This window comes from Pan troglodytes, chromosome X (genome assembly GCF_028858775.2).
Source record: "Pan troglodytes isolate AG18354 chromosome X, NHGRI_mPanTro3-v2.0_pri, whole genome shotgun sequence".
In the NCBI taxonomy this organism is placed as follows: Eukaryota; Metazoa; Chordata; class Mammalia; order Primates; family Hominidae; genus Pan; species Pan troglodytes.
The window spans coordinates 107,846,273-107,990,451 of record NC_072421.2 but is presented as its reverse complement, the minus strand read 5'-3'; the positions used below and the strand labels follow the sequence as shown (position 1 = coordinate 107,990,451).

Genomic DNA, 144,179 nt, shown 5'->3' with positions numbered 1-144,179 from the left:
AATAAACCTATTAAGATAGAAGTACAGAACAGAAATATTGACACACTCTTAACACTGAGCAAATGCATAATCCCAAATTAATGTGATTTGAGTCCTGCGTTTCCATAAATCTTTTACATATTTGCCACACTGCTTAAATGTTTTTCAAGAGGATTTTTTAAAAGTTGGCGGAGGAAAGAAAGAAATGGACCTAGACATTGAATCCTGGCCTTGCCCAATTCAGCTACTCTTCACCAACGTTAAGTATATATACATACTGAAAGGTCAGACTACATCCTAATTACTGCATTCTTCTAGGAAATGAGAAAAAAAGCCAACAAAAAGCCTTGTTCTTTAGCATTCCTTTCATGAAGAATAAACATTTCATTGTCCTTCTACCATTTGAGTCTTCTCTTCTTCTGAGATACTTGTGGTAATTTGTCTTCCTTAGATTCTTCCAGCAGAATCTTGATTTTCCTTGGCTTGCTTCAGTCCCAGTCATCCACAGAGGAATAGTTGGAAGGCAATAATACTTATGAAGAAAATAGTATAATCTTTGTGTTTTCATGTGGTTTTCATTCTGTGTTAGATTTCTTGTCTACACCATGGTGTCTTACTACATATATTCCTTTCCCCAATCTGCCCACTCTTGGTATCTGTATTATTCTTCTTCAAGAAGCTCTTCTCCCAAGTATCTAATCCCTCATCATTGTTCTCCTAGCCATCAGCTTTTCTTCTCTTCATATTTGCCCATATACATGACTCCCAACTCTGGCTCTAGCAGAAATCTCTCCCTGGGACTACAGTGCTATTTCTCCAGCTCTGTATCACCCATGTCAGTGGTCCTTGGTCACCTCAAAATCAAGCTTATTTCAATATAAACTCATGATTTTCTCCCAAAATTGTTCCCTTTTTTTTGTCTCCCCAGTCATCAAAGCTCGAAATCTTGGAGTGAGTCATTTTTGACTCTTTCTTCATCTTCTTGTGCCATAGTCAAGCAGCATTCAAGTCCTCTAGTCTTAGTTCCTACTATTGACCATATGATTTAGTGAATGGCCCCTTCAACTTCCATGTCCCATGTAAGCAAATTCATCAGTATGACCACATTTAGCCCCACGTGTTAATTTTGTTGATACCTCTGATGTACACTCCTTACTCCTACTTTCTATTTATCACACCAACATCATAGTTCAGGATTTCATCACTTAAGACAATATGGTCACTTTGGGGAGACTCTTGTGTCCTCTCTAAATATGATACTTTGCCTGCTCAATCTCTCAGAGATGAGCAGAATAACTATTCAATTAGAGTAGTGATCTTTAGTCTTAAGTGTCATAACAAAATACTAAAAAACCGCAGAGCAATACCACATCTACAGTATTATATACATGAAAGAATGATGCATATAAGTTAACAATGACAAATCATAAAAAGTTAATAGACTTTATAACTATGATGAAATAAATCAAAGAGTATCAAAACCAAGGGCAAAAGAAAAAAGTACTGCTATATAGTCAGTGGTCTTAAAGTTCAGGCTTGATACAGCAGATACAGGGTCAAGAGTTACCTCAGTAGACTCTGGTGCCAGGCAGGTCCATGCAGACTGAAGTTCCAGGACAACCCCCTCAAGACCCAGGTTCCAACTAAAATAAATATATAAATAAAAATAAATAAATGAAAACTGTTTTTCAAAAAAGGGTTATAAGAGAATATTGTGAATAACTATAAGAAAAATTCTGCTAGAACAACCCAACTAGATAACAAAGATATAATGGACAAATTCTTAGAAACACAACCAACAAAGACTGAATCATGAAGAAATAGATAATCTGAATAGACCTATAACTGGTAAGCAGATTGAATCAGTAATCAAAAATCTCCAAATGAAGAAAAGCTCAAGACCAGATGGCTTCACAGGTGAATTCTACCAACATTAAAGAATAATTAACACAAATTTTTCTCAAACTCTTCCAAAAACTTCAATATGAGAAGATGCTTTCTAACTCATTCTATGAGGCCAGCATTACCCTGATACCAAAGCCAGAGAAAGACTGCAAGAAAAGGAAACTACAGACCAATATACTTCATGGATATTGATGCAGAAGTCCTCAATAAAATACTAGCAAACAGAATTCAACAACATATAAAAAGGATTTTAGACCATGACAACATGGGATTTATGCCTGCAATACAGGGATGGTTCAGCATACTAAAATCAATGCAATATATGACATAAATAGAATGAAGGGCAAGAAGGTATATGATCATCTCAATTGATGCAGTAGAAGCATTTCACAAATATTTCAATATTTTTTCATAATAAAAAGAAAACTCTGGACTAACTAGGTATAAAATAAAACTACTTCAACATACGAAAGGCCATATATGCAAAACCCACAGCTAAAATCATGCTCTTCGGTGAAAGACAAAGCTTTTCTTCTAAGATCAGCAACAAGACAATGGTGCCCTTTCTCATCACTTTTATTTAACATAGTATTGAAAGTCCCAGCCAGAGCAATTAAGCAAGGAAGAAAGAAAGAGAGAAAGAAAGAAAGAAAGAAAGAAAGAAAGAAAGAAAGAAAGAAAGAAAAGAAAGAAAGGAAGGAAGGAAGGAAGGAAGAAAGAAAGAGAGAGAAAAAAGAAAGAAAGAAAGAGCAAGAAAGAGAAAGCAAGAAAGAAAGAAGAAAAGAGAGAAATGAAAGCTATCCAAATTGAAAAGAGAAAAATAAAATTATTTTTTTCTAAAATAACATGATCTTATGTGCAGAAAATACTAAAGATTTCACAAGGAAACTGTTAGAACTAATAAACTAATTCAACAAAGTTGCAGGACACAAAATCAACACAGAAAAATTAGTTGCTTTAACAATGAACGATTAGAAAAGAAGAGATTAGAAAAGAAAATTAAGAAAACAATTCATTTACAATTGCATCAAAAAGAATAAAATACTTAGGAATAAACTTAACCAAAGGGGTGAAACACTTGTTCAATGAAAACTGCAAAATATTGCTGAAAAATAATTTTTAAAACCCCCAAAATCGGAAAGACATCCCATCCCATGGTCACAATTGGAAGACTCAATATCGTTAAGATATCAGGGGGATTAAGATGGCGGATAGGAGGCAGGACTAGCTTGCAGCCCCCACCTGGACAGAGAGAGCAGTGTGTGCAGACTAACATCATTAACTTTTGCTCCAAGAACTACCACAGGAACATACCAGAAAAGCCGAGATAATCCACAGACCCTTTTAAGGACAGGATCACCGCTGCAGGCTCCCTGAGATGCCAAAAACCTGTCAATCTGCTTGCTTTCTCAGCGGGGAGGCTGGTGGTCTGGGGCAAGTTCTCAGCCCCGGTCACCAGCTGCCTGGAAATAAACTCAGTGCTGTTGAGGGGGCACAGTGGGAGTGAGACTGGACTTTAGGACTGTGAGCTGCATGGGAGTGGGATGAGGACTGTGACTGCCGGCTTTCCCCCACTTCCCTGGCAACCTGTATGACTCGGCAGAGACAGCCATAATCCCCCTGGGAGCATAACTCCATTGGATTAGGAAACTCACCCCCATTCTCCACAGCAGCTGCAGGAAGCCCAGCCCCACAGCAGCTGCAGGAAGCCCAGCCCAAAGAGAGGCTGAGTTCAGACATGCCTATCCCTGCCCCCACCTGGTGGTCTTTCTATTACCTGCCCTGGTAGCCAAAGACAAAAGTCATAATCTCTTGGGAGCTCTTTGACCCTGCCCACCACCTGAGAAACCTGAATGCTTAACCAGGTATCCCTAGGGCAAGTTTGCCTCCTCCCTATAGGACCACAACTGATGCACTCTTGAAATGCCTACCTCCTGGCTGGAGGCCAACCCACACAAAACCAGTGCACTGAACAAAAACACAAGCAAGGACCCTCACAGAGTCCACTTCACTCCCCTGCTACCTCCAGTGGAGCAGGTGCTGGTATCCATGGCTGCAAGACCTGAAGATGGATCACATCACAGGACTCTTTGCAGACACTCCTCAGTACCAGCCTGGAGCCCAGGAGCTCTGCTGGGTGGCTAGACCCAGAAGAGCAAAACAATCACTACAGTTCAGCTCTCAGGAAGCCACATCCCTAGGGGAAGGGGGTTAGCACTACATCAAAGGAGCACCCCGTGGGACAAAAGAATCTGAATAGCACCCCTTGATTCCTAGCTCTTCCCTCTGACATAGTCTACCCAAATGAAAAGGAACCAGAAAAACAATTCTGGTAATATAACAAAACGAGATTCTTTAAACCACCCCCTCCAACCCAAAAGATCATATCAGCTCACCAGCAATGGACCCAAACCAAGACAAAATCTCTGAATTGCCAGAAAAAGAAATCAGAAGGTTGATTATTAAGCTAATCTAGGAGGCACCAGAGAAACGTAAAGTCCAACCTAAAGAAATAAAAAATATGATACAGAATATGAAAGGAAAATTATTCAGTGAAGTAGGTGGCATAAATAAAACACAATCACAACTTCTGGAAATCAAGGACACACTTAGAGAAATGCAAAATGCACTGGAAAGTCTCAGCAATAGAATGGAACAAGCAGAAGAAAAACTTCAGAGCTCAAAGACAAGGCTTTTGAATTAACCCAATCCATCAAAGACGAAGAGAAAAGAATTTCTAAAAAGAATGAAACCTTAAAGAAGTTTGGGACTATCTTAAATATCCAAAGTTAAGAATAATTGGTGTTCCCAAAGAAGAAGAGAAATATAAAAGTTTGAAAAACATATTTGAGGGAATAATTGAGGAAAACTTCCCCAGCCTTGCTAGAGATCTAGACATCCAAATACAAGAAGTTCAAAGAACACCTGAGAAATTAATCACAAAAAGATCATCACCTAGGCACATAGTCATCAGGTTATCTAAAGTCAAGACAAAGGAAAGAATCTTAAGGGCTGTGAGGCAAAAGCATCACATAACCTATAAAGGAAAACCTATCAGATTAACAGATTTCTCAGCAGAAACCATTCAAGCTAGAAAAGATTGGGGTCCTGTTTTTAGCCTCCTTAAACAAAACAACTATCAGCCAAGAATTCTGTATCCAGCGAAACTAAGCTTCATAAATGAAGGAAAGATAGTCTTTTCCAGACAAACAAATGCTGAGCAAATTCACCAATACCAGGCCAGCACTACAAGAACTGCTAAAAGGAGCTCTAAATCTTGAAAGAATTCCTCGAAATACACCAAAATAGAACCTCCTTAAAGCATAAATCTCACAGGACCTATAAAACAAAAACAATGAAAAAAAAACACCAAAATTGGAAAGACATCCCATCCCATCCCATGTTCACAATTGGAAGACTCAATATCATTAAGATATCAGAGGGGATTAAGATGGCGGATAGGAGGCAGGACTAGCTGAAAAAAAAAAAAACCACCAAGGTATTCAGGCAATGACTAACATGATGAATAGAATAGTACCTCACATCTCAATACTAACATTGAGGCTCATGCCTGTAATCCCAGAACTTTGGGAGGCCGAGGCAGGCAGATCACCTGAAGTCAAGAGTTCAAGATCAGCCTGGCCAACATGGTGAAACGCCCATCTCTAATAAAAATACAAAAAAAATTAGCCTGGTATGGTGGCACGTGCCTGTAGTCCCAGCTACTTGGGAGGCTGAGGCATGAGAATTGTTTGAACCCGGGTGGCAGAGGTTGGCAGTGAGCCAAGATTACACCACTGCACTCCAACCTGGGCAACAGAGCAAGACTCCATCTCAATAAAAAAAAAAAGTAATACTAACATTGAATATAAACAGCCTAAATGCTTCACTTTAAAAATACAGAATGGCAGAATGGGTAAGAATTCACCAACCAAGTTTCTACTGTCTTCAGGAGACTCACCTAACACATAAGAACTCATATAAACTTAAGGTAAAGGGGACACCAAAAGCGAGCAGGAGTAGCTATTCTTACATCAGACAAAACAAACTTTAAAGCAATGGCAGTTTAAAAAGACAAAGAGGGGCATTATATAATGATAAAAGGACTATTCCAACAGGAAAATATCACAGTTCTAAATATATATGCACCTAACGCTGGAGCTCCCGAATTTATAAAACAATTACCACTAGACCTAAGAAATGAGATTGATGACAACACAATAATAGTGGGGGACTTTAATACTCCACTGACAGCACTAGACAGGTTATCAAGACCTAAAGTAAACAAAGAAACTATGGATTTAAAATATACCCTAGAACAAATTGACTTAACAGATATTTACAGAACATTCTATCCAACAACTGCAAAATATACATTCTATTCATCAGCACATGGAACATTCTCCAAGATAGACCATATGATAGGCCACAAAACAAGTCTCAGTAAATTTAAGAAAATCAAAATTATATCAAATACTCAGACCACGGTGGAAAAAAATTTGATATCAACTCCAGAAGGAAGCCTCAAAACCATGCAAATACATGGAAATTAAGTAACCTGCTCCTGAATGATCACTGGGTCAACAATAAAATCAAGATGGAAATTTAAAAAATTCTTTGAACTGAATGATAATAGTGACACAACGTATCAAAACTCTGGGATACAGCAAAAGCGGTGCTAAAAGCGTAGTTGATAGCATTAAACACCTTCATCAAAAAGTCTGAAAGCACAAATAGACAATCTAAGGTCATATCTCATGGAACTGGAGAAACAAGAACAATCCAAACTCAAACCCAGCGGAAGAAAAGAAATAACAAAGATCAGAGCAGAACTAAATGAAATTGAAACAAAAAAATACAAAAGATAAATGAAACAAAAAGATGGTTCTTTGAAAAGATGAACAAAATTGATAGACCATTAGCGAGATTAACCAAGAAAAGAAGATTGAAGATCCACATAAGCTGGATTAGAAATGAAACAGGAGATATTACAACTGATACCACAGAAATACAGAAGATTATTTGAGGCTACTGTGAACACCTGGATGCTCATAAACTAGAAAACCTAGAGGAGATGGATAAACTCCTGGAAATATACAATCTTCCTAGATTAATCCAGGAAGATATAGAATCTCTGAACAGACCAATAACAAGCAACAAGATTGAAATGGTAATTTAAAAATTGCCAACAACAAAAAGTCCAGGACCAGACGGATTTACAGCTGAATTCTATCAGACATTCAAATAAGTATTGATACCAATCTTATTGACAACTTTTCTAAAAGATAGAGAAATAGGGAATCCTCCCTAAATCATTCTATGAAGCCAGTATCACCCTAACACCAAAACCAGGGGAGGATGTGACAAAAAAAGGAAACTACAGACCAATATCCCTGATGAATAAAGATGCAAAAATGGACAACAAAATACTAGCGAGCCGAGTCCAACAGCATATCAAAAAGATAACCCACCATCATCAAGTGGGTTTCATACCAGGGATGCAGGGATGATTTAACATATGTAAGTCAATAAATGTGATACATCACATAAGCAGAATTAAAAACAAAAATCACATGATCATTCCATAGACACAGAAAAGGCATTTGACAAAATCCAGCATCCCTTTATGATGAAAACACTCAGCAAAATTAGCATAGAAGGGACTTATCTTAAGGTAATAAAAGCCATCTATGACAAACCCACAGCCAACATTATACTGAATGGGAAAAAGTTGAAAGAATTGCCCCTGAGAAATGAAGCAAGACAAGGATGCCCACTTTCACCACTTCCATTCAAAATAGTATTGTAAGTCCTAACCAGAGCAGTCAGACAACAGAAAGAAATAAAGGCCATCCAAATCAGTAAAGAGGAAGTCAAACTGTCACTGTTTGCTGATGACATGATTGTATACCTAGAAAACCCTAAAGACTCATCCAAAAAGCTCCTAGAGCTGGTCAATGAATTCAGCAAAGTTTCAGGATACAAAATTAATGTACACAAATCAGTAGCTCTACTATACACCAACAGCGACCAAACTGAGAATCAAGCAAGAAGTCAACCCCTTTCCCAATAGTTGCAAAAAGAAAAGAAAATACTTAGGAATATGCCTAACCAAGGAGGTGAAAGATCTCTACAAGGAAAACTAAAAAACTCTGCTGAAAGAAATCATGGACGACGCAAACAAATGGAAACACATCCCATGGATGAGTAGAATCAATATTGTGAAAATGACCATACTGCCAAAAGCAATATACAAATTCAATGCAGTTCCCATCAAAATACCATCATTCTTCACAGAACTAGAAGAAGCAATCCTAAAATTCATATGGAACCAAAAAAGAGCCTGCATACCTGAAGCAAGACTAAGCAAAGGAACAAATCGAGAGGTATCACATTACCCAACTTCAAACTATATTATAAGGCCATAGTCACCAAAACAGCATAGTACTGGTATAAAAATAGGCACATAGCCCAATGGAATATAATACAGAACCCAGAAACAAAGCTAAATACTTACAGCCAACTGATCTTTGACAAAGCAAACAAAAACATGAAGTGGGGAAAGGACACTCTATTCAACAAATGGTACTGGGATAACTGGCAAGCCACATGTAGGAGAATGAAACTGGATCATCCTCTCTTACTTTATAGAAAAATCAACCCAAGATGGATCAAAGACTCAAATGTAAGACCTGAAACCATACCAGAAGATAACATCAGTAAAACCCTTCTAGACGCTCGCTTAGACAAAGACTTCATGACCAAGAACCCAAAAGCAAATGCAACAAAAACGAAGATAAATAGATGAGACTCAATTAAACTAAAAAGTTTCTGCACAGCAAAATAAATAATCAACAGAGTTAACAGACAGCCCACAGAATGGGAGAAAATCTTCACAATCTACATATCCAACAAAGGACTAATATCCAGAATCTACAAAGAACTCAAACAAATCAGCAAAAACAAAACAAATCAAAAATTCCAATTAAAAAATAGTCTAAGGACATGGATAGCCAATTCTCAAAAGAAGATATACAAATGGTCAACATGCATATGGGAAAATGCTCAACTAATTATCAGGGAAATGCAAATCAAAACCACAATGCCACACCACCTCCCTCCTGCAAGAATGGCCATAATCAAAAAAATAAAAAAATAATAGATGTTGGTGTGGATGTGGTGAAAAGGGAACACTTTTATACTGTTAGTGGGAAGGTAAACTAGTACAAGCACTATGGAAAACAATGTGGAGATTCCTTAAAGAGCTAAAAGTAGATCGAGCTAAAAGTAGATCTACCATTTAATCCAGCAATCCCACTACTAGGTATCCACCCAGAAGAAAATAAGTCATTGTACGAAAAACATACTTGCACATGCCTGTAATCCCAACACTTTTGGGAGGCCATGGCAGGAGGATTACCTGAGGTTAGGAGCTCGAGACCAGCCTGGCCAACATGGTGAAACCCCATCTCTACTAATAATACAAAAATTCACCGTGTATGGTGGTGTGTGCCTGTAATCCCAGCTATTCAGGAGGCTGAGGCAAAAGAATCTCTTGAACCTGGGATGCAGGGAAGTGGAGGTTGCAGTGAGCCAACATTGCACCACTGCACTCCACCCTGGGCAAAAGAGTGAGACTCTGTCTCAAAAAAAAAAAAAAAGATATTAATGCTTCCCAAAGCAACCTATACATTCAATGCCATCCCTATAAATATCCCAAGTATTTTTTTTTTGCGGAAATAGAAAAACCCATTCTAAAATTTTTATATGGTATCTCAAGAAACCCTGAATAGTCAAGACAATCTTGAAAAAGAAGAACAAAGTTGGAGGTCTCATATTTCCTGATTTTAAAACTTACTACAAAGCTATAATAATAAAAATAATGTGGTATTGGAACCAAGACAGACATATAGACCAGTGGAATAAAATAGAGTCCCCAGAAATAAGTCCTAGAATATATGATCAAAAGATTTTCTAGAAAAGTGCCAGGATCATTCAATGGGGGAAAGGGAAGTTTCTTCAACAAACGGTATTGGAAATTTGGATATCTACGTATGAAAGAACAAAGTTAGACACTTACCTTACAAAAGTTAGAAGAAAACACAGGGGAAAAGCTACATGACATTGGATTGGTAATGATTTATTGGCTGTGACACCAAAAACACAGGCAACAAAACAAAAAATTAATAAATCAGACTTTATTAAAATTAAAAACGTTTGTGCCTCAAATGTCATTATCAACAGAATGAAAACACAAACCAGTGAATGGAAGAAAATATTTGCAAATCACATGTCTGATAAGAAGTTAATATCCAGAATATGTAAAGAAACCTGAAATTCAACAACAACAAAAGACAACCCAATTTAAAACTAGGCAAAGGATTTGAATAGATATTTCTCCAAAGAAGTTATACAGATGGTCAGTGAACCATGAAAATATACTCAACACCAGTAATTATTAGAAAATTGTAAATTGAAATGATATGAAGGTACCATTTCATATACATTAGGATGGCTATTTAAAAAAAAAAGAAAATAACAAGTGTTGGTAATGATGTGAAAAAATTGAAATCCTTGTGCATTGCTGGTGGGAATGTAGAATGGTGTATCCACTATGGAAACCAGCATGGTGTTTCCTCAAAAAGTTAAACATAGAATTACCATATGATTCAGCAATTCCACTTCTGGATATATATCCAAAATAATTAAAAGCATGGACTAATAAGATATTTGTACACCAATATTTATAGAAGCATTGTATGATTTCACTTATATGAGGGATCTAGAGGATTCACATTTATAGAGACAGAAAATTGGTGGTGGTTGTCAGAAGATGGGGAAAGGGAGAACTGGGTAGTTCGCGTTTTAATGGCTACAGAATTTCAGTTTGGGAAGATGAGACATTTCTGGAGATGGATGGTGATGATTGTTGAACAATAATATAAATGTATTTAATACCACTGAAGTATACACTTAAAATGACAAGAATGGCAAATCTTGTTATGTACATTTTTACCAGAATAAAAACATTCAGTAACGAGAGACGAGCTGAGCTGAAATAGACCAGTAAAAGGGTGATAGGAATCAAAATTTGTGAAACAGCATAAGAGATAGAGTTGGAGACTAGGGGAAGAGTTTGGATTTTTATTTAGGCAAATCAGAATCAACTAGCAGTTTTCAAGCAGAGAACTAATAGACCGAGATATAATCAGAACAAATGTTTTTTAATCAACCTTTATTTAAATTCCAAGGTATATGTGTGGGATGCACAGGTTTGTTACATAGGTAAATGTGTGCCATGGTAGTTTGCTGCACAGATGAACTCATCACCTAGGTATTAAGCCCAGCACCCATTGGCTGTTCTTCCTGATGCTCTCCCTCCCCCCTACACCCCTGACAGATCTCAGTGTGTGTTGTCCCCCCCCACCCCACATGGGTCCATGTGTTCTCATTGTTTAGCTCCCACTTATAAGTGAGAACATGTGGTGTTTGGTTTTCTGTTTCTGGGTTAGCTTGCTGAGGATACCATTTCCAGCTCCATCCATGTCCCTGCAAAGGACATGATCTTGTTCCTTTTTATGGCTGCATAGTATTCCATCGTGTATATGTACCACATTTTCTTTATCCAGTCTATCATTGAGGGGCATTTCGGTTGATTCCATGTCTTTGCTATTGTGAATAGTGCTGCAATGAACATATGCATGCATATATCTTTATAATAGAAGGATTTATATTCCTTTGGGTATATACCCAGTAATGGGATTACTGGGTCAAATGGTTTTTCTGCTTCTAGATCTTTGAGGGACCACCACACTGTCTTCCACAATGGTTGAACTAGTTTACATTCCCATCAACAGTGTAAAAGCATTCCTTTTTCTCCACTACCCCTCCAGCATCTGTTCTTTCTTGACTTTTTAATACTCTCCATTCTGACTGGTGTGAGATGGTGTCTCACTGTGGTTTTGATTTGCATTTCTCTAATGATCAATGATGTTGAGATTGTTTCCATATATTTGTTGGCTATATGAATGTCTTCTTTTGAAAAGTGTCTATTCATGTCCTTTGCCCACTTTTTTATCGGGTTGTTTGCTTTTTTTTATTATACTTTAAGTTCAGGGGCACATGTGCAGAACGTGCAGGTTTGTTACATAAGTATACCTGTGCCATGGTGGTTTGATGCACTCATTAACCCGTCATCTACATTAGGTATTTCTCCTAGTGCTATCCCTCCCCAGTTCCCCACCCACCGACAGGCCGCAGTGTGTGATGTTCCCCTCCCTGTGTCCATGTGTTCTCGTTGTTCAACTCCCACTTATGAGTGAGAACATGCGATGTTTGGTTTTCTGTTCCTGTGTGTTTCCTGAGAATGATGGTTTCCAGCTTCATCCATGTTCCTGCAAAGGACATGAACTCATCCTTTTTTACAGCTGCATAGTATTCCATGGTGTATATGTGCCACATTTTCTTTATCCAGTCTATCATTGATGGGTATTTGGATTGGTTCCAAGTCTTTGCTATGGTGAGCAGTGCTGCAATAAACATACGTGTGTGTGTGTCTTTACAGTAGAATGACTTATAATCCTTGGGGTATAAACCCAGTAATGGGATTGCTGGGTCAAACGGTAGTTCTGGTTCTAGATCCTTGAGGAATTGTCACACTGTTTTCCACAATGGTTGAACTAATTTACACTCTCACCAACAGTGTAAAAGCGTTCCTATTTTTCCACATCCTCTCCAGCATCTGTTTTTTCCTGACCTTTTTTTTTTTTTTTTTGAGATGGAGTCTTGCTCTGTCACCCAGGCTGGAGTGCAGTGGCGCAATCTCAGCTCACTGCAAGCTCCACCTCCCGGGTTCACGCCATTATCCTGCCTCAGCCTCCCGAGTAGCTGGGACTACAGGCGCCCACCACCATGCCTGGCTAATTTTTTGTATTTTTTAGTAGAGACGGGTTTCACCATGTTAGCCAGGATGGTCTCGATCTCCTGACTTCGTGATCTGCCCACCTCGGCCTCCCAAAGTGCTGGGATTACATGCGTGAGCCACTGAGCCTGGCCTTTTTTTTTTTTTTTTTTTGAGATGGAGTCTTGCTGTGTTGCCCAGCTCATGCTGGAGTGCAGTGGCCCGATCTCAGCTCACTGCAAGCTCTGCCTCCTGGGTTCACACCATTCTCCTGCCTCAGCCTCCCAAGTAGCTGGGACTATAGGCGCTCGCCACCACACCCGGCTAATTTTTTGTATTTTTTTAGTAGAGACGTGGTTTCCCCCTGTTAGCCAGGATGGTCTCGGTCTCCTGACCTTGTGATCTGCCCACCTCAACCTCCCAAAGTGCTGGGATTACAGGCCTCAGCCACCACGCCCGGCCATTTCCTGACTTTTTAATGATCACCATTCTAATTGGCATGAGATAGTATCTCATTGTGGTTTTGATTTGCAGTTCTCAAATGACCAGTGATGATGAGCTTTTTTTCATGTTTGTTGGCCACATAGGTGTCTTCTTTTAAGAAGTGTCTGTTCATATTCTTCACCCACTTTTTGATGGGGTTGTTTGTTTTTTGTCTTGTAAATTTGTTTAAGTTCCTTGTAGATTCTGGATATTAGCCCTTTGTCAGATGGATAGATTGCAAAAATTTTCTCCCATTCTGTAGGTTGCCTGTTCACTCTGATGAGAGTTTCTTTTTCTGTGCAGAAGCTCTTTAGTTTTAGATCCCATTTCTCAATTTTTGCTTTTGTTGTAATTGCTTTTGGTGTTTTCATCATGAAATCTTTGCCCATGCCTGTGTCCTGAGTGGTATTGCCTAGATTTTCTTCTAAGGCTTTTATAGATTTGGGTTTTACATTTAAGTCTTTATTCCATCTTGAGTTAATTTTTGTATTAGGTATAAGAAAGGAGTCCAGTTTCAATTTTCTGCATATGGCTAGCCAGTTCTGCCAGCACCATTTATTAAATAGGGAATCCTTTCCGCATTGCTTGTTTTTGTCAGGTTTGTCGAAGACCAGATGGTTGTAAATGTGCAGTGTTATTTCTGAGTTCTTTATTGTGTTCCATTGGTCTATGTGTCTGTTTTTGTACCAGTACCATGCTGTTTTGGTTAGTGTAGCCTTGTTTCAGGAAAAATTTTCTGAATTAATTGGAACATGAAGGTAGTGTAGCAAGGGAGTAGTAAGGAGTACTGTAGTGCTAGTAGTTAAAATCTTGAGAGTGAATGAACCCCTGAGTCAGTAACAACAGAGGGCAAAAGATAAGATCAATCTTTCTTCTGCTCCTGAAAGAAACCAAGTATGCTCCTACCTCAGGAACTTTGCAGTTGCTGCTCCCTCAGCCTAACTTCCCCACTGCCAACTAACTACATTGTTCATACCATCATTTTACTCGGGGGTCTGCTTAAATGTCACCTTATAAATAAAAGCATCACATCTATAATATCATTTTCCCTATCCCGTAACTCTCTATTCCCTAACCCTGTATTATTTTTCTTCCTTGCTGTATGTGCAGTCCATATAACACATTTGTTTGTCTATTACCAGTTCCTCCAGGCTACAATGTAAGCTCCATAAAGGAGAAAATTTGTCTGATTTATTGATCTCTGTATCACCAGTATCTTTTATAATGCATAGAATATAGGAGGTACACAATGAATATTTGCTTAAAGAATGAAAATAAATGTTTTGTACATTTATCTGACTGGTGGATGAATGATAGGAGGAAGAGAAACCTGTAAGAGAGGCACAGTATTCAGAAAAAGGCAGGAAAACCCTGCATCATGCAAGTTGCAAGGCAGCAGCTAAGATATTTGCTGCAAGCCTCCAATAGCCAAGATGTGGATTAGGATAAGGGTGATGAGCCAGTTCAGGTTTTCAGAGATAGTCCTGCCTTCAGGACTGAAATTCTAGTATACCTAAAATTCCTTAGTTTTGCACAAACCTGCACAGTCGATCACCCTAGTTGGTAGTTAGTTTTAAAAAGAAGCAACCTAGTCTCAAACTATGCAAGGCAAGTCACAAGGGACCAGGGTTCTTGTGGGGGTGGCATGAGAACCTGACATTTGAGACATTTGAGCTGGCAGAGAGAGCTACTTGGAGAGTTGGCAGGGACAGGACTACAGCCTGTATGGAGCTCAGAGGGTTTGGTGCAGGAACAGCTGCAGGGGAGCACAGACGGGGACACCCAGCCCCGAAGTCTTGCCATGCCCTCTAGGTGGCTTTGGCCTTTGGTGACTGCTGGACTTGAACAGAACAGGGCTATCTTCCCTGTGGAATGAGGCCAGTCTAATCTGAGCACCCTATGCCGGCCTGTCCCAGGGTCCCTGTCTGGCCACATCCACTTGCAGCTCACCCTCAGATGCCCAACTGGCCACTGTAAAACAACTTATATACGAATACCACTGACACTATAAAACAACTACACAATCAAGTCTACATAACAACCAGCTAACAACACCATGACAGGATCAGATCCACATGTATCAATATTAACCTTGTATGTAAAGGGGCTAAATGCCCCACTTAAAAGTCACAGAGTGGCAAGTTGGATAAAGAATCAATACCCAACTGTATAGTGTCTTCAAGACACCCATCTCACATGTAATGACACCCATAGGCTCAAAGTAAAGGGATGGAGAAAAATTTATCAAGCAAATGGAAAACAAAAAAGAGCAGGGGTTGCTATTCTTATTTTGGACAGAACAGACTGTAAACCAACAATGATCAAAAAGGACAAAGTGAAGTCCTAGTCAGAGCAATGAGGCAAGAGAAAGAAATAAAATGCATCCTAATAGGTACAGAGGAAGTCAAACTATCTCTCTTCACAGATGATATGACTATATACCTAGAAAACCACAAAATCTCTACGCAATGGCTCTTAGATCTGATAAACCACTTCAGAAAAGTTTCAGGATACAAAACCAATGTACAAAAATTGGTAGCATTTCTATACACCAATAATGACCAAGCTGAAACCCAAATCAAGACCACACTGCCATTCACAATAGCGACAAACAGGACAACATACCTAGGAATACAGCTAACCAGGGATGTGAAAGAGCTCTACAACAAGAATTACAAAACACTGCTGAAAGAAATCAGAGATTACACAAACAAATGGAAAAACATTCCATGCTCATTGATAGGAAAAATCAATATTGTTAAAATGGCCATACTGCCCAAAGCAATGGCCAGATTCAGTGCTACTCCTATCAAACTACCAACAATGTCTATCACAGAATTTGAAAAAAAAAAAAAAAACTATTCTAAAATTCATGTGGAATGAAAAAAAGAGCCCAAATAGGAAAAGCAATCCTAAGCAAAAAGAAGAAAATCGGAGGCACCAAACTACCCAACTTCAAGCTATATTACATGCTATGGTAACAAAAACAGCATGGTACTGGTACAAAAACAGACTAATAGAACAATGGAACAGGTTAGAGAACCCAGGAATAAAGCCACACACCTAAAACCACCTGTCTTTGACAAAGTTGAAAATAACAAGCAATGGGGAAAGGACTTCCTATTTGATAAATGGTGCTGGGGTAACTGGCTAGCCATATGCAGAAGATTGAAACTGAATTCCTTCTTTTCACCATATAAACAGATCAATGCAAGATGGATTAAAGACTTAAATGTAAAACCTAAAACTATAAAAATCCTATCATAAAACCAAGGAAATTCCATTCTGGACATAGACCCTGGAAAAGACTTCAAGACAAAGACTCCAAAAGCAATTGCAACAATAACAAAAATTGAAAAGTTGGACCTAATTAAAGTAAAGAGCTTCTGCACAGCAAAAGAAGGAATAAACAGAGTAAACAGACAAATGGGAGAAAATATTTGCAAACTATGCATCTGACAAAGGCCTAATATCCAGAATCTATAAGGAACTTAAACTAACAAGCAAAACAACAAACAAGCCCATTAAAAATGTGCAAAAGATATGAACAGATACTTCTCAAAAGAAGACATACATGAGACCAACAAGCATATGAAAAAGTGCTCATCATCATTAATCATCAGAGAAATGCAAATCAAAACTGCAATGAGATACCATCCCACACCAGTCAGAATGGCTATTATTAAAAAGTCAAAAAAAAAACAAATACTGGCAAGTTTACAGAGAAAGGGGAATGCTTACACACTGTTGATGGGAATGTAAATTAGTTCAGCCACTGTGGAAAGCAGTTTGGAGGTTTCTCAAAAGATTTAGAATTACCATTCAACTAGCAATTCCATTACTGGGTATATACCCAAATAAATATAAATCATTCTACCATAAAGATACATACACACATATGTTTATCATAGCACCATTCACCATAACAAAGACATGGAATCAATCTAGAGGCCTGTCCAAGACTCCTTCTGCTTGAGAAAAGCAGAGGGTAAAGTAAATGAGACTTTGTCTTGCACCTTAGGTACCAGCTCAGCCACAGTGGGGTAGAGCAGCAAGCAGGCTCTTGAGGTCCCTGATTCTAGGACATGGCTCTTGGATGACATTTCTGGACCTGCCCTGGTTCAGAGGGGATCCCACTGCCCTGAAGGATGAGTCCCAGGCCAGGCAGCATTTACCACAAGCTGACTGAAGAGCCCTTGGGCCTTAGGGGAATATCAGTGGTAGTCTGGCAGTACGCCCTGTGGGCCAGTGGTGGCGGTGGCCACAGGGTGAGGCTCCTCCTCCTGTGAAAGTGGGAGGGAAGCGTGGGAAGGACTGTGCCTTGTGGTTTGAGTGCCAGCTCAGCTGCAGTATGATACAACAGCAAGTAGACTTCCAAGGTTTTCTACTGTAGTCCATGGCTCCCAGACAGCATCTCAGGACCCAGGCCTGGGGGAACTCACCACCCTGAAGAGAAGGACACAGGCCTAGCTGGCTTTGTCACCTGCTGATTGTAGGGCCCCAGGGCTTTGAGTGAACATAGGCAGTAGCCAGGGATTGGTTACAGCAGTTCTTGGACAAGACCTAGTGCGGCACTGGCTTCAGGTCTGACTCAGTGCAGTCCTAGTGGTGGTGGCCACAGGGGTGCTTGTGTCACTCCACCCCCAGCTTCAGGTGGCTCAGAACAGAGAGAGAGATTTTGTTCATTTGGGAGAAAGTAAGGGAAGAGAACAAGAGTCTCTGCCTGGTAATCCAGAGAATTCTCCCAGATCTTGTCCAAGACCATCCAGGCAATACCTCTACAAGTCTGCAAGAACCACAGCATTACTGGGCTTGGGGTTACCCCTAAACCAGATATAGCTTAGATCACAACACCCAAGTCCTTTCAAATATCTGGAAAGCTTTCCCAAGGAGGATGGGTACAAACAAGCCCAGACTACAAAGACTATAATAAATACCTAACTATTCAATGCCCAGACACAGACAAACATCTACAGGTATTAAGACAATCCAGGAAAATATGACTTCACCAAATGAACTAAACAAAGTACCAGTCCTGGAGAAACAGGGATATGTGGCAACCTAGATGCCCATCAGTGGTGAACTGGATAAAGAAAATTTAGGACATACACACTGTGGAATACTATGCAGCCATTAACAAGAATGAAATTATGTCCCTTGCGGCATCACAGATGCAGCTAGAGGCCACTATCCTAAATGAATTAATGCAGGAAAAGAAAACCAAATACTACATGTTCTTACTTATAAGTGGGAGCTAAACACTGAATACACATGGACACAAAGAAGGGAACAAGAGACACCAGGGACTACTTGAGGGTGGGAGGTGGCAGAAGGGTGAGGATCAATAAACTACTTATTAGATACTATGCTCACTACTGGAGTAACAAAATAAGTTGTACACCAAACCCCAGCAATACACAATTTACTCATATAACAAACCTGCACATGTACCCATGAAGCTAAAACAAAAGTTGGAAGGAAAATAAATTTGTCTATTTCACCTATGTTATCGAATTTATTGGCATATAATTGTTCATAGCATTCCTTTATAATCCTTTTTTATTTCTGTAAGGTTGTTAATAATGTCATCTCTTTTATTTCTGATTCTAATAATTTGAGTCATCTTTTTTCTTTGTGCAATCCACCTAAGGATTTGTCAGTTGTGTTAATCCTTTCAAAGAACCAACTTTTGTTTTTGTTGATTCTCCCTATCATCTTTCTATTCCTATATCATTTATTTCCACTCTGATATTTATTATTTCATTCCTTCTGTTTACTTTAGGTTTAGTTTGCTCTTCTTTTTCCAGTGTCTTAAGGTGTAAGATTAGGTTACTAATTTAAGATCTATAATAGAGCTTTAAATTTCTTAATTTTTAATAGAGCTATAAATTTAATAGACCTATAAATTTCTCTCTAAGAACAGTTTTACTGTATCTCACAAGTTTTGGTATAATATGTCTTCATTTTCATTAATCTCAAAGCATTTTCTAATTTCTTAAGAATATGCTGCTTAATTTCCACACATTAGTAACAGCTCAAAGAAGGCTTCTTACCCCATCCATACCATCTCTTTTCCAATTGGTTGCCTTCATTCCTGTCCATAGCAATAACTGATGGTAACATAAGCAAAGTGCAAGTGACCTCATGCCCCGCTTTTTATTCTTCTTTCTCTACCACAGATTTACATTGTTAAAGGGGTCTTTCCTCTATCAGTTGGCTGCATGTATCTTAGGAAAAAGCCTAAAATATATTTTGTTTTTGCCAAGTGCCTCTGAAGCCTCAGATGCTACCTTAAAGTGCTGCCCAGGATGGTTTTATACTCCTGAGCTCAAGCAATCTGCCCACCTCGGCCTTCCAAAGAAGTGCTGGGAATACCGATGTGAGCCACAGCACCGGGCTCAGCAATTAAGATTTTTTGGAAATACGGCTTTATGGGGGAGCTTCAAACCCATTTTGCCTCCTCATGGCCGCCTGGCTTCTGGTTCTCACAACAGCCATAGTTGTAAAGCTGTTGATTTTCAAGGCTACCTCTGTGCTGGGGTGAGAGATGGAAATAGAACAAGTTTAAATGCCAGAAAGCTCACTATTCTTGTCAAGATGTATTGATTTTTCTTGAATGAAGTTATCAAAACTTTGGTTAATTTCCAGAGTTTTTTAAAAGGTTGATTTTGACATTTTTTCCTAGTTTATTGTTGCTTTTATGAAGGAGTGGATTTTTGGAAGTTCTTACTCTACCAATCCAGAAGTACTCTTTTATAGCTGTGTTTTAATCATAAAATGTTTGTTATTTTATGAACAAGGTCCAAGTACCCCAAACCTGTTATATATATATACCACTCACACCCACATATATCACATTAATAGTTACATACACACAAAGAGGGGGAGAGAAAAGAGTTTTCATTCCATTCAATCAACAGCCAAGTGGATTGAGGTAAAGGAGGGAGGTGCTTCAAAAGTCAGCTTTTCTCTTGCCTTCATTCTGTGAATACCTCAAACACCCCATGCAGGTAGATAACTATCTAAACCATGGAAACTGTTAGTGACCCATGTACCTCAGATCTTAAAGAAATCATTGTTGGCTTAATGAAAATAGTCAGTACACTAAAGAGGAGCTGCTAGGGAAAGACTTTTAATATACTTAACCTCCTCTCTGTTTCTTTTATGTTTATTGTTATGGCTTCTATGTTTGACATGACTTTATAGAACATAGCTTCAAGCAACGTAAATATGTAACTACTCTTCTTACTAGTATAATTCTTTCCAATGCCTACTTAATTTAGAGTGATTTTTTTTTCCTCATGCCTTGAGTAGAATTCTTGTTTCAATTCACTTTGGGAAGCACTTTGAGGTAGCATCTGAGGTTTCAGAGGCACTTGGCAAAAACAAAATATATGTAAGCCTTTTTCTAAGATACATACAGTCAACTGATAGAGGCAAGACCGTCTTTAACAGTGTCAATCTGTATTAGAGAAAGAAGGATAAAAGTGGGGGCATGAGGACACTTGGGCTCTGCTTATTTTACCATTAGTTACTGCTATGGAGAGGAATGAAGGCAACCAATCAGGAAGGAGAATGGTATGAATGGAGTAAGAAGCCTTCTTTGAGCTGTTACAAAACATTTCCCCTTACACTGGGTTTGAACCCTTATCAATGCTAAGACCTCTTTAAATTCTTCTAAACCTATCAATTATATATTCACAAAAATCAAAAGTAACTCAAGGTTGGAAGAGACCTTAGATTTCATAAAATCCAATCCCAGTACTATCTAACACTTCAAATTCATCTACAATACATCTACCTAGTGAGCTTTCAACTTCTGTTTGCTCACTTCCAGTGATGGGAGAGCTCATTACATCTTGAGACAATTTTTTTCTTCTTTAAATAGTGCTGAACATTAATAAATTATTTTTTATATTGAGTTAAGAACAGTTGCCATGGAATCCCCCCACCACATACACATGTGTGCAGTGATATGAATTACCATTTAGAGAAATAAAGATGACATCTAATCCCTCTTCCCATATAGCACAACAATGTCCATCCAAGTCTTCCCTTCTCCAAGTAAAACATTCCTCATTCTTTTACCACACCTCTCAGACCCAGCTTGTTTCATTGTATATTAAGTCCCAATGTGTTGGTAAATGTTTAATAACTGCCTTTCTGGGGGAGGAAGGATGGGGGTGGATGGGTGTTGATTTGTAGTATTTGCCAATTTCTGTAGTGTAAATATTTCCATCATGGCTGATTTTAAGCTACCAAAATGATGTCGCTGAACGCAGAGTTAGGAAGAGATGCACGTAATTATTGCTAATCAACTGCTGCAAGTCAGCCTCGGCACACTGGTCTTGGCCCTTTATCCCTACTCAGGCCTTTGGAGTCAACTCTACAGCAAGTATTTGATCTACCTAAGACCAGATATTAACCCAGGATACATGGGATAACATGTTCCACCTCCTTGAATGAAAGTAGGCTTTCTACATTCTTCACCCTCTGCTCTCCATGAATGTATGGAAATTCATCAGCCCCTTGCCAAAGCAGAAAACAGAGTCAATTGGGGATCTACAATGTCTTTCTCAATAGATCGTCAATTCAATGCCATGTTCTCTAGTGGTCAGAAAGAGTTAATGTGACTCTTTGTACCCATATTGTCTATATGTCATGGCCAATCTGCCAGAGTAAATAAATTCTTCCTGAATCAAGAGGAGGGATTAGGTTCAGAGTACAGTCAGCCCTCCATATCTACACGTTCGACCAACTGCAGACAGAAAATATTTGAAAATAATAATAAAAATAACAACAATAAAAATAATGTAAATTTTAAAAATACAGTATAACAACTATTTACATAGTGTTTACATTTTATTAGGTATTATAAGTAATCTAGAAATGATTTAAAGTATACAGGAGGATGCGTAGGTTATACGCACCATATTATATAAGGGACTTGAGCATCTATAGATTTTGTTATCTATGGGGATCCTAGAATCAATCCCTCATGGATATAGAGGGGATGTCTGTATAATCCATTCCTTCTAAAGGCACTGTTAATCTCATATACAGCCTATTCTTCAGTCCTCATTCTTCAGAAAACAACTCTCAGATTTACTTTATCTATATCCAGAACTCTAAACTCCAACTGGCTGGTGCTAGTGAGTTATGGCTCACACTGCTTTCTGGTGAGTGATGAATTTACTTGGTTGGGCATTCAATTGACTTTACTCTCTCACGTGGAAGTCTTGATAGGTCACCTTTAAAATTCAGTTGGCAACATTTGTCCATTTTCCAATGACTTTTAGGTGCCATACTGAAGATAAAACAAATGGTATTTTATGTAGAAATACATACTCAGACATTTAGAAGAGGCTGAATCTGCCAAAACAGAAGCTGGAGGCAAGCACCCAGCCATGCTTTACCTTTCACTCCAACTGTTTGGGAGGCTGTATTAAGCTCTTCTCTCTGGGCCTCATGGTCCAAAGATTCTGGAGCTTTTGTCTCTTTTCACTTTTCCTTGTCCTGCTAGAAGACAAACTGGTAGAAATAGGCAAGAAGAGATTATTCTCAGCCAAATGTGATTTTCACGGTTAAAATATAGTGATACAAAAATTGTATTTAGTCCAGTGGTCCTCAATCCTGTTCTACATTGGAATTATCTGTGGAGCTTAAAAAAAACAAAACAAACCTTATGCACCTGAGTCTACCCCCAGAGTTTCTGATTGGTCTGGGAAGTAACCTGAGCATCAGGAGTTTCAAAGCTCTACGGTTGTTGCACCATCAAAGTTGGGAACCATTGATTTAGACAACTGATTTGTGTACTTGTTTTGCTACTGCTTCTGTAACCAATTAATGCTGACTTAGTGATTTAAAACAGCACAAATTTATTACCTTATAGTTCTGGAGGTCAGAAGTCTGAAATGGGTCTCACTGGGCTAAAACCAAGGTGTAAACAGAACTGTATTCCTTCTGGAGGTTCTAGGGGGTAATCTACTTTCTTACCTTTTCCAGCTTCTAGAGGCCACCTGTATTCCTTGTGTCATGGTCCTCCTCTATCTTCAAGGCCAGCAACATCAAGCCAAGTTCTTCTCATGCTACATCATTCTGGTTCTCCCTGTTCTGCCTCTCCCTTCCTCTTATAAAGGCACTTGTGATTACAATGGGCCCACACATATAATCCAGGGTAATCTCTCAATCTCAAGGCCAGCTAATTTGCAATCTTAATTCCCATTTGACATTTAACATAACATAATCATAGTTTCCAAGGAATAGGATATGGATATCTTTGTGGAGTCATTGACGTGTCCATCATACTTGGGTCTCTCCTGGATCATCCATAATAATTCTCCAAGGAAGGTGAAGGGATTACGTGGAGAAATGCATAACAAAGAGAAAATAGCTAAATCAATTTTGCTTACCTTCAGAGCACCTGAAGAGAGACACAGTCACACATTTGTGTTTACATGCTCATTTAGCAATATATGTAGTCAATAAACATTTATGATTGAGGCAAATATACACTAGTCACTCAATAAATGCCCAATGAATGAATGAATGAATGAATGGCTGATTATATGTTTCTGAATGTGAATTTCCTCAAGTTGTCTACACATCTATGTCTTGAATTATCTTTGCCCCAGAATTTTTTTTAACAAAAGAGCATCACTGTCTGTCAAGGTCAAACCTTCACTACAACACAGTTTGGGTAAAGAGAAATATTAAAGGCTGAGGTACCCATGATAGGGATAGAATCCTCAGTAGCAAGGCCAAGTGAGAACAACAGCAGCAGCAGGAATAGTGGTTAATGACTTCTGGGCCTCATCACTGCCTTTGGTGGCACATGACCTCCTCTTCCTGGTGTCAGAAATGAAGATAGTATTTGATGTTCTGTACCACCTTCAAGGCTTATTAGCTCAACAAACCAAATGGTAGAAAACAAAATCCCTGAAAATTAATAACATGAAGCAGTTACTTTAGTAGATTAAGCTATCAGCATTTGGCTCTATAATACTCAAGAACTGCAGCTCTGAATCCGTGCAATCCCATTTCTGCCTGGGCCAGTATTCATCCAACATTTGTCTCTCCAATTCAAAATAATTTGGCTTTTCCATATGGTTCATATGTTCATGCACCTTGGATCCTGAGAATGTGGCCATTTTAATTAGGGTCTAGAAACGCTGATGCTAATTCAAAGACTAGTGAATGACCTCTGCTCCTGTCCGGGAACCTAAGTGTATTCTCATTTCAGAATTTGGGCTGCGGTAATGTCTGCAAAAGTCTGCTAGAGTGCTAAAGGGAAAAATGGCAGACACTAAATGGTTCCTGACTGTATTCTTTCTGCATACCTGTGAGGCATCCTCCAGAACACTCAGAAAAACCTTTTAAGGTCTTAGAGGCCAGAGTCAGCAAAATGTGGTTTATTCTTCATAGTTCACAACTCACTTTGCCATTCTGACATTCAACTCCATTGCCTCCATAACAGGGTTTTGCTGGGTACCACTGTATTCGCTGGCCACTGTCACCTCTGCTAGGCACTGCTTCTGTTTCCATGGGCTGCCACTTGGTCTCAAGGCATCAAAGCTTCATCGAGTTCTATGGTGAAGTGAAAGGAATGAGTCTCTCATTTTATTTACACTCTGTCAAAGGAGTGATGAGTTACAAACACTTCTAAGTGACATAAAACAGTGTTCTCCAGATTTATCCTTCTCTCCCCAACTAATGCTGTGTAATTGGAGCCTGCCAGCCTGGTACCCTGTCCAGTTAGAATAAATTCTCTCCCGGATGCTTCTCAGTCCCTCATGCAAGTAGAGTTGCATGCAAGGATACATCTAAGTCCCAAACATGGGCACAATTTAAACTCAGAATGGAACTTCTTGCTATATAAAGTTGATCTTTTTGTCCTTCCCAAGTATTGGCTAAGAGGTGAAAGGTCTTCTCTCCAGAGGGAAATTAAAAGCTTGAGTCAAGGCCATGAGAAGAATTGAGATCTTGGTCTTGTTGATACTTGGATTCCTTCCCTAAATAACATCTACACCTTTTTCTGCAGCCATCACCAGGGGTTCCTCATAGGGTCAAGTGTTTTTATCAAAGATCATGTATCTCAATTATTTTAAGGTATCCAGTGAATTTTCTAATCAGAGACTCTGGGGAAAAAAAGTATTTGAATTGAGGTGAGTAAAGGAAGGAGAATTTTGTCAGAGAGCACAGATACATGGAAATACAAATACCTCTTTTGGCCACATCTGAAGTTGTGGAGTCCCAAAGCATTTCTGAGGAAAGAAGGTGGTGGTGGTACAAAATTGATAGACCGCTAGCAAGACTAATAAAGAAGAAAAGAGAGAAGAATCAAATAGATGCAATAAAAAATGATAAAGGGGATATTACCACCAATCCCACAGAAATACAAACTACTATCAGAGAATACTATAAACACCTCTACCCAAATAAACTAGAAAATCTAGAAGAAATGGATAAATTCCTTGACACATACACCCTCCCAAGACTAAACCAGGAAGAAGTTGAATCTCTGAATAGACCAATAACAGGCTCCTAAATTGAGGCAGTAATTAATAGCTTACCAACCAAAAAAAGTCCAGGACCAGATGGATTCACAGCTGATTTCTACCAGAGGTACAAGGAAGAACTGGTACCATTCCTTCTGAAACTATTCCAATCAATAGAAAAAGAGGGAATCCTCCCTAACTCATTTTATGAGGCCAGCATCATCCTGATACCAAAGCCTGGCAGAGACACAACAAAAAAAGAGAATTTTAGACCAATATCCCTGACGAACATTGATGCAAAAATCCTCAATAAAATACTGGCAAACCAAATCCAGCAGCACATCAAAAAGCTTATCCACCATGATCATGTGGGCTTCATCCCTGGGATGCAAGGCTGGTTCAATATATGCAAATCAATAAAAGTAATCCAGCATATAAACAGAACTAATGAAAAACACCACATGATTATCTCAATAGATGCAGAAAAGGCCTTTGACAAAATTCAACAACACTTCATGCTAAAAACTCTCAATAAATTAGGTATTGATGGGACGTATCTCAAAATAATAAGAGCTATTTATGACAAACCCACAGCCAATATCATACTGAATGGGCAAAAACTGGAAGCATTCCCTTTGAAAACTGGCACAAGACAGGGATGCCCTCTCTCACCACTCCTATTCAACATAGTGTTGGAAGTTCTGGCCGGGGCAATCAGGCAGGAGAAGGAAATAAAGGGTATTCAATTAGGAAAAGAGGAAGTCAAATTGTCCCTGTTTGCAGATGACATGATTTTATATCTAGAAAACCCCATCATCTCAGCCCAAAATCTCCTTAAGCTGATAAGCAACTTCAGCAATGTCTCAGGATACAAAATCAATGTGCAAAAATCACAAGCATTCTTATACACCAATAACAGACAAACAGAGAGCCAAATCATGAGTGAACTCCCATTCACAATTGCTTCAAAGAGAATAAAATACCTAGGAATCCAACTAATAAGGGACGTGAAGGACCTCTTCAAGGAGAACTACAAACCACTGCTCAATGAAATAAAAGAGGATACAAACAAATGGAAGAACATTCCATGCTCATGGATAGGAAGAATCAATATCATGAAAATGGCCATACTGCCCAAGGTAATTTATAGATTCAATGCCATCCCCATCAAGCTACCAATGAGTTTCTTCACAGAATTGGAAAAAACTACTTTAAAGTTCATATGGAACCAAAAAAGAGCCAGCTTGGCCAAGTCAATCCTAAGCCAAAAGAACAAAGCTGGAGGCATCATGCTACCTGACTTCAAACTATACTACAAGTCTACGGTAACCAAAACAACATGGTACTGGTACCAAAACAGAGATATAGACCAATGGAACAGAACAGAGCCCTCAGAAATAATGCCACATATCTACCACTATCTGATTTTTGACAAACCTGAGAAAAACAAGAAATGGGGAAAGGATTCCCTATTTAACAAATGGTGCTGGGAAAACTGGCTAGCCATATGTACAAAGCTGAAACTGGATCCCTTCCTTACACCTTATACAAAAATTCAAGACGGATTAAAGACTTAAATGTTAGACCTAAAACCATAAAAACCCTAGAAGAAAACCTAGGCAATACCACTCAACACACAGGCATGGGCAAAGACTTCATGACTAAAAGACCAAAAGCAATGGCAACAAAAGCCAGAATCAACAAATGGGATCTAACTAAACTAAAGAGCATCTGCACAGCAAAAGAAACTATCATCAGTGTGAACAGGCAACATACAGAATGGGAGAAAATGTTTGCAATCTATCCATCTGACAAAGGGCTAATATCCAGAATCTACAAAGAACTTAAATTTACAAGAAAAAACAACCCCATCTAAAAGTGGGCAAAGGATATGAACAGACATTTCTCAAAAGAAGATATTTATGCAACCAAGAAACATATGAAAAAAAGCTCATCATCACTGGTCATTAGAGAAATGCCAATCAAAACCACAATGAGATACCAACTCACGCCAGTTAGAATGGCGATCATTAAAAGGTCAGGAAACAACAGATGCTGGAGAGGATGTGGAGAAATAGGAACACTTTACACTGTTGGTGAGAGTGTAAATTAGTTCAACCATTGTGGAAGACAGTGTGGCGATGCCTCAAGGATCTAGAACCAGAAATACCATTTGACCCAGCAATCCCATTACCGGGTATATACCCAAAGGATTATAAATCATTCTACTATAAAGACACATGCACACTTATGTTTATTGCCGCACTGTTCACTAGCAAAAACTTGGAACCAACCCACATGCCCTTCAATGATAGACTGAATAAAGAAAATATGGCACATATACACCATGGAATACTATGCAACCACAAAAAAGGATGAGTTCATATCTTTTGCAGGGACACGGATGAAGCTGGAAACCATTGTTCTCAGCAAACTAACACAAGAGCAGAAAACCAAACACACCATGTTCTCACTCATAAGTGAGAGTTGAACAATGAGAACACATGGACGCAGGGAGGGGAACATCACACAGCAGTGCCTGTTGGGGGTTGGGAGGCTAGGGAAGGGGTAGCATTAGGAGAAAGACTCAATGTAGTTGACAGGTTGATGAGTGCAGCAAACCACCATGGCATGTTTATACCTATGTAACAAACCTGCACATTCTGCACATATATCTCAGGACTTAAAGTATAATTTAAAATTTTTTTCTAAAAAGTAAAAAAAAAAAAAACAAAACAAAACAAAAAAGAAGTCCTGATACATGCTACAACATGGACAGATCTTGAAAAAAATGCTTGGTGAAAGAAGCCAGCCCTAAAGGTATGATGTCATTTGTATGTAATGTCCAGAATAGGCAAATCTATACAGACAAGAAGGTAGATTGGTGGTTTCAGGAGGCTGGGGAGGTGGTGGGGAATGGGGAGTGATTGCTAATGGGCACAGGGCTTCTTTTGTGGGGGTGATAAAATCATTCCAAAATTGATTGTGGTGATGGTTGCACAACTCTGTGAATATACTAAAAACCATTGAATTGTTCATTGCAAATGGGTGGATTATGTAATATGTCAATTATATCTCAATAAAACTGTTATAAAAAAATAAAAAGAAAAAAGGAAGATTTGATTGTGAAAGAAATGGAATGCTTCAGGAAATGCCTAGGTCAGCAGGCAGACTGAGAGTAGTTTCTGCATCCAAACCTAAGCTCTAACACTTTACCAGCTGTGACCTTGGACAAATCACTTCACTTCCCTGTACTTTTGTCTTATCTTTATTATTATAATTGTTATAATTTACACGTGTAGAAATGGAGATGCCAGTAAGACAGCATGTCCAACAGGAAAATCAGGCTCAGAGCCAAATAGTCTAAGCACATCCAGGCTTCACCTCTGTCAGCTTTGTCATCAGAACTATTTGTTATCTCTGGTTCTGTTTTCACATCTCTAAATTGGGCATAGGACATACTCTATCTATGGGGTTATTGGTGATATTCAAGAGAAATAATTTTTGAAAGAGTTTTTAAAGCCTAAAATGATATCGTAGAGGTTGGATTCCCCAATAATCAAACTGCTTTTAGTGTACATAAAAAAAACACCAACACTTCAGTGCCTTCACATGCAAATGAGCAAGGAGCATGGTACATCAGATGAGCCAATAGTAGCGATTATCCACTTAGTCTACCAATGAATGACACTGTAATAAAAAATTCTGGAACCTCTCTTGGGGAGAGAATAAAACCAGCACCATTGCTTTACATTCATACCTCTTGTTTTTAACCACACTTAGTATTACTCAGCTTGAGCATACATCATTCACTAGACTTGATTCTTAAAGATTTCTGAACACTTCCAAAATCAAATCTACCTTCAAAGCAAGAAGATCTGCTGAGGGTATTGGATGAATGTGTCTCGGCAACAAAGACGGTTCTAAAGGAGGCATTGCACAGCTGTTTTTTGCATTTTAATCCAATCTGTAAAATAGTACTTTTCATGTTAAAGGATTCTCACAATAGTTTTTCCATAGGTATCACCAATGACCCTGGTAAGTAGGGTTCATACTGTTCTCAATTTAGAGATGTGCACACTGAGTACCAGAAAAACTACATGACTTAGCTCTGGTCATATGCATTATGAGTGGCAGAACCTGGACATAATTCAAACTATTTTGCTTGAAAATGGGTATATGCCTTCCCAAATGCCTATCTTGAAGGAAGAAACAGTCATTTGGTTGTCATATGCTTATTTTAATGTCACTTGCCAGTGATTGCAAATGACTGAGATGACAGTGACTGAACTAACAGAGTAGTGGATACATTAAGGACAGAGAAAAGTGGGTGGAGGTAAAATCAATGGAACTTGCTTTATCATTGGCTGAGGGAGCTTGATGGTTTTAAAAAAGGCATTTAGAATGATTCTGAATTAGAGGATACGTCTTGCTTTATCCACCCAGCAGCCTCCTCTATTCTTCTGGGAATTGTCTATCTGCCCACTCCAATTTTCTGTCCCAGCAGGAGCTGCGATGTTCCCACATGACCCTCTCCCTTGGGCCATAAAGAAATGCTCTAGGGGGTGAACATTTGGCTCAACTTCACCAATAAGGACCCTTTTGCTCACTTTTTGTGCTGTGGTCCCAGAGAACTCAATCACTCCCCAAGTAGCTATAAGTTGTAACATTGTAGAGCTACGCTGTCCAATAGAAACATAATGTGAGCCAAGTATGTAATTTTAAATTTTCTAATTGCCACATTCAAAAAGAAACATGTGAAGTTAATTTTAATAATGTATTTTACTTAGCACAATACATCCAATATGTTATCACCTTAACATGCAATCAATGTTTTCTTAATTAATGAGATGTTTTTGCATTCTTTTTTTTTCCTACCTTCAAAATCCAGCGAATGCTTTCCACTTACAGTCAGTGTATCTCAATTTGAACTAGTCACATTTCAAGTGCTCAATATACACATGTGACTGGTGGCTGCCATATTGGTGTAGGACTAGGGGCCTAGATTGTCCACCACGTGGAGAAAGTCAGCCTGCAGAATGAAAAGATGTCGATGTTCAGAGAGATGCAGAGATGCGAAGCAGGAAGAAAAAACAAGAATACTGGTGGCATTCAAGTGCCTGATTCTAGGAGTTCTTGAGGATCAGCTGTACATTCTGCACCCCCAGGACCAGCCATTGCCCGGATAGTCTATGAGGCATCCCAGGTTTTCAAAAATAATATCCTATGTTGCTTTTTTCAATATATATTATTTATTATTATCATTATTAATAATAAATTAAAACTACTTGCATGACTTTACCTTAAGGATGGCAATTTTTTAAATTTATACACCCACACCCTTGTTCTTAGCAGACATTAGTAATTAATTGCTTGCTTGCACTTTCTTATGGATAGTAAATGTGACCTGAGGATCCTTCTGAAAAATGCTCTACCACTACCAAATAATTGGAATACATGTGTAAGTGAAAATATATCTGCCCCCCTGCTTATAGTTGCAATGTGTATATTTTCTTCTTTCCCTTGATGAATGGTGATAGACCTGTCTTTCGGAGCACATCACATGTGAGGCAACCCCTACCTCTCCTAGAAATAGTATGTGTGCATACTGAGGTTGAGGGAAGAGCATGACTTCAGAGGATGACTGAAGAATCTGCAATGCCAAAGGAGACAGAGCTAGAAATACATGGTTTGAACAGTTATTGTGGCCATACACAGTATATTGTTTTCCCCAGGTTTGAGTGGCTTGGGATGCCACCTTGACGTAAAGAAACTTACGGACTGTAAAATGTGGCAAGTAATCAAAAGATTTAATTGGGAACTTCCGAATTTTTTTTTTTTTTTTTTTGAGACAGAGTCTCGCTCTGTCGTCCAGGCTGGAGTGCAGTGGTGTGATCTCAGCTCACTGCAACCTCAGCCTCCCAGGTTCAAGCCATTCTCCTGCCTCAGTCTCCCAAGTAGCTGGAATTACAAGCATGCGCTGCCACACCCATCTAATTTTTGTATGTTTCGTACAGACAGGGTTTCACCATATTGGCCAGACTGGTCTCGAAATCCTGACCTCAAGTGGTCAACCCGCCTCGGCCTCCCAAAATTCTAGAATTACAGGCGTGAGCCACCACACCTGGCCTGGATAATTATTTATAACAAATCAATTTCCTAAGTATTCCATTATTGAATTGTAATAAATATAAACCAAAGAAGGAAGAGCCTGAAAATAATAAATGCCCTGATAAGAAATTTTGTCACTGAACCTGTGAAGCAAACCTCTGGAAGAGATTTCCAGTGAACCTAAGCATTTCCCTGGTGATGCTAGTGGAAATTTCCAAGAGGAAAATATATTTGTGCAACTGTATCCAAAGGAGACCAAAATCAAATAGGTTTGATTAGAAATAAAAGTATAAAATCTTCATTTTTCCGCCTTAAATTTGTTAACAGAAAATGAAATTTGCAGGGGGCTAGAAGCACTCTTCTTCTGGTTTCTCTACAATTTTTCAGAAATTACCTGCCCTTTGTAAGAAAGCCACTTATGGAAGAGGAAGAAATTATATTTTTAAATTAAAGAATTCTGAGACAGTCACACCCCAGACAGCATTATTAGAATAATTACTGAAACAATGCTGCCCTCTAGCAATGGCTCAGAGTGGGCTTCCCCCAGCAATCCTCTCCCCAGGCCACTTAGACACCTTCCTACCTACACCTGGTGCATGTCCAAAGGTGAAGGGAATTATCACCTGGTCTGGCTCCCAAATGAGAGTCAAACAATGGTAAAGATGAGATAACTGAGGCCCAGAATGGTCAAGTAACTTCCCCCCAAAGTCACACAGGTTGTCACTGGCACAGTTGGAATTTGGAACCCAGATTTTTAAGTCATTTTATTCTTCTCCCGACTCCCCACTTTCCCTCTCTTCCCTCTTCCTCTTCCTCCCTTCCCTCTCAGAGTGGAAGTGGTTAACTTTGGGGGATTGAATTATGGAGAAACTCTGAGTGGTGTCAGGATAAAAAAGGGTCCTATTCCAATGAATGACCACAGTAATGAATTCTGCGTTTAGGTTATTTTAGGTTTTGGTGGAAGGAGGAAGAATCCGCAAGACAGAGGTCACATTTCCCTGGGAATTCTCTTTTCAGTTCAAGTTCCTGGGCCTCCAGCAAACCTTAAAATATTAATATAAGCCCACACTCACCTTTGCTCTTAGGTAATCTCTGTTGCACAAGGCAGCAGCTGAAAGTTGTTATGGGTCTAAGCAGGGCCAGGAGTATCTGCCTCTCTAAACTCACCAATATCCTCAAGTGGTTTGAGGCAATAGCACATTTAGGGGTGGGCTAGAGAGCAAAGAGTACCACGGCTTCTCCCAGCATATTCTCCAAAGTGGAGCCTCCCAACAATATTCATGGCAATATGTTGCAGGATGGTTATCTTTGTAATAAAAACATATCAGAGGGAAGCTCAACATCATTATCCATCACAGAAATGCAATTGTATGGGGTTGCTTTTTGGGGTGATGAAAATGTTCTGAAATTAGATTATGTTGATGGTCTGCAACTATGTGCATACACTAAAAAACACTGAACTATACACTTTACTTTTTATTTATTTATTTTCTTAGAGACAGGGTCTCACTCTGTTACCCAGGCTGGAGTACAGTGGTGCAATGATAGCTCACTGCAGCCCCAAACTCCTGGGCTCAAGCAATCCTCCTGCCTCAGCCTCCCAAGTAGCTAGGACTACAGGCATGTGCCACCACACTTGGCTAATTTAAATTTTGTTTTCTAGAGACAGGATCTCACTATGTTGCCCAGGCTAGTCTCAAACTTCTCACCTCAAGTGATCCTCCCTACTAGGCCTCCCAAAGTGCTGAGATTACAGGTGTGAACAACTCCACCCAGCCAGAACTACACATTTTGAATGGGTGACATATATGGAATGTGCATTATGTCTTAATAAAGCTGTTACCAAAATATAATAAATTTTTAAAAAGCTATTAGAGGAAATTGTGGGAAAGCAAGGGTCACTCTGTTTAATATCCACTTACACATCAGTGCTTAAACCAGTGAAATTTTCAGCAAAGTTTGTCAAAGGGCAGGGGCTTCTTTTTTAAAAATTTTGTCAGCTGTCCCAGGCCCAGCCTAGTTCAAAGTACAGCACGTTTTTTAAGAATGGTGAATTGTCTCAGTTTTGTCAGAAAATGTTGTTGTTTCATTCGTATTCTTGCGTGATAGTTGAGCAGAGCAGAGTATATGGAATATAGAGGTCCAGAGTTTTGCTCCTCTAACACTGTATGTAGTTAGCCTAGATCTCTTCTCACTCCACTACACAAGCCTTAGAGAGCTCAACAGCTTATTGGTCTGCTGTTAAGATACCTCTTTGTTTTTTGTCCCTGCGGATGTTCCTTCTTTATGTCAGGCTCAGTTGTGAGTTTTTTCTCACACTTTACCCAACATTTCTCTGAGTCTCCAATGGGAAAAACCACTTTAGGTTATCTTTACCAAGTTGCTAAAACCAGAAGTGTCTGGTGCCTTTTTAGTGTGTGTATTCCCCCTCGACGTTAAAACTAGGTTAACCATCTGTGGGAGAGGGGTGCTGTTGGAAGGCAGCAATATGGAGTATCTAAAGGACTAATCATTTTTCTTCCTTACCCACATTTCCCCTTTCCTGAGGGAGAAGTGAAAAGGAGGGAGAAATAAGTGATGAGAAAGAAGTGTCAGCTATTGGTGTAACCATAAAAATGCCTTCCACTTTCAGAATCCTATACCCTTCCACACACAATCTGGGTCCAAGACGTATATCTGCTCAAAGGGAAGATGTTTAGGAGAGAATCTTATCCTCCTTCTTAGGCCAGAGCTCAGAACAGAGACTACTGCACTCTGAGGCTACAGTGAGACCCTTGGCAGAATCTCTTGAGCTCAATAAAATTCCACAACTTTTGATACTTTTCCTTGAATATTGAAGACATTCCCCAAATACCTCCAGGAAGATTCACATCTGGATCTAAGACAGGGAAAGAGAAAAGCAGGGCCATTTTTGCTCAGGCCTCCAACTTTATGAACTTCAAATATCGGTCACTGTTCGGTGGCAAATTTGTTCGGGAGAAGAGGGTGAATGCTCACAAGAGCCATCTGGTTCTGAATAACAAAGCTGTACATACAGTGGAGCATTGCATGTATAGGCTCTAGGGTCAGACTGCACGTGCTCAAATCCCAGCTCTGCTGCCTCTTAGCTCTGCAGCCTTGGGCCAGTTACTTAGCCTTTCTGTGACTCAGAGTCCTGGTCTGTAAAATAGGATTAATGAGACCATCCACTTCTCAGGGTTGTTGTAAAGATTACATGAGATAATCTAGATAATGTAATTAGTCCAGAGCTTGAGCCTGTGTTAAGTGCTCAATAGTTAAGTGCTCCATAGGTGCTAACATTAAACTATGGCTTTTGCCAGTTTTCTGTGTTGGATTTACTTTTAAACCTGCCTTCACAGTTTAAATAGAACCCCTAAAGAGATTGGATTCTGAAGATGTCCCAACTAGTCCTATCCTAACCCATCCACTTCCCAACACCCTCATGGCCAAGCAAGTGTAAGAGAGGAAACATTCTTTTCCTCTACCTTCTTAGTTCTGTAATTGGGACCTGAAAATTACACTAATAAAAGACAGATTTTAACAGGAGGAAAGAAATACAAATTTTGTTTGATATTAATATTTCAATTGTTACATGCACAGGGGCTTTCAGAGAAAATAACTGAAGACACAAAGAAGTGGTAAGATCCAGAGGCTTATATGCCATTTTAACAAAGGGTGACAATTTATGGAGAAGTGACAAGACAAAGGAAAAGAGGCTTGGGCTTCTAGGGGAAGTAAATTGTGGGAAGGTAAATATATGAGTGTCTTGGGTGACAGGTGCACTAAAATCTCAGTCTTCATCACTATACAATTCATCTATGTAACCAAAAACCACTTGTACCCTCAAAAACTATATATATATAAAATATATATATAATATATAATATATGTACTATATATAATATATATGAAACTAATAGAAGATACAGGTTATTTTAGAAAAGTTTGTTTATGCAGACCTATGTTCATGCTGACTTTCTGTCTCTAGTGATGATGACTGTTTTTTCATGGTACACGAGAGGAGAGGAAAAACATCTTCACAAAGGGAAATTTATGTCCTACTTTAACGCATATGGGGGTGCAAAGAACTCTTTCTGCATTTGCTACTCCTTAATTGCACCTCTTAATTGCCCTCAGTTCAAAATAATCACAATGCTAAAGTGACATATTTGGCAGTGGCATATTCTGATCCCCCTCAACAGAAAATAACAAGATCTTACATTTGTATGTCTTGCATTTGATTTTTCCAAGCACTATCACAAATCTTTACCCCACAATGCTGTGAGGTTTGCAGAACAATGATAATTACTCCTATTTTAGAGAAGAGGAAACTGATGTCTCAAGAGATACAGTGTCCTACCTGTTTAAAACTATCCAGCTTGTTAGAGGGAGAGACAGAAGTACTCAAAGTCAAGTCTTGGCTGGGCGTGGTAGCTCACATCTGTAATCCCAGCACTTTGGGAGACCAAGGCGGGAACATCACTGGAGGTCAGGAGTTCGAGACCAGCCTGGTCAACATGGCAAAACCCTATATCTACTAAAAATAACAAAAATTAGCCAGGCATGGTGGCAGGCACCTGTAATCCCAGCTACTCGGGAAGCTGAGGCACCAGAATCACTTGAACCCACGAGGCAGAGGTTGCAATGACCTGACATTGCACCACTGTACTCCAGCCTGGGCAGCAGAGCAAGACTTTGTCAAAAAAAAAAAAAAAAAAAAAAAAAACGAAAAAAGAAAAGAAAAAGAAAAAAAGGAAAGAAAAAGAAAAGTCTCTCCATCCAGTGTCATTTCAAACTACTATAATGTCTATTCTCCTACAAATCTTCCCTTTGGTCATAAGAGATCTAGCAGCTTGCTTCCCCTGTCCCACAGTTGTTCAAGTTGCTTTCAGACCATGTGAGGAGGAAGAAAACACACAATCCATAGGGGGCCAGTCTCTCTATAGCATGAGTTATTTTATCTCTAATATTCTGATTGGAGAATGAGGTTGAGAGTGCCTCAATGTCTGAAGCAATGGTGTATTGGAAGAAATGGAGGGGAAGGGTCCCTCATTTGATCTGATCAAAGTAGTCCAGTGTAGTCCAGTAGTCCAGTGGACTGAGCCTGGCTGAGCCCAAAGTGAAACTCAGAAATGACCTGAAACTGTCTGAGGAATTCATCATTCAGCAGCAACCTGAGCCTGTACTTGTATGGGAATAGTGGTCTTTAAGAGAAAGTTCTCTATACTGTTCCCTGAGGAGCAGAAACAGAGATGAGGTTGGTGGGTGAGAGGATGGTAGAAGGATGAAGGAAGAGGAAAGGTTGACATTTGCTCTCCAGCTGTGCCCCAAAGATTGGTTGTGTGGAGAGTGTTCCTGGCATTTCATCACCTGGAACAAAGTGATTTGGAAGAGATCTGGATTTACAGCACCTTGGGTGAGTCTCTACTCAGCGGGAGTAGAGACCAGGTAGAAAAACACAGAAATGGGGGCTGAAGCATGGGTCTGGATAGAGGACCTGAGGGCCTTTGTTCTTGACACAGGAACCAAGTCTGAACGTTTGAGCAAGGGCAGGGAGATGTTGTTGCAGGTAGAAGCTGAAGCTGTTTTTCTCACGGGGGCCTCACTGAGACGCGTGGTAGAAGCAATGTTTTTTTGGTGTCCAGGTAATAATGGGTGGCACGGAATTCAAAGAGGCATTTCCACCCTTCTGGGGGAGCCATCAGTTCCATCAGCCAAGGCTACCAAAGAGAAGGCAGCACCACTAAGGCTCCACTCAGGTGTGCAGCTGTGAGCACTCCAGAATCCACGCCTCCTCTGAGGAGGGGTTTCTGTGTTCTCACAGCCAGAAGCACCCGCCAGTATCTAGGTGGAGTGTAGTGGCTCCCCTCAGGTGGCAATGTGGGCAGCTGACCCCCATGGGGCAAGGTAGGAGTCAAAGAACAACAGGAGAGGACTATCTCAGAGCATGTGAAACTTCTGAAATCTGCCACAAATCATTGGGGGAAACCTTCAAGGGATTAAGATTCTGTAACACAGGTGGGGACAGGGGTCCATGACATCCAAGATTTTCCTACTTATGGGACTTTATTTTTACCCATGGACCAGTGAGGCCTGGAGAAACTTGAAACCCCATTTTATAGCAGATGAAATGGTGTCAAGTACTTGGGCATATGATAGCCCAGCTCCACGTAGATGCTGAGGGGCTCTTGAAACATTTCTAAATAAAACCTTTAGGATGGGTAGAAGAACAGGGACTGAGCTCTGGCAGGGTATGATTGGGCTTCATTTGTTCCATGTATCTCTAGTGATGCTAGCTTGAAGGAGAGGACAGCAAAAACAAAAAGAAGAAGAATGGCTAGGGAGAAAAATAAAGAATTGCCATCCTTCTCCATTATCATGGCTATAAGAAAATCAGGTTCATTTTTAAGACATTGTCCTTTCTGTATACATTTTCCAGGCATAGGTTGTGAATTCTATGTTTTCCATTTCTTTTTCAGCAGAGAGAAAACTCGACAGTGCTTTTCCTAGCTAAAAGCAATCCTGGCTGAAAAAGGACGTCCAAACTCCACTCAGTCTTGGACTGGGCTAGGTGTAAGCCAACAGACCCAGAGAAGAAGGGGAAAGCTGGGTCCCTAGGGGCTGGCCATCTCTCTTTCTGGAATTCATATTTCCTGACTTATTGCACCTTCTTTTTCCTGAGGTAAAAGCACTGGTGATTGAGGCAGCTGCAGGCAACCCACACAGCCAGATTCTTATGTACAGTATCATGGGGCTGGCGATTTATCTGCCAATCTGTCTTTCCTGAGTATCATTTTCCTCTTCCTGAAATCAGACACAAAGTTTAGGGTAATGGAGCAGTGGACTTGAGTCCTGGAGCAGTGGACTTGAGTCCTCAGAGAAGGTTAGGTCTCTGTTCCTGAATTACCATCTCTGCTGCCACCACCCTAGATTGAGTCACCTAGCCAGTCAGTTACCTGGACTATTGCAGTAGAGGGCTCAGCTGCTCTCTGATCCCTTCCTCCATCCTGTCTCCAAACTGTTGCCAATTTAACTATCTAAAATAAGTTTCTAATCATGTCTCTCCTACTGTTGTTGAAAGATCTTTGAGTAACTCAATTATATGGACTACTATTGAATACATAAATTGGTCCTATTTGCATCAAATTCCCCATTGTCCTGATTTCTTCTCTTCACAGCCTTCACAATTCCAATCTAAGTTCAGTGTGTTCTTGTTCTCCCCACTCCATTGGAATGGAATGTTCATATCAGCAGGATTCTTATCCGTCTGTCCCCCAAAGAGTAGCTGACATAAGTTACATAACTAATATTGGTTGAATAAAGGACTCAGTAAATCAAATTCTAGGAGCCACAATGAACTCTTTTTTCATAAATGAAGTTTATTTACTTTTATAATTACAAATGTAACACATGCTTACTGTAGAGAATCTGAAATGTATAGAGAAGTAGAAGGAAGAAAATAAAAACTACCCATAACCCCACGACCTGAAGGCAAACACTGCTCACATTATGTTCTAACTATCTATGCCTGTTTATAGACCAAGACCCTCATCAAGAGTGCTGGCCATGAAGCACAACAGCCAAGGGGAGTGAGAGCAATCAACAACTGAGGGGGTCACCCAGAGGTCAGAGCTAGAGAACCCCCACTGAGGGACAAGACAAAGGCCATAAACAACAGATCAAGAGGTCAGAAGCTGACAACACAAGAACAAGTTGTGTTACTGTAAGAATGTAGTGAGATGGTGCTTGTCAAGAGTTTAGCCCAATGCCTGTCACATGATACATTATCAATAACTGGTAGCCATTATACTATCACTATTATTATGGGTCAAAACGAATGGTTCAGGATGGATACTATAAACAGGGCAAGGACCCTGGAGACCCATTTTAGGTGCTATGAGTTGGGGCATATGGGGCAAGTCTACTGGGTTACAAGGGTGGTATAGGAGTGGGCATCGCTCTCCTTATAGGCTCCCCTGCCAGGTGAAATAGAACCAGGGCTTCCTCAAGTTTGCCTGTTGACACATGGCAAGATACGCTAAGGGTTTTTTGAGGTAAGATATGATTTATCCTGCCTAGACTTCTCCCTGGACCAAGAACTAGGACTGGCCTCGGTGGTGATGGGAGTTCAGAACCTCATACACCATACACTCTTGTAGTCCACACTCTGATTGTCAGGGCAGGTCTTAGGCATGTGGGTGAAAGAGAAGGTCAAATCAGCCAAGTGAGAGGTAAGGTGGGATGTGCCTGGAGCGGGAGGCTGAAGGGTGAAGGCAACAAGGTTTATAATGTAGTTTAATGGAATGGGTCCAGGAACCAGTCCTCCAGTTAGCGGTCGAGTCAGATATCACAGGAGAAGATTCCATGGAGTTTTACTTGTTGGTATGGGCCTTCTGATGATGGCCTGTGCTCTGTCCAAGGTGATCATGAAGACCTTCTTGGGGGTCTCCATGCTCTTTCAGGTAGTAACAGCGTTTGGAAACATGCTGATGCTGGGAGTGAGAAAAAGACAACAGAGGTAAGAGCCACACTTACTATGACAACGGGTGTTCTGCCTGGATAAGTTCTGTGACTTAGCAGATCAAGACACTTGGCTAATTTATCTCACTTGCATACAGTGTGACCAAGGAGTAGGCTATTCTAATTCCCTAGTGACCTGACTCCACAACACATGTTGCTGTAGATGGGCCCCAGCTCCCAAAAGACCCATTTATTAGAATTGGACTTGGAACAAGGGGAGAATTGGAACTGAGCCCATCCAGTTCCCTCATAATGAGAAGAATTAGTACTTCAACTATCCCACGTTCTCAGTAACTTGGGCAGGACATTGCTCCTCAAAGTAGTTAATATACCCAAAATAACTGCAGAGCCATGCTCACTTGATGAAACTGCTGGGGTTTAATGGTCTAGGAGCTCCATGCCTCCCCCTTGCCTCTTCCTGATTCTACTCAAGGAAGCAGGATGTATTCCCTGTCGTGACCTCCTCATTTCTCTGCTCAAAAACCTTCAGCGGATTTCCCCCTCATTACCTCCTCAGTCTGCTGCTGAGAGCTCAGTTCATTCCCCATGGCCTCCTCATTATTCCGCTTACAGGCTGTTGGCAGAACCTGGCTTGAGTTGCCTGGGGAATCCTTCTCTTCAGCCAGCTGGCACTCGGTGTACAGAGACCTGTCTATCAGCTCCTTTAGGCTGCCAGCCACCTTCAGGAAGATCCGACCCATTTTGGTGGTAACAGCTTCTGAGAGTCCTTCCAGAAACCTGGTCCGTAGAATGGCATCAGACCAAGACAAATGTCGGGCCAGCAGCAGGAAGTCAGTGGCATACTGCCTGACTGACTTTTGGCCCTGTTTGGGATGGCAAAGAACAGCACTGAGGATGTCTATCTCAGACAGGGAGTCATATATGCCCTGGGATCTTCTCAGGAAAGATTTATTTTCATGTGAGAGAGGTTCTCCTACCTCCATTTGCAAGATGAACCACCTCTCTGCTGCTCCCAGATGAAGAGACACCAGAAATGCCATTCTCTCTGAATCGTCCAAAAACCCCTTCATTTGCTTCTCCTCATCAATCTCCATCTCTTCCTCCACAGAGCATGAGCCCCGGGCTGCTTCCTGCTCTTCTAAGAGGTAGCAGAGTGCTGGGGTCAACATTCCGAAGGATGGCACTTCCTTTGGTGGTGGTTTCGCAGTTTCAGGAGTTGTGGCAGTCATGTGCGATGTGGGCTTTGATCCAGAGGCTGTGATGTTAATGTGAGAGGTGGATGCCTCTCCAGAGTCTGTGGCTTTGATTTCCGGAGTGGACATCACTCCAAAGGCTGTCTGTTGTGTGGACATTGTTCCAGGGCCTGAGGCCCTCATTAGTGGTGTGGACATCCCTCTAGAGTCTGTGGCTGTCATTTGTGGCATGGACATACCCATGCCACATCCAGAGGCTGTGGCTCTTGGTAGTGGCATGGGCATCGATCCAGAAACTGAGGCTCTCATAAATGATGTGGACCTTGCTCCAGAAGCAGAGGCTCTAATTGGCGCTGTGGCCATCCCTCCAGACACGGTATATGTTGTTTGTGGCAAGGACATAGATCTAGAGTTCGCAACACTGCTTTGCAATGTGGACGTTGCTCCAGAGGCCATGGTTTCCATTAGCGGCATAGACATCTCTCCAGAAGCCATGGCTGACATTAAAGGCATGGGCATTGTTCCAGAGGCCGGGGCTCTCATTAACGGCTTGGACATCCCTCCAGAGACCAGGGCTGTTGTTTGTGCAGTGGACATATGTCCAGAGGCTGAAGCTCTCATTAACTCTGTGGACACAGTTTCACAGGCTGAGGGTCTCCTTAGTGGTGTGGACATAGTTCCAGAGGCTGGAGCTCTTACTAGTGGTGAGGACGCCCCTCCAGAGGCTGGGGCTCGCACTGGTAGTGTGCACATGTCTCCAGAAGCTGTGGGCATCATTTGTGATGTGGATGTCACTCTAGAGTCTGGGGCTCTCATCAGTGGCATGGACATCCCTCCAGAGGCTGTGGATCTTGTTAGTGGCATGGACATTGCTCCAGAGATGGGAGCCTTCACTTGTGGCATGGATGACATCATTCCAGAGGCTGTGGCTGTCATTTGTGGAGCAGACATGGCTCCATAAGCTGGGGATCTCAGAGGCGTGGCTATCTCTCCAGAAGCTGGAGCTTTCATTAGTGGTAGGGACATCTCTCCAGAGGATGAAGCTCTTGTGAGCAGTGAGGGCCTCTCTCCAGAGTCTGAGGTTCTCATTAGTGGTGTGGACATTGTTTCAGAGGTCCAGGCTCTCACTGTTGGTGTGGACATCACATCAGAGGTTGGGGAATTCATCTGCATCCCTCCAGCGGTCATGGACCTCATGGGCGACATGGACATCCCTCCAGGATCTTGGGTGCTCATTGGCTGACTGAGCATCTTTCCAGACGCTTTGGCTCTCATTAGTGAGGCAGGCATTACTCCTGGGTCTTGAGCTCTCATTAGTGGCATGGACATCCCTCCAGAGACTGTGGCTGTCATTTGTGATGTGGACATTGCTCCAGAAGCTGTGTCTCTCATTAGCGATGCAGACAACCCTCCAGAGGCTGTGTCTGTCATTTGCGGCATGGACAGAGCTCCAGAAACTGTGTCTCTCATTAGCAGTGTGGGCATTGCTTCAGAAGCTGTGGTTGTCATTTTCTCCGTGAACATCGTTCCTGAGGCTTTGGGTGTCATTAGTGGCTTGGACAATGCTCCAGAGGCCAGAGATCTCATTTGTGGACAGGACATCACTCCTGAGGCTGTGTCTCTCATTAACAGCGTGGATGTTGATCCAGAGGTTTGGGCTGTCATTAGTGGGGTGGACATTGCTCCAGAAGTCATGGCTTTCATCTGTTCTGCAGATGTCAATCCTGAGGCCATGGTTCTCATTTGTGGCATGGACATTGCTTCAGAGACAGGGGCTCTCATTTGCAGCATGGACATTGATCCAGAGGCTGGGACTGTCAATTGTGGCATGGACATTGTTTCAGAGGCTGTTGCCATAACTGGTTGGGTGGACATTGCTCCAGAAGTTGGATCTTTCCTCAGTGGCGTGGACATCTTTCCAGAGGCTGTGGCTCTCTTGTGTTGTTTTGCCACGGCTTTCATAGAGCCTGTGGGCATTGCTCCAGAAGTTTTGGCCATTGTTAACTGTGCGGACATTACTCTAGAGGCTGTGGCTGACATTTGCTCTGTGGACATCACTCCAGAGCTTGGGAGTGTCATCAGTGAGGTGGTCATGGCTCCAGAGGCTGGAACTGTCTTTTGCAATGTAGACATATTTCCAGAGGCTGGGGCTCCCATTAGCGGTGTGGACATTGCTCCAGAGTCTAAAGCTCTTACTGGTGGTGCAGACATCACCCCAGAGGCTGTTGCTCTCACTGGCGGATTAGACATCATTTCAGAGTCTACATTTTGTGTTGACCATGGGGACATCACCCCAGAGCCTGGGGCTGGCATCGTTTGGGTGGGCATCACTCCAGAGGGTAGGGCCGTCATTAGTGCTGGGGACATTGCTTCAGCATCTGGAGCTGGCTTTGGTAATGTGGACATTTCTCCAGCATCTGGGACTGACAGTAGCGGTGTGGACATTACTTCAGAACCTGGAGATGACATTAAAAGTGATGACATTATTCCAGAGTCTAGATCTGACATGAGCGGGGTAGGTATTCCCCCAGAGTTTTGGGTGCTTGTCGGCTGGGGTGATGTTCCTCCAGAAGCTACAGCTGACATTATCAGTGAGGATATTGCTTCAGAGTCCGTGCCTGACATTAGCAGCGAAGATATCTCTCCAGAGGCTAGAGCAGTCATTAGCACTTTGGACATTGCTTCGGTGTCTTCATCTGTAATTTGCAATGGGGACATTGCCTCAGAGCTGGGAGCTGGCACTGGCTGTGTAGACATCACTCCAGGATTCATATCTTGCATTAGAATTGGGGATATCTCTCCAGAATCTGGGGCTAGCATTAATGGTGTGGACATTGCCTCAGAGGATGAAGTGCTCATTATAGGTGTACACACCGCTCCAGAGGATGGAGCTGGCGTTGCCAATGGTGATATCTCTGCAGAATCTGGTGCTACCATTAGCGTTGCGGACATCGTTCCAAAATCAGGAATTGTCATCATCCCTGGGGACATTACCCCATACTCTGAAGTGGACAGCAATGGGGACAATGTTCCAGAATCTAAGGCTGGCATTAGCAATGGGGATAGTGCCCCAGAGTCTGAGGCTGGCATTAGCAATGGGGAAAGTGCCCCAGAGTCTGAGGCTGGCATTAGGGGTGGGGACAATGCTCCAGAGTTTGGTACTCCCATTAGAGGTGCAGACATGGTGTCAAAGACTGGAGATGTCATCAACTGTGTGGATGTCCCTCCAGGGTCTGAGGCTGAAGTTGAGACTATAGGCAACTGTACATGAGAATGCAGAATCTGTACGTCTGCTCTGGTCTCTGTCATTGGTCTACAGAAGGCCATCTGCTTGTTTTGGGGCTCAATATTTTCCTCCCTCATTGTATTGTTGAATCGCAGTGAATGTAAGGGTATTGACATATCTGCCACAGCCACAGGATAGTGTGGAGGGAGCCCAGGAGGCAAGAAAATCTGTAAACAAGAAACAAGTTTAGAGGTCAAAAGCCAGTATCAAGAAGATTTGGAAACAGACAAATTGTTCATGGTGGAAACCTGTTTTTATGCGTTGTCAGGTATATGGCATTGAAGGTGAGGCTATCAGATTAAAGAAGCTGTGAAGCAATGAACAACTTTGGAGCTGGAGCAAATATCCCTTCTGCCTCTATCCTTTTCAAACCAACCCAGCCTCTCAGTTTGTAAATGCTATAAACGCCAGCAGCCTCCGCAGCCAGGAGCCTGGGCAGTCCTGACTCAAATAAAGCAGCAGCACCACCTTCTGGCCAAATGTGAGAAATGCGGATTCCTGGCCTGTATTCTATCCCACGGCGGTACTCACAAGCCAGCCAAGGTACTGGCAGGCCTGAATGGGAAAGTCCTTTGCCCCAGGATAATTATTAGTTCCTGGGGCTCATTGAATTCTGCCAGTGGTTTAATCCTCATTTTACTACTCTGATGGCCCTGAATGTTCTCAGGAAAAGGGAGACATTTATCTGATCAATGACTGACAGCAACATTCCATGAACTGAAAATTCTGCTTATTATTTTCATTATTCTTATTAATAACAGCAACCACCACCCCATTACTACTATTTATTTATTGCTTCACGTAGTATGTGCCAGGCACTGTACTTTAGACAACTGTCACAACTTCCTATAACGTGAGGGCCTTTGTAAGCATTATCCCATTTGGGTCTTACAATCTCCTGGGCAATAGATAATATTATCCCCATTTTACCAGCTTTCTCAGATTAGCCAGGGTCAAGGCTAAAATAGGGTCACTGCAACAGTAACAAACTGTATAGCATTGACTCTGACCCCCTCCTGGGGGTTGCCTAGTGTTTGGCATCCCTGAGCTTGCATTCAATTATTTCTCTGACATCCCAGATCATGGGTCACTTAAAGCCCAGTGTCTGGCATGTCCAAGTTTCAAGTTTCTCTGATGACATGGGGGTGGGCAATCCAGAGCCTCACCCCTCCAGCCTGCTCCAATAAGCAGCCCAGAAGGGGCTTTTGGACACACGGCTTGGAAGCCAGTGCAAATATTACACAATGTTGACATGTCCCCACAGCCTGCCCATGCCAAAAGCAGAAAACTTGCTACTTTGGGACAATGTCACAAAAGTCATCAACCTCATGGAATTGTGATTCCATAATAATGAGAAAACCTGCAACAGAAATGCTAACAGTGAACATTTCTTTAGCATGCACTGACTGGCAAACACTCTGCTAGGCACTTTACATGTATCATCTCATGTGGTTCCCATAGCAACACTAAGAGATTTCGGTTGTACTCTTCCTTTATCTTACAAATGAGAAAATTCAGACCCAGAGAAGCTTAATAGTTTGCCTGCGGTCACATAGATTCCTGGGTCCATCCAGTTCCAGAGCCCCCTACTCTTCACCAAGGTGCTATAAAGATCCACCTCTCCCCCTTACTCAGTCACACTACCGAGACCCCTGCCTCTGTCTCCAGCCTGGATAACCCCAAGATGGGTTGTCATAAAAGAAATGCTGGCCTCCTGCTGACACCCTGGTTATTGTAATAATTGTAATAATTGGTGCAATGGGAAAGATGAGTCAAAAAAGCAGCCATAGACCTCCACCTCCCATCTTCAGAAAAATATCTGAACATGCCACAGTTTCCCACCAGGCAAAACCCAGAAAGATCTTACCTTGCCAGTGACGGAGAAGAGGGAGAGAGTATCCTTTGCGCCCCTAGCTCTTTCACTCTGGCCAATTAACTTATACCTCGTGCCCAGCCAGTTCATTAAAGTAAGACACAGTACCAACAGCTGTTCTCTGCAATCTCCCTTTGCTATCCCCTGCCACGCCCCCCTGCCTGCCAGCCAGCCTGCCCGCCCACCCGCCCCACTGCTCCTGACTTGCTACTGCTTGCTCTGTCTCTCTGGTCCCAGATTCCTGCCTCTATATAGGCTCTGACATTTGCCTCTGGCCGCCTTTCACTTGACAGTCCTCCAGAAGCTCCGCTTTAGCACTTGGCCTATGCAACTCCACCCCTCTTCCCTGTCGCCCCCAACAGTCCCACCAGCCTATGCCCCACCCCACTCTGCCCAAAGAAAAGAGGAGATTGACACAATTAAAAAGATGAGATGAAAAGGGTCCTGGCTCAGGAAACAAGATACGTGCCCTCTGCAGTTGAGCAGACACAGGAGTCCTGGGACCCAGGCACTGCAACTGATATGACATGGAAGCACAGGCAGAGGGCTCGAGGGAAAGAAACTGAGGCTGGAGATTGAGTGGAGCAGCATGAGAAACGTTCAAAGAGGTTCAGGTGCAGGGAAAGAGGGTTTGGGAGGATGGACAGTGGGGGCTGGCAAGCAAACACCTTAATAGAGCCCTGTAATGGTGATCATAACAAAGACAATTTACCCCAGGGTCAGAGACACGGAGAAAAATCCAGCGACCGGTATCCCTGCCATAGGGCTAGGATTCAACAGAAAGGCTCCATGGATTTCAGACAGCTAGCAAGAAAAGCACACCAGCCTTGAGCATACCAGCTGAGGGCTTGTTCATACAAACATGGCTACAGCCTGCTTTCTAGAACTGGGGCACAAGGTCAGAGTAGAGCTAGCAGAAAGGTTTACCAGAGTACTCCAGTTTTCCTGAACTGGTGCACTCAGTCTAAGGGGAGAAACCCTCAGTCTAAGGGGAGAATTGGTCCCTGAGCCTTGGATAGGGCAAAGCCTCCAGGTGAAGTTAAAGTAGCCTAGGTATAGGGATGTAGAGTTTGACAAGGGAGGCATTCAGGTCGTTATAAACCTCATAATTAACGACCAACAACAACTGAGCACTTGGGCTAAGCACTACATATGCACTATATAATTCCGACCTCCCAGCAACACCTGTAAGGCACTGAGATCATTCCCATTTTATACATGAGGAAATGGGCTTGGAGAAGTCTATGTGACCACGGTCACATAAAATAATAATAATAATTTTTTTTAAATCCCAGATTTCAGCCCTGGCCATTCTGTTTCCAAAATATTTTTATCTCTTTGTAATCAGACAAGTGATTAGAAACTCGGAGTACTCTTCTCACTGCCATCTCCCCTACATCCCCACACCACAAAGCAAGGAAACTTTCTTACTACAAATGGCTGAATCCTTGTAGTAATAATAACAACAACAACTGATATTGCTTGAACTCTTCCCATATGCCAAGAATGGGGCTGAGGGCTTCACCAGCATTATCTCATTTGATCTTGACAATTACCCTGTGAGCTAGGTCCTTTAAATTCTCAGTATACAGGTAAGGAAACTGAGCCTCCATGAGATGAATTGACATGACCAAAGGCACACAGCTCTGTGTGACTCCAGAGCTCACTATAGCATACTACTCAAAAGAAAAATTCCAGTCGCTCTCCTCTCCCTTCAAAGCAAAAAAAAAAAAAAAAAAAAAAAGTCACAGAATAGCCATTCTGTTAACAATGGCCTCACAACAACTACTATTATTATTATTAACACACCTAACAATTAAAGCTAACGTTTACTGTGCCAGGCCCTGTGCTAAGTGCTTTACCTATATGATCTCATTTGACACTCACAACATACTACGAGGTAGGTTCTATTAGCACCTTCATTTTCCAGATGAGAACAGAGGAACAGAGAGGTTAACTAGCTTTCCCAATGTCACACAGCTACAGGGCACTGTTGTTTATGTTCTAATGCAACAATTTTGGAAATAACCTAAGTGTCTAATGTTAGAACACAACTTGTTTAATGATTAAACGAATCATGGTGCAATTGTAGCAGCCACTATTGTAGCCATTGAAAATATATTCTAATGTGTACATGAGGATCTGATTATCATAAAGATAAATATGTAGATTTCTGCATAGAAAAAAACCTGGAAGGATATATACCAAAACGCCAACAGTGACCACAGTTGAATGATGGGATTAGAGGGGATTTTTAATTTTCATTTTCATTATCTGTATTTTCTCATTGGTCTATAATGGACCCATAATACGAAAAGAAAAAAACTAATAAAAGTTAATTTTATTTTTTTTAAAGATATGTTTCCCTAGGGTTCTTTCTCAAGCCCTTTTCACTCCTCTCCTTGCAAGCTCTCTCTAGGGATCCCGGACATCCACCCCCCGACCCAAGCAATCTTTCTACCCCGACAAGCTTAATGGTTGTACCACTTTATTTTGTGTTTTATTTTTGGTTTGTTTTTAAAAATAATTTCTTCTTTCTCTAACTTTTATTTATGTTTAGTAATTCCATAAGTAATCTAGGAGTATATTCTTAGGATAAAGACTTGAAATCCTCCATACAGACAAAGCTAAACTCCTGAAAATGCCCCACCCCCCATTCCCCGCAAGTCCCATTCCTCTGTCTGTTCACAGTTGGGTGTGTCTTCTTCCAAACTTTCTCTAGCTGCAATGGCATTCAGAGTTCATATCATTCAATTGCTTGCAAAACCCAGTGTGTGCAAAGAGCTGCAGTTAGAAAACCATGCTAGCACTGGTCACCCCAGGGTTCCAAGTTCTGACCCATTGTGACTATTTTCATCAGCCTGCTTCTAAGGAGGCTACTGAGAGACGGTTCTTGCATGCTCAGCCCATGTGAGGCATAGACTTCCGTTCTATTAAAGCCAGAGTCTCTAGGAACACAGAGAAGAGAGGCCTTCTAAGGAAGGAAAAGCCCAGAATTTGCCGCTTAGCATCTCTCAGGTCCCTCACGTCCCACCCAGTCTGCACTGATCAATACGGCTAGGAGGTGTCATGCTCCTGCCGCCTCACAAAAGGTAATTGAGTTTAGGGGATTGCATGGCTAGCTGCTCAGGGAAATAAGAATAAACAAGAGACGGTTCAATATGTCAACAAATAGCTTTCCAGCTGTTGAAAATAAGCCTTTCCCTAGATTCTCAACAATATTCTTTCCCCAAGCCCTAGCAAATAGGCATCCAGATAACTGAAAACAGACAACCTAAGGCTAAAGAAATACCTGGTCTACTTTAGGATCTTCTTCCTTCCTTGATCATTCAGGGAAGTAGAAGCCCTCCCCACTTCCTTCCTCCCCCACAGCCCTGACACTTAAAATGCGCACCGGCTCTTTATAAATAAAGAGGGGGAAATAGCTAGCATTTACTGAGTGCTTACTATGCCAGGCACTATGTTAAACACTTTACATACCTCATCTTATTTATTGAACGATAAACAAACAAAGTGGCTTTTTTACTCCCATTTTCTAAATCAGCTAAAGAACTGAACTAGAGAGAAATTAAAATGAAGTAACTTACCTTGGCTCTCACCGCTGAGAGGGAGCGAAGCTGGGCTTGTCACTCGGGTCTGTCTGACTCAGCCAGTGCTCTTAACTCACAGGAGAGTCACACACTGTCTTCAAGTCTCTGAAGGGCTGTCATATGGAAGAGAGGGTAGGTGTGTTCTGGGTAGCTCCAAAGAAAAGGATTTGACTGTTAGTTGGGAATTATGCTTTCATTGGATGTGCTGCAAATTCCCCAAACAACATGTATATGCATGTCCAACTCTATAGGGAAAAGAACATTATAAGAAGAGCAAACGGAACTGCCTTGCATTAGGTGCCGGTCTGAAGGATATGTGGAATCAGAGAGAACAGGAGGGATACCAGAGGACTGCAAATGGGCAGTGTCCCAATTTTCTTAAATAAGGAAACTACAGACCAGTATACCGTAAACTCCAAAGCTGTAAGCTTGATGTCAATCCTCGGAGAGATTCTGCTGCAGATTGCGAAGCAGGTAATTTATAAGCACTTAGAACACAAGTGGCAATAGGAGGTACCTAGAGGTGCTAGCAGAACACTCAAAATTAGACCAGGTTCCCAGACTTGCAGCTAATGCAACCCAAAATTTCAGGGACTGATATTGAACTTCCAGATTTTTATTTTCCCAAGTAAAATCATTAAGAAACAGAACAACCACAAATCATCATTTTCTAAAAAGAAGGGGCTTCCTTTCAACACCAAAAGAGAAGGAAATAACCTCAGAATAAAGAATAATACATGAAATAGATTTCTCTTCTCTGCGAAACATTTACTACCTAGTCCTCAGGCTTTCTCATTGCACGGTGGACTGCTGCAATTTTCCTGGAGGATGGGCACTTGTCCAAGGACCTGCTTTAGGGAATCACTCAGAGTTAAAGTATCAACACAGATAAGATCATATACCTGTAAAACAGGAAGTCTTTCTGGCCAGAAGAGAGAAGAACAGAGTTTGACCTTAGCCTAAATGAGGACATTAACACAGATAAAGTATCCACAGGAATGGACAGAGAGAAATAAAAGTTGCCAAGTGCGGATTCAAGCCCTGCTGAGGCGGGACTTGGCCATCACATTTGACCTGTGCCACCCCTTGGACCACATGCCTCTCTTGTAGGAATAAGTGTCTGATGCCATTAAGCATTTGGACCACAAATCAGTTTCCGGCTTGAGACTCTCCAAGCAAACTTCAGACCACTAGTCTTCCCAGGGATAGTTCTTAAAGCAGAAAAATTCAAAACCAGCTGAATACCATTGCCAGAGTGGGAGTTCTGCAACAACCTAGAAGGAGGTCCATAGCCTTGATCCTCTCCTGATTAGCATTTTTAATCAATGGTGTAAATAAAGGCATGGACAAGATTCTTACACAAATTCTCTGGGGCTGAGAAGAACCTCTATGATCAGCCTAGCAAGTAGGTTTACATTTTAAGCTCCACGGTTTACAATATGTCTATCTGCATTTGGTAATTTTCTCTCATGTTCTTTGTTGCCAGAGCACTGAGTTTCTACAGTTTACGCACCTCATGGAAAATGCTTAGTGAACATATGCTAGCTTTGCACCCACCCTGAAGTGCAGATCCGATCGTGTTTACAACTACTAAGCATTCATCTCAATCTTCTGTTCTCTCAAATAACTGGTAATAATGTAGACTTCCTTGATGAGAGAAGAGAACAAACTAATGCCCTCTTCTTTACATAATTGGCCCCATTTCCAAAAGACTTTAAATTGGAATTTGACCACATCTGTTGACATTGACCTTGGTTGTGTAGGTAAAGGTAGCACAGTACACAGTACTTGCCATACCCTCTGAAACTGCATTTCTCAAAATAAAAGTGTGGTGGGGAAACCCTGCATCAAGTGCTCCCTGGGAAAACTGCTAAAACACAGATTTGTAGGGGGAGGGAGACTCTACCCACAAAGAGTCAGATTCAATATAGGTCTGGGGTGACGCCAAGGAACCTGCATTTAACCCAAGTGATTCTGAAACACTAGAGTTTCAGAACCACTGGCTTTGAGGTTCCTACACTCTCATTTTAACTTCAAACAGGCCTGGGCTTGAACCCCAATACTTCAAGTTATTTCACCTCAGTTTCCTCATCTGTAAAACAGGCATAATAACAGTACCTACCTCGCATGTTCTTTGAATGTTTTAAACAAAACAACGTGTAAAGAATCTGGCACATAGTTGAAGTTCAGTAATCTCTCCTGGTCCTGCTTATCCGGGGTCCCTGCTGCCTGCCTTCTCTGTGTTCAGCTTCTGCCCCTGTTGCCAATTGCTCACTCTTTCTAGGTCTGGTATTCAAACTCCCCAAGAGAGAAACTCTCATTGGTCCAAATTCAGTAACTGTACTTGCTGGGCAAAGTTCTCATCCCAGGTTCCTTCATAGGCTGTTTGCCAGCCTATAGAGTGACTGCTCATGGATCAGATGCCCTCTCCTGGCTCAAGTGGCTATTGCTGGGGGAAGCAGGGTCACGTGGTACCAAGAATAGTCACCTATTCATAAGAAACTGCTACTTCCCTCAGCTAGGGTCTGTGGATGGAAACTCCTTAGAAGGGGCTTGTGGGTGTGGCAAGAATTCTGAGGCTTAGTCCATCCAATACACCTAGGCTTCTCATTTATCCAGCCTGCCAAAGGAATGAAGTACTCAAGTTCACTGAAGTCTCTATTTAATTCTGACTTTTCATCTCCATCAGGTCGGGAATACAAGTTTTTAAAAAACTAGACCACAGTCAAGGAAAAAACAAGATATAACCCTAAAATTAGACTCTTCTGTTTCTAGAGCACGTTTTTAAGTTTCCAAAGCACTTTCACATCTATTTACTCATTGCAGAGCTTGCAAACTGGCAGCCACAGGCTAAATTCAGACTGCAGACAGAGTTTATTTGACCCGTACAACGTTTTAAACATTTTTTAAAATTAATTGCCAACATTTAAAAGTCAGGAAATTTCAGATAGAAAGCTGGATTTCTGGCTTTTCTGAAACACACACACACACACACACACACACACACAGAGAGAGAAAAACTTCGATCCAAATTCCAATATAGCAACAATCAGCCAGAGCTCAACAACCTGCTCCCTGTAGGTGAGGCACGTGCTCACCAGTTTGCCTCAGTACCCATAAGGCCACCTTTACTTTTTCAGCGACCTGCTCAGCCCCTGTAGGCATTTAAAGCCTCAATTTAACCCCATGGGTTAGGCAGAGAAGGTGGATAAGAGCTGAACTGTGTGGGTTGGAATCCCAGCATTGCTCCTAACTGGCTTTGGGACCCTGGGCAAGTGATTTAACTTCTGAATCTCAGTTTTCTCATCTATGAAATGGGGATGATAATAATAATACTGCTTACCTCACAGGCTTATTGGGCCACTTAAATGAGTTAATGCATACTTAGAACAATGCCTGGTACATTACATGCACGAAATAAGTATTAACTTCCTTCATTGTCCACAATTTCCTATGTGCCTCTCTGATATCCCAAAGCTTCTGAAAACTGAAATTCTGTGGCAAGCTCATTTGGTGGCAAAACTGGGCCTGAATTGACATGAGGCTATTCATTTATCCCATTTAGAAATATTAGTGAGTTTGATCACTGGGTATTATCTTGGATCTCATTAAGGTGTGATATATATGTTATATCTACCACATTGCTTTTCTAAAATCCAAATATTTTTAACTGTAAAACATGTCTAGCTCCAACAGTTTCAGATAAGGGATTGCGGACCTGTATTATTATTAGTTTGTATACCCACTTGACAGATGGGAAAACTGAGCTACTAAGCATTGAGCTACTTGCCAAAAGTCCCACAACTGAAAGTGGAAACTATTTAGACTCCTAGACATGAAGCTCATAGTGCCTAGTACTGTGGGATGTCTTGGGCTCACCATAGGCATGTGGATGCAGGTAGTGGCTACCAATCAGGGACCTTTGAAGAACTGAAAAATGTCACCACTTACTGAGAGTGCCAAACCCTGCCCTTTATAGCATTCTTTCAACTCTTTGAGTTACTCTTTACACCATTTGGGTTAGAATTAGAATGAAGATTATTGTCTTCAGTTTACAGAAGAGGAAACTGAGGTCCAGAGAAAAGAAGTGACTTGCCCAAATTCATACAGCAAAAGACAGGCAGAGCTGGAATTGGAAACCAAATTCTGGGCTTTTTCTTCTTAAACCCCAGGGCCAGTCCAAGAATGACATATGCTGACCTTTCCACATACTGAACCACACTCTCTGCAGACAATCCTAAGGTTTTTGACATACCTGATGAAAGGAGAGTGTCCCAAGATCTCAGCAAATATAAAAATGAGACAGCATGTCTGGGTGGACCTCGTCCTTTCCAGGACCACAGGCAGCAATGTACAGACATGATCCAGTTAGAAGCTAGGGAGGGAAGATTTCTCAAATCCCAAGAAAATCACAGAGACCCTACTGTTTGCTCTTCTCTGTTGATTTTTAAGAAGCTGACATTTACTTATGCCAAAGGCCAAAAGAAATGAAAAATCTACTGAAAAGGGAATTTCATCAGACATGGAGCAATAACCTAAAGAAACCTTTGCATAGTATCAGTTCCTTTGTTTGAAATGCAGAAAACAGGGCACTGCTATTTCATATTGTTAGCGCATCAGAGACCTGGGCATGAAAACAGCATCCTTAGGACCTCTTTCCAAACCCCTGCCTCACCACAGAGGAGCTCTCTGACACTGCCACCAACTTCAGCAAGTTGGAAACAAGAAGGCAGGCCGTGACCCAAGTGACCTCATGTCACTCCTAAGCTCATGGCTTGAGTTCCTCCTACCAACAAATCTGCACTTTGATCACACACCCACAGCGACCCAGATCTTTAAATTCAGCAATTCTTTCTCAGGTTTCAGCAAGGCATTGGCAGCCTGAGCTATTTTGGGACACTTTCTCTGCTGTGGATGCCACTTTTGGAATACGCCAGGAACATGCTAAGGACCTGGAGCTCTCTACCCTGGACCCGTTTTTGGGTTTGCTTGCTCTCTCTCTCTCTCTCTTTCTCTGGGCTAATCGTTTAGAGGACAGTCGCTCCTGCCAACCTAATCCCATGAGCCTGACTACCTTGCCGGGCCACAGGCTCAAAGAAGCAGTGTGGCTGCCAGCACCCTCACGGTAAGGGGCACGGAGGCACCAGGCAGTCTGGCAGGATGAGAGACATCCTGGGGGTGGTCTGAGTTTGGATGTGGGCTGAGAAGACAAAGCAGGGGGCTTTCGGGGGACAAGATTTTCCAAACATCTTATTCTTAGGATCATCACTTCCTAATCTGATGCAACTGACTCGGCAGGCATTCGGGAGCCTGTAAGCTCCATTTTCCTGTTCCAAATTCTTCTGCACCTGTAAGTACCCGGCTTACTCATGCTCATGCTGTCTTTTGGGGAGGGGGAGAGGAAAGCAGGGCCTAGGGAAGGTCATCTTTATCTGACTCAGGTGTGGGCAGGTCCATGGCGTTAGAAGAATTTCTGACATCCCCACGGCTCCCCTTCACCCGAAACTGCTTCTTAGTTTGGAAAATGAAAATGCCTGTTCGTTCTTTCCCAAGCTCACCACCCCACCGCCCCCACCACAGCATACCAGAAACTCCACCTGTCCTTTGGGGTCTTCTGTTCATCAATGTTGTGCACACCTGATTTCTTATGTTGGACTTAATGGGAGAAGTGCACCCTTGGCATTTGAATGTCTTAAATGCAACCACAGCTATTATTGTGGGCACAGCCCCTGCTGGCTTCTCCATCTTTTATGCTGCAATTTGCTGAAACAGTGAAAGATGTTGTAAGCGGTAGGGTATAAATAAAAATCTAGAAACTCCTCCATGGTAAAAAGGAAGAGCAATATGGTTAATTCTCAACGCAGTTAGAAATGCTGCCACAATGGGGAGGCTCCACGCTATCCCACGAATGGTCCCTTTCAATGCTTTCCTATTTTAATGGAAAGAGAGGCCAAAATAACTAAGGGCTCCCCAGGAAAGGAGCATTTCTGATGTTTTTACTGCTTTCCTGAGAGAGGACATTGTCTCTGGCCGGCTTGTCAGTCCCTGAGGCAGCTCCAATGGCTGCTCACAAAGGGAGAATCAGCCCCTCTTGTCCTTCTGTCGGGGACTGCTGAAGTCCCCTCAAAATAGCCCAGGATGACAAAGCCAGGCCCTGCTACCTACCCTCTTCCCCTAACACTGAGACCAAATCATTCTTAGGGGTACATAACTTGTTTGGAGGTGAGCGGGAGAAATATCTTGGCTAGGAAGCCATCTGGAAAACCTGCCACGACCCATTCTAAAAACTGTGCTCTTCTCTGAACTTTCATATGACCCTCAGCCATGAATAAGAATAAAAGAAGGCAAGCATATTTTGCCCTTTTATTTCCACAGAGCACAATAGAAGGAACATTGTCCTTAGCAAAGGCAAAGGATAAGATGTTCCTTTGGCCAAGGCTGGCTGCCTTCAGTTTCTCTGATTGACAAAATAAACAGCTTCTAATTTGTGTTCTAAAAGGGCTGGTTCTGAAGAGGATTTGAGAAGAAAAATGTTAATATCAGTGCTAAAAAAAAAATCAAGACAGGAATTCCACCTTATGTCTGGTGGAGACCGGATTTGTTTTCAGGCTATAGGACAAAGCTAGTCTCGGGAGGAATTTGTTTCTGACTTCACTACCGCCTGTTTGCTTGGTCCTTGGTAATTCATGAAGTTTCTTAGCTCTCCTCCTTCTAAGGAGCTCTGAGAAAATGATACTTGGATCATAGAGGTTCATTGTCTGGAAGACTTTTGATCAAAGCCCTGAGTGCTGGGGTGGGGGCAGATTACGGATTCTGATTATAACAAAAATAATCCAAGTCCTGTCTTGGCAGAAGCCTGAATTTTATGTCCACCTTGTGGCATTCCAGGAGCATTAAGAATGTTCCATTGGCCTTTCCAATCTCTCCATCCGCTCCCAAGGGCTTGAAAATTTTTAAGTATATAATTCTTTTGACTCAGGGCTTTGGCATCAGTTAAAATGCCAACCTCTTGGGAGGATCAGCCTCTTAAATCTCCCATCGTGAAAGCAGGTTCTGATAGAGGGACAAAGAGAGAGGAGGAACATGAAATCATTCTAGGTACAAACATGAGCCTCAGAACAGGAGTCTGCAAGCAGGACCCAGGCAAGGCCAAAGTGCCAAGAAGCTCTGTTGGCAGAAAGGGAAGATTCTATTCTTGCTAAAATGGGGTACAGGCAACTTATTGGGGCAGAGACTACGGATTTGGGGAATAAGACCCACTTAATATAACTGGGGTACAAGAAGGAGGAATAATCTCATGTACTAACACAGGATAAGAGATAGGGGAACTCCCTGCAAAGGTACCCTCAGGCTGAATTACCTGAGTCACTGAACAAGGGCTCCAAAAATGTTATGAGGCCTCAGTAGATGGAACAAACAGATCTAACAATCTGCTGCCCCCTCAATCCTGGCATTTCTTCAGCCCAGAGAGGGTAGGTCAAAGGAGGGGACCACACTAAGATTTAGACTTTTGAGACCCCCTTCCCACCCTTTGCTTCCTCTGATACCCGCATTGAACTCATTCCCAAGGAGATTCATGGTAGATACAGTGATTCACTTCATTTACCAAGAGCTATAAGGTATGAAGAGGGGTTGCCCACCTACAGCCACAGGTCAAGAATGCAGCATCCCCAAAGCTCTATGTGGGCTCCTTCCTAAGGCCTAGTGGACACAGTTTGGATTAAAACCACTTGGGTGCAAATTCTGGCTCTGCTACTTACTAGTTGTGTGGCCTTGGGCAAGTGGTATAACCTATCTAAACCTCATCTGTAAAATGGGCACAGTAATAGGAGCTATCATATAATGTTGTGAAGACTGAATGTGATGATGCATGTACAGCCCAGTACAGTGTCCAGTACAAAGGAAATGCTTAATAAAAATCAGCAATGATTAACACTCCTGGCTCTCTGCTTATGCTTCATTGCCTGAGGATAGGTTATAGCAGGAGATCATCCCACTCAGTGCAAGTCTCACAACTGCAGGGGTCAGGGGCTCACCATCTCCTCCAGTTAATGTCACCCTCTCACCTTTTCTTCTCAGTCCCACTAGAGAGCATTCCTAAGCCTTTCCTCTCGCTAGTTCTGATCTGCTCCATCCCCTGCTAACTAAATAGGTGGATTCACTGCTAAAGATTCGTGAAATCACTTCCTTGGCTTTCCCCAGCCACAGACTGAGCTTTGCTACCCACCTCCTGGAGGCGAAATGGAATCACTTCTGGGAGATCAGGGTCCAGAAGGATCCAACTCCTGAAGCACTAACAAAGCAAAAGGAGCCCTACAGAAAACTTTGGGTCTCTGGTTCCTGTACAGCTCACTGCAGCTATGGCATCACTCTGAAGCCACAGTCACTCCCACTGTGACTCTCAGCTCCTGAGGCTGCTGGCCCATAGCTGCTCTCCTCCTCCAACAGCCCCACTCTCTACCTCCCTCAGGGGACTCCCTTGTCTGGGCCCCAGGGTACTAAGGCTTCCAGAGGCTTTCCATAGCTTTCTCTCTCTGTCCCTCCCCATCCTCTCCTGGGGATACAGAGTCCACTCTTTCAAGGTATGTGGTGACAAGGAGCTCAGCTTTCTGTGCAGGCATGCCCTCAGCATGTTCTCTGCATTCCAGTCCCCCTTGCTTCTCTGCTCAGCAAGAAAGAGGAGTGGGAAGCACCCCTAGTTAGGCTTATGGTACTTCTAGAATCAGAAGACAAGCCTATATCCTGTCAAAGTAGACTCTGATGATTCTCAAAGTAATTCAGCCTGAGAGTTTACTAAAATGCATATTCCAGCAGTTATCTCTATAAAGATACAGAGTGGGTTTGTGCTTCAGCCCTAGAATCTGCATGTTTAAAGAGCTCTCCTTAAGCCACACCTTAAGAAACAGTGCATTCTATCTTGGTGAATGGGGGTAAGGGGTGGGGAGGAAAGTCACACAGCTGGGTCGCATAATGAATCCCAGCCTGACTCTCCAGGAGCACATGGAAATGCCTTCAAAGTCCTGACCCAGTCTTGTCCAAGCAGCAGCTCTAAAGATACTTCACAAAGACCCTGAGTAGTTTCACTTATCTAGACTCCAGACCTAAATCAGCGATGCTAGCAGTCTGAGGTGCAAAACGCACAGCGATTCTTCATTTAGAACCATTTTGAGCTAGTTGGGGCTATAGAAGACATTACTTGTTAATAGCACAGTGGAGCCACACTGGCAGGCTTTGCCTCTTATAGGCTGTGTGACCTTGAACAACTTACTCATTCTTTCTGTGATTTGCTCTTTGCCTGTGAAATGGAGACAGTAATAATACCTCATAGTGCTGTTCATGTGGAATTATGAATTACTTCATGTAACCTGTGTAGAACCATGCCTCCCCTCAGCAAAATATCTGCTATTCTTGTTACTATAAATATTACACATATATATAAACAGGGTTTATAATATTTGTGAGGAATAAATGAGATGATGAGTGTAAAATGTTCAGAACTATTATTGGTGTGGTTCCAGGGATTTAACAGAGAAATCAGTAGAAGTCCTCAAGGTGTCAGAGACCAAGGCCATTCTGGATAAATATTTCTGGTAAAGAGATTGGTCAAAGGTCATTTGGAGACTCAGAAAGAAAGTGGCAGTTAGGGTTCTCTTACATCCAGAATGTAACTAAAACTCTCATGCCTAACTTGTTGCTATAGATTTGGGGATTATGGGATTTTGTTCTGGGACCTGCTAGGTCTAATTAAAGTGTTAGGACTCCTAGGAGACCAGCTGTGGTTTGCACAGACAGGAGCTTGAAAAATGCTGTCATGAATGTGCTCCCAGCTCTGCAGCAGTGGAGACGCAGTCAGTGGCACTGAGTGCTCCAGGGGTCACTGTAGAGTTGTGGTCTTTGTCCTTGCTGCCCCAAACCCACAGCTGTTAATTTATTAGGTTTTGTTAGAAGATAGTCCCACACTAAAGAACTCCAGAGCTGAAGTGACTGTCCTGTCCTTGCTTCATGGCCCCTGTGCGGGCATGAGTTCTGTGCACAGAGCTCCTCCCTCCCTCCTTCCCTCCTTCCTCCCTTTCCTTCCTCCCTCACTCCCTCCTTCTTCCCCCCTCCCTCCCTCCTTCCTCCTCCCCCCTCCCTCCTTCCTTCCCTTCTTTCCTCCCTTTCTCCCTCTGTCCCTCCCTTCCTTCTGTCACTGGCCTGAGTGCAGCCCTGGAACAAGGACCATGATCATGAGGGGAAAGGGATGATGTTTCTGGGAAGGTCCAAAGAAGAGTGTCTTCTCACTCCGGGCTGGTGTCCCCCACCACCTCCCTCATTAAATACTGGTATTCACCTGGCTCTGTCCCTAGCCCTTGCCCTGGATGAGTAAAATGGGAGAGGAGAAACCCCATCCAGTCCCCTGAGGTCAACTAATATCCCTTGACTGTGGTGGCTTTCCAGCCCCCATGTCTCAGCTGGGCTCAAAGCCAAGATTCCCAGTTTCTTGCTGGACATGTCCGCTATCCAGCACTCCAAACCCAGCAAGTCCAAATAGACCTTGTCACCTGTCTCCCCTCACTCTCCCTCTCTACTAACAGTCTTGTGTTCCCTGCCTCAGTTGACAGTATCACCACGGACCCAAGCTGGAACCTCAGGGTCCTTGTCACCTTTTCCCTCTCCTTGACCCCATGAGAGCCAGCCCTGAGGTTTCTACCTATTGACATGTGCCCTGAGTCATCCCCTCCTCTCGGCTCTCACTGCCACGGTCGTGGTTCAGAGCCTGTTCCACTTCTTGCCCAGACCCTGGAGATGGTCTCCCAATTGGTCCGCATGCAGCTGGCCTCTCTTCCCTCCAATCTTTCAACACTCTGGTAAGGACTGTCTTCCTAGTCTGTCCCGAATCTGCCTTAATAAAAAGCTCCAGTGGCTCCCTCTTGCTCACAGAACAAAACCTTCAGCTTGGCCAATAGGGCTCTGAATAGCTGACCCCAAATACTCGTCCACTCCCCTCCTGCTGCTGCCAGTGGTGCACCCACCTACAATTGTCCTGCCCTTTGAAACATGCACTAGGCCCTGTCACACAAATACTGCTCACTTTACCTGGAATGTCTTCCCCTGCCTCCACTGTTCCTCCTGACATAACCTGCCATCCCTCAAGATGCTGCTCAAGCCTCCTTCATTCGTGGAGCCTTCCTCAACTTCCCCAGATACGTTCCTCTACCACAGCACCTATTGGACCATGAGGGCTTATGTGTGCCTCGGTCCCTCCCACTAGATAGGGAAGACCCCAAAGTTTGCCTAGAACCATATTGAATTCCTCTTTATATTCTCAGTACCCACAAGCTTGGATAAAATAAGGTACTGGTTTCCTCATTTGTAAACTGGAAATAAAAATAATAGTTGCTAAGTCCTGTAGTTAGAAGAAATAAATGAGATAATTTACATAATATGCCGATAATGACAATGAAGATGATCATGATAAGAAGAAAGGCTAGTTAACACTCATTCAGGGCTTTCTAAGTGTCACTGTCCTAAGCTCTTTTCATGATTGAGAGTGAGCCAAATAGATGAGTCAATCCCTGGGAAGTGATTGTGTATGTGTTTGTGTATGTGTTTGGGTGTATATATTCATGTACATGTATGATAAGCATAATACAAATGACCTATGTATAACATATAAACTTCACAATGTGCCTGGTGTTTATTAGGAGCTCCAGTTTTTCCCTTTCTTCCCCCATCTCCCTGCCCTTCCTCATTACCCTTCCTAGTCATCCTCCCATCCCCTCCTACCCCAGGCCTGCGATAAGACAGATGAATTAAGAAGGGGTTCCTGTGTCATTGTCACTGACAACAGACTGCTTAGTGGAAGAGAGAAAAGTCCTTGGAATTGCCTTTGGACTTGGTATCTAAGAGTTGTTTCCCCATTCAAGTTATCACTTCTTTGAGGATATGGGCTATGCACTACCCCTGTTTTGTCTCCCATAAGCACCAGCACAGTGGTGGGCACATAGCAGGTACTCAATAAACTATTTGACGTCAGGCTCGGCTTGAGGGTCCTGGTTTTCAGCACTCTCAGCGTTTTCAGCAATCACTGAGGCAGGTCTTGGAGCCACAGCTGACAGGTTCTCACGAGCTCACAGACAGCAGCAGCTGGAGCCACCCGGGAGCAGCCCTCTTGGCAGTGCTCTGCTGGGGATGGGCCACCAGGCCAGGAGGTCGAGGACTTGCTTCCTGGACACAAGTCTGCCACTGACTGTCTGGGTTAGCCTGTGCAAATCTCTCCACCTCCCTGAACCACAGGATCCTCACCTATAAAATGCTTCTCCTAGAAGCGTCTGAGGATGCATGACATGGCAGCTGTGAAAGCTCTTTGCCAAAAGGCTGTGCAGAAGTGAGGTGTTGCTAATTTCAAGTGCTGGGACTTCACTCACTTGGAAACATTCAGAAAGCAGGGGTGGGGAAAGAGAGAGCAGGGACTTGCATATCCAGGACATATGGGGGCCTATATTTGTTGTCCTCCTGCTTAATAGCATTAGTGATTCAAGCTGGTGCTGCCTGTGGAACACTCTGTCTTTCGGGATCCTCAGGGACAGGAGGGGTTTCAGAGCAGCGAGGCTGCAGCCAGCACACAATACAGTGAAAAATAGAGTGATAGCAATGAGGTGCCACGCTCACAGGTTCATACACATGCATTTACACTCCTGACGGCCCCCAACGCTGCCTCGCAACAGCAGCTGGGGCTAATTACAGCCAGACAGCGCCTTCTCCAGCTCTTCTCTCGAAGCTATCAACCCTCCCCACCACTACCACCACCACTCACCCTTGGGGATTGCCTGATCTCTCAGAAGGGGTGCTGCTGATGCCACAGCTAAATGCCTAGAAAGAACCCGGCAGGGGGTGGAGTGGTACAAGGGAGTAGGAAGCCGCCATGTGGCTCCCCGTCTTGCAAGTGTGGGTAGAGAGGAGGAGATGAAATGGAAGAGAGCTGGCTGAGATACAGATGCAGCTTTGTGTTAACAGATGTGCTCTCCTGGCAAGAGCGAGCCTAGGCACTTAGCCCCTCCCTCCTCCTTCATCTGGATCCACCCAGGGATCCCCTCTTAACTCTTCTCCCTCTTAAATCCCCAGCTTCCTCTTCAACTCAGCATCTGCCATAAAGCTCAAGAAATGTTGAATAAATGAATGGGTGAATAAACACATAAACCCTCCCCAAACCCTTAGTACTCCCAAACCCTGTTCCCACCTCACAGGCTGTAATGACTCCATGAGCCCTTTCCTCTGCTTTTCTTTCTATATACTCCCTTTGGACAGTGTCAACTCTCACCTAATATGCTTCTAACTCCCAAATCTCTCCTGGTAGCCCAGACCTTGCCAGCTGCCTGAATGTTTCCCCTGCTCCTCAAACCTAATGTGCCCCACATTAGAGTCTTCAGCAATGACTTCCCCAGGGGTTTTCTAGCAGTGAGTCCTGGTCTGTCAAGGGCGTATGAGAAAGAATGGCCTGCTGTATGTGCCCCAGCAGGACGGGGGCAATGAACACATTGGCAAAGTCATCAGGGCAACCTTCTGATCCCAGGGTCTGTCTTCACACCAGGATACCAAGGTTTTTCCCATCAACCTTTTAACTGTCAGCCCTCCCTCCCACCCATAAGGAAAGCCAAATTAAGAATTAACTGCCAAATTGGAGCGAACTGCCTAATGTGGGCTTCTAATTGGAACCAGGCAAATTGTTTATATAAAGAAAAACCCTTGAAAAGGAGCCCATGTGAACTGGTGAGTTATTTCTTCTTCAACATGAGCTCTCTCTCCCAATCCCACTCTCATTGCTTCAGAATCCTGGTATTCCTCCCACCTTCATCCCTCAGCCAGCACACACACACACACACACACACACAGCCTTCCCCTCATTTTCCTTCTCATGAACCTTCACTTCATGTTGGAGCCCTGTCCCCATGATCACTGCAAACCCCCAGGTAAATATTGAACCAAGATTGGTGAAAACTGGAGATATTATTCCACCAAAGCAGTGTTAGAGGGAAGGCCCCCAGAATGTTTACTGAGAGTTCACAAATTATTTCCTGATCTTGGCAAAGATAGAAAATAAAGCCCCCCTTTCCTCCAGGTCTTCCTAGATTTGGAGAGCAGCCAAAGGAATGGATTACAAACACAGTGGCCCTTGGTTCCTGACAGCCTCAGGGCCTATGAAGGCAAAATCCAAGTTTCTTCATTCCTTTTCTCAGGGAGTCCTGAGTATCATACACAAGTACAAATGCAAGGTGTCATTATAACCAGCCATGTTATGACCACATCTAGGGATTTTTAGTTTTTAACACAAGGTGAAAGATGTCTCACCAATTTCAGTTTGACATACAAGATGCAAAGTAATTTATTCAAAGCACTCCTGTGTTTAATTTCAAAACAGTCATTTATTCACTCAGCAAATCTATGTTGAGCATTTCAAAGAGCTGTAATTCATGGTTCCTGCTTTCAAACTCCTCCTTCTCTAGTTGGGAAATGAAAACCCTATATACAAGGGTTAACTGACAACTGACAACACAAGACCATGCCAGCTTCCTTTTCATGCCTGGTGTGGACTATATGGCTCTCATAGTTTTGGCAGTACTGAAAATTTCCACTCTATTGCTTCTGTCACTACTGTTGACCTCTTCTCCAATACAAGGTGGTAAGTAGATGTGTCTCTAGGGTGCCTGGGTTCATATCTGTGTTCCGCCATTCACTAGCTATGTGACCTTGGCCAAGTTATTCAGCCTGTCTGAGTCTGGTGCCTCCTCTGTAATGTGAAGATAATAATAGTAACCTACCTCACAGCATCCTAGTGAGAATTAAATGAGTTAATACACACAAAGCACTTAGAATGATACCTGACACATAATCATTGCTCAATAAATGTTAGTAATTATTATTTCCCTGATGTGCCTACTGTTCTTTGTTAATACCAGAGGTCACAATTCTTATTGGGCTTCCAAAAGAAGCTGGTAAAGTACCACATTCATTCATCCACTCAATCAGCAAATATATGTTGAGCATCTACAAGTCCCTGAGTTAAGCCCTGGGATCATATAGCCAAAGAAGACATGGCCCTTGCCTTTGGGACTAAACAATTCACTGGAAGAACTCCTGGATTAATAGTGCCCTGATGCACTTGGAAGAACCAAACACAAATCCTCCCTGGAAGAACATGCCCACCACCCAGTTTTCATAGGATTACCAAGGATAAAGTCAGGTTGAACATGAACTCATAATCCAAAATTACAAAGAACACGATGAAGCCAGAAACAATGAAAACAGAATCAGGTCTTCAAAGACCTCAGGTATTGCAATTAGGTGATATAAAATATAAAATAAGTTTTACATGTATTAAAAAACAAAAGATTTTGAAAACATTGCCAAAGAACAAGATACTAACAAAAAATTACTTTTTCTAGCCAGGCATGGTGGCTCAACGCCTGTAATCCCAGCACTTTGGGAGGCCGAGGCAGGTGGAACACTTGAAGTCAGGAGTTCAAGACCAGCCTGGCCAACATGGTGAAACCCCATCTCTACTAAAAATACAAAATTAGCAGGGCATGGTGGCATGGGCCCGTAATCCCAGCTACTTGGGAGGCTGAGGCAGGAGAATCACTTGAACCCAGGAGGCGGAGGTTGCAGTGAGCCGAGATTGCATGCCACTGTACTCCAGCCTGGGCAACAGAGCAAGCCAATGTAAAAAAAAAAAAAAAAAAAACACTTTTTCTCTAAGTATCATCGTTTTATAGATGGCAAAGAGAAGTGAGGTGACTCCTTCAATGTTGCATAGCTAATAATGAGGGATTCAAATCAGGTTTGCAGTGTCTACTGTTTTTTGGCAAACTCAGTGACTGGAGTTGTATTATTTCTTCCCTGAGTCATTCAACAAGTGAGATGATTACAAAGTACTATGCTAAGTCTATAAAAAAAAAAGATGAACAAAATAGAGTCCTTGCCCTCAAGAAGCTTAAAATTCAGTAGAGAGGCAAGACTACACACATATAAAAATAATTATTAATATCAGGCTGTGTGGTAGAAACTACTGTGGTCTGGAACAGTAGGAGATGAGAATTGAGCAATTCTTGAAGAACAGGGTGGATCTACAGGGAAGACAAGCTTTGAATTGGCTAGTGGGGTAGAAGAGATGGAACAGCCTGACAAAAGCCGTGGAGAAAGTGAACCTACAGAGCAGTTGAAGGAGGAGCAAGTGCATTTGGCCAGTGCGCTGGATACACGTAGGGGCAGACCTGTGCCGTCGCATCGGACCCTGAAGTCAGAAGAGCCCTATGCTTGGTTTAATGCTCTCCTTTGCTGCTATCTTGAAATCCTTGATTATTTTTTAACACGGGGTTCCACATTTTTGTTTTGCACCAGGACCCTCAGATGATGTGGCTGGTATTCCATAGGGGAATGGGGGGAGGTATGGTTGGGAAGGCAGACCACTCTTGGGAAGGAAGGATCTGGAATTCCACTTTGATATTTGCCCTGCAGACAATGAGGAATGACTGAAAGTGTTTCAGCAGGGGAGGGATAGGGTGACTGTGGTTTTAGAAAGCCACATCTTGGAGAGGGGGGTAGTGTTCGGATGGCATCAGAGAAAGGAGAGATGGGAAATAGTCAGAAGGCTATTGCAATAAAGCAACGGGGGCCTGGACAGAAATAGTGGCTGATGATATGGAGAAGAGGAAAAGGTCATCATTGATTCAGTTATTCATTCTGCAGATGGTTATGGCTACTGAGCACCTATAATGTGTGAGTCTTTGTGCTAGGAGCTGGGATACAGGAATGTACAAGGCTCTGTCCCTAACCTCAAGTTACTTACAGTTCAGTGAGGGAGGCAGATAAGTAAACAGACTATGGCAGCCTGATAGCCCTGTGTGCTAAGGGCTAGGATCAGATTACATTTAGATTGTTGCGGGAGCCTAGAGAAAGGGTCCAGACAGAGAATTCTGAGATTCCCAAGAAGTGATATCTGAGCTGCATCCTGAAGGCCACAGACAAGGCACAGAAAGTCACTCCAAAAAGAGGGAACAGGATGTACAGAATCATGGAACATCTACTGTGTGCCAGGTGGGGATCCTAGCTCTCAGACTGGTAGAGAAAGCAGACAACTAACCAGAGAAGAACAAGAGAATGTATCCAGTGCTATGTTGTGGACGCTGTGGGAGTACAGAGGAGGGGCATCTAACCCAGACTGGACAGGCGGGGAAAACTGTTCCTTAGAGGTGTCTTCTGAGCTATGTGTTGTAGATGAGATGGTGTTAGCTGGGTGAAGGGAGGGAGGAAGGGATGGGCACAGCAGTGGGAATGATGTGTGCAAATGCACAGAGGTAAGAGACCATGTGTGGCTCTAAGAGAATTGTAAATGACTCCCTGTGATTCAATTCTAGAATGAACAAGCAAGAGCATAGGGTTGGGGGTGGTTATGACCAAAGAGATAGACCTTAAATGCCAAGCTAAGGAGTTTGGACTTCATCCTATAGAGCAGTAGTTCTCAGCCTTGACTGTATATTAGAAGCACCTGGGGAACTTTAAAAACAATACTTATGACTGGATCCCACCCCTAGAAACTGATTTAATTACTCTGCAGGAGAGGCATTAGAACTTTTAAAAGCTCCCTCCATTTATTTGAATGTGCAGCCAGGATTGAGAACCATGGCTCTAGGGGGCCAGTTCTCAAATTTGAGTGCTCATCAGAATCACCTGTAGGGCTGTTAAACACAGAGTCAGGTGAGCACTCTCAGAGTTTCTGATTCAGTAGGTACTCTAATGAGTACGTACTCTAACTTTAACAAGTTGCCAGAGATGCTGGTGTTGCTGGCCCCAGGACCCACATTTTGAGAGCCTCAAGTCTCAGGTGTTGTGAGGCTATTTACAAGTGTTAAGTGGAGGGGATGGAGGTGCGAAATTATTTGATTTGCATGTTTGAAAGATCACTCAGGCCACTTTGGGGAGAATGGTCACAGAGGAGAAAGGAGAGAAGGTGAGAAAACCAGAAGGTATTGTAGGAATCAAGGCAAGAGATGTCTGGAGGTGGGAGGAGTCCTGAACTAAAGCCCTGGCAGTAGGAACGGAGAAAAGAGGTGACATGCAAGGAATGCTTAGGAAATATACTTGGCAGGGCTTAGTGACTGGCTGAATGTAGAGGTGAGAAATAAAGATGAGTGAACTACAACTCTTGGGTTTTTGCCCTGGGCAACCAGTGACTCCAGTTTTACTAGGCATGGTAGTTACTGTAACAAAAAGTTAAATGTGTTACCAGGCTTAGGGTAGGACATGGGAGAGGGGGGCATTTCTGCCCTCAAATCTCATAGCAATAGTCCCAGGGAATTCAACAGGCATCTCTCATTGTCCACTCAATCCCTATTTTCAGCACCATGAGTCCTCACCTTGACCCTAATCAACTTGGGATTCTCCTCAAAGTACTTAGAAAGGAAAAGGAAGACGGTGACTACCCTGACATGATGGCCACCCACCCGAGCTCCAGGTATGAAGCCTGCTCCTCTGGAATTACTCTAGGTATGTTTACTTTATTCTTTCATCATTTTAACAAATATGTATAGGGCTGCTGCCCAGAGGAATTTAAAAATATTCAGACGCCATGTCTCACGCATAGGTAAGGAATTCATATCTCCTCTTACATAACCAACAAAGCAAATGCAGCTTAAGTACAGCCTGAAAAATAATTCATTCTACATAGATTTAAAATGTCTAAAACTGAGCAGTTTTCCAGTGCGTCATTGGTCATGACTATTTGTAAGTCTCCTCCGTGGGCAAGCAGACTACCAGCAATCAACAAGACCAGCAGGAATGATGGATGGGATAATTGTCCATTAGGGTACAGATAACTTTTGTATCGTGGGAGGGTTCGACAAGATAGAGACATGATAGATGGAAGAAGAGTTAGCTAATATAATAGGAGTTGCAGCTCCATTCTGGTAGTAACTATTCTCTGGCTGAATCGATGATTAATCAAAGGCACATTCTCATTTGAAACACTTTGCTCACCGGTGCAAAACCCCCGCTTTAGGTTAAATTTAATAGCATCATTAAAAACTGCTGTTCAAGACATTCAAATTACTTCTCTCCAGAAGAAATCAAGCCACAATAGAGAATGCTTTTGTGAACCCCTGGAGGGCAAGGGCCATGCAGGATGTGTGTGTGTGTGTGTGTGCGTGTGTGTGTGTGTGTGCGCGCGCACGCACGCACTAAACTTATAAATCCTCAATGCCTAGCACAGGAGCTGACACAGAGCACTCAATAAATGTTTGTTAAAGTGAAGTGAAATGAATACATTTGTCTATTCATTCATCTGTTTATTCCTTCGACAGACATTCATTAAATATAGGAATTAAAGAGCTCAGGCCCTGGAACTAGATGCTTCAGGCTTCAAATTCCAGCTCCAACCAGCTATATGATCTTGAGCAAATGACTTAGCCTCTCTCAGCCTGATGCCTGCTCTGTAACGTGGGGGAAATAATAGTACTTGCTCCTGTAGGGCTGTGTGAGGATTAAATGAATTAGTGAGTGTTTAGCACAGGCCCTGGCCCATAGTAAGTACTCACTATAGGGCAACTATTATTGTTGTTATATATGTTAGGCTAGGCCTTTCTCAAGTAACTAGGTCATTAGAAGAAGCACAGAACCTCTTAAGAAATGACAAGGCTTTTGGCCAAAGCTGGTTTTCATTAAAGTGGTTATTTATGGTTCCCAGCCCAGAGCCCCACTGCCCTAGGCCTGCCATTCCTGGCCTGGTGCCCTCCTGTGGCAGCACAGGCTGTCTCTAGGTGGGTTGTGCTCTCTAGAGAAGCCTGAGAAATTGCGGAGTGGGAAGGTGAAGGAAGAAGGTAAGAGCTGGCCAGGATCCAATTACCCATCAACATGCAACCCCTGCCACACCCCCATCATTAACTCCCTTGGTTGCCTTTCTATGCTTTTGTATAGCTCTTCCTGGCAACATTTCTACCTACTAATTGCTATTTCTAATGTTTATCCTCTTGGCTCAGTTGAACAAGATTATCCTTGATTTTAATTTTAATTTTCAGGCGACATAGTAGAGAATACTTGACTTGGGAGCAGGAGGCAAGGGAAGCGATACAACTCAGTGATTATAAGAGGATTCTGACATAGAAACAACTGGTCACTGAAGAGCTGTGTGACCTAGACATTACCTAATGTCTCTGAGTCTCAGCTGTAGAAAAGGGAAAGCGAGAATACTGTTGTCAAGACTAAATGAAAACCACCTAGCATACTGCCTGGTTAACAGTAAAGCACTCAATAAATGGTGACTATGACTATTATTTTGAGGTCCTTGATCTGGAAACAGAAGCCCAGAGAGATTAACGGGACAACACTCATGTTGTTATTTGGTGGCAGAGCCTTCTTGCTCCTTGTTCTCACCACTAACCCAGGCCTGCCTCTTTCAAACATTTTACAGAACCCCATTTACACATACTCTGATATACTACTTATAATTACATGCTTGGTTTTTTGCCTGAGGTAGATTTAATAAATTCAAGTGTATTCGTCCCATAGCTGTCTGCCTGGAAGGTCTTATGAACAACTCCAGGGCAGGAGCCATAGGTTGCTTATCTAATATGTGCTCAATAAATGATTGGTGAGTGAATGTTAAGCTTGAAGTCAATTACCTACCTGAGTTATGGATGTCCCATACCTCCTGTGTTACATTACAAGCAGTGCAGAAAAGTAGAATGGGTGCAAGGGACTCATGCAGGCCTGGATTTGAACTCTACAACTGGTAGCTGGGTTCAAAGCACCTAGGAGTGCTGGAAAAATGCAGTTCTGGATAAATAGAGGAGGAGAAACAGTAGCAGTAGTAGTAATAGTAGTAGCAGCAGCAACAGCAGCAGTAGTATCAGCAAAAAGTGGAGTAAGAAAACTTTTCTAAGGATGAATTTTGTCCTCAAGAGCTGTGACGGGCCCACAATGTGCTATGTGGAGGAAGTGTAGTGTAACTGAGTCAGATAAACCTGGGTTTGAATCCTAGCTCTCAACTTATTAACTGAGTGTGACCTTGCATTATGTTTCCTGAGCCTGTCTCTTCATTGTAAAATTAAGATAATGATAGTACCTACCTCATAGCTTTGTGGTGAGGATGAAATAAGATATGGTATATAAAGCATATCATAGCACAACACCTCACTCATAATAATGTCTCAAAAAAAGCTATTTGATGAATTAATGAATGTGCATCTTTAGCAAAATGCCATGAAAAAACTACAGACATCCTTTAGCATCTGCCTGAGAGGAGAAGGAGGAAGAGACAATTCCAAATAAGAACTGTCTCAATAATTAACCACCTGTTTCTTACCATGCAACATCTAACGTCGGAAGAACTGGAAAAAATTGTGTGATCAGAACAAACCATTCCCAGTGAATGCATAGAGAGAAGCTGCTATTTCACATCATAGCTACACAGTTGCTGGACCTGAGAGAGTCCCTCAGAGTGTGAATAAGTGTTTGAAAAGACAAGTACAGGGCCTGACACATATGGAATAGTTGATCACCTTAGTTCCTTTCCTACCCTTCTCCCAAATGGGTAGAAACAAACAAACCACTAACCAACAAAGCAGCAACAGAAAAACTGAGTTAAAGTGGTTGAGAACTGATCATGGCAGTGACCTTACTGAATGGACCCTTCACTCTTGGCTCTAGTGTGACCTGCCAGCCTGGAGAGCCTCTCAGGCTGAGCAATTAACCCTAGCAGAAAAGTCATGATGCCACCACATCTTCTTGTTCTCCTTCTCCTTCTTCTTCTCTCCTTCTCCTTCTCCTTCTTCTCCTTCTCCTTCCTCTTTCTTTTTCTTTTTCTTTTTTTTTTTTGAGACCGAGTTTCACTCTTGTTGCCCAGGTTGGAGTGCAATGGCACAATCTTGGCTCACTGCAACCTCAACCTCCCAGGTTCAAGCAATTCTCCTGTCTCAGACTCCCGAGTAGCTGGGATTACAGGCATGTTCCACCACCCCCGGCTAATTTTTGTATTTTTAGTAGGGACAGGGTTTCGCCATGTTGGCCAGGCTGGTCTCCAACACCTGACCTCAGGTGATCCGCCTGCCTCGGCCACCCAAAGTGCTGGGATTACAGGCATGAGACACCGCACCCGGCCTCCTCTGTCTTCTCTATGAGCGTGAAGGGTACAGGACATGACGGGGTGGGATCAACTCACGGCCTAGGCTACAAAAACTCTTTTCTCCTCTTTCTGTTCTTTGCCCCTCAGCCCCCAGTTCTTGTTTGGACATGCACTGAGAATAGCATTTAGGATTCCTGCATTCTCTATCTCTTTTTTAATGTTTGGATTGGCTGTTCGCCAAGGCAACAGAATAGCATTTTCAAGGAGCAGGTGAGTTTGGGGAAGATCTCTTTTCTTTTCCAATATATTAACTCCATGTGAATTAAAGCCATCAGAGACCCTCTTGGAAAGAGCATATAAGTTCTCCCAGGGCTTCCAAATGAAAGTCCCTACAAGAGACCCAACAAGGTTGTCATTTTTAAGGGAAAAATACCCAGGCATGGTAGCTGCTGCGAGGAAATTTGAGAAGTGACCTGCAAGTTACATTTGCGATGTGAAAACCACTTTGTGTTCTTTGTAAGCAACTGTTTGATGTGTGGCATTGCAGTCATGGGTGTGAAACATCTGGTTTTAGCCAGAATGTGGGTGATTTGCCCACAACTGGGGAGAACAGGTAAATATGGCTTTGCCTCCTGGTCTCGTATCTGGCCCAGACATGCAAATTCCAGTCTGCAAACTTATTCTTCTCTGCCAGGATTCAATAGGTTAATGTCAGCAATTGGCAGAGGTCTGCCTGTGGTTACACTGAGTGGCACATGGCAACAGGTAAGGACAGCAAAAGGCTGCCAGAAAAGGGAGCCCAGCTTGTCTGAGGGCCAGGTAATCTGACTTGCCAGTCACGGGAGGGAACAGTTCCTGGTTCTGGGCCAATACTGGAGGTACAGAGAACAGAACCAGAAGAAACCTGGACAGGGAAAAAGAGACAACAGCTACCATTTGTTGAGCACTTACTCTGTGCCAGGCACTATGCCAAGTCTGGGTGTGTTCTCTGATTTGATCCCAGCCAGAGCCCCATTTTCCAGAAAGGGAATCTGCAGCCATAAGGCAAAAATAGATCAAAACTGGGAACTTAGAATAAAACAAATACCAAAGCACTCAGAAGGCAAAGCAGTTAGAGCTAGTTGCCAAGAAAACTTCAGGAACCTGTGTTCCTTATAGCCATGGCCATTGGGATTTGGCGATTTGCATCTAAGCCACTCCATCCCTTCAGTTGACTCCCTTATTGGGTTAGCTTTTCCTGTCACACCTCAAGGTGGTTGGCAAAGGCACAGAGCTGGTTTGGCAAGGACCAGGACCAGAAGAGGGATGAACAGGTGTCTGCAACAGATTCCTTTGAAGAATACTTTAATGGCCATATGCCATAAAACTCAGGCTAGTATGCCAGTGGAAGAAGAGGATCGATGAGTTGAAATAGACAAATTGGCACATGAATTTGAGCTTTGTTTACACTTCTATAATCAATGTTACTCATTGCCTTGTGTGGAAATAAGATGTTCTGCCATCAGTAATACCTGTCGATAAATGCAAATATGCTCGAATTTCATTAGCAGAGACCCCTGCTTAAGCATACTGACAATTGCAATGAAAGCACAAGTCCTACTGAAACTAGCACACAATACAAGTCGCAACACAACTCTGACCCGTGACTTATCTACATAGTCTTCCCTCACAGACATTAGGTCTCATTTGTTCTTGAGCCAAAATTGTCCTTGGCTCTGATCAGCAGTTAGTGAACAAATGACACTGTATTGCAGCATCCTGCCACTAGGGTGTACAACTCCCACAAGTATGAAAAGCAAGCATCTCTCACCTTCAGACTGCTGTGCCTACAAGCAGCAAAGTCCAAGTGCATGAAAAGAGTTAAATCCTGCTTGGTCCCTTGAAGGGCTAGAAAGCATTTTAAAGGTGACATACATCAGAGTGATCCATTTACACAGGCTGGGCTGTGCAAAAAAGTCAGAGGGGCTGGATGAGAACCTTAAACAATGACAACACAGTTGCATTCCCAGCTGTGTTAAATGACCAGCATATCATGATTGCCTTTTCACGCAAATATCAATGACATAATCCTAACAGGCTTGCAGCTCTCTCGCTGGTGTAATAAAACAATGACCCAATTATTTTCAAGGGCTGAGGCAGTAGATGCAATGACTGGGTATGTTGTGCAGGGCGCTGTGTGTGATGGACGGGGCACAGTAGGGCAGCAAACTGTGTGCTGAGGATCGGAAACCTGCCTCCCGAGCCAAAACTCCTGCCATTCATCTGGTCAGAATAAAAATAAAGCCATTCAGTATGAAAGTTCCCACTTGTTCTCACGACGGAGGCCAGTTGGGAAAATGTGGTGCAGCACTGACTGAAGCAAATTCTGTTTAAAAAACCAGCCGGTTTGTGGGTATTTGTTTATTTATAACTGCCCCACCACCACCTCCCCACACCCTGCCTCATTCTGCAAAGGATTTGAGATGGGATTGGAACACTGAAAGTTTGTTTAAGTCCTAAACAGGTCCAGCTACTTTTTAGACCGATGACAAAATGAAACCTTCTGGATCAAGCCCCTTGCTCTGTGGAACACTGCTTTGGTTTACCCAGCCAGAGCTAGTCCTTCTTGTACCCTGTGGTGAGAGGCACCTCTTGCACCAGAATACCCTTGTGCCCAGTGCTATGCTTGACCAGGGAAATACACATGAGCCCATAAGCCTGAAGCCTGAAAATATTAAGGAATATGGATTCACTTACTCCCTCACTCATTTGCTCATTCAACGAATATTCCTTGGTTAGCTATTCCAGAACAAGCTCTCTTCCAGGCACAGGGGAAGCAAAAATGAATAAGATCCAGTCTCTGCACTTGAGAAGCTCCTCGTCTAGTAGGAAGGACAGACAAGTAAACAAACCCCTGTTCTGCAATGTGGCCAGTGCTGTAGTAGAATCGTGCCTGGGGGTGGCGTGGGAGGTGTAGGGTAACATGAGGTGGGGGCTGCAGGTGGCATAGATGATTTAGTTTGTGGACTTGGACTCAGACTGCCTTGAGTTCAACTTTTGGTTCTGTCTCTTGCTAGCTGTGTGACCTTGGGCACTTTTCTTAACATCCCAGAGCCTCAATTCCTTCATCTGTTAAATGGAGCTAATAATAGAGTTGACGTCATTGGGTTATGATGAGGATTAAATGAGATAATCTGTGTAGAACACTTAGAACAGTTCCTGGCACATAGTAAATACCCAATAAAAACTTAGCTTTTTATGCTTTTTATTTCTTTTGTTTAATTTCATAAGACTGTGTCTGGCGATGAGACTCCAAGGACTGGTTTCTAAAACAGAACTGTTTTCAACAAACTCTTCCCTTTTAGCCTGATTTTTTTTTCCTATGGAATGACACAGTTCTGCCATAATTTTTCCCTCAGCAACCATATGTCTGGCAAGAACCTCAGGAAGAAAATATTTTCCAGATGGTTTTGCTTATGTCAGCCTACTATGTGCCAAGCACCACTCTAGAGGAGAGGGACACATTGCTGAGTGACACAGACAAGGTCCCTGTCCTCTTGGAGCTTACATTCCAGTGGGAGAGACATACCATAAATAGACAAATATAAATAGACATAATTACCCAGAGCAGTAAGTGGGGTTAAGGAAGCATTGCTAATAAAAGAAATGTAAGAGAGGAACAGGAGGCATGTAACTGTGGGTGGTCAGAGAAGGCTCTTCTCAGGAGGTAACGTTAAGCTGAGACTGAAAGGTTAGGAAGGAGCCTTCCATGCCAAAAGCAAGAGGAAGGGCAGTCCAGGCAGGAGCACGTGCAAAGGCCCTGGGGCGAGAAAAGACCGAGAATGTTGCAGAAATTGAAAGACCAGTGTGGCTGAGACACAGAGCCCTAGGAGGGAGGTAAAGCCGGCAGGATTAGTACATGCATTTTGAAGCTGAGGAAATGGAAAGCCCAGAGAGATGAATGGACTTACCCACAATGCCTTGCACAAGGTAGGCGCTCCATATGTTGTAGAATTCACAGTCAGTAGGGCGGGGCTGAGGCCCTTTGCCTTCCAAATCGGACTGAGATTTCCCACCACAACTAGGAATCAGCTACCCAGGGAGACTGAAACATACAGTCGTTTTTGTTGGTGAGTCATAGGCAATGCACATTAGAGTGTGGGGTCGAGTGGCCCCAGCTGCTGCCTGTGTGTGTAAAGGGCGGGGGTGGGCTCAGGCCGTGGCTGAAGCTTTTTAGCATGTTTATGATGAGCTGAAAGAACTCACTGCTTAATTTAAAATACGGCTCACACATACACATACAATTCAGCAGCTGGAGGAGCTGCCAGGAAATGAGAATAAGTGTAGAAAATTGGAGGATCAGGAATATCAGGTATTCGGCTCCGTTTCCCAGCTCCCATGCGCTGTCTCTGATCCCATAAGGTCCCATCTTCCCTAACAAACTCTGGGAGGTCAAGACATGGTTGGAGACTGTGGCAGTTTGGGGAAGGGAGGCCTCGCCAGAGCCCTTAATGCTAGCTACACTGATTGCCCCACCCGGCCTTAAGCTTGCCGGCCTTGCTCTCGTTCATGTTCCTTGAAATCTGACGGCTGGAAAAACTCATTTGGCCCTGATCACTAACTGCCTATGCTAGCTGCTGCTTTTCCTGATTGTGTGTATCTTGCCTCCTCAACCACACGGGGGCCATCGGCACACACTTGAGGAATTGAGTTGTTTTCTTTTGTATTCACCGCAGCTCTCAGCACAGTAGAATTTACACAGTGAGAGACTCGAATGTGTTTGCTCATGGGTTGCAAGATAGTATCATTTGAAAAGCCTTTGGGGCAGAGTACCTGCTCTTAATTAAAAAAATAAGAACCTCAACTTGACAAAAATGTGTTAGACCATCAGGCGTATCTCTGGTTTCCTTCACATTGTTCCTCTACACCCAGAGTCCCCAGCCTGCATGCCGGATGAACCTACAGCCTCTCAATCAAAATGCTCCACAAGTCATCTCTTTGGGTTCTTTGCTCAGAATATCCCTTCTGACTGGGATGCCCTCTCTCCCAACTCTACCAATCATAACCCCATCTCACCCTTCAAGGCCAAATGTAAATGCCATCTCTGGCATGAAGCTTTTGCAGGCACAATTCATTGCTCTTGCCCCTGAACATGGCACCCTGTGTCTACCTCTTTTATGGTACAGGCTGGTGGACTGGAATGACCTGGTTTCAAATTCCAACTCCATCACTTCCCAAGGCTACCTCCGTTTTCTCTTCTAGAAAAAGGGATAACAACATCAGCCTCAATGGGATGTTGGAAGTTGCCAGTAAAATAATATCTGCAGCCCGCATAGCACAAGACTTAGCCTCCAGAGCTCAGTAAGTGTTTTTTGTCATCATCATCATCTTCATCACCTCTGGGGAGCAGAAGAATGTAATAGTTCCAGAACTGGTTTGGTCCATTCTTAAAAATATGACCTTGGGCCAGTCTCTTCCACTCTGAGGCTCTGTTTCCTCATGTATATAAAATGAAGTGATAATAGTTTACCCACCTCCATCACAAAACCTGCTGGGAAGATGCAAAGACATAATAATGTAGGCAAGGTAAACTGCTAAGCACAGGGCTTATCGCATAAAAAAAATGCTCATTTGCGTCTACACACCCCTACAACCTAGAAAACTCCTTTAAGAGCACAGACAATATTTTACTTATCTTTGCATCTCTTGCTGCCTAGCCTAGCCCAGAACCTCTGCAGCTGGCAGACCCACAATAAATCATTGTTGAATTGAATTGAAAACCCAAACCAGATGTGCCTCCTCCCCTGTCAAATGAAGCTTTCAAGCTGGCGGGTTGGGCCTGCTGCCTCTTCACTCCCCCTCCCTCCAAGCTGAGCAGCCGCCATTGTCTAGGCCTGGCTCTGGGGAATGAGGCAGTGCCTGCCGAGAGGAGGGATTCAGAGTGGGTAAGGATAGATGGCACTAGGTGGGATGAGCGCGGTAGGGAAGAGCACTCTGTCTGTTCCTGGTGACCCCAAACAGACTGCCTTTGAAGGGGGCTGTCCTGAAGTCTCTGTCGAATGAAAAGTAGTGACAGTCCAAAAGCCCTTCGCCACCCAGCGCCTAGCTGTGGAGGAAACCCAGCTCTCCCCCAAAAACCGAAAATTGGAAGTAAATGAAGATATCGGGAGAAAGCTTCCTCTTCCTTTAGCAAAGATAGTGATACAGACGTTCAGAGAGGTTCAGCTCTGAAATCATAAGGCCAGGATTTGAAGCTGAGTTCACTGGCACCATGGGCATGCTCTAACCACTGGGCAACCTTGCCTCTAAGCTAGTCTTGCTATAGAAGGACAGGAGTATGTTTTCACCCTTCCCACCAATCCCACAGGACGCTTAGAAGCAGAGCGTATGGCTTTAATGGTGGAAAATACTTTAAAAAGTACGAATCTGTTACAAAACTACAAAAAGAGGCCCATGTGTTCAGTGTTTCTGAGCCAGAGCTATGCAGACAGGGCACAGGGGGTAGCATGCTAACCAGCACAGAGTCAAGGTAATGGGCCACACACCTGAACATGGCCACTTGGATTGTAACTCTAGCTCTGTCACATGCTAGCCTGAGTGACCCCGGGCAAGTGATTTAACACCCCTGTGCCTCCATTTTCCCACCTGTCATATGATATTAATAATAGTACCTCCTCACAGGGTTGTCTATGAGAAGTAAATAATCTAACATTTTTAAAGCAGTTACCATGTGCCCGGGACATGGTAAACATTAAACAACGGTTCGTTAAATCAAAATAAATACATACCTCTGTCCCTTTGTAGCCAGACTAGTCTAGAGGCACTGTTGCCAAATGGTTAGTGTGTGCCCATGGAACCAGCTGAACTCGGCTTCAAATCCTGGTCTCATGATTTCAGAGCTGAGCCTCTATGAAACTCAGTTTGACCATCTCTACCATGAGAACAATAACAGTCCCTTCCCCACAAGCTGTTGAGAGTTTTAAATGAGATATCTCCAAAGTCCAGAACACAGTGCCTTGCCACGGCACAGTGAGTAAGCACCCAATTAAGGCAGAGTGTTAATCATCTGAGTCTGCTTCCCATTTTTTTTTTTTTTTTTTTTGCCTCTTCTGGGTTAAGTTAACCCACGATATATAGTTTTGGAAGTCTTGCAGCAGTAAAGGAAACAATTTCATCATTTTGCCAATGAAATTCCTAAACATTTTATTCAAGAGCCAGAAAAGGCAAACATTTTTGGTCATTTCTAAATCAATGAAGCATGGACAATCAGTTTCCCCACTCAGCAAACCTGACTCCCAAAGCTATAGAAGTCACTTTGCAGGACAAAATTGAAGGAATGAGTATTTTACTGCAAACAAAAGCCATCTTTGTTTGCGGCCCAGCTTTGGGAGAAAAGAAATACCTCAACCCAGGAGCTTGGAAAATTCTTGAAAGTTCTCTTTTTATTCCAGCAAATCCAACCTAATTGGCAAGATTCCTGACCATGCAAACCTGAGTCAGAATGAGTCGCCTTTACCCACCCATCTCCCCACAGCACCCAGAACCCAGCAGAGTACACTGGGCATCAATACATATTGGTTGTCGATTCCTCCATGGGAGCCCCAAATTCCATTTCTACAATGTCTGCTACATTGCCAAAACAATCCAAAAGCAGCACTAAAGAACATTTTGAAAATGGGGAAAAAAGCATCCATCACTCACCACTCTAACACAACTCTTAGTTTTGTGTGGAAAGTTCTCTTCCAGTCTTTATCCACGTGCAGACATATTTTTATAGCACTGTAGTCATAGGGAAAAACTGCAGCAGCTTCAGCCAAGAATCAGATACCATACAGCTCATGTCACTAAACTTTCCAAGTGAGAGCTTTTTCTTCTCTCATTCACTCTATTCATTCATTAATTCAGTCATTCAACAAACATAGATTTAACCATGGCTCTGGTGCTACAGCCCTGGGGAGTACAGAGATGACTAAGGCACAATCCCAGTTCTCAAGATGCTTCCAGTTTAATGGGGGAAACAGAGAAGACAGCAGGAAATTATAACACACTGGGATAAACATGAATGCTGTGAAAGCACAGAAGAGGAGCATTTAAAGTGGGCAGGAAAGGGTGTGGAGGATGGGGAGGCAGAGAATATATATATATATGCTTTCTTCTTTCTTCAGAAGAAAGCAAGGTGTCATCAGGTGGCCAAAAATAGTACTGTGTGACTGCATGGGAAAGTGGTAGTGGATGCAGTGAGAAAGGAAGGACAGGGCCAAATCATTAAGATCAAAGGTTTCTGTTTCATTCTGAAGACTGAGGGGAAGCTCTGGAAGGACTTTAAGCAGAGTAGTAGCACTGTCAGATGTGCATTTTAGAAAGATTGTCCCAGCAACAGCATGGAAGGTAGATTGTAGGGCATGAGATAGGTAACAGGGGAGCCATTTATCAGCTTGTCACAATAATTCATCAAGATAAGGAAGGTCTAAACGAATGAGATGGCTTCTCCACATACAAATTGTGTCACGTTAGTGAGTGACTTAACCTGTCTGTGCCTCAGCTTCCTCCTCTGTAAAGCAAAAATAACAAGAGTATTGCCCTTACAGGGCTGCTGGCAGGATTAAATGAAACACTGCATGCAAAGCACCTGGCACAGTGGCTGGTACCTAGAAGACACTCGATACATATCACTTCCCCTTTCCCCTCATCCTTTTTCCTCCACTTTACCCTTTCTTAAAGGCTGGCATGGTATGGAGCATGGAAGTGGCCAAAGCAGACTCTAACCCAGACAGTCTGACTCCAGAGGGCAGTGGAGAAAGTTTGCAAGTGCTATTGTCAGGACAGTTACTTAGAAGGATTGTTTAGCTGAGTCGAGGGCCCCGCTGAGGTTGGAAACTATGACTTTCTGGTGGGACTAACCAACAAAGTGATGGGATTTTCTCCAGCAATGTTCCTCCATCTGGGCATAAGCACAGAGGAGGAAACTGTCAGTTAAATTTATCCAGACTTAGGATTTTGCCTCATGGATGCAGCAGAAAGACACAGGGCAAGGGAATTGGGGATATACGCAAGATTCTGAAAGCAAACAGACCTGACTTCAAATCTCATCTCTGCTGTGGGACTTTGGGTAAGTCACTCAACCTCTCTGAGCCTCAGTCACCTCATTAAAAGGAAAACCACAATAGTATCTTCCTCATAAAGTTATTGTGAGGATAACATGAGATTACTGAAATGATGTCATAAGATGGGTAGTATATGCCTGGCACATACATATTAGTTGTTATTCTTATCATCATCATCATCATGTTCCAGGATGGAGAGGGAAGGTAGTAAGGTGAAAGGGGCTGATGGGATGGAAGAAATGGATGGAGGGGGCTCAAAAAACTGGAGAGCCTCCTGAGGTAAAAAGAAGAGCGTTGAGGCCAGCCAGCAAGGTGTAGATGGTAGGGGGTTCTGACTGATGATGAAGCATGGTAAGGCTAGGATGAGAGTGTGTCCTGTACATGGATCACGGATGTCCAACTCACCCAGAATGATGTCAGGACTTGGGGTGGAGAAGAAGACAATGAGCCAGATGTCGAACTCTTCGATGAATGTGGGGGTAGGGGGGGGTTGACCAGGAGGGGATGGTTATAAAGAAGCGTCAACGAGGAGAGAAGTAGCCAGATGGCATGAGAAGGAGGAGTTCTTGGCTGAGGACGGAGGACTAACAGCCTGGAAGCAAACAGGGGAAGCTAGAGCACAGACCCCACCTCCCAGCCCTAGGGTGCCTGTAGTGTGGGAGTGTGGACAGTGTCCACTAGAGGGCGCTGGTGGCAAAGCCGTGAGATCCGCCGTGGAGACTCAGGTTTCAGCACTTCCAGGCCCGGAGGTAGACAATAGTGCTCTGTAAAATTTATCCAGGGTGTAGGGGGAATTGTTTACTGCAAGGTGGGGGCTTCCAGAGGATACTGAGAAGAGTGAGAGAGGGCGGTAGTGGGGAGGTGGATGAGTCGGGGTGGCGGGGATGGGAGCACTGAGCAGTATGAGGATGGTATGGGAGAGGACAGATGACGAGCAGGGAGGCTTAACGTTTGGGCTGTGGCCAAGAACTGGGGGATGTGAAGCCTGGTGGGATTAACTGTCCTCGGAATTCCAAACGGAGCTTTTTTTTCCCCTTTACATCTTTTGTTTATTATAAAAGTAGCACATGCTTGTTTCAAACAACTCTAATTATTGCTCAAGGGAAAATCTACCTCTCCTATTCTACTCCCCAGTGTTGACAGTCTGTCTATCCTTCCAGTCTTTTCCTGTATGTGTAACATATAATACCCTTAACAAAAATCAGATCCTACTATACTTACTCTTCTGCAACTTGCTTTTATCACAATACTATATTGGAGATATCATTGCACATCAGTATTTAAAGATCTAGCTTGTCTTTATTTGTGGCTACATCGTCATTGTCATCATTATACTAGTAGTTGGAATAGTAATGTGTAGCAATTATTAAATGCTCTGTGCCAGGTCCTATCTGAATATTTCATATGAATTATCTCATTTACTCTTCACAACTTCATGAATTGTTACTTTTCCCATTTTACAGATGAGAAACGGCACAGAGAGGTTAGAAACTTGGTCGAGGTCACACAACTCATAAAAGCTAGAGGAGGAAGTCAAACCTAGGCAGTCTAACCAAGGCTCAAACTCTTAATCATTAGCATAGTAATGTTTAGTATGTCATTATTGGGATGTATTATAAATGATTTAACCAGTCCTTCACCGAGGTCATTTAGTTTTTTCAATTTGCTCCTATTTACAAATAATGTTTAAATGAACATCCTTATACATGGAGCATTTTGCAAAGGTAAACTCCTAAGACAGGAATTGCTGACTCAAATAACATTTCCAGTTGCCCTCCAGATTTGCATCAAGAGTGAATGAGTGTGCTGTTTCACCAGATTCTCACAAACCCTGGGTTTTAGTGACCTTTTAAATTTTTGCCAATTTGAGAGGTAAAAGCTGACATCTGAATCATCTCAATATTGTTTTAATTTGCATTTCTTAATTATTACTGATTGGTGTTCCTTTTAATAGGGCATAGGCCCTTTGCGTTTCCTCTGTGAATTGCCTCTTCATTATTCTTTGAGCATTTTTCTAGTGAATTGTTCATCATCTTCTCATTGGTCTACAGAAGCTCATTTATTCCTTCCTTCAACAAGTATTTATTGAGTACCTACTGTATGCCAGGCACCAGTCTAGCACTAGAAATATAATAGTGAGTAAGCAAAACCTGAGCTTTCATGAAGCTAACATGTAAGCAGAGGAAATAATAGAAAAACAAGTAGCTAAATCATGTCATTGTAAATCATGGTAAGTGCTGTAAAGAAAATAATGCACTTCTTACACTGGAGCTGGTGGAGTATTCTGAATAATAAACCATTGTCTTCCTTCTATGTTGTGACTTTATCCTGGTTTATATGTTGCCTTTCCACTTTGCATGAGATATCTTTCACCATACTCAGGTTGTTAAATTTTTGCATAGTCAAATCTATCATTCTTTTTCTTCATAGATTCTACAGTTTCTTGTTGCTTTGCAAAGACTCCCTACCTCAATATTCTCTTACGCCTTCTTCTAATCTTTTAATGGTTTCTCTTTTTAACATCTAAATCTGACCTAATTGGATTATATTTTGGAATAAGGAGTGAGATAAAGATTCAGCTTTATATTTTGGTGGCAGGCCGGTTGTCACAGTAAATGGCACCATGTATTAAATGGTGCATCCTTTTCCCCAGAAATGGTGAGGCTGAAGCCCAGAGAAGGGACGACTCTTGCCCAGGGTCATGTAGCAAATTAGTGGTGACCAAACTCTTCCCAGATCTTGAGGCTACTGACTTCCATGCCAGTGATACAAAACTGAACTCATCACAGCTCCATTCTCTGGTGCACTTGAACAGTCTTCCCTGACCCACGCCAAGGTTCACTGTCGGAGGCCACAGTATTTTTCCTTTCCAATAGGCCCCCTGACTTCTCTTGCTCAGAGATACAAGTGCAGTGACCCATGGCAGCTCTGCTGCGTATAAATAGGAAGACACTTGCTGATCGCTGCTGAAATACCTCACATTAAGGCAGCTTTGGACACAGAAGACTGGAGGCAGAGAGCAGATAGATTTGCCATTTAGGAACCAAAATAGGAAGTGTCTAATTTTAAATAAAGAGATTTGGCATTGTTTTCATCCAGTTGCTGATGGAGCAGCTGCCATCGTGGAGCTTTTCAAGGAGGCTGCCTTGAATTACGCCAAAATGATAAGCTTGTGGCTTGGAGGCTGCTGGGACTTGTCCCAAGGCCCCAGCTATGACATATCTAGGATCCAAAAGGTTATCTTGAAACGACAGGTGACTACATCACCACCAACGCAGCTTGACCTGACATCCCATTTCACTTTATGTTTCCCTTCTCCCTCCATGCTTCCCAAAGCTGTGGACATTTTGTCTGTGGAAAGCTGCTACCCCCAGGAGACAAGCATCTGGGAGAGCATCTCCACAGAAAAAGAAAAGTGAAGTGGGAGTTGAAGTCATTCAGGCTACTTGAGACAACAATTTTTAAAAGCTCCTATTTTCCCTCAGTTACCAGGAGATTTTCGGTCAAAGTGTTCAAAGAAAATAGGTGGATAATTACCTCCATTATTTCACTTGGCTTTCTATGGATAGACATCGTCAAAGAGTTCTTCTTGTCCTACTAATCTTGATGGGTATTTTGTTGATTCACTTCCAAACTCTGAAGTAAATGTACTGCTTATTATAACGAAAAACAACCTTTAAGATGCCCTCTGTCCTCTACCTCTAGGCAGAGTGAGCAGCAGCTTGTACAGTGAAATTTAAGGTCCTTCTTCCCACACTAATAATGTCAGATCGTCCCACCACCAATACAGCGGAGGAAAAACCCTGAGTTCCATTTCCAACTCTGCCATGACTTGCTCTGTGACCCGGGGCGAGTCATCATCCCTGTCGGTGACTCAGCTGGCTACCCATAAAACGAGAAAGTCAGTCTGAGTGGTTTCCCTAACTGGGTTCCTCATCGAAATCACCAGTGATACTGTTAATAATATGCAGATAATTCAAGTCCTCATCTCGGACTTATTGAATCAGACTCTGAGGATTAGGAGCCACACTGCATCTGTATTTCAACAGCATTCCTGGTAATTCCATTGTACAGCCAGGTTTGGGATCTAGTGAACCAGATGACCTCAGGGTCCCTTCTGCTCCTGACAACAGGCGGTTCAATACCTCCCTCTGTACTTATGTACCATATCTCTAAGTGAGGTGCTGCCCCCTGCCCTTCATGCTAAGTGGGAGCCCATTCTCTTATCAGGAGCCCTGAAGGCTTTAGCCATTCCTTTGTCAGATATTTAGCAGTTACCTTTGAGGACAGGACCCAGAAGGAAGGAGTACACGTATTATTGATGGGATCAGGGGAGTGAAAAAAAAAAAAAAACAGCAGCAGCAACAACAGAAAAATGGGGGAGCTGGATCTGCCTGAAGGCCAAGACAGCCTGAGATCCTAATGGGGGCATGGAGGGCATTGACAGATTATACGTACAATACTCGAGCCTCATTTTCCCTGGTATCCTCTCTGTCTTGGCCAGACAAAACAATGCAAAGAGGTACAGCTAAGCTGGAAAACAGCCCTCTTTTTAGGTAGTGAGGTCTTTGGGCCCCTACGATTGATACCAGCAAGTGAGAATGTAAACACAACTCTCTTCACCACTGGGACCATCTGACGTCAGTCCCTTGGCTCCAACATGTCTCAAGATAAGAGGACTGTAGGAAGCCCTGGGCCTTGACATTAGGACGCTCTAGCTTTGAGGCAAACTCTGAACTATGGTTTCTCTTCTGATAACTGGGATCCTGCCTTCTTTTGGTGATCAAAAGTCCCCGTCTCAAAAAAAAAAAAGTCCCCATCTCCTGCCAGTTTTATATACCCCGACTATGCTGACCTACATGCCTGACTCCAGCTGTGTGCTTGCATCCACATTCATTATTCATTATTTATAAGCACCTCAGTTAATTAGGCCAAACGGAAGCAAAACACATGGTCCTGGCCCTCACGAAGCCATCAGGCTAGCACAGTGGTGTTCAACCTTATCAGACTTAACATCCTCTCTTTTATAATAAATCTGCTTTTGCTTCACCCCTTTACTATCCTGAAATTAAATTTCTAGGTACTATAACCTACCTACACGCATAAGTTCAAAAAGATAGCTATATGTCCTGCCACATAAAGAGAAAATAAAGCAATACATAATAAAACACTATGTATTTAACTCTGTAAATGCTCACACAGGACTACATTGAATGATTAAATGAAGTAGTCAGAAGCTTGTGCCTTTATATAGAATCCCCATGAATGCAACAGTTATGGACACAAACTGATATGTTATATTGATTAATTCCAAAAGCAACATCACAATTGTTGACATGATTTCCTGAAATGGTGAATGAGTCTGTGTGATCCTCTGTAACCATGTAATCTTCCATATCTTTACAGAATAGTTGATTAAAACTGTGGGGTCGGGGCAGGGGGAGGAAAACCCTTTGTGCTTAGGTATAAAACATTTATAGTAAAAGTTTAGATAATTAGAAAAGCAGTTTTCAGCTCCATGGAAGTCCAGCAGAACATTCAAAAATCATTCGGGATGCTAGACTATTTTTCATTTTGCAAGTCTGTCGTGGGCATTGGAGAACATCTAGCATCCCCATTTCCAGTCCTCTGAATACCCTCTTGCATTTTCCAAAAGTCCCCTAGGGGGCAGTATTGTCTCAGTTGAGAGCCACCAGTCTAGTCATTCAGTTTCTGTGGAACTGGGATTTTGTCTGGTTCTTCCCAAGCTCCCAAATCCTTCACCCTTGCCTCCAAGGACTAGAGTCCCATCCTTGCTACTAGCACCTGGCAGGACTCCTAAGCCTCACCTGCTCCTGCTCAGTTCAGCTAGGCTGGGCAGGACTTCTGCTTTCACCAAAGCCAAGTGCTTCTCTAAATTGATACCTGTTGTTGCCACTCTCTTTGGGTGCCCCACTAAACTCAGCTGCAGTTGAGTTTCCTGCTCCATCCCAACAGGGTGCATTTTGCGGCATATGCCAGCTCTTCCACTCTGAACTTCCAATCTCCAGCCCCCTGACACTATGATCACCCACAGACCCAGGCTGTTGATAGTCAGTAGAACAGGTCCAACTACAGCAAGGTTTGAACTTGTGCCTCACCAGAACCCTGTGGCCTTTTGCCTTCAGCTAGATCCCCTTCTGATATTGAAACAGGAAAGAATTATCTTCTGCAAATAGAAAGAAAATGAGAGTCAGACCTTCTGTTAGGGCCCTCTTCTACCAGCCTTTAAATAGTTTTCTTGTCAGCCTCACACAGATAGCCCCAAACCATTTGAGAAGCCAGCACAGCTCCCTGCAAAGCACTGTAGCAAAAGGACTATGTACTCTGGAATCAGATGGACCTGAGTTCAAGTCCAGGGTCTATCTCATACTGCTTAAAGACAAAGAAATTCACTTAGACTCTCTGAGCTGCAGTTTGCTCACCTGGAAAAATGGCAACAATAATGAATGTCTGGAAAATGCTTAGCACAGTACCTGCCACATAGTAATCTGCTAGTAAATGGTTGTTATTTGTATTATTCTAGCAATCACATGGTATGTGCTGAAAAGTGGCTTCTGCTGACCTTACCTGTCCTATCCTATATATTTCCACTGTATCTTCTAGACCAAGGCAGAGGTTCCTGTGAGGCTCACTAGGATGAATCTGCATCCTGGGTTGAAGTTCCAACAGTGAGAAATACCAAGCTGGTAAAATCTCAAGGACTCTCTTCACCCAGCCATTGAGAATGTATTTTTATTTTTTCTATTCTGTCTCCTTCCACAAAGAAAATCTTTTATGTAGCATTGAGCAAACCAGGATGGGGAAGCAGAATTAACTAGAAACTATACTTAAACAGGTTCCCACTTTCCTATAAAATTCAAGAATTGTCTGCAAAGGTGACTGGTGAAGTTGGCGGCATTGTTAATCACCTAAAGCAGCGTTTGCGCAATACCAGAGCTTTCCGAGGAAAAGGAGAAAACACAATCAATCATCCAGGTGCCAAAGAAGGCATTCAGCTCCTGTGCAGAGATGATATTAAAAAGTTACCTCAGTGCAAGCAACTAGATTAAGACAACAGACATCTTGAAGGTTCTAACCTGTTTGCTTAGCATTAAGAAATGGTGTTGAACAACCCAAAAACTATTGCATGGAACATCCACACATTCATCAATCAGTCAATATTTATGGAGCACACACTACATGCCAGGCACTATGAGAACTATAGAAAGCAGAGGAGCATAAGACTTTCCAGAACCAAAAAGAGGAATGCTTTTACACTGTTGGTGGGTGTGTAAATTAGTTCAAATATTGTGGAAGACACTGGAGATTCTTCAAGGATCTAGAACTAGAAATACCATTTGACCCAGCGATCCCATTACTGGGCATATACACAAAGGATTACAAATCATGCTGCTATAAAGACACATGCCCACGTATGTTTATTGCGGCACTATTCACAATAGCAAAGACTTGGAACCAACCCAAATGTCCATCAATGATAGACTGGATAAAGAAAATGTGGCACACATACACCATGGAATATTATGCAGCCATAAAAAAGAATGAGTTCACGTCATTTGCAGGGACATGGATGAAGCTGGAAACCATCATTCTCAGCAAACTATCGCAAGATCAGAAAACCAAACACCGCATGTCCTCACTCATAAGTGGGAGTTGAACAATGAGAACACATGGAAGCAGAGAGGGGAACATCACACACCGGGGCCTGTGGGGCGTGGGGGGCTAGGGGAGGGATAGCATTAGGAGAAATACCTAATGTAGGTGACGGGTAGATGGGTGCAGCAAACCACTATGGCACTTGTATACCTAAGTAACCAAACTGCAAGTTCTGCACATGTAACACAGAACTTGAAGAAAAAAAAAAAAAACCACTTTCCAGAACCTTCCCTGAAGAACTTACTATCCAATTTGGGGAGTCGGGGGTGGAGGTGGAGAGAAAAGAACAAATCTCTGAACAAAGCAATAGAAAGCCCTTCAGCTAGGGTTTTCAGAGTAGGCTAACATCCTTTTCATTGCTGTAATTACAGTCTCATAAAATTAAGCAGACCAGATGTTCTGTGATTTGGTAAAAGAGAAAATATAGTCAAGCTTATTAAAGAGACTGTTTGACTTTACAAGGACTTGCACACCATGGTTCAGAACCAGGTGTTGGTGTCAGGTGGATCTGCGTTTAAGTTCTGGCTGCTCCACTTACTAGCTGGGTCACCTTGCCCAGGTTGTCTAACTTCTTTGGGCCCGTTTCCTCCTATGGAAATTGAGGGTAATAGCAATACCTTTTTGGAAGGATCATAGTGAAGATTAATAGAGATACCTTATATAAAACACTTAGCATAGAGCCTACCACACAGTTAATGTTCCCTTAAAAAGCAGCTTATTATAATCATTAAAAGAGAGAGAATGACTATTGCTAGCATTTGCCAAGGACATCTGGAAACTCTGAAAGAAAATTCCAACCTCTTCTATTAGCAGTGGGGACAGGTTTCCCTCCCTTCTGGAGCACTAACATTCTTGGAGAAACAGCCAGCTGGATATGGTAAGATGGTGAGGTAAACAAAGTGTTTCTCCAAAAGTTCCATACCTTCTCCTCCCAGGTTAATTTGGCTTTTACGCTGCTACCCATTTGCTCAGAAGGGGCTCCTTTCAGCCACTGAGGCCCTCTCTGGGAGCTCTTGGTTATCCAATTTTAATGTTCCCCTCTTTACAAGCTCCCTTTGCAATTTGGCATTCTACATCTTCTTCCCTGAGGGATAACAACACAAGAAAAGATAGAAAAATTGCAATGTGACCTTTTTAAAAAGAATGACCTGTATGCAAAATCCCAACAGCACCTCTTAGAAAATACATTTACACAAAACCCCACGAAAGGCTCTGACTCATGCTTGGGGGGGACACAACAAGCACACCTGAATATATTTTTCGAATTTAACTGACAAAAGCGTATCTCTGAATCTCCATCACAGTATGTATAGTTTCCACCCCAAAAGTAAACACTTTAGGCTATTAGGAGAAATGACAATGGCCGTTTCAACAGAATGCGGATGACAGAATTTGCTTCCGAAAATGCTACTATGTGTATTTTCTTGTTTCCTGGTTGTTAATATAACACATTTTGCCTCTGAGTCAAATGTTTTTACTTATGCCAAGAAAAATCGTGAGTTACAGGAAGTCTAACAGGCTTAATTAGTGAGTTTAACTTAATCCGGTGATTTTGCAGCAACCCTGACAGAGTCAGCTTCACTCCCTGAATTTAATGGGAAGTGGTCAGAAATGGCCTTTAGCAACCTTATGAGAGAAAAGGCACATGATGCGCACAAACAAGGCCGGTTCTCCCAAGGTAAAAATAATAGGCTGAGGTACCATAATTATCAACAGTGGTTTTTGTATACAGGTGCCTACTGCATGTGTTACCTGTTGCTTTCAGCTTTCGTAATTACAGTTTCTTATGATCAGACAGTGCTATTTTCCCTTCCTATTACCAACCAGCATGCTCAGGTGAAAGTTGTTCATGCCCCTGGAGTTTGTCCTGCAAGTGTATTTTTAAAGGCAAAGCTTCTTAGCCCAGCCAAATGAAACTGATCGGAAAAGCACCATAGAAACCAGAGGCCTATTATGTGTAATAGCTGGGCTCTTTGCAGCCCTATCCTAAGCACTAGGCCACAATTTCGGAAGGAAAGAACCTGTAAAGACTTCAGAAGACAGCAATGAAGACGATTAAGGGATTGGAAAAGAGGATCTAGGGGAAAAGGTTAAAGGTATTAGGATTATAAGGACGATTTAGCCTCAAGAGGAAAAAAAATGAAGGAGCCTGACCAACTGTTCTTCCTCGCTATTGATGGCACAGAATAAACGAATGGTAGCATGACGTACTTTAGTTTAGATGTAAGAAAGAACATGACAACAAGTCTCCAGAATCACTAAAGACTGTTCGTTCTTCATTCCTAAAACATTAGTCGAGCTTCCACCCCATGCTGGACTGTGTGCTGAGCACTGGAGAAGAAGTTCACAGGCTAATGAGGGAGACATGCCAAACAGATCATTATAAGACAGTGGGAGGCTTAGTATAATTGAAGGAATTCAGAATGCTTTGGACTTTTAAAAGGCGATTGGGTGTACACAGCACATATATATCACCTCCAGTGGGGTCTGAGGCAGTACCCAGTAATCAAGTACATTGATATTTCTGGAGCAAAAACACATGAATATTCACACAGGGTGTGAAAAATAAAGACTATAAATAACCTCATGTCAGTTCAAGTTGCGCTGCCAAATGAGTTTGTCATAAACGTACAAAGGCTCTCAGTTTCCAGAGCTTTTGGGGTTTTGGAATGATAGCTATGAGGCTATGAGTCTGGGTAAGGGGAGTCTGGCCAAGCACCAAGACCTGGGAATGACAGGGAGCTTCAGAATGTGGGCAGAGCCTGTGTCTCTAATGTGCCCCAATTCTGCTGCCCTGGTATCATGGACGTGTTTGGAGAAGGATCCGGGCGTGTGCATGTGTGTGCGCGCATGCGTGTGTGTGTGTGTGTCTGTCTGTCTGTGTGTGTCTGTGTATACAGCAGGAGGAAGCTCCTTGCTGCTCCTCAGGTCAAGTCCACTTTCAGTGGCTCCTAGCAACATACTTTGAAGGAATGAGGCCTTTATTAACCAAATAATCAGTAAATGGGTTTTGTTATTGTTTTCAAATTATTTAGCTCCATAGTACCTATGAATATGCCCACAAATTTTGTAGAATAAGCATCCTCTGTGAGGTTTGCAATGTGTGGTAGAATCCCTGGGGCTGGGGGGTGTCACATCTCTGGCCTTCCTTTTTCAGCTGTGTTCTGTGAAGAACAGGGGCAGGGAAAGCCTGGCCTCTCAACTCCCTCTCTCATACCTACTCCCAAGGATGGCAGGGCCTGCCTAGCAAGTGATAAAGAAAGCTGAAAAGCCTACAGGGAGGGGCACCTGAGCTTCTGCTTATCTGGATTGGGGAACACCCAATTATCCTCTACCAGCCAAGCAGCTTCACGTAGGGGCTAACCTCCCTTAAAGGGGAACACCCAGTGAACCCTGTCACACCCTCAGAAGTTGTTTGCTTCCTGAAGAAAAGGGGGCAGTCCTTGAGTTCATTCTTCTGTTCCTAATCATGAAAGGAGACACCCCCCTTTCAGGACCTATTTTCTTTTGTCACTTACCCCCAACCATCACCTACACCTAAGCTCAAAAAATAACTAAAGCCCTCTTTTTGTCTTTAGACCTCCCTCCAAAAGCATGTCCTTCTCTCTGGACTGGTCCTCCTCTCCACCCTCTGGGAATCCAAGCCCACATCATTTCAGGATGAGATCAGCCTCCAGCCACTCCCTCTGAGGCCTGGCTTCCCAACCTTGGTGATTCCAAAGCACACATCTGTTGCAACACACAGGGCTCGCCCCTAGGCAAAATGGAGCCGGGGACACAGCTCTCAGTCAGCTGAGCTCCCACACTCACATACCCCATCCATGCTAGCACAGCCTTCCTCTTCCGTGGGGAGTAGGCTCCCTGGAACCCTTCCGTCTCCTCTCCCTGACAGGAAAGGCTCTGATCAAGGAATTTGCACTCAGATATAAATAATAACCCTGCCTTACCAAGGCAACCCTGACAGACAAACCTTGCAATTTGACTCAAAGGAATTCTATGCCGACCATGACGGTTTCTGGCATCACTCATAGGCAAAAAACAAATATTTATAGGCAAGGTGAGCCTTCTTCATGCTCATCAGATTATGATGTAGGGCTGCCAAGGCAGCTCTTGTCTTCTTGATCTAAGATAGACCATAGCAACATTCCTCAGAGCAAGGGACTCTGTTTCACTCTGTTTTCCGATTCAAATAAGGTCATGCAGTTTGATATCAAGAGAGATTATCTGAAATTGGGATTGACCTGGAAAGTGTGGGACAGAGGGTTGCCAAAGGTTGAGCGTACTGGTGGGAGGGAGTTGGGAAAGGAAAGGGAGACTTTGAAGAAAGAGACTTGTTGGTGAGAAGAGTTTTCCTCTAAAAATTGATTTAAGGGAACAGTTAACATTTTTACATGCTTATTTTGTACTGGACACCGTAAGTGTGTTATCTCATGTCATCCTCACAACACGTCTAGGAGATGAGAGCTATTATTAGATCCATTTTACAGGGGAGGAAACGAAGGCTCACTGAGATTAACTGTGGGAAATCATGCAATCAGTGAATGGCAGAGCCAAGATTCAAATGCTTATTGATCTGACTCCAGGGCCCTCAGCCATCTGAGAAAGGGGCCAAACACCCTTTGGTTGTAGGAGAAGCCTCCATGGTGTATCTTGATAGAGGCCCCCAGACAACCCCTTCCCCTTACCACAACACAGAAACACCTACATGCCTCCCGTGGGAGCTACCTGCTCCTAAGCTAAAGATTGCTTTCTGGGAAGGCACCAATAAATATAATATGTGCTCTGGAAAAGGTTAGGTTAAGGCAGTTTACCTTCAGAAAACACAAACCAGAGGTCAAGGTCTTAGAGGAGTTAGGAAGGAGAAGCTCTCAGCAGGATGGGCTGCCTGTAGGAGCCATAGTAGGTGTTGCAGCATGTAGGTGGCACTGTAGTACTGAGTCCCCGAGACACACTGGGAGTCTGAAGACACTAAAGACAAACTTGGCTTATTTCACCATTTTGCCCAGAGCTGACTCTGCTCACCATACACACAAGCGAGGGAAGAGTGCACAGTGCAAGGGAGCTGATGCAGGTATTGGAGCCTACGTTCAAATCCTAGCTTTGCAGCCTACTTGCTATGTATCTTTGTTACTCCTCTGAATGTGGCAAGTCACTGGTCTGAATTTTCCACTTTCATCTGTAAAACGAGGATGAAAATAAAAACATCGACTTGAGACGTGAGATTGTTTGTGTAAATGGTTCAGCACAATGTCTGGCACTTAAAAGAAATTCATTAAATATCATGTCCACCTACCCTGCTCTCACCACCTCTTGGAAGAAAAGGGAGTCCAAATTTAAAAGCCCTGGAAGTAGCCTCTAAAGATGACGAAGAACTGGGAGCATTCATTGATTCATTTACCACATAAGCCCTGAATCCCTCTTTTGTTCCCTAGAGACTCAGACATAAATAAAATAGTCCCTGTTCTCAAGGAGCTCACATTCAAGTGGGCAAAGATCCAACAAACTCTTGCCATAAAATATAAAACATTATAATAGAGATAAATTCACGAGGGACATGAGGGTACCTAAGGGCACTGAGAAAGCTTCACAGAGAAAATATTTGCGAGACAAGCAGCAATTGTTAGGCAGACAAGGAAAGAGAGTGTATTCCAAGTAAAGGGAATAGCATATGTTAAGGAACAAAACATGACAGATTTAAGTGGAGCTGGAACATCAGTTCAGAATGTAGTGAGGACTGGTGAGAGATTACACTGTAGGAGGAGTCAGAAGAGGTAGGGTATTACTGAGCGACACTTCTGAGCAGAGAAAAGATGCTATTCAAAATTTATGATAACCAATATGGCATGGGCATTAACCAGTTAGAAAGGACTCAGAACAATATGGAAAGCCATATTGGGGCCTCTAAGGAAGGGATTCCTTATATTTAGAATAGTTTTGGCAACTGAAGTGAATATAGGTAGATAAATAATGGATTGGCTATCACTGAGGCTTCCATGTTGTTTGAACATTTAGCCTGACAGGAACAGTAATATCTGGCATACAAGATATCTACTCAGTGGCACATAATACTATTTTGCAGAAACAATTTTAGAAATTGCACCCAAATCTGTGTGTAAGAGATTATTTACTGCGCTGCCAAAACTTGGGTATCTATTCAGTAGAATGTCAGGGAGGAAGATTACAGCATCTCAGTAGTCCTCTAAGCACACAGAGCACAGCCACACACATAACATGTCCCTAATCAATGTTGAATTGCTATAATGAAGTCGGTTGAATTGAATGTCTTTCCATTGAAATGTGATCCCTGTCAATTTCTTTAAAATGTTGTATCTCATAATTCTAATTAACTCACCTCTTCCCCTTATCTTATTCATTGCCTTCGCTAATAATGTCAGATATTCTTAGGATAGAGAAGGAACATTTTTTAATTATCTTCGAACTCCATAGAACTCCCTCTTAGTTAATTATCTTCTTATTCTCCCTGACTCATCCATGGTCATCCCACACTATAGTCTTATGCTAGCATGGATTTTATTGTCTGACCTGTTGTTTTTCTGAGCCCCCCAAGTGAGAGAATCAGTAATGCAGGCTAGCCGCACAATGAGATTATATTAATCATTTATTTGTAAGTGAACCAGGTCGCCTTTCACATCAGCTCTCCTAACATGTCAATTTGTATCACATCTAATATGAAACAGCCCGAAAAAATCAGTTCCATCTAAGTAAGGACCTGTGAACAAATCTTTTTAAGAAAATTAGTAAGAACAAAAATGATTTTTTCACTCCAGTTTAGTCTTAATCAAAGCAGTGGGACCAGGGTCATCTCCACCTGCTGTGAGCGCAAATTCAACATTGTGTTTGCGGGAAGTGAGACCACAGGGTTTAGGCTTTGGAGCCAGACCAGCGTAAGTTTAAATTCCAGTTTTACCACTTGCTCACTGTGGACCTTAGGTAAGTTTTTAAAGTTCACTGAGCCTAGGCTTCTGCATTTCTAAGTTTGGGGTTGAATGTGCCTACCTTGAAGGGTCGTTCTGAGAATTAAAAGTAAGGTACAGAAAGTGGAATGTGCTTAGGAGAGTGCCTGGCAGTGAGTAGACACTCATTATGTGATACACTGTATTATATTATTGTTGTTATTGTGAGTCCATTGTAAACCAGAAAGAACAAGAGACCATGAGTCAGGAGCCTGAGTTCTGTTCTTAGCTGTACCACTAATGAGGCAGAGACATTCACTGAGAAATGGCTAATAGGTAACATGAGTTCCACCACTCTCCTAGTCAACATATATGGCAGGTATCAATAATCAGTCATAGCATTTTTTTCCTAATGAGCAAAGACATAGATTTAGAATCATTCTCAGCACGGAATTCCAAACAGCCTCTACTGCTCAATTAAAGTCGGCAAATGAAATGAAACTTATTTGCCTTCCCTAGATTAAATGGTCTTAGATGTATCTTTTAGTGTTAACATGCTACGGATCTATGGAAGAAATCCTCTCTGATAATGTTTACAACCCAACTATGAGGTGAAGTGAAGGGTTCAAGGTTCAGAGAGTGACTTCCAATATAATGAGTCGGAAACAAATAATTCAACTTGGTGGTGTGATACAGTTAAGATCTAACTGGATTTATGCCTGTTTCTTCTGCTGTGTCCTAGTTCTATGACCTTGGGCAAGTCACTAACCTCTCTGAGCCCCAGTTTCATCATTTGTAAAAACAGACAAAAGATGATTTTGTAAGATGTTAACATCAGGAGAAACTGAGTGAAGGATGCATAGGGATTCTCTGTACTCGCTTTTCAACTGTCCTGTAAATCTAAAAGTATTCTAAGATTTAAAAATTTATTTTTTAATGGGAAGAAGGGCATCTGCCTTGAGGAGTTGTGGAGAGTAAATGAAATAAGGTGTGGGAAAGCACATAAATAGTTTGATGTCTTTCTTTTCCCCCTCCCAGCCATCTCCCTTCATCTACACATTCAAACGTGTAGAACACCTGAGGAATCAGGAGATATGTTTTCTGGACTGTGGTGCCGGCAGGTTCACCTGCCTGACAGCACTGCAGTTCAGAGCCTGGCTGCCAAGCTGAAACCCTGCAGGCAAGAAGGTTGGGTTTACACAGTCCTGGGAGCCAATGAATGCATCACACATTGCCAGAAAGCAAAATGGCCGGCCTGCCTTTGTTGGAGTCAGCCTATGCGTGGGAGGAGGAGGGATGGAGCATGCAGGAGGAAGTGAAATAAGAGGACTGGGCTAGAATCTGGATGCTAAGACTTGCAGGTAGTCAAGGAAGCGGGTTCGTGCTCCACCCACACCCTTTTCCTTAAGACTCTTTCTTGTCAGCTTTAGAATCATTCTGTTGAGTAAATGCACTGTTTCCAAATAGACCCTGACATATCCAAATAAGTTAGTTGGGGGGTGGCAGGGAGGAGGAGATCTGTGCTGTCCCCAGGCCTGTTTGCCCCCCCAAGTCCATTACTTCCTTTTCACATCTCTGCTCTTGTAGCAGGGAAGCTGATGGGGCAGGTTGGCCTTTGCAGGCTGTTCCCCAGGCTCTGATGGGTTTGGCCAATGGAAGGCACTGTTAGGATATTAGAAAGCAAAAGGGAGAGAGAAACCAGGGTATTTCTCTCCCTCCCCCTCTGCTTCATGTGGTGTCCCCAGCAGTGACTGTGTCTCTTTGTGGCTCTGGCACTGCTGACCAGGTTACTGTGGCTCAAGTTTCTACTAAGTGTCCCAGCCCTGAGGTTCTAGCCAAGGAATGGTAGCAGCTCCCTGCTGTGACTAATCTCTAGGTTGCTTCATTGTCCTCTGCTTGGCATCACAGCTTTTCCATCACCTGTGTGATCAATTCCCTGCACTGAATCCCTTTTCCCTTAAATAAATACTCAGTGATTTCTATTTCCTGGTTGGACTCAGACTGATCAGTCATCCACTAGCCAACAGCAATGATTCCTTCTTTCCACTAGCCAGTTTGTATTTTGGAATACAAGGCTCTGAGAGACTTACTTGGAAAATTTGGGTGGGATATCAGGGGAGTGGAAGAGGTCTAGAGAATTAGACATGGAGATCAAGCTCAGGAGAGCCAAGCATCTAAGAGTAAGTCTTTGGAACAAGAAGGAGGCAGGAACAGAAAAGCAGTTAAGCTAGTCCTTCTGCTTCTCACATTTGCCCTGTCCCAGACTGTGGCTGCTCTGGGAGTCATCTGCTTTGGCAGAGAGCAAGTCCAAGCCTAGAAAGACAGGAGAAATGTGGGCTCCGGAGTCAGCTCCAGGAACATGGAAAAAAAGAGGAGAAAAACTCACGGGTGTGGCCAGCCTGCCTGTAGGTGATTGTTGCAATCCAGTCAGATGAGGAAAACAAACATAGGAGTCCAACTGATCCCATCAATCAGGCTGTCCTGATGGGCTAAGTGCAATGACTTCAACAGCAACAGAAAACACACGGTACTGTCCCCAGGACACGAGTCCCTTCATTTAATTTCCTTGCAAACTGTATTTGGGGCTGTATAGACCCAGCCACAGTGCTTGAGTCCCATTTATCAGCCACTAATTGACTGTGTGACCTTGTACAAGGCACTTAATAGCTGTGTGTCGCCATTCTTCTTTGTAAAACAGGGAGAGGGGAATCTGGCCCCCTGCTTACCTAAAAGGGCACATTGTGAGTACCCAATACACGTCAAACTGTAATTCCAGCTCTGAGGAGGTGCAAGAGCAGATGCCTGAGAAATGCTTCCTGTTGGGGACTGGGAAAGAAAGTAGAATGGAGGAACTCCAGTGTAGTGCTCAAGAGCATGGTTTGAAGGGAATTATTGTTAGTTTGGTGATGGGGGGATAATAATTTCGTCATTGTATATAAAAATATCCCTATTTTTGAGTTGCATAATGAAACATGTGGGGTAAAGCATAAGAGGGAAAAAGAAAGAGAGATAGGTAAAGCTAACATGGAAAATCATGATAGATGTTGAATCTGGGTGATGGATACCTGGGGGTTCATTATACTATATTTTTTACTTTTGTGTATGTGTTTGAAATTTTCCATAATAATTTTTTTCAAGCATGTATTTTAGAGTCAGACCAGGGTTCAGCCCCATTCATTCGGGCAACAAATAGGTATGACTAATACTGGATGCCAGGCCCTGAGCTTTGACTCAGTGGTGGTGGGTGGACAGGGCACAAAACAGGTCAGGTCAGGATTCCAAAGTGAAGAAAAAGCATTTAGATATTAGATAATCAGACAAAAATTGAAAAGTACCCACTTCACCTCTCTATGTTCTTTGTAAAGTACTTTTCTGCTTGAAAGGGCAGAGTTTTGTCTGATAAGTTCTTCCATAAGCCCTGAAGGCAAGAACCACCCCCAGCCTAGAAGGACACTGGAGCTGTCTTTTTCTGGCCTCCAGTAGCAGCCAGCAGCTAGGCAGGCCTGGAGCCCTCCATGTTGGAGATCACTGACTGCTGGTGTGGGCTGCATTACCAGTGCCCTGGGCAACTCAGGTAGGCCCCCCATCCTCATTCCCAGGAGATTTCAGGGCCTCCTTAGGTCACAAGCAAATTGCCATCTCACTCCCTCCCCTGTCTCTCCCCTTCAAACACGCACAGGATTAGGATTATGTAATTGAAATAGAAAAAAAAGAAAAAGAAAAAAGGTTGTCTCAAAAGTTAGACCTGTATTTCAGTCCCGGCTTTACCACTTACTGTCAGTGTGACTTTGAGCAAGTCACCTCCAGGCTCTGAGCTTTTGTATCCTCTTCTGTTAAATCGTGACAAAATGGTACTTCCCTTGTAGGATTACATGAGGATTACCAAGGAAATGCAGGCAAAGTACTTAGCACAGTGCCAGGTAGGCGGTATGCCCTCCAAAATCTGGGCACTGCTATTGTTCAGGGAGAGGAGAGGAAACAGTCTAGCCTCTGCCCTGGTGAAGAGGGAAAAAGACATGAGTTGAGGTCTGGGAGTCACAGCCTGGTGATGAAGCATGCAATGGTCCTCTTTAATGTGGGCTTTGAGACAAAAGATCAGATTCATCTCCCCACTAGGTTAGGGATGGCAGAAGTGGAGACCCTCTGGTGTGGGGGCACCCTCGGAATTTAGAGGACACCTAAAAAGGAAAGCCAGTTCTGAGCCCATTGCCAAAAGGTTTGGCTTCCCACAAAGCAGCCCCTGAAATAACCTACATACACTCCCCACCTTCCATGACAAATGCTTTGCCCACATCCTGGCAGTTTATCTAGAAGCAGCCCTGAAGCTAAGCAGGTTCTTTGGCCCTGTAACAGTTCCAGATCCCAAAGCTCCAGCTGCTAGCTCAGGATCTGGGAGTATAAGCCTAGGCTAGTATAAGCCTGAGGCTGGCACACCACAGGGTGAGTCACACACAGCCCCACTGTTCCCCATATGCTGACTGGACATATAGAGGGATGGCCTCCTCTTCCTGGAGGCCTAGTAGAATGTCACAGAAGCTAGTGCTGCAACTTACAGATTCCATTTTCCAGTTGAAGAGGCAGAAGCACGGAGAGGTTAAGTGAGTCATCCACCAGGAGCAGATGCATGTGCAAAAGCAGGCAAGGGGCTCTAGGCCTCCTCGTCCTCCAACCAGCCTTCTTGCCCTTTGCTCTCTGCTGTCTCTGAGTACAGTAAGTCCTCACTGAACATCCTTGACAGGTTCTTGGGAACTGGACTTTAAGTGAAACAATGAATAACAAAACTAATTTTACTGTAGGCTAATTGATATAAATAAGAGTTAAGTACCCACAGCATATTTCTGGTCACAAAAATATCACCAAACTTCTAAATAAAGATCCAAATACCAGCCTGGGCAACATGGTGAAACCCTGTCTCTACTAAAAATACAAAAATTTAGCCAGGCATGGTGGCACACGTCTGTAGTCACAGCTACTCAGGAGGCTGAGGTGGGAGGATCACCTGAATCCTGGGAGGTTGAGGCTGCAGTGAGCCGTGATTGCGCCACTGCACTCCAGCCTGGGCGAGAGGAGTGAGACCCTGTCTCAAAAACAAACAAAAAAACAAACAAACAAAAACCACCCAAACACTTCTAATATTAAACATTAATAAGTTAATTAAACATTAACAATAAGTGTGAGCTACACATACATTTAGGAAAGATTAATAAAAACAAGTAAGATAATTATTTGCCTAATTTTTGGTGAATCAATGAGTGACAGCGGTTGTAGCAATGGCGGGTCAGGTCAAGGAATAAACATTTGCAAAGCAAAATCATAAGGAGCACCTCCTGCCACCCAGCAGTTCCAGAAGAATCACAAAAGCGCTCATTGAGCGCTTTCCTATCGTGTCATTTATTATCATGGATTCGTATGGTCATTGTGTACTTTACGAGTTTTCATTTTCCAATAATTTGTATTCACTCATTCAGTTATTTTCTAACCCGCTGATTCCAGTTCAGGGTCACAGGTGGCCAGAGCCCATCCTGGCAGCACAAGGAGCACAAAAGGTGGGAACCACCCTGGTCAGGACGCCATCCTGTCCATGGACAGTGGCCCTGGGGAAAACCAAATTTTCCCCATTAACGTGATAACTAAATGGCTTTGAACAAAACAATGTTATTCAAGGACCTGCTGTATAGGATTGTGCCAAGCAGTTCTCAGGCCAGGGCAGGCCAAGAGGAGGATGAAGAGAGAAGAGGGATGAACCCTAGAAGAAGAAACTTTTAGAGGCACCAGTGGGATGATGATATGGCAAATAGCACAGGCCTTAGGAGTGAGGGACAGAGGGGCTTGGAGCCTGGTTTCTGCTCTTCCTGGTTGTGTGACCTTGAGCAGTGTATTTTATCTCACTGAGCTTCAGCCTCTTCACTTGTAAACTGAAGATAATAGTATCTGCCTTGTAGGGCTGTTGTGAGGATCAGAGATGAAAATAAAGCACCTGGGACATAGTAATTGCTCAATAATCATAATGATCAACTAGTGTCTGCTCTCTGCCAGGCTCTGGGATAAGCACTTTACATAACAACTATGAGGTAAATACTGTTATTAGCCCTTTGTGTAGATGAGGAAAATGAGGGTCCTGGAAGTTAACTGGTCCAAAATGACCCAGCTAATTAATGATGGTACCAGGATTTGAACCCATGCAGTTGGACTTCACAATCAGCTCTCTTAAGTTCTTTACTTCTTGCCTTGTTTTTGTGGAAGATGCAGTCTCCGGTGGGAAGCAGGCCCAAGAGGGACAATGTGCAAATTGTGCAAATGTGGTCTTAATCCAGGAAGCAAGGCAGCACATGTCCCCATAAAGAAGTTTCAAAGGGAAGGCCAAAGCCCAGGCCCTTGCATCTGTTGCACATGTCTTTAGCCATATGCTTTCTAATCCACCCACAAACTCACAACCCCAGCTCAAACACTCAAACTCACATATACATACCATCATATCTTTTTATTGCTGTCTCTTTAATGCTTCCCTGCCTTTTTAGTTTCATGAAACACAAAGAAAAGTATATTTTTCAGGCCTAAAGGGTGTAAATGATCAATATCTTGGTACATCAATTGAGTCACTTTACTGTAACCCAAAGTACAGCACTTTGCTGTAACCCCTCTATATACTCTAGGCACAATGATCTGAACAGAAATTTCCTGTCAAACACAGGCTCAAAAGGCACTCTTGCGTGAGCCCTTGTAAATGGATTAATGTATGGTATTGGCTTCTTTAAAAATTGTGGTAGAAGGCTGGGCACAGTGGCTCACGCCTATAATCCTAGTCCTTTGGGAGGCCGAAGTGAGAGGACTGCTTGAGGCCAGGAGTTCAAGACCAACCTGGACAACAAAGCAAGGCCTTGTCTCTACAAAAATAAAAATAAAATAAATTAGCCAGGCATGATGGCACATGACTGTAAGTCCTAACTACTTGGGAGGCTGAGGTGGGAGGATCACTCGAGCCCAGGAGTTTGAGGCTGCAGTGAGCCATGATTACACCATTGCACACAGACTGGGTGATAGAATGAGACCTTGTCTCAAAAAAAAAAAAAAAAACCTGTGGTAGAAATTTGAGCATTTAAATCTTTCACTACATTTTGGGTTCTGGACCCATTTTCTCCCATGTACATTTGAAGCTGATAGTTGAATAATTACTTGATACTTAATGTGATGCTGTACATTTTTAGACATGCTATTTTAAATGTCAAATCAATATGAATTTATTTGTCAGTCTTTCATACAAGCATGGATCATAATAAACTCATCCGTGATTCATGAGAATGTAAAATATACTCTCATGGGAACTTTATCTTAATTCAATATTATTGGTCTTTTAAATGAAACTTATGTTTTCCCTTTTGAACAGAGTTCATTGGTAATTGTTCATCAGAGGAGAAGCATATTATTTTTTCACATTTTTTTAAGCCTTTGACAAAATCAGGGATGAAATCTGGCTATGTGTCTGTGATGCCAAAACATCTGGATGAATTAAAAAAGGGGAAGATGATGCTGTTCAACGACTGTGCTGTTCGGTCCAAGTACTACTTGCCAACATCTGGGTGTCTGGCACAAGAGAGTTGACAGTATGTCCTTTTCATCCACATGTTATGGCTTTGTATATATAGATGGTTTCTCACTAAAGACAACTTAGATGCCTCTTTGATTAGGGAATACACCAGAAGTTTAAAGTGGAAGTGGTGGGACAAAGAGAAAATTACAGCAGAAGACATTCCTAAAACGGTTCTGCCACTGCCATAGAGTCGTAGCCTGAGCAAAAGCCAGAGGTAGGCATGTGCAAGATTTCTACATAAAGTAGTACTGGGAAGCTGCAATAATGATATAGAAAATTGTGGCTACTATACAAATCATAGAAAGGGGGAAGAGAAATCTTCAATGTACCACTTATCAGAAAACTATTTAGTCTAAATCAGCACTTATTAATCCATGTTCACTGTAGGCTGATGTGGTGCCCCCAAGCATGATGGTTGGGAAAACAATGATTTGACCATGAATTCAGCAGTCCAGGGCCCATGTGGCAGTCACATGTATTCTTAATACACTACTCAATTGTAGCTCAGAATTGAGTTGGTGGACATTCACAGCCTCAGTGTGAATGTGGGGAAAACCAAACAAGGGGATTTCATTCCATAAAACCAAACCCAAAAAAGCTCAGTAGACAAGCTGAAAATCAGCCTGGGAGAAAAGAGCTGTCAGTATACCTTTTAATACTGAAGATCACTAGAAAATAACCCAAAGTCATGGAAGGAAGGAAACAGGCAAAGAGAAAGAGCTTCAAAATTATTCTCTCCATTCCCAATCCCAGAGTAAATCAGGCACCTTTTGAAGATGAGGCTACGCTGAATAACCATGTTCCAGATGACAAAAAATGGGTATGAGAGGGTAGCAACCAGCTGCTGTTCACCACTGAAGCTGGTTCAAGAATAAATAATTTTCAACAGTCGTGGGAAAGAAAGGCATACTGCAGAAAGGGTTTACAAGGGAGACTCAAGGAGCTTCCTTCTTGAAAGCCCTTATGATCAAATTCTAGATGAAAAAACAATTTCACCTTCATGACTGATAAGTTTGTTTGACTGGATTAATTAGCTGCTTGGTTAGAGTGACCAGATAATTTAGTCATTACAGCTCAACCCCTCCTGAAACTAAACATGATCTAAGGACTCAGCAAAGCCATCTCTATTTTGCTGGATGACAGCAAGTGGAATTTCTATTTAGCCCTCTGCTTTTTGGATCTACAGTAGTGGAGAGTCCCCTGATATCCTCTGGGCATATTCAGTTCACCTAGGTACATGAGATCTGATTTCAAGATAAAATATTTAAAAAAACACTTCTGGCTGCTACTTCTCAAATATTGTGGCTAAAAGCAGTGTTGATGTTCTCGTCATTCTTTTATGCAATCAAATAGGTAATCAGAGTTATTAAAATATATGTATATATTTAAATGCAATTAAATATTATTTTCACTTTGAAATTTAAAAAAGGCAGAAAGCTTGTAAACATTTATTTTATTTTTCAACTTGAATTGACCCTTGTGTTTAAAAAAAATATGACTTCATCATGGATCTACAAGGGACTCCATGTTGCATATATTTATGTACCTTGTAGGAATTCAGTAAATATAATTCAGCCTTGAATCCCATCAGTTTCTTTTCAAAGATCGTTTAATGTAGGCAGGTATTTTATTTAAATATCAATGTAGATATTTTATGGCATCCTCCCACATACAACTTGCAATGTTTCTCCATTGGGTCAAGTTTGTGTCTTGTTCAAGTGAAAAAAAAACAACTAATGGTTAATTGGGGGACAAACACACTTCACACACTTCCAATACTCTGTGGTAAACAAGCGAGCTGACTCAGTGTCCTTGGTGAAATAAAACTTTCTCCTAGAGCCAGGAATCAAATAAACACAGGATGTGTCTATGCTTCTCAGCCTTTTCTTTTCAGATGGAATCATGGTCTGCAATGACCTGACTGTCTGACTTCTTATTTTTCCTTCCTTCCTTCTTTCTGCTGTTCTTCCTTTCCTCCCTGCCCTGCCTTTCCTCCTTTCATCCCTTCCTCACTTCTTCCTTTTCTCCCTTTCTACTTTCTCCCTTCCTCCCTTCCTTTCTATCAAACTCTCAGCATAAGGCTTCTCATATTTCTGGCTTTGAAGGTTGAATACCTGTTACACAAGGTAACATGAGAAAAAAAAACAAAAAGATTGAATAACCTTAAGGGTATGGTAAATTAGATTTTAAAAAAATTGATTGTGTGAGATTTTATTTACTTATTTTGGGTGGAGCTACTGGCTGCTACCATTTGCAAAGGGATGATAAATTTCAATCATACCCATCTTTTTCATGGGAGCAAGCCAACTTGTGGCAGACCTAAGTGGCAGAGACAGAACAAAATCCCAGATGTTTTGACTCCCAGTGCAGTGCTGTTTCCACTGTTGCAAGCAACCTCATCTATTGATAAAATATTGTGGCATTTCAGGTGTAAACCAATGAAGGTTTCCTAAACAACATTTTACAAAAAAACAGCCAAGTGTTAACAAAGGATCTTTGGTCAACTAATTCTGAATATTCTGCATAAATTAATAAAATAAATACTGCATATTCTATATTTCCTTGGAGATTTGCAGTGCATTCATTCATTCACATTTTAAAGGCTCTTAGAAGCCGTAAAGAATCCTGTTCAATTTTCTTTAATTCAAAATGTTCCAACATCTTTCTCTATGGATCCTTTTTAATCTCATTGCCTACCTATTAATATCTTCTAGGGTTCCACAGTGCACATTTTGGGAAACACTAGTAAAATGAATCAGGAATATGTGAATTAAAATATACTTATTCTTTGGACACTGCTTAAAAAGATATGATACCCCTGGTACTGGAATCTGACCATTCTGGTTTCCTAGCCAGTTCACACTCTCCCCACTACGTACATCACACAGTTTCCTCATGGACTTTTTGCTTCCAGTTGCTAACTGTGCTCAGATTTCTCTAATTAGCTACTCTTGAGCCAACTACTTGGCAGAGCAATGGTTCCTAAAGTGTGGTCCCTGGACCAGGAGCATCAGCATCACCTGAGAACTTGTTAGAAATGCGTATTTGTGGACCCCACTCACTTCAGACCTACTGAACCAGAAACTCAGGGGTGGGATATAGCAATCTGTGTTTTAAGAAGCCCTCCAGGGGCTTTTGATGCATCCTCAAGCCTGAGAACCACTGATCTAAGGCAAGGCTTTAAATAACTTTTCCTATACCTGCTATTATTTCATCCTTCCTCTTAACATTCAGAAAACAGCCAAGACAAAGTAAGGTACATCCTAGCGCCATGTGCCTACATAATGATCTCCTCCCTGTCCCTCCCCAGTATCTATGCCAAGCAGCTGCCCCACAAACTCATTGCAAAGCTGAGACTTCTTAAAGGTACCAGACCTTTGTCTCTGAACAATAAACACATTTTAACACACCCAGGTTTGGAAGGATGGTTACATACTGAGTTCTTCAGAATCCTATCAATCAATAACAAATACCACCTGAGTGCCTATTTAGTACAAAGCATTGTGCTCCACGTCATGGGCTTTCATAGAAAAACTTGATGTGGGCCCCTTTGCAGTTTGGGATGTTACAATGTCATTTAAGAGAGATAATGATCAGGCCGGGCGGTGGCTCACGCCTGTAATCCCAACACTTTGGGAGGCTGAGGCGGGCAGATCATGAGGTCAGGAGATCGAGACCATCCTGGCTAACATGATGAAACCCCGTCTCTACTAAAAATACAAAAAAAGAAAATTAGCTGGGCGTGATGGCAGGCGCCTGTTGTCCCAGCTACTTGGGAGGCTGAGGCAGGAGAATGGCGTGAACCCGGGAGGCGGAGCTTGCAGTGAGCCAAGATCGCACCACCGCACTCCAGCCTGGGCGACAGAGTGAGACACCGTCTCAAAAAAAAGAGAGAGGGAGATAACGATCATATCAAAAATCGTCCAACAACACAAAGCAGTGATTAGGAAGTGCCAGAAGAATGCTACTAAACAATATGCATCCAGACTGTAAAGACAGATTGTTGAAAGAACATTCCGTTGAGAAGTAGAGAACATGGGTTTTAGCCCTCCCTCTTCCAGTTAATAGCCCTGTGGCCTGCAGCAAGTCAAATTCTCTGTGGGTTTTAGTTGATATTCTAAATCAAGTTGTAAATTGAGGGTAATATTATAATACCATACATTCCCAAAGGCAGGGAATAGAAACAGATGCACTCTTAAGATACCTTTTAGTCTAAGAACTATGATTCTAGGAAGTCTCAAACTGAATTCTGCACGTGCAAGCAGGGGTGCCATTGGCCATGGTCCCAGAGAATGCATGTTCCAATGCAGGGTGGCCAGGTCTTCTGATTTTTCTAGAGAAACTGGAAATTAATATTTTATGTGAAATTTGTCCAGTTAAATGTTTTAGCAGCTAGTTCTAATATTTTAATTGGACCAAACCAAACGTGTCTGTAAGCCAGATGTGGCTTGTTAACTTTGTTAATTGGTAACCTCTGGACTAGACAGAGGCCACATAAGTCTTCATTGGAAAGGTGGGACTGTGGGGATTCCTGCAGAGGTTGAAAAGAAATGGTGGTATCAATTTAATCATTAAGATGCCTCACCTCAAAAACAGTCAATATTTTTTTCTCTCCAAGTCTTTGTTTAGTATTACACAGGCATGGCGGTAGTTAATTACAGACTGCTTAGATCCCTTCTCCTTAAAGCTTCCCCTGACCACCTCAGCCCCAAGTGCTTTCTCCCTCCCTTGAGTTCCCATAGCAATTCTTTTCTGTGCAATTCATTTGGAAATTAATCATATAGTGCCCTGTGGCATCTTTTCTGTTGTGGTCCTGAACTGCTATTTAAACATGTTATAATTATTTAAGTTTCCACATGTTTGCATCTTCTCTTCTGTGTTACAAAGCTCTTTGAGAATAGAGGTTAGGTCTTATTCCCCCACACTGCCTGGCACAGAGGAGAAGCTTGATCTGTTTTGAATTTAATTTCAAAGGAGTGCAGGAGCAGGGTAGTGTACCATAGGGTGCATCAGGTGATTTTAGATCTCATTCTTTCTAATACAATCTGTCATCTTTATTATATGTGAACTTACAAATTTCTATTTAATAATAATAGCTTCAAGAAAATGAAAAAAAATACACAGAATGACAGAATATTCACAAACATATATCTGACAAGAGATTTGCATGCAGAATATATAAGAACTGTTACAACTCAGTAATAAAATGACAACCCGATTTAAAAATGGGCAAAGAATTTGTAGGGACATTTCTCCAAAGTAGACATAAGAATGGTCAATAAATACATGAAAAGATACTCAACCTCATTAACCATCAGAGAAATGCAAATCAAAACCACAATGAGATACTACTTTACACACAGTAGGATGGCTATAATAAAAAATAAATAAAAAATAAAATAAATATAATAAAAATAATAATTTAATAAAATAAAAATAAAATAAAATAACAAGTGTTGATGAAGATGTGGAAAAATTGAAACCATCATTCCCACTACTGGAGGGAATTTTAAATAGTGCAGGCTCTTTGGAAAATAGTTTGGTGGTTCCTCAAACCATTAAACATAGTGTTACCATATGATCCAGCAATTCCACTCCCAGATATATACCCAAGAGATTTAAAAACATATCTTTACACAAAAACTTGTAAATGAATATTGATAGCAGTGTTATTCATACTAGCCAAAAGATAGAAACAATCCAAAATGTCAATCAACTGATAAATGGAAAAACAAAATATGATATATTCATATAATTAACTATTATTCAGCCTTAAAAAGGAAGTAAGCTCTGATATATATACAACATGGATGAACCTTAAAAACATTATGCTATGTTCTCACTTGTAAGTGGGAGCTAAACACTGGGTACACATGGACATAAATATGGGAACAGTAGACACTGGAGACTACTAGACGGGGGAGGAAGGGAGGTGGACAAGGCCTGAAAAACTACCTATTGGATGCTTACTGTCTGGGTGATGGGATCAGCTGTACCCCAAACCTCAGCATCATGCAATATACCCATGTAGCAAACCTGGACATGTACACCCTGAATCTAAAATGGAAGTTGCAATTTTTTAAAAGACAGTTATGCTAAGGGAGAGAAGCTAGTCACAGAAGACCACCTATTGTATGAGTTCATTTATATAAAATGTCCAGAAGAGGCAAATCTATACAGACAGAAAGTAGGTTAGTGATTACCTGGAGCTGGGAAGGGGGAGAGGGAGCTTCAGGGATGGAAACGGCTACCAGTGGGTATGAGATTCCTTTTTGGGGTAATGAATATTTTCTAAAAATTAGATTGTGGTGATGGTTGCACAACTCTGTGAAATACTAAAAATGACTGAACTGTACACTTTAAATAGGTGAATTTATTGAGATATAATTCACATAGATGAATTATATCTCAATAAAGCTGTTTTTAAAAGCTAATATTTATATAGCACCTTCTATGTGCCAGACATTCTTTTAAGTGTTCTGTATGTATTAACTCATTTAACCCTCACAAAACCCTAAGAGGTAGGTAAGTACTTTTATTGTTTCTATTTGATAGATGGAGAAATGAAAGGATGCAAACGTTAAGTGATTTGCCTGAGGTCTCACAGCTAGTTGGTGGTGGAGCTGGGATTCAAATTCAGGCCATCTGGATCTAGAATGTTATGTTCTTCAATACAGTGCTACATCAGAACTGAATAGTCAACACTTGTTATTTTTCTATTATTCTGCTGGAACTATGATAGTCTTAGGCTTTCAAAGTGTCTTCTCTGCACAGACTTGGGCTACACTAGATGTGAGTGTGGGGAAAGTTGATTAGCAAATAAACCAAACAAAGGGAAGAGGCAACAGAATAAGAAAGAGGAGTGAATTCATAGCCACTCTGATTCCCCAGGAGTTTTGCACCTCTTTATTCTGCCCATTTCAGGAAGGGTATGCACCTCGCACCTAATATGAAAGATACTATGTCCAATGAGCTATGGTGGGGGGTTCGGGCAAATCCTTACAGAAAAGCTCTTATAGTGACTCAGCCAGCCACATTTGTCACCTTCTGGAGGATGGTGACCCAGTTCAGAGTGAGCCATGATACAGAATGGAGATGACTCACATTTTCCTCTGGATTCTTAGGAACAAATAGAGTATCTGCCTGGATTCCCTTGATCCTCAAGTTCCAGAAAATGGCTGGGTTCATTCATTCAAGTAAAAGTATTTATTAAGTTAAATGCAAAGGGATACAAAGCTGATAATAAAAACCATTTAGTGAGTTCTTATTATGTTATTATGTGCTAGGTTTTACATGTACTAAGTTATTTAATTCTTAAAATATCCCTGTGAGGTAGCTACTCTTATTATCATCCTCATTTTATAGATGAGGAAACTGAGGCTCAGGAAGATTGAGATCATGCAACAATTATGAGCAGAATCAAGATCCAAACCCAAATCTCTCAGATTTCAGTGCTTTTTTCAGTATAATATACTGACCCCAACAAATACTTAATGAGCCCATACTTAACACCAGGCACTATGGGGGAGAAAGTAATACAAGGTTTCTGCCCTCAAAACACTATAAACCAGCTTGGAAGACAAGACACAGACACAGCAAAAGTTAAGTAATGCTATAATAGTGCTATATAATAACACGTGTATATTACATATACAAGTAGGTTATATATATGATAACAATAAAACAATAGAAGAAATGATGATGTATAATATTTACTAACATTTGCAATGTGTCAGGTTCTGTTCTAAAGGTTTTACAAGTATCATCTTATTTATTTTGTTTTATACATGACGAAGCTGAAGCAAAGAAAGGCGAAGTAATTGGCTCAACATCACATAGCTTATAAGTGGCAGAGTAAGAACTCAAACCCAGGCAGTCTGCCTCCAGAGCCCATCCCTTTAGTTGCTATATTGTTTTGCCATGATAAGGATGGTGCTATCAAAGGGATATGGAAAAATGCTATGAGAGCTCAAAGGAGGATTAATTAATTCTATCTGGAACAGTCTGGAAAGAGTTCCCAGAAGAGGCAATAGTTGAGCAGGGTCTTAAAGGAGAGTAGGAATTTACTGGCGAGATAAGAAGAGCAAGGATGTTCTAAGCAGAAGGAACAGCTTGTGCATGAATTTCTGCAAAGGCTTGATTTATCTGAGGAATGTTGGAAAGTTCAGTATGACTGGAGTTTAGGGTATGTCAGGATTGTGAAGGGGTGGGGAGAAGCAGTAAAAGTGGAAGATGAAACTGGAGTGGTAGGCTGAGTAATAAGAAAGTGAGGACCTTATATACAGTAGAAGAATTCATAAAAATGAGCTCTAATATGATGTCTACTGTAAGATTCTGCCACTTTTTATTTACCCCTGATTTGGAAAAAGGCCCCTTTCCTCTCTCCAAGCTTGGGAAACAAATTTTGCTAAGCAAAGATAGGAGTTCTTGAAGGGAGGAGGGTGTGAAGTTTATACTCTTTGGAAAGGGGATGGGCCATGGTGGGAAAGAAGACTGGTGTGGGCAAGCCTCCTGGGAAGAAGACCCTCATATATTCAACTGAGAAAGGGACAGATAGCCTTCTCCAATCTACCATCAGGTTGGGTGCAATCTTAAGTAACTCATCTTGTATACACACACTCTGGGAAGAGGGGTGGTTCTGAGATGAGGAGGAAAAAGCTATTAGTTGGCTTTTTGCAAGAGTTTCTCATCCCAGACTTAGCTCCTTAGTCGTCTCTTCATCCATGGGTCTAGGGGAACCCTTTGATTCCACTCCCACTGCATCATGTAAAACTGAGTGAGTTCTACTGTACCTTATAGGCCATGGGCCACCAAAGAAGGTTTATAAGCAAGAGAGTATAGGAAGCTCAATACTGGGGCAGGTCGAAGCCTCAATTAGAGGGAGGAAGAAACGAATTAGAGGCAGGAAGCCTGGTCCAGCTGAGAAACGACATGGAATTTAATTAACACAGTGGCCCCGTGAGTGGAAATGGGGAGAAGGGCTTTGATTCAGGCAACCCTTCTGGGGTAGACTTGTAGGAATGAGTGACAAATTGAATGCAGAGGAAAGGGAAAGGAGAAAAAGAGAGGACTCTAAGAGATAACCCACTAATTTGCCAAACTAATGACCAGTGGGAGGCTTGTTTACAACTCATCTACTTTTAGCATGGCCTTCTAATGCAGGGAGACTGCCTTGGTTGTCAGACTGGGATGATATATCAAAACCAGCTATGAGTTACACCCTTCCTTCCTATTTCCTTTCTATTTTTCCTTTTAGTTTAACCCTCAAATCCATGGTTCTCCCCTTCATCCTTTTTAGTTTCTCTTCTGCTCTTTTAAGAAAGGGAATCAGAAAGTATTAAAGTGCCATTTTCACAAGCTTCATCCATGTCTCCCAGATCCTGGCTGCCTTTGTTTCTTATTGTTGGTGGTGGTGTTTGGGTTGCTGGGTTTTTTTTTTCCTGTACAATTGGAACGTTGCTTATTCACCTTCTGTTCAATAAAGTTCATCATGACCCATTGTGCTTTTTCTTCCCAGACTTGTATATAATTATCTTGTGTTTGTGTGTGGTTTGTTTCCTCTGTTTTTTTCCACAAGGCCTTCTGAATTTTCACTAAAGTATTGAAAAACAAAGAGAGAATTCTGACCAAAGCATAGGCCTGGAGTGAATAAAGAATTCTTAGGAAAGAATTTTTAAAAATACCATCAACAGCATAGATTCAGACTTGAATTAGATTAATCTGTCTAAAATGCAGCTGTTTAAATTTTTTAAAATTTTTATTTTAGATTCAGGGGGTACATGTACAGGTTTATTACAAGGGTGTACTGCATAATGCCGAGGTTTGGGCTTCTATTGATTCCATCACCCAGATAGTTTTTGGAGTCCTTAATGTCTATTGTTCTCATCTTTATGTCCATGTGTACCCAAGGTATAGCTCCCTCTTATAAGTGAGAATATGTGATTTTTTTTTTTGCATTAATTTGCTTAGGATAATGGCCTTCAGCTGCATCCATGTTCCCATAAAGGACATGATTTTGTTCATTTTTATGGTTGGGTAGTATTCCATGGTGTACGTGTACATTTTCTTTATCCGATCCACTATCAATGGGCACCTATGTTGATTCCATGTCTTTACTGTTGTGAATAGTGCTGCGATGAACATACAAGTGCAGGTGTCTTTTTGGTAGAATGATTTATTTTCCTTTGGATATATACCCAGTAAGAGGACTGCTGGATCAAATGGTATTTCTATTTTTAGATCTTTGAGAAATCTTTAACTGCTTTCCACAGGGGCTGAACTAACTTATATTGCCACCAACAATGTATACGCATTCCCTTTTCTCTGCAACCTCTTCAACATCTGCTGTTTTTGACGTTTTAATAATAGCCATTCTGACTGGTGTGAGATGGTATCTCACTGTGGTTTTGATTCACATTTCTATGATGATTAGTAATGATGAGCATTTTTTCATGTCTTTTGGCCACTTGTATGTCTTCTTTTGAAAAGCGTCTGTTCATGTCCTTTGCCCTCTTTTCAATGGGGTTGTTTTTTGCTTGTTGATTTCAGTTCCTTATAGATGCTGGATATTAGTCCTTTGTTGGATGCATAGTTTATGAATATTTTATCCAGTTCTGTAGAGTGCCTGTCGATATTTTCTTTTGCTGTGCAGAAGCTCTTTGGTTTAATTAGATCCCACCTGTCAATTTTTGGTTTTGTTGCAATTGCTTTTGATGACTCAGTCATAAATTCTTTGCCTAGGCTGATGTCCAAAGGATATTTCCCAGGTTTCCTTCTAGAGTTTTTATAGTTTGAAGTCTTACATTTAAGTCTTTAATCAATCTTGAGTTAATTTTTGTATATATGGTGATAGCCAGAGGTCCAGTTTCAATCTTCTGCATATGGCTAGCCAGTTATCCCAGCACCATTTATTGAATAGAAAGTCCTGTCCCCATTGCTTATTTTTTATCAACTTTGTCAAAGACTAGTTGGTTGTAGGTGTGTGGCTTTATTTCTGCATTCTCTATCGTGTTCCATTGGTCTATATGTCTTTTTCTGTACCAGCAACATGCTGTTTTGGTTCCTGTAGCCTTGTAGTATAGTTTGAAGTTGGGTAATGTGATGCCTCCAGCTTTGTTCTTTTGGCTTAGGTTTACTTTGACTATTTGGGCTCGTTTTAAATTCCATATGAATTTTAAAATCTTTTTTTAAATATGTGAAAAGTGACATTGGTTATTTGATAGGAATAGCGTTGAATCTGTAGATTGCTTTGAGCAGTATGGCCATTTTAACAATATTGATTCTTCTAATTAATGAGTGTGGAATGTTTTTCCATTTGTCTGTGTTGCCTCTGATTTCTCTCAGCAGTGTATGTTAATTCTCCCTGTAGAGATCTTTCACCTCTTTGGTTAGATGTATTCTTAGGTATTTAATTTTTTTGTATGGCTATTGTAAATTGGATTGCATTCTTGATTTGGCTCTCTGATTATATTGTTGTCCTACTACAAAATCTTTTATTGTCCCTTCAGGACAATGGAAGGAAGTTCAAGTTTCTAATCCTTTTGTGTTCTGTCCCTAACACAATTTTGCAACCTTAATTCCTACTACTGTCCTATGTGTAGCTACATTTTCCCATGTCTGTACCTTTATTCATACTATCTTTCTCACCCTGCCCCATTCCCATCTGTTGAAACACCACCTGTACCAGAATGCCTGGGAAATCTGATGGGGATAAGGAATCAGACCTGTGTTTCAAAGTCAGATTTACTGCTTATTGCCTGAGGGATCTTGGGCAAATCATTTCCTCTCACAGAGACTCAGTTTCCTCATCTGTAAATGAGGATTATAATAATCTCTTCCAAAAGTTGTAGCAAGAAATAAATTTTATGATATATATAGATACATCTACACAGCACTCATCAAATGGTAGATGCTCAATAAGTTATTAAATTGATATATTTAGGGGATTTGAAAAGACCACTCAAAGGCCATCCATGCATTTCAAATCACAAATCCCTGAATTTTAGTTCATCAGTATTGGGAAGTCTGTCTAAATGAAAAATGGTATTTTTTTGCTTCCCCATTTACCATTGCTTTCCTCATCCTTCAGGAGTATGTTTACATGTGCATGTGTATGTGTGTGTGAAAGAGGGTATGTATGTGTTAGAGAGGGTTGGGTATTTACTTTGGCAGCCACATTTCAGAATGAGTTGAAAAAACCAGACTTGTTTTTAAAATACGTAAAATCACATGCTTGGGAAGTTGAGTCACTTTAAAGAAGGCCCAGAGTGGATCCAGAAAAGAAAAATGGGACTGAGCAGAAAGCCATGAGAGGCTGCCATGTTCTCTAGTTCTGAAGTCACAACTTGTCATTTAGGGAAGAGTCTCTTAAAATGAAGGTAGCAGCCTAACAGAAGACTTCTGTGGCTTAGAATTTCAAAGAATATGAAAAGAATAACTGAAGGCAAGATTTTTTTTCGTTTTTCTCTGTCCCTCTTGGAGAAAGAACTAATATCAGATGAAAATCAGAATCTCACCAAACCATTTACTAAGAAAGTAGGCCAAGTAAAGACTCTCCTTGAAAGCTATAATAGAAATGGAAAACAATCAAGAATGGAGCACTAGAGAGCAATTGAAAGGTACACTGAAAAGCAGACGGGGGTGGTATGATAACAAGTATCATGAAAGAGCTAGCATGTTCTTAAAAAATCAGGGAAAGGTCTCCAAACTTTATTTGAGTAGTGAAAAAAATGGTGGGACCAGAGGGCCAGAGTGAGCAGGCCCCATGGAGAAGCTGTGCTTGCTGTTAGGAGAGGTTAATGTTTCACGAGACTGGCAGACGCAGCAGTGGGCAGCAGGGGTGGGGGGTGGACGGGTGTCCAGCAGGCGCCATTTCAGTGTCTTCTCCATGGAGAAGCTGTGCTTGCTGTTAGGAGAGGTTAATGTTTCACAAGACTGGAAGAGCCAGCAGTGGGCAGTGGGGGTCGAGGGTGGACGGGTGTACAGCAGGCGCCATTTCAGTGTCTCTAAGGACCATTCAAATTAAATTGGTGGCATGTGTCTTGGGCATTAAAGAATGAATAGGCTGATGAACGGAGATCTCTGTGGCAGGCAGTTAATTCCAGGTGGAAGAAACACTGATGCTGGAAAGTATAGGGTGTGCTCTGAAAACAAAGAATGGTAGTTTGGCAAAAGCTAAAGCTATATGGAGACAAGTAATGGGAAAGAAGCTGGAAAAGAAAGATAGGCAAACATATAAACATAGAGAGCTTCGAATGCCAGGATGAGGAGCTAGTACGTTACTCATTAGGCAAAAGGGAAACTTCAAGGATCTTTTGCCAAAAGCTGTGGTTTAGAGAGATGACTGGTAGCTATGTTTAGGATACTTTGGATATGGGGAGATTGGATGTGGAGTGGCTGCTTAGGAGGCTATTGCAACAGTCAAGGAGAGAGTAGATGAAGAACTGAACTAGGGTACTGCCCCAAGGGATGGAGTGGAGGGAGAAATGTGATTGAAAATAAACATCTATTAAAATAAGCAATTATTCAATGAACTTCCAGCATTAAGGACCTTCCCATACCCAAAGATAGGTTATGATGGAAATATTTCACATTTACAGCCCCAAAGCTGAGCCTTGTAGCCAAAAAAATGGGCAGAATAACGCAAGATTTATGTAAGATATCAAAATGAATGTCCACAAGGAAATCAGAATCTTGAAGAAAAGGACAAAAGATGAGAAGTTTTTGAGATGGAGGTAGATATTAAAATTCAAACTCCCTGTACAAATCAAAAATGTGTGCAGATGTATGGCTTATGCAATCTAGTGAAAACAGAAGTTATGATAGCAGCCCAAGGCCAAATAAAAAGTAATTTTTCAAACAAAAGCAAAAGAAATGTTCCACCAGTCCTGAGTAAGAAAATACTGTGCAGCACATGGACATGGGCGGGGATTAGTACATAATAGTTCGAGCCTTTTACAAGTTAATTAATAGTTTGATTGGAGTGCTTTTTATTATTAAAAGAAAAAAAGAAAGCCAAGAAATTCAGTGATTTACTGCAATGTTCTCTTAGTTCTCATACCATTCTTTCTATGTTGTGTAAGGGACAATGAAGTTCCTGGAAGACTGTAGGTATCAGTGTTTCGCTATTCTGGCCATTTCACGGAATTTTAAAGAGGTGGGATGGTGGGGTTTGCAGACAAATAGAAAGATATTAAGATTGTTGCTATTCCAAGTGACTAATGCGTATAGCTCTACTGGGCAGAAGTGAATTTTATTCTTAGTCCTGATCTCATGAAATGTCCTTGTGGGTAAAACACTCAACTAGTAGGATTCCAAGATTGGACTTGGGCAGTTATCTCCTGTAAGTATCTTCAAGGCTAGGGGAAAAGCTTGAGGGCCCTGTTCTCCTGGAGAGTTTATTGTTATTACTGTCTACTAGTGGCCCCACTCCACTTTCACCCACTGCCTACCACTACTGCAGTGCTGTAGTTAGTAGCACTAGAGCGGGAAGTGGTTTCCATGCCCCTAGGTGGGTCCAGCAGATTTGGCTATTGGTCCATGAAGTGCTCAAGGAAAGGCAAATGACCCAACGTCATACCGTCCCCACTCCCAGTGGTTTATAAACACATCCAACAGTTAACATTTATGGAGGGCTTACCCAGTGCCAGATACATTTGACTTGCCTCCTTCCCCACACTTCTGCAAGGCAGGTACTATGATCATATTCTAGATGATAGAACAGTCGCAGGGAGGTTTAAGTGATTTGTTCAAAGGCAAATAGCTAGCTAGTAATTGCCAGAGCCAGGATTTGAACCCACATCTGTCTAATTCTTTTCATTACACTTCACCTCCACTAAAAGAGTTTCTTTTTTGTTTTCTTCTGAGTGTTGGTGCTGCCTCATAGGGCAGAGCATGTTTTCAGTGCCCCAGATGATCATGGCACCATGGCTCTCTCCAAATCCTCTTGCAGAATTCTCTCTCATCTGAAGCCTCTAAGGTGTCATGTCAGCTACCTTGGGATGCTCCCTTAACTCACTTGGGCTAATAGAATAGAGCCATGGTGTCTCAGATTAAAGCCATCTGGTCCTGTGCATCAGCTCATGTTGACGCCTCACTCTGACATCCCTGTCTGGAGGCAGGCTAACTTCTGCTTGCAAACTACCAGCCAAGACCAGCTTCCTGGACATAAGGCCATTTCATTTTGCACTGGGCCCTGCAAATTACATAGCGATCCTGCTTCTAGTGATGAGAAACTCATTAGCTCAGGAGGCAGCCCATTCCTTCTTTGAATTGCTGTCTCTTAGCAAAGGCATCCTTATGGTGTAAAGAAATCTATTTATCTGCAGTTTTTTTCCCACTGGCTTCAGAGACAAAAAGATCTGGGAGAAAATGTCTGGTTCTGAAACCACCTTACCATGGTTTTAAAAGCAAGTCATTTAACCTTTCTGAATCTCAGTTTCCACATCACTAAAATGAGAATGTGACTACCTTCTTTGAAGGGTGTTCTGTTTTTTTAAGGACAGACAGGACATAGCATTATTGTATGTAGTCAATGAATGCTAACTATAACTGACATCAATATTAGCCCTACCATAAGCACATTGAATGCAAATGACAGAACATGGTTCAGAACACAGATTCTGATGTTTTATTTACCTCACTCAAAATGTCTTATACTTTTCCTTTTCTTCTTACTTTCCATGCTAAGAAAACTTGAAATCATTAGCCCACTTATGATTTCACCCTTAAAGTACTATAAATAGCATTCTAATTTAATTTTTAAAATAATAATTGTGAGTAGTAGCTGTAGTATTTTACCATCGGATTGCTCAGTGTTTTAAGTTCATGTAATATTTCCCCATCCCCGATTTCATTTGAAGTTTATAATAACTCTGTGAGGCAGGCAGGGCAGGCTCTAATTGATTGATTGATTGATTGATTGATTCATTCATTCATTCATTCATTCATCTATTCATCCAATATTTACTGAGCCCCTACTACGTTCTAGGCCCTGTACCAGTGGCTAGAGATACAATGATGAACATGGCAGATCTGGTTACCACCCTTTAGAGTTTGTATTCTAGGTTGTTTGCAGAGGAGGAAACTAGCCTCAATGTTTAAGTAATCTGCACAAAGTTGTGCAGTTAGTAGGGGTAGAGCTGAGACTAGAACTAAGGTTTCCTGTTGCTCATTCCAGTGTATATTCCACTTTCTCATTCCATCTCTTGTTCTCCTGCATCCAGCATCTTTCTTTCTTATATTTCCCACTCAACTCTAAAGAATCCTGAATTTGCTAGTAGATTATTCTGCCTAAATACCATTTTTAGTCTTGCAATTCCAGTTTTATTACATTTAATTCTCACTAGTCAGGCAGTTTAACATCAAGTCACCCTAGTGTCCCTGAGCTGTTTGCTAAGCTTGACTACTTGCTATATAACCTATCCAGTAACCCAGAAACAGGAGAACTAGGGGCCTGCATTACTTCACCCAGCCTTCTTGCTCTTTCCTGGGTTAGTTAGCCTTTCATTGGCCAGTCAGAAAACATATAATTTCCTTTAAAAAGGCTGAAGGGACTTCCAATTGCCCATGTATAATATCATATGCAGACACTCTCCCTGGCTTCTTAGGCCCTCCATAATCTTGCCCCACCCCTTCCCTTGAACCTTATCTCTTTACTCACCCACCCTCCACATATCCACCCCAAGCTCATTTCCTATCCTATGGTCTATTCATGCACCTTATCACTCTTCTTACCTCCATCCCACAAACATAGAAGCTGTCCTTTGCACCCTCCACCGAAAATAAATTCTATGCAGCCTAAGTCCTACTTCCTTTATGAAACCTTCTTTAACAGCTCTAGCTCTCAGTGATCTCACCAATGTCTTAATAGCCCTACTTCTAAGCTTTAAAGATTAATTGCCTAAGTACATGTTAAAGAGGACCTCATTTGACAGCCTTTCATTTGAAAAAGTCCTGGGGATTTTAATTGGTCTTATGCTCAATAGAAATCAATAGTGGTGATGCAGTCACAAATATATAAATAAATAGATAGCTGGGGGATCCAATCTCAGGCTGTACTAAAATAAATATATGTCCAGATTGAGAGAAATACTACTAGACTCATTAATTCACTCACTCATGCATTTAAAACATATTCATTTTTTTAATGTGCATATACCCTGGCCCAGAAATTCCATGTTTAGGAATCTATTCTACAGAAATATTTTGCAACATTGTTTGTCTATAGTAGGTTTCAAGATTTTCATTTTATCTGTGATGTTCTACAGTTTCACCCTGTTGCATCTACAGGGTATCAATTTGTCTTTATTCTGCTTAGAACTAGGTACATGGTTTTAATCTCAGGACTCATGTCCTGTTCAGTTTTAGAAAATTATCAGCTATTTCTCTTTGAATATTATCTCTTCCTATTTTTTTTCTGGAGCTTTATTAGATGAATGTGAAGTTTCTTGTTATATCATGTGTGTCTTCTATTTTCCCTTTCATATTTAGCATTTTTATAGTGCCATGCTATATTCTATGATTATCTCGGCTCTATTTGTTATTCCATTTGTTCTCTCTTCACTCATAACTTATTTGTAGTTTAAACTGTCATTTGACTTTTTAAATATTTCATTGGGGCTAGAACTAAAATCTTACAATGCTCATCACATATTTTCTATATTCTTCATTTCTGGCCTATTTATTTGGTGTACACACACCGAGGAAAGTTGTGCTCTTGCTTTATGTATTATGTTCCTTTTTTACATCTTGAAACCTTCAAACATACAACATTTTAAAGTTCTTTCATACATGAGGGCTATGAAAAGACGAGAAAAACCCAAAAAATAAAGTCCTTTCAGATTACTGTATTATCTGTAGTTTCTTGGGACATATTCTCCCATTTATTGTATATACCAACTAACTCATTCCAGTCAATTTCCTCATGTGCTTTATCATTTTTTTGCATGTGAGCTTATCTTCTGCAGGAACTGTTTTCTGTTAGAACCCTTCCGTAAGAATTGGACTCTGAGTTATGGAGGTGGGTCTACAGGCGGTTTTTCATTTGCCTCTGCTAGAGTTTCATTGTGTTCCTGCTCTGAGCCAGGTTTTATGTTAAGTTCTCACCCCAGGGTTTCTGCATTATGTGGGTACTGTGAATTTTGGTTTCATACTAGTGTGCAGCTCAGGTTTAAAGTTTTAAACTTCTTATGGGTGAGTTTATTTCCACCTCATCCTAAGGAAGATGACCTACATCCTGTTTGTAGAGAAGCAATATAGCACATTTACTTACAGGCATGGTCCTGGAGTCAGGATGCCTGAGTCTGAATTTTAGAGCTGCCACCTCCTAGCCGCGCAAGTTACTTAAACGTTTTACTCCCTACTTATAAAATGGGGTTTATAATAGTACCTAATATCATAGGGTTTCTGTGATAGTTAAATAAATAAATACATGTAAATCATGTAGAACAATGCTTGGCACATAGTAAGTACTAAATAAGATTTGTTATTATTGTACCCCTGACTATTTGGGAAATCTGCTTTTAAATAATAAATGGGGCAGCATCCTTCTACTCTTTGTTTTATGAGGGAAGCACAATTCTAACTCAATTCTAAGCCCTACAGAGGACTTATAATCTCATCCTTTAAGGAATATACCTGGTCCCATTTTTCCTGTGAGTGGTGAAATTTCAATTTATGCTCATTGCTGTGACTGTGAGTTTTCTCTTGTCTCTGGAATCTGACAGTTTTCCTTTCTTGCTTCTGGAGCTCAGCCATATATTTTTGGGCTTAAATTTGATCCAGTATGTCTCTGTGTTTTAAGTTGTGTTGCTTTTAACAGTGAAAATATTAGATAAACTAGCTAATAATAGAGGCTTGTTAAATAAATTATGGTAAATTCATCAAATGAAATACAATGCAGCCATAAAACATAATGAAGTAGGGCTGTATACTTACATTGGCTGATATAGAAAGACAGGTGTGTTGTTAAGTTAAAAAAAAAAAGCAAGGAGCAGAGAAATATGTGAGTCTACATTTTATGTACACAAACTTAAGCCTTTATGTGCATAAAAAGATACTGGAAGGATGCACAACAAAAACCATTACCACTGTTACTTCCAGCACGGATGTGAAGAACGGTGCCACTTTTACTACTTTTTTCTTTTCATTTTAATTTTTAAAAAATAATGTGTAGGCATTTCTTTTAAAATCAAATAATTTGAAAGAAATAAAAAGCAAATATCCTCCTTCCTTGATTTTATATCCTCCTCACAAAGCAAAAAAGATAACCAATACTCACCAAACATCTACTTGGCCAGGAGTTGAGAAAACAATAATGAATAGGCTTCATTCCCAATCATAAGAAGCCCAAGATCTAAACACAGAGTGTTGCAAGAAATGTTCTCAAAGAGGTGGGGGAATAGCTAACTTTCTCAGAGGGAGTGATATCTAGGAATGCACCACATTGTCCTAGGAGCTGGGACCTTAACAATGGGGAGTACACCAAGTACACAAGGTAGTTGAAGGCATTGGTAACAGTAAAGGATCTAGTAGGATATTGAGAGCATATTCAACAGGGAAGTGAGTGGAGTTTAATGAACGGACTGTTTATAACAGTGTGAGCATTGTTAAGGGAAAGCAAAAAGGATGGTGAAGCACCCCAGGGAGCACTTACCACCCTGAGACCTGAAAAGCCAAGGGGAGAAAGCAGTTAACCAGAACCTAGACAGAGTAGCCATAGCTTTAGAAGATGACTGCCAAAAAAAAGTCTGTGGCTCACAGCAGATCCTTCTAACAGGATTCAGCCAAGCTGCACCCACTCCATAAAGAGGGAGCCAGGAGAATAAATACCCAGACTTTAACCTGTCTCTGATCTCCAGTCCCCTGTTAGTGCCTTACATTGGCCATATCCAAGAAGAATTCAGAGGACAAGGAAGCCAATTCATATGGTTACCAGAGGCTGGGAAGGTAGTGGGGGGCTGGGGGGAGTTGGGGATGGTCAATGGGTACAAAAAATAGAATGAATAAGATCTGCTATTTGATAGCACAACAGGGTGACTATAGCCAGTGATAACTGTACATTTAAAAATAATTTAAGGACTGTAATTGGATTGTTTGAGACTCAGTGAGTAAATGCTTGAGGGTATGGATACCCTATTCTTCATGATGTGTTTATTTCACATTGCATGCCTGTATCAGAACATCTCATGTACCCCAAAAATGTATACACCTACTATGTACCCACAATAACTAAAAATATGTTTTTAAATGCAGTCTATAAAGGTCAGTCTCGGGGGGTACACAAAGAGGATGAAGAAGGGTGAAAACTGGATCTTTAGGGGCTAACGGGAACTCTCCGTATGTTCCTCTCAATTTTGCTGTTAACCTAAAACTGCTCTAAAAAATAGTCTATTTTTAAAAGTGGATCTTGAGGGGCAAGTAGAGAATATTCCACAAAGGCATTTTATACAGACAGAGCCATATTGGCAAACGAATAATAGCAAGGAATCTTAAGGGGTATTTGAGATGCAGGCACTACCTTAGTTTGATTAAATTGTCAGGCCTATGGGGAGGACAAAAGTGAATTGATAGAGTGCAGAAGATGTGAAAAGAGTATCAACAAACTGTACGAGGTCCAATTTTTTACATTTGCAAGCTGCCTGCCCATAGTCCAAAACTGGCCTGAAAATATTTTTTGTTTGATTATGGATGTGTTATATGTGAGTTTGAATGTGAACATCTTAGCCATGTGGACTCCACAGGTCCCACCACTTGCCGTTGTCTCACATCTGATCCACTTCACTTTTTTAAATTACCAGCTTGCCCCGATGGCATTTGAGGAAGAAACCCACATTACAGCATGTAGGTAAAGCCTACAGGTTTGGAAACCATGTCAAATTAGGAAAAGTTAAGAAAATTAAGTAATTAACTTTAGAAAAGAGATGACTTAGAATATGATAGTTTCCTCAGGCTAACCAAAAGCTAACATAAAGAAGAGAGAATAGGCCGGGCGCAGTGGCTCACGCTTGTAATCCCAGCACTTTGGGAGGCCTAGGCGGGTGGATCACATGAGGTCAGGAGTTTGTGACCAGCCTGGCCAACATGGTGAAACCATGTCTCTACTAAAAATACAAAAATTAGCTGGGCATGGTGGCAGGTGCCTGTAATCCTAGCTACTGGGGAGGCTGAAGCAGGACAATTGCTTGAACCTGGGAGTGGAAGTTTTCAGTGAACCAATATTGTGCCATTGCACTCCAGCCTGGGTGACAAGAGTGATACTCTGTCTTTAAAAAATAATAATAAATAAAAATTTAAAAATTTTAAAAAGAGAGAGACAGAATAGATTCATTTTATGTTGTCCCTTCATCCATTTCACAAGTTACCTGTTGTATGTCCTCTATGTACCAGGTCCTGACAGAACTGCTCCAAACAGTGGAATTAGGGCTAAAGGGTAGGTGTTTCAGGAAGGCAGATTCAGACTCAATATAGTGGTTTCTTCCTCATTTTGGGTCTCAGATTCCTTTCAATCTGATCAAAGATATGGGCCTGCTCTGCTAAAAGATATACATGTACACACGCACACAAGTGTCAACATGCACTTTCAGGAGATTCATAGACCCAGTGAAACCCATACATGGACTCCAGACTAAGAATCTCTGGAGAATACAGTAGCCATACTGATACAACTGTAGCTATTAAAAAGAATGAGGTAGAATAAAGTGAGAAAAAAAGAAATATAAAAAATAGTGTGTACAGTTTAAAAATGAATTATATACATGGAGATATGTGTGTATAATATACATGCTATCTCTAAAAAATTCACAATAAACTAGTTAGAGTGTTTGCCTCCAGGAAGGGATCTTGGTGGCTGGGGGCAGAGGGAGACTCTAGCTTTTACCTTGAGTGTGATGACATGCCCCAGGCTGATGTTAGCAGAGGAGCGACATCATCTAACTTCTGTTTCTAAAAAAATTGTGCTATAATTCCAGTTTAGAAATGTGGGTGGCTTGGAATAAGTTGGTAGCAGTGGGAGTGGTAGAATATACTTTTCACTACTTGCTCTTTGAACATTTGGCACTTTGTATCGTGTACACCTAATACCTATTCAAAAAATGTTATGTATCAGAAAAGGACCCTTGGCAAAAATCTTTCTTTTTCTTTTTTTCTTTTTTTCTTTTACTGAGACAGAATCTTGCTCTGTCGCCCAGGCTGTAGTGCAGTGGTGCCATCTCTGCTCACTGCAACCTCCACCCCCCGAGTTCAAGCAATTCTCCTGTCTCAGCCTACCGAGTAGCTGGGACCACAGGAGCGTGCCACCACACCCTGTTAATTTTTTCTATTTTTAGTAGAGACGGGGTTTCACTGTGTTAGCCAGGATGGTCTCAATTCCCTGACTTCCTGATCTGCCCACCTCAGCCTCCCAAATGCTGGGATTACAGGCGTGAGCCACCACACACAGCCGCAAAGATCTTTCTAGGAGTTAAATAGCTTCAATAATGGAGCACTTTGCTTAAGAATCTATGGAACTTCCTGGAAGTCCTCATGTAAAGACTAAACTCACTACCAGACATGCAGTGTCACAGAGTTTGGCACTGGGTGGGGGATTGCTGCAGATGATGAAGGATATCTGTGTCCATCTGAAGATGGCAGGAATCTTGGAATTCCTATTGCACTTGGAATCATTCTTTATTATAATAATTTGAAATGTATTGAGCACCTATTATGTGCCAGCTACCACATTACACACTAGGGATACAGCAGCAACAAAATAAAATCCCTGCCTTCCTGAAGCTTATATTCTAGTGGTGAAGATAGACAGTAAACAAACAAATCAATATTAATATATCAGAAAATGACAAGTACTATGGAAAAAAATTAAGCAGAGTAAAGTTGTAGGAAGCATGCAGAGAGTGGCAATTTTTAAATAAGATGGTAAAGAAAGTATCACTGATAAAGTGTCATTTGCACAGAGATTTGACAGAAGCAAGTGAATAAGCATGATGCTCTATGAGGAAGAAACATCCTAGTTAGAGAGAAAAGCAATGGACCTCTGGGAGTTTTCTTGGTATGTCTGAGAAACAGCAAGTAAGCCATATGGCTGATCTCAGTAATCAAAGAGGAGAGTGACAGGGCATGAGGTCAGAGAGGTAATGGGAATGAAGGTAGCTCATGTAGAATCTTGTAGGTCACTCTAAAGACTTTGGCTTTTATTGTGAACAATATAAAAGGCCACGGACGGTTTTGAGCAGGAGCATGACATGATCTGATTTACATGTTTAATGGATTATGTAATGATCCAAGTAAGAAATGATGCTGGCTTGGATTAAGGTTATAGCAGTAGAGAAGTGTTCAGATTCTAAATATACTTTTAGGCCAGGTGCAGTGGCTCACACCTGTAATCCCAACAATTTGAGAGGCCATGGTGGGAAAATAACTTTAGGCCAGAAGTTCAAGACCAGCCTGGGCAACAAAGCAAGACGTCTGTTTCTACAAAATAATAATAATAATAATAATAATAATAATTAGCCAGCACTGTGGTGAGTACCTGTAGTTCCAACTACTGGGAAATCTGAGGTGGGAGGATCCCTTGAGCCCAGGAGTCTGAAGTTATAGTGAGCTATGATTGTGCCACTCCATTCCAGCCTGGGTGACAGTGTGAGACGCCGTTTCTAAACAAATAAATTTTTAACTATTCAGCTGAAAGTATTGCTGATAGATAGGATCTGGAGTGTGAGAGAAAAAGGGAGTCAAGTCAGACTCCAAGGCTTTGGCCTAAATAACCAGAAGAATGGATAAAGAAGGCTGTGGGAGAAGCAGGTATAAGGAAAATAGTCACTTTGACCTTGGATAATTTCAAGTTGAGATGCCAATCAGACAACCTAGTTATCATGAAAATGAAGACATACCTGTAAAGGATATTAAGAAATAGTAGCTAGTGAAGTAGAAAGAGCCAAGAATTACATGGTGTCCTGGAAGCCAAGTGGAAGAAAAAAGTGTTTCAAGGAGAGAGTGATAAACTGTGTCAAATGCCGCTGTTGGGCGAAAAAAAAGGAGAACAGTAAAATGACCATTGAATTTAATACTGAGGAGATATTGTTGACCTTGATATGAATCATTTTGGTGGAGTGATGATGGCAAAAGCCTGACTGGAGAGGATTCAAGAGAAAATGAGAGGAGAGAAATTGGAACTAATGAGCAGAGACAACTCATTCCAGAATTTTTGCTCTGAGGAGGAGAGAAATGGGGCTATGGCTTGGGTGAAGAGAACAGATTTTTTAAACATTGAAGATGTTGTTCAATGAAAGAAAAATTGATGCCATGAGGGAAGAGTGAATGACTTGAGTAATGACCTTGATTAGGCAAAAAGAAATAAAATTTAGTGCATAAGTAGAGGAGTCAGCATTCAGTGGAATCCCAGACGGTTCGCTCACAGTGACAAGAGGGAAGGCAGAGTGTGTGGATACAAATACAAATAGATTGGTGGGAGTTCTTTTCTGACAACTTCTATTTTCTCAGTGAAATAGGAAACAAGGTAGCAGCTGAAAGGGAAAATGTAGAAACAAGTGTCGGAAGTTTGAGGAAAGGAAAGATGTAAAAAAGCCACCCAGGAGCATTCAAGAATGAATGGATGAAATGAATGTAGTGAAGTTAGCAGATAGTACTAAGGGCCCATTTGAAGTTAGTGGTCCTGAATCTAAAGCGAGACTGGTTAGCACGGTTATAAGCTTTTATCCAATCTCATTCGGCTGCTGGGGCAGGTTGGGAATAAAGAGAGTAGGATTTAACAACGATTGGATGTCTGTTATTCAAATCACATGAAAGCAGAGAGAGCCTAGGGAATCTAGGGTGTGTGCTAAACAGTGACTTTAAGGATGGTTATAGAATCTAAGCTGAGCAAAGAAGAAAATGGAGACACTAGGGGGCTGAGGGACAGTACTCTATAGTTTAGCACATAATTGTTCTCCTAACTTTTATCATGTAAAGGCTGAAAAGTGTCCATTCTTGTTAGCAAGTCACTAGTCACTTTGGAGTAGTGTTCTCATAATTGCATTTTTCAGAACCACTAGTCCCTCACCACCATCTCTGTGAGTGAGGTCACAAAAATTTTCAAATCCGGTATACCCCATTAGTTTTTGGAGATTCACATTACGTGTTGACCTATTAAGGACTCTGAATATTCTCGCAGCCAGGAAACCACATTTGACTAATCCATGGTTTGTAACATTGCTTGTTCATGGAGCTCTTTATGTAATACTATCAACATCAATCCTCAGAAACTAGTACTCCATGGAATACATTTTGAGAAATGCTAGCTTAGGAATCATGTTGGGGATTGGAAGCTGACTTTTAGGACAAAACCTTTGTTGGGCCAGAGTCATAGCAGCTTTTCTCCAAGACAATATGCATGGCAGGAACCAACACATGTCCTCCCCGGGCCATCTCTCTATTCTGCAGCTGAGCCAGTCTGCAGAGATTTCGGTTCTATCTAGTTCCCCTAAAGCCAAATAAACCTAATATTGTCAATACAGCTAATTCCCTAGTTTTCATTCAGCTGAAGTTTCCTGATGTTATATTTTCAATAATTCAAGAGATAGTATTGTCACAATGCACTGGAAGCAGCATGCATATTTACTAACCACTTCCTTGTGTCAGGCACTATGCTTGGCACTTTGCATAGATCACCTCACTCACTCTTTGCAATAATATTGTGAGAAGGTATATATTATTAGAAAACACCCAGAAAGATCATGAGCAACCAGTTTTCTTCAGAAACTTGTTGCCTGGAAGAAGGAAAATAGGTTTAGTCTGTAACAAGCAATGTGTTTTGCACAAACAGATTTGAAGCCCTAGGAACACTGATAGAATCAGAATGTTGGAGCCAAAAGGAACCTTAGAGATCAGTTTAAGATATTAGAGAGAGGTTATTGCATTCTCCCCAAAAGTTATTATGTAAATTGTCTCAGGAGAGCAGGATTAAGAAATCTTGCCATAACTGCCTTTGCTTTCATTTAAATTAAGCCATATGAAATGATATTGTCACATGAACTAAAGCATATAGATCATGCTACAAGAATGCAATAAGGTAAGTGATTATTGACTGGAATCGTAAATGAACATTTGGAGTTTATTCTGTATTTCAACGTCATGGAAGCCTGATTTTACCAGAAGGCAATGGTTCTCAAACTTGAATATGTATCAGAATTATTCCAGAATCTTGTTTTAAAATACAGGCTCCTGACCCTATCTTCAGATATACTAACTGAGTAAGTCTGCTATAAGGACCAGGAAACTGACATTTTAAACTAGCTCCCCAGGTGTCACTCAGTGGACCACCACAATAGGCGGCCCACAAACTGACCACAATCTGAGAAAGACATCCCTGGGAATATTCTATTCATAATTAAGGTGTGAGCAGGCCAGTGTCAACTGGTCAGCTAGGGCAATTGCCCTGCAAAGACACTGATGTAGAGGTACAGGAAGTCCCTACTGTTTCTAGATTCCCATTTTCCTACAGAATCCTTGTCTTAATGTGATAATGAACTCCTAGAGACATCTTCCTTGTGACCTGATGCAGGGAGCTGAGGCTCAGGAACAAATATAGTTGGCACTACAGGGAATATTTCTGGATATAATATTAAGGTACACAAAAATTCCCCCTGTAAGCTCTTGGATTATTAGACATTCTTCGGTAGACTTAGAATATTATGCTATCCCATTATATTATGGTCACATATATAGTAAAGAAATTAGTATGGCTGGTAGGCTGTGGGATGCTTATACTCTAAATGGACCTTGGTCCTATTCAGGATCCATTCATCAGCTTCACAGGTTCCAAAACTCAATTTTGTCCATTTTAGCCAGGGATTGATCAGGCTCTAGGGGACAAATTTCACACAACCTAAACTTATAAGGCAATAATTTGGAAGCCAAAATGTCAATTTATTAATTCATCTTGATAAATCCCAGTAGGAAATCTACTTAGGAAACCAAATAAAGACAAAAGGCTGTTTGTTTGGTGGGAGCAGCCTGCTTTAGTTAGTGGAAAGAGCCAGAGTTTTGGAGTCAGATAGGCTAGGGTCCCAGCTAGGCTATACATAGTGGGTTGAATTGTGTCACCGCCCCCAAAAGTTACATCCAACTGGAACTGCAAAATGTGAACTTATTTAGAATATGACTCTTTGCTGATGTATGTAAGATAAGGATTTCTACATGAGATCATCCTGGATTAGGGTGGGCTGTAAATCCAATGATAAGTGTCCTTATAAGTGACAGGGCACAGAGACAAGGGAGAAGCCCATCTGAAGACAGAGGCAGGGATTGGAATGATGCTACCACAAGCCAAGCAACACCTGGAACCGCTAGGAAGAGGCAAGGAACAGAATCTCCCCTAGAGCCTTTGTAGGGAGCATGGCCCTGCCAACACCTTGATTTTGAACTTCTGGCCTCCAGAACTGTGAAAGTATAAATATCTGCTGTTTTAAGCCACCAAGTTTGTGGCAATTTGTTATGGTAGTCACAGAAAACTAATATACCACTCATTCCGTTTTATGGGCTTAAGTCACATAACCTCTCTGAGCCTCAGTTCCGTCATTTGAAAATGGAACTAATAATAGAATTCTATGATATCATAGAGTTGCCTTGAGGATTAAATAAGATAATTTATGTAAAGTGTTTGACTCTGTAGGCACTTGTTATATGGTGACTGTTATTACTGGTGAGTGAAGAGATAGTATATGGTGTGGGATGATCTGAAAAGATGGAGTCATGTAGTTTATTCAGTCTGATGCATCCATGCATCACCCTATCAGAAAGTCAATAAATGTGTCAGTAGGCCAGGGCACAGAGTAATAAAAGCAACTTCTCTTTCTAATTATTTTTATTTTTCTTTCTATAATGGTCAAATAACTTGTTTGTACATGTCACAATATCATGAACCCCGTCTTAGTTATATGGACTTTCCCAGCCATAGCATTTCCAAGGCTACAGTTGTGTTTTCCACTGATTACATTTTAGAGCATTACTCCTTAATGACATATAGGGAGGTCCCTTATCTATCAGTAAATACTTTTCTGTGGGCAGCCAATCTCATTTCTACAGTGGGAAATTTCTTTTGTCAGCTTAAGCCCCTGAGAATGGCATGTTTCTACCCTATCAGTTGACCTTAATTCTAGAGTTGGTGGCCCTATTCCCTCTCACTCTGTAGCCCTCTGTCCATTTTTCAAAACTCCACAAATTCACAGTGCTGTGTCTACTTTCTCACCCACCTGTTTGTAAAGAGAAAATTCCTTAGCTTCTGCATCTGACACTCCATTCCCACCCATATAGCCCCAACTAGTGTTACCTCTGGAAGGCCAAGGAGATCATGCCCTATTCATCTTTGTAGGTACTGCCTAGTGTGCTGCATGGCATATGGTAAATATTTGTTGAGGTGACAAAAAACAATAGATAAATCTTGGCTCTGGAGTTGGGCAGACCTGAGTTGAAATGCTAGCTTCCTTTTCTGCTGGTTGTGGGGCCTTGAGCAAATTACTTCAGCTTTTGGTACTTCAGTTCCTTCATCTATAAAATTATGATAGTATATATCACTTAGGTGTTTTATAAGAATTAAATGAATTAATATATATAAATCCCCCAGCACAATACCACATACGTAGTGAATGTTTGGTAAATGTTAGCAATGTGTGGAAGACTATATAAAATAATGAATGAGTGAAAGTGCATTTTCAATAGGAAGTCATATAACTACAGGATATCTTTAGTGCCTGTAAGAGATCCAAGGAAGTATGAAAGAACAGTCAGTAAGAACTGGTAAATACTTCATTTATCATATTTCCTACCATGTGATTCTTACCATTAGGAGTACATGAAAGCTGAAGTTTTTCAGAACAAACCATTCACATTGAATGCATGGAAGGAAAATATCATCTCATATCATAAGAGTAACAGTCGCCCAGCTTCTGGGAGTACTTCAGAATATGATTAAGTGTTGAAAAGCGTAGAGTTGTCAATAGAAGCTATTGCTAGCAGTTGTTTCAAATTAATTAAAAATACTGATTTCAGCGTTCTGGTTTTAGTACAGAGTATTTGAGTTATTATTGTTATTAGAGGGAGTCTGAGTCAGGAGGGTTAAATAGACAAATGACAACATTAAAGGAAGTCAGATGAAATTTCACACATTGGGAGAACTGCACAGGCAATGAAAGCAACTTTTACTTTATATAACAAGCTTAAGTTTTAGTGTAGGGATGAGGGGAAAAAGAAGGAAGGAGAGTTGATATGCTGCAAACCCATCCAAAGCTAGATTTTGTTCAGGATTCTGCACCATCAATGGCTCTGTTATATATATTTTTTTTATTCCACAGCTTTCCAATCTCCCACTGATGCATTCATTCAGTAAAATAAATCATGTGCCTACTATATGCCAGGTACTATTCTAGATGTTGGAGATACAGCAGTAAACAAAAGTCCTTGCCCTCCTGGAATTTACATTCTAGCAGGGGTCAGTACACTATGGCCCATTAGCTAAATCTAGCCCGCTCCCTGTTTTGGTAAATACAGTTTTATTGGAACACAGCCATGCTCATCTATGGCAGCTTTTGTATAACAATGATAGAAGTAGGTAGTTGTGTTAAAGATTACGTGGCTCACAAAGCCTAAAATATTTATTATCTGGACCTTTACAGAAAAAGTTTTCCAGCTCCTGTTCTAGCAGAAGGAGATAGATGATAAACAAATAAATAGATAAACATATAACATCTGGTAGTATTCAAAGTATAAAGAAATAAAACATGGAAGGCAGATAGAGAATGGCGAGAAGGCGCTTGCAATACTAAATATGGTAGTCAGAGAAGATTTTACCAAGTGGGATATTTGATCCATCACCTGAAGGACAGGAGTATGTCAATATCTGGGTTGCATACAGCATTATGGGCCATTATAAGGGGTTTTGTTGTTACTGAGTGTCAGATGGGAAGCCATTGGAGGAGTTTTGAGCAGAGGAGTGACATGATCTGACATTCACATAATAAAATTATCCTGGTTCCAAAAAACAGTGAGAGAATAATAGGCTTGAGTGATGGTGGCAAGAACAGAAGCAAGAACAGTTGAGAGGCTAGTGCAATATAATCCAGGAAGCAGATCATTGTGACATAAACCAGGATAGTAGCAATGAAAAAGTGGTCAGATTCTAGATATATTCTGAAGGTAGAACCAATAAGATTTGCTGATCAAATAAATGTAGGATATGAAAGAGGGAAAAATCAAGATTGATTCCTAGGTCTTCCGCCTGAGCAACCGGAAGAATGAAATTGGTATTTAGGGAGACGGGGAAGACTGTGAGGAGCAAGTTTTGTGAGTGCAGCAGGTTTTGTTGGGGGTTGTGGGCAGGGGCAGTTTTGAACATGGTAAGTTGGAGATACCTATTAGGCATGCAAGTTGATATGTCCAGCAGGCATAAATTGGGCATAAAAGTATGGAGATACAAATTTGTGACTCATCAGCAAATAGATAGTATATTAAGCCACGAAGATCGGAGCATCACTAAGAAGATAAAGGACAGAAGAGATCTTAGGCTTCAAGCCTTCCTCTACCTTTCAACTCCAGAAGTCAGTCCATGACAAAATCCTATCAATTCTTCCTGTATAATGTCTCTCAATTCACCATTTTCCTTCCATTCCCACTGCTACCATTGTAGTCCAGGATCTCACCTTGTCTTACTTGGCTTTTACAATAGCCTCCTAACTGGTTTCCTTGCCTCCAAATGTCAACTTGAAACTCATCATCTCATTTGTCCTTCCCCTCCAAAAAAATCTTTCTACTTCTCCTGGGCTCTCTATCTTAAAGAATGGCATCACTATTCATAAGCATTTGCTTAAACTTGAAAATTTGAAATCCTCCTTGTCACCTCCCTTTCTTCTACTCTCCATTATGCAATTCTATTACCAAACCCTGACATTTTTACCTCCAAAATATAACTCAATTCTGTCCACCATTCTCTGTCTCTATTACTATCAATCTAGTTCAAGATAACATCACCTCCCACCTGGACGATGGTAATAGCCTCTTGACTACTCTTCTTCCCTCTAGTTAATCTCCCATATGAAAACCAGTGGAATCTTTCTAAAACAGTGCTATGCATATTTTGCCTACCTATTCTGTAGGTCCACAGAATAAAATTCAAAAGCCCTTCATCATTTGCCCATAACTTTTCTTTCCAATGGTATCTACTATGGCTTCTCTGGAAATTCCCCTCATTTCATCCCTGTGGGCTTGTCAGTGGTCTTTAGACCCACCATGACCACAGTGTGCCCCCAATACCTAGTGCAGACCTTCCCAAACATATTACAAGTGTCTGAGGCTATGAGATTTCTCCTCTGTCCTCAACTGAGCCCAGAGACAGTGCTGTTGAAACTCCTAGAATGCTTGCCTCTAGATGTCAAACTGCTTCCTCCATTCAGCCTAGTGTGCTTTACAAATACTATGCTTTTCTCTGCATGCCATGACACAATAAAGGTTGTGAAGGACTGCTTTAATGCACACCATTCCCAGAGTTTGGAAAGTGCTGCTCCATTCTCTTCTCTAAGTTCTAAGTACCCTTCTATGCCAAGTTCAAGTCTCACCTTTCTGATAAAGCAGTCTTTGATGCTACATATCCAACCTCAAAATTCTTGTATGATGTGACCAGACCACTCATTTGGCACTTAGTATATGTGCTGCTATTTAACTTTTTATGGTGAGACCTTATCTCTCTGTGTTGTCTGTTGCTTAAGAGCAACAATTTTTATACCGACTTTTGCACCCAGGGCCTTACCATACAGTAAGACACTCAGTATATTTTTACAATATTAATGAATAAATTAATTAATGAATAGATAGTTAAATTCCATCAGATGGTGCAATGGACAAGAACATTAGATTCAGAATCAGAGAATCTGGATTCTAGTGCACTTTGCCACTAGATGGTTGTGTGAGACTTCAGGAAAGTTGCTTGCCTTAGTTGCCTCATTCACAAAATAGGAACAATACTTCCCATTGTGACTTCCCAAGTTGAGATGGGATAATTTATGGAAAAAATATTTGGCAGATGAAAAGAGCATGTCGTTCATGAGTAATGCCAAAAGAGGCAGTGTGGAAGATAAAGAATGAGCTCAAAGAAGCTGCAGAAAACATTAGAGGGTTCATGGGTGAAAAAAAAGCCAAAGGGGTAAGGGAAATTTGCTAGCAAAGTAGACTTGCCCAGGAGTGATTGAGAAAGGATGATAAACACAGAAGAAAGAAAAATCAAGTTTCTGTTGCGAAGCAGTATAACACAGCCACTAGATCCAGACTGCCTAGGTTCAAAGCCTGGCTCTGGCACTTAACCAGCCATGTGACCTTGAACAAGTTATTTAACATCTCTGAACTTCAGTTTACTCATATGTATTATGGGGGCAATAATAATGCCTATTTCCAGGGAAGTGTTATAAGATGTAAAGGAGTTAATACTTATAAAGTACTTAGAGCAGTGCAGACCAGTGCCTAGCATATAGAGCGTTATAGAAGAACGTGTTAGATAAAATAATAATCTTCTCCTTACCAGGCAATACTCCAGTCCTCATGGCTGGCACTTTCTCCTGGGACCTGGAGCAGGGCTCACGAAAGTTCTGACTTGCTCTCCAGTGGGCACGTCTCCTTTCCACATTCCAGAGCCCAGTCCTCTGAGCTTAGCCTATCTCACTGCTCAAAGGACACTATGTTTCCCAGCCTACAAAGTTTCGTTTCAATTCTTTAGCCTTTTTCAAAACCCAATAGAGTTCCTTGTGAGAACAGATAGGAGTGAATTCCATAAGCTCCCAGAAGCAAATACAGACAGTATAATCTAATCTTTTAGAGCAATGGCTTTGTAATCAAGCAAAAGAGAGTTTGAATCAGGGCTCTGTAAATGACCAACTGAGTGACCTTGGACAAATCCAAGGTCTGAGCCTCAGCTTGCTTGTCTTTAAAATGAGGCCTCACAGGTGGTTGTCAGGATCAAATGAGAAAATGGACATGATGCATTCAGTATAGGGCCTGGCATGTGGTAAGCACTCAGAAAGTGTTAGCTCTTATCATTAATAATTCCTAGGATTATGGGTCTCGATTTTCCCAACTCTAGAATGTAATTTAATAGCACTATAGCTCTTATCCACTATTTCTCTGTCATCTCAATTTGACCCTTCCAAACTAAAAAGGTGCAAAAAAATATTCTTGGTGTGATAAGTTGACAACACTCTGCATTTTACACTCCCTTTGAGGTTTATGCCCAGTTTAAAAGAATTACAGAGAAAGAACCCGCAACTCTATGTATGCTTCAGATTTCCATATGTCTGTAAATGCCTCAAAGACAGCAGTGGTCCTCTTAGCCTAGGGTGAACATCAAAATCACCTATTTTTATTTTTAATTTCATTAAATATAATTCTTCTGATAAAATGGCAAAGAATTTTTTTTTCAAAATCCTTGCTTTTACCCTAGAAATGATACTCCTCATGAAACAAATGTCCAATGGGGAGACAGAGGGCCAGGCAAGTATATTTTGCAAAAGTTATCCAAGTCAGTCTCGTAAACACCCCTGATGTGAGAGAGGGACTGGAACATGCATTTGGAGGATGAGGCCAGGGTCTTGCCTTGAGAAAAAATCCAAGAAGGGCAAGTATAACCACTCTGCTTCCCACACAATGTGGGTATGTAGAAACATGCCCTGCACCCACAGGGAAGAGCATAGTATTTTCTCCTGCATGCATTAATCACAGAGGATTTCCCTCCTATAGTTATACAAGCATCATCCTTGACACATCAGTTGGAGAACTGTACTCAATGAGAATACAAGATTCATCCAGCTTTGAAAATGTAACTATATCTAACAACTGGATTAAATATATTTCATGCCCAAAGATCTAATACTATTTAAAGCCTACAGCAAGGAAGAATGATTACCAAATAATTTAATTATTTTTGGTTTACACATCTGTCATCAAAGTTAATCGTTTGCTGGCAGAAACTGGCCATTTGGTCTTGACCATGAGCACTAATGAGTGTGCTTGCATTTCATATCAAGGAAACAGTCTCTCAAATGGTTCTAATCAAATAAATTAAAAGCTGAAATACTTTTAAAAAAGTAAAAAGTGTAAAAAGGCACAATTTATAAGATTTATGAAGTGGTTACTTTTTCTTTTCTGATTTTATGTATATCTATCACTCAACACTTGCTGTGAAACATATTAGATACACCTACGTTACTTTGGAGGACCACCAAATATTTGATTTTCCCATGTATTTATCTAAAAATGTTATTAAATTTTCATTTAAATCTTTCAAAAATAGAGTGTTAAATTTCATGTATATGTGTGATCTATACTAATAGATCTAAGCTAATGTATACATACTCAGTTCTCATTTTTCTATTTGCAAAATTCAAACTAATGAATTAGTTTGAAGAAAGAAGAAAGAAATGAAGAATTTTGAAAAGTAATTCTCAAAATGCTTAAAAATAGATGCTAAATTCATTGAGCTACTCATTTCAATATTTTAATATAAGAATGCAAAATTTGTAATGTAGTAGTTAGGTACACAGACTTGAAAATCAGGGAGAAGTGATTCCATTTTCCTTCTGCTCTCTTGCTAACTATGCAACCTCAGGCAAGTAACTGCACTTCTCTGAGCTTTAGTTATCTCATCTGTAAAATGAGGATAATAATATTATATGTCATAAGGGATGTGGACATTAAATATGATAATACTTACAAAATATTATTATTTTTTCCTTTCAAAATTATTTTTAATTGACAAATGATAAGGTGTGTATATATATATATGGTACAATGTGATGTTTTGATCTATGTGTATATTATAGAAAGATTCAATCAAGCTAATGAACATATCTATCACCTCGCTAATTTATCATTATTTTGTGGTAAGAACATTAAAAAGCTATTCTTTTACCAATTTTGAAATATACAATATATTATTATTAACTGTGGTTACCATGTAGTGCAATACATCACTAAAAGTTATTCCTCTAGTTGGCCGGTGTGGTGGCTCACACTTGTAATCCCAGCACTTTGGGAGGCCGAGGCAGGTGGATCACCTAAGGTCAGGAGTTTGAGACCAGCCTGGCCAACATGGTGAAACCCCGTCTCCACTAAAAAAATACAAAAATCAGCTGGGTGTGGTGGTACATGCCTGTAATCCCATCTACTCTGGAGGCTGTGGCAGAAGACTCACTTGAACCCAGGAGGTGAAGGTTGCAGTGAGCCGAGATGCTGCCACTGCACTCCAGCCTGGGCAACAGAGTAGGACTCTGTCTCAAAAAAAAAAAAAAAGGTTATGCCTCCAGTCTCACTGAAATTTTATACAATTTGATCAACATATTCCCTTTCCCCAACCCTCCTCCTCCCCACTAACCTCTGGTAACCACCTTTCTGTTCTTTGTTTCTATGATATCCACTTTTTAAGATTTCATGTAGGAGATCACACAATATTTATCTTTCTGTGCTTGCCTTATTTCACATAGCATAGTATCTTCCAGTTCCATCCATGTTGTTTTGAATGATAGAATTTTCTTATTTTTTAAGGCTATATAGTATTCCATCGTGTATAGGTATTACATTTTCTTTATCCATTCATCTGTTGATGGACATTTGAGTCGCTTCCACATCTTGACTATTGTGAATAATACTAAAATGAACATGGGCGTGCAGATATCTCTTTGACATACTGATCTCAATTCCTTTGGATTTATACCCAGAAGTGACATTGCTGTATCATACGGTAATTCTATTTTTAGTTTTTTGAGGAACCTTTATACTGTTTTCCAAATGGTTATATGAATTCACCTTCCAATCAACAGTGTGCAAGGATTCTCTTTTCACCATATTCTCACCAGCACTTATCACTCATCTTTTTGATAATGGCCATTTTAACAGATGATACCTCATTGTGGTTTTACTTTGCATTTCCCTGATGAGTATAGATGTTGAGCATTTTTTTTCACATATCTGTTGGCAATTCACAACTCTTAAGAAATGTCTATCCAAATCCTTTGCCCATGTTTTTAAATTTTTAAAAACTTTAGAGACAGGGTTTTGCTCTGTTGCCCAGGCTGAAGTGTGGTGGCACAATTACAGCTCACTGCAACCTCCAGCCTCTGGGCTCAGGTGATCCTCCCACCTCACCAACCTGAGTAGCTAGGACTATAGGTGTGCACCACCACATCCTGCTAATTAAAAAATAATTGTGTAGAGACAGGGGTCTTGCTTCATTGCCCAAGCTGGTCTTGAACTCCTGCCTTGCCCATTTTTTAATCAGGTTGTTTTCTTGTGATTGAATTATCTGATTTCCTTATGTATTTTGGATATTAGCCCCTTGTCAGATACATGTTTCCCGGTATTTTCTACCAATCTGTGAGCTGTCCCTTCACTCTATTAATTGTTTCATTTGCTGTGCAAAAGCTTTTTAGTTTGATGCAATCTCATTTGTCTAATGTTGCTTTTGTCGCCTATGTCTGTGCTTTTGTTGCCTCTGCTTTTTCTTGTTGCCAAGAAATCATTGTCCAGACCAATGCTGTGGATCTTTTTCCCTATTTTCTTCTAGTAGTTTTACAGTTTCAGGTCGTATGTTCAAGTTTATTTATTTCGAATTGGTGAGAGATAGGGGTCTAGTTTCATTCTTCTGCATGTGGATATCCAGTTTTCCCAACACCATTTATTGAAAAGACTGTCCTTTCCCTATTGTATAGTCTTGGCACCTTTGTTGAAAGTCAATTTATCATAAATACTTGGGTTTGCTTCTAGGCTTTCTGTCATGTTCCATTGGTCAATATGTCTGTCTTTATGCAAGTATCATGCTGTTTTGATTATAATAGCTTTATTTAATATACAGTTATCTCTTGGTATCCATAAGTGATTGGTTCCAAGACGTCCCACAGATAATAAAATCCACAAATGCTCAAGTTCCTGATATAAAGTGGAATAGTATTTGTATATAACCTATGCACATCCTCGTGCCTACTTTAAATCATCTCTAGAATATTTATAATACCTAATACAATGTAAATGCTATGTAAAGAGTTCTTATACTATATTGTTTAAAGGGAATAATAACAAGAAAAAAGTATGTACATGTAAAGTACAGACACTTTTTTGGGAATATTTTTGATCCACAGTTGGTCAAATCCACAGGTGCAAAACCCATGGATACAGAGGGCTCGCTGTATGTTGAAATCAGGGAGTGTGATGCCTCCACCCTTGTTCTTCTTACTCAAAGTTGCTTCGGCCATTAAGAGTTTTTTCTGGTTCCATATGAATTTTAGGTTGTTATTTCTGTGAAAAATGACACTGGAATTTTGACAGGAATTTCATTGAATCTGTAGATCACTTTGGGTGGTATGGAAATTTTAATGGTACTAATTATTCCAATCCATGAGCATGGGATATCTTTCCATATATTTGTGTTTTCTTCAATTTATTTCATCAATATTTTATAGTTTTTACTATACAGATCTTTCACCTACTTGGTTAAAGTTACTTCTAAACATTTTATTTTTTGATGCAATTATAAATAGGATTTTCTTAATTTCTTTTTTAGATAGTTCATTGTTAGTATATAGAAACACTGCTGATTTTTGCATATTTTGTAACCTGAAACTTTACTGAATTTGTTCATCAGTTCTAACAGATTTTGGTAGAGTCTTTAAGGTTTTCTATCATTCTCAAGTACACATGGAACACTCTCCATGATAGATCATGTTAGGCCACAAAACATGCCTTTACAAATTTAAGATTGAAATTATATTATTTTTTCTGACCACATTGGCATGGAAGTAGAAATCAACAACAGGAGGAACCTTGAAAAACTCATAAATATGTGGAAATTAAACAAAACAATATGTTCCTGTACAATCAATGAGTCAAAGAAGGAAATTTCAAAAGGAAATTTTGAAATATCTTGAGATAAACAAGAATGGAAACATAACACTCCAAAACTTATGGGATGCAGCAAAAGTAGTCGTAGGAAGGAAGTTTATAGCAATAAATGCCTGCATCATAATAGAAGAAAGCTCTTAAATAAACAAACATTACACCTCAAGGAACTAGAAAAAGAAGATCAAAGTAAGCCCAAACTTAGCAGAAGGAAAGAAATAACAAAGATTAAAGCAGAAATAAACAAAATAGAGACTAAAAAAATTTAGAAAACATTGACAAAACTGAAAGTTGGTTTTTTAAAAAGATAAAATTGACAAACTGTTAGCCAGACTAACAAAGAAAAACAGAGAGAAGACTCAAATAAACAAGATCAGAAATGAAAGAGAAGACATTACAACTAATACCACAGAAATACAAAATATCATAAGATACTACTATGAACAACCATACACAAACAAATTGGATAACCTAGAACGAGTGGATAAATTCCTAGAAAAATGCAACCTACCAAGACTAAATCAGAAGACATATAAACGTTTCACAACAATGTCTGGCATTGTGCTAAGTGAATAATGAATGCTATAAGTTTTTGTTATTATTTCTACCAGAATGTAAGCTTCATGGTGGCAGTTTTTTTCCACCTTCTCTGTTTGGTCCAGTGGCTAACATAGTGCATGTTCAATAAATATTTGTTGGGTGAATTAATTTATGTGGCAGTTATCTGTCTGAAAGACTTAGGGGAACTGCTTATTAATTATTCCACTGCTTCTAATCACACTTGGCAGCTGCATGAGTAATTCAAGGTGAAATTTTTAAAGAGGCTTTATTGAGAAATAATTCACATACCATATACTCTCTCCATTCCAAGTGTTCAATTAAATGGTTTTTAGTATATTCAAAGAGTTGTGCAAACATCACCATAATTAATTTTAGAACATTATCAGCACCCCACAAAGAAACTCCATGCCCATCAGTAGTCACTCCCATTACCTGGCAAACCCTCTCTCCACCCCACCCCTAGGGCACCACCAAATGACTTCCTGCCAATATAGATATGCTTATTCTAAACATTTCTTATGCGTAGACTCACACAATAGATGGGTTTTGTGACTAGTTTCTTTCATTTAGAATAGTATTTTCAAGGTTCATTACATGTTGTAGAATGTATCAGTATTCCATTCATTTCCATTGTATGGGTATACCACCATTTGTTTATCCATTCATGGGTTGATGGATATTGGAGTTGTTTCCACATTTTGGCTATAATGCAGCCATGAACATTCATATCCAAGTTTTTGTGTGAACATGTATTTTCATTTCTCTTGGGTATATGCCTAGGAATAGAATTTATGGGTCATATAATAACTCTATGTTTAACTTTTTGAGAAAATGCCAGACAATCTTCCACAGATGCTGCACCATTTAATATTCCCTTTAGGTTCCATTTTCTCCTCATCTTTGCCAATATTTGTTATTATCTCTTTTTAAAAAAAATTATAGCCACCCTAGAGGGTATGAAGGGGTATCTCATGGTGGTTTGGGTTTGCATTTCTCTAACAATTATGCTGAACATCTTTTTCTTGTGCTAATTGGCCATTTGTATATCTTCTTTGTAGAAACATACATTCAGATCTTTTGCCTTGCCTGTTTTTAAATTGGGTTGTCTTTTTTTATTGAGTTGTGTAAGAATTATATATTCTGGATACAAGTACTTATCAAACATGGTTTGCAAACACTTTCACATCTTATTCTCTGGGTTGTCTTTTCATTTCCTTTGATTCATTAAAGTTTTTAATTATGATTTAGTCAGTTTATCATTTTTTTCTCTTATTGCTTGTGTTTTTTGGTGTCCTATTTAAGAAAATATGGCCTAATTCAAAGCTATCAAGATTTACATCTATGTTTCCTTTTAATAGTGCTATAATTTTAGCCCTTACATTTGGATCTTTGCTCCATTTTGAGTTAATTTTTGTATATAGTGTGAGGAAGGGGTACAACCTCATTCTTTTGCATGTGAAGATGCAGTTGTCTCAGCACTATTTGTTAAAAATACTCTGTTTTCCTCGTGGAAATGTCTGGGTGCCCTTGATGAAAATCTATCAAACATAAATGTAAGAGTTTATCTCTGGACGCTTCATTCTATTCCACTGATCTGTATGTCTATCCTTATGTCAGTACCATACTGATTGTTGTAGCTTTGTAGTAAGTTTTGAAATTGGGAAGTGTGCATCCTCCAACTAATGTCTTTTTTAAGATTGTTTTGGCTATTCTGGAGCCCTTGCATTTCCAGATGAATTTTAAGATCATCATGTCATTTTTTGCAAAGAAGCCACTGAGATTTTGATAGGGATTGTGTTGAATCTATAGATCAGTTAGAGTAGTATTGCTGTCTTAACAATATTGTCTCCTGCACACCACGAACATGGAATTTCTTTCCATTTACTTATGTTTTCTTCCACTTCTTTCAAAAACGTTTCATAGTTTTCAGTGTACATTCTTACAGTTTCTTGGATACATTTATTCCTATTTTATTCTTTTGATGCAATGAAATCCTTTCTTTTCTTTTCTTTTCTTTTTTGAGACAGGGTCTCACTCTGTTGCCCAGGCTG

At 41.5% G+C, this 144,179-nt stretch overlaps 1 protein-coding gene across 5 annotated transcripts; it reads right to left on the bottom strand.

The window, feature by feature from the left end:
• Positions 1 to 39,236: 39,236 nt before the first annotated feature.
• RTL9 (retrotransposon Gag like 9) lies at positions 39,237 to 136,363 on the bottom strand. Of its 5 annotated transcripts, XM_054676410.2 has the most exons (5): positions 136,208 to 136,310; positions 90,074 to 90,235; positions 50,296 to 50,411; positions 40,905 to 45,002; positions 39,237 to 40,367 (listed from the first exon to the last, which is right to left on the bottom strand). In XM_054676410.2, the coding sequence occupies exons 4-5, from the start codon at positions 44,949 to 44,951 to the stop codon at positions 40,248 to 40,250; spliced, it is 4,167 nt and encodes a 1,388-aa protein (XP_054532385.1). In that variant the 5' UTR covers positions 44,952 to 45,002; positions 50,296 to 50,411; positions 90,074 to 90,235; positions 136,208 to 136,310; the 3' UTR covers positions 39,237 to 40,247. The 5 variants fall into 5 exon arrangements, with proteins under 5 accessions (XP_054532385.1, XP_054532383.1, XP_016798428.1 ...); XM_054676408.2 differs by lacking the exon at positions 90,074 to 90,235 and having other exon boundaries at positions 50,296 to 50,441; positions 136,208 to 136,363; XM_016942939.4 differs by lacking the exon at positions 90,074 to 90,235 and having other exon boundaries at positions 136,208 to 136,363.
• Positions 136,364 to 144,179: the final 7,816 nt, after the last annotated feature.

What these genes read in the sequence shown, in the direction of transcription:
- RTL9 (XM_054676408.2), bottom strand. Translation starts at nt 44,951, where the DNA reads ATGTCAATACCCTTACATTCACTGCGATTCAACAATACAATGAGGGAG. An exon ending in CTCAGCAGCAGACTGAGGAG is followed by an intron (nt 40,368 to 40,904) that starts GTAATGAGGGGG and finishes TCTCACTCCCAG; the next exon opens with CATCAGCATGTTTCCAAACG.